Genomic DNA, 144,179 nt, shown 5'->3' with positions numbered 1-144,179 from the left:
CCGTATTTTCTCTTTACTTTGCTCCATGTTTGCGACGCTATAACTCACGAACGACTGAAAGCAAACAACAATTAATCAAACACGTGTTAGCACGTGAAAAGATCTAGCGTGAACCGATGCGACGAATACAACTAGAACTACGCGCTTGCAAAGACAAGCTTGCGGAAATACCGCAAGACTTTTTTGACAACTATATAACTTAAGCTAAAGTATTGACAAATAATTTGAGCGTTGTTTTAAGTTTTCATTTAACTTACAAAGCTTAACTTATAGTTTCAAACATTTATTTTACAAAGGCACATAATCGATAGTCTCCTCCAAACTTACTTTCTTTCATTGCTTATTTTCTTAAGTTAAGATAAAGTTCTGGTATGTAAGTGTGTGATTAGACAGTTGCGATGTAGGGAGATCCTAGACAATATGACACTTTCTGGTGTCTCACTCAAGCCCTATTTACACTAGAAGTCTTATTTCAGCCATCTCTTAGCTTGCACAAATCTGTTAAAGTAATTTATATCTTTTTTTGGTATCTACCTAAATTTCTCACAAACATTCCTTCCCAAATATTCTCACCCAAAAGTTACAACGAAATTAGCATAAATACGGGTAGAACTTCAAATGTGGGCACTCAAAAATTCTTGGAAAGGAGCTAAATTGTACCGCTCAACGGCTCTGCTTTGAAGATAGGTTTTCCATAAGAATCCCAGAAATATTTGTGTAGCGTTAACCCCTTGCCTTATAAATCGAGCGATGATTGCGTGTGCCACTTTAGACGGAAGCTTTTTTCGTACATAAAAACAATCTCGTATTTCATACAAGTTTTTCTTTTGTCCAGAACAAGTCATCAGGTGTCTGACACGAGGTTCTCATTTTAGGCCCCGAAGTAGGAGCACTTCTCCCACACGTTGTTTTAAGTCAAAAGACCTGGACCCAGGGTCAGTGGCTAATTTCGCTAAGGCTCAAGACTTAATAATAAGGTCGTCAGTAGTTTGCTCACAGAAGTGCAGCAGTTGAACGAAGACCTACGGCTACCTGATAACAGCTGTGCATACAAATGTCTACAAATTTTGTTAAACAAGTGAATGTAATGAGATATTTTTCGTATTCTTTATAACTTCAGTAAAAAAGGCAAAAAAATACCTTTTCAATGATGCCTGAGAATCTAAATCGGGCAAGTGTCACTTAAACCTTCCAATAAAGTCATCTTCCAAAAAAAGTCAAAAGTAGTATAAAAAATCTCATTATTTTGATTCCGTTGATACAATTTTTAAGCTCGGTAAGTACACCTTTAAACTTGTCTTAAACTCATTTATATCTTAATCGATTTCTTTGAACAACATATTTTGAATAATTATTGTATAATAGTATTAAAATATAATATAATTAATAAATAATTCAGGTGGAAAAACCGCTAATTCTCTTGGGAGGCACACTAACAAAGGAATATTGATTTTTAAGTCCAAACCGAAACCGAACTCAACATTTTCAAGAGCTAATGTAATGAATATGAATGACTTTAAAAATCCCATATTTTTATTAGCAAAGCAGTAAAAAGGGACATAGGCTTCTTGAAATACCAAACTTGTTACCCACTCATGATTGAAAAATTATACTTTAATATAAAACAAAGCTGGTGGATATTTTCAACGTCGCTTGGTGAACTAGCCACACTCGATGGAGGACCATTTTTTAACATGAAATGTGGGCTTTGATCCCAATATTAAAAAAATCTTACAAATACTAAATGTTCGACCAAAGTTTGGGTTTTTGATAAAAGTCAAACTGAAATTTTTTGGCTGTGTACTATATATGGCCGAAGTCGAAGCCGAAATTCGGTCGATCTCTATCAAATTATGCCAGTATTCCCCGTGACCGAAAATTTTACCAATAACATTCATAACTGTAAGTAGTAGTTTTGATCTATTTCAGTTGAACTATACTACGTAACTAGGTTTCAGTTCTCATGAGAAATGGCTTTGCCAATACCTACCCTTTTTTACTATAAGACAGGTATATACAATATAATTTATGCATTTGTGCAAGGTTTCTGTTCTCTAGCTTAATCGGTTTAAGAGATAGATTGGATTTCAGTTTGTTTTACATTTCAGATGCCACGTTGTTTAAATATCGCTATTAACATTTCTTCACTTAAGGAAGTCATTTCCTTGAAATCGGTGAAAGGTTTCATTGAAAGTGGGCGAATGATACACTCAAGAAAAGGGTTTATTATTTGTATAATGATTACACACATACATACATACAACAATTAAACACTAGATAATTCAAAAACTATTAAGAAGTACTTAACAAACAAAAATGACGCCAGTTCCAGTTAACCTTCTAATTTCCATTTCTTCGCTTGAGGAAATTTTGGTGTGAGGAAATTTCGTGCTTAGTTTTAAAATTATTTTATTTACTGAATCGTTTATAACTAAATTAAAGCCTAACAGTAAGTTTTTAAATCTTAATAGAATTTAGGTGTTTGTTAGCCCGTTGCGTGGGCTCGTTTTGATCTACGTATCTCCATCTTATGGGCGGCGATCTCTTCATTCTAGGCGTGATATGCCGATTGTGCGCCCTAGAGCACTGGAATAAGAATTCAGGTGCATCAGGAATGTTTGAGGTATTTTTCGCAGCTATTTTTTTTTTTTTTTTTTTTTTTTTTGATTTCGTCGTCGACCATGGGTATTTGCACATATCTAAATTTGTTCGAGTTTTTGACGTAAAATCACGCTTTTGTTGGTATTGTAAATAACTTGATGTACCCTTTGCCTTAAAACAGTTCTCCATATACCTGTTTTGGTTTTATAAAGAATGGACACAAAAAACACTGATCGCTTTATATAGTATATACCTAGTCCACCTAGCTTCCACTTGCTTTTCATGTAGTTATCCATTTCGTTGTATATTGTATTTAGCGGTTTTAGTAAGTCATTATCTTGTTCAAATGGTAGTCTAACAGCACTTTATGCTATCTCGTCTACTATTCCGTTTCCCATACTGCCTTTGTGGCTAGATACCCAATAGATATGCGGCTAGCCTTTATATGGCCTCCCTGCTCCGTTGAACATTTTTGGACATGAACTCCTCTTTCCTATTGAGCTATGTCAGAAGGTTCTACAAGAGAATATTCCTGCAGCCACTAGCCTCCCCGTGGATTTCGCTGCCAGATCTTCCGCCATAAGGTCTTCGCTGAGTATCATTTCCAACGCCGCCATTATAGCCGTTTTCATTCCTCCAGTTATGCACAGAGCAGCGAGTCGCTGAATCCTTTTCAGTGGCATTTAGTATGCCAGCTTTCTTGTCGCAGTCCACCATTCCAAGGCCCCATACAGCAGTATCGGTCTAACTACTGCCGTGTAGCACCAATCCATCAGTGAGAGTGATAGGCTCCAATAACGCCCCGCATTCGTTTAGATGCGTACAATGCGTTACTGGCCTTTTTCACCCTTTTCTCAGCATTGTGCTTCCACAGCATTTAACTATCCAGTATTACTCCGAGGTACCTTGCATGATCTTTGAGAAGTAGCTCGTTATTGCCTAGCTTCGGGAGGTTCCACGCCGAGACCTTGTACTTCCTTGTACAAAAATATCATATTTGGTCCGTTTTTTTCGCGTCTATACCTAGCCCTGAGAGAGAGAGTATACTAAGCTTACAATATGTACATATAAAAAACATGTTTTCAACCATTTCACATGGGCCCTATGTTCTACCTAGAAACAGCGAAAAAATGTTTTATGATAAAGTTGATAGTTCTCATATTTGGTGGCATATTGCTGGAACTTTTCGTCATAACAAAAAGAATATCAGTTATAGAGGAGTAGGCTTATTTCTGATGCAATGCCCAATAAATAGCATGTTCACAACTTATGTACGTACTGTTTTGATTGATTTATTTATTAATTTATATCATAATTATTAGTGCTAATGCTTTTCAGTAAGTAGGTAATTTGTTTTTCGCTTGCAATTTTTACACACAATTATTTCAAAACTTGTTTGTTCTTTGATTGATCTATCATTGCCATCGAAAACTCTGTCTCAGCAAGACATTTCTAATGATTTTCTAATCTTTCTCTTATTAGATTATTAAATAAAATATAAAATAGTTCTCTTAGCTTGTTTTTGGATTCGAGAAACAAGAAATCTAAAGCGAGTTCACACCTTTCTCTAAGGTTAGAGAATGCGTTTATTGCATATGTATAAGTAGATATGCCTTCATTAATATGTCATAACAGTTAGAGCGCTATAAGAGTCTGGCTGCAAATTAAAACTTACGCTGTACTATCGCCACTATTTGCATGCAAGTGATGCCTAAAAATATAAAGGGTTTCCCAATAAGAGGTGTTATTTTGATATTCCTTTAATGGTTTCGTTGCTTGTGTGGCACGTAGCGCCGTCCAGTTGAAAATATACGTTGTCCGGATCAATACCATCCAATTTCGGCCATAAAAAATCGTTAATCATCTCTCGATAGCGCAATCCATTCGTCGTAACTTTTGCTCATTTTCGAAAAAGTAAAGTCCAATGACTCCGCCGAACCATAAACGGCACCAAACAGTCCCACGTTGAGGATAGAGAGGCTTTTCAACAATAACTCTTGGATTTTCTGAGCCCCAGATCCAACAATTTTGCTTGTTGACGAAGCCACCGAAGTGGAATTCCGGATCACTTGCATGCATTTCAACGACCTAATCAGCAAAGACACGACGTTGTTGATTATCGGCCGGCTTGAGTTCTTGTGTTAAATGGATTTTTTAAGACCCAAATCTTTATGCAAAATACGGTGTAATGATGTTTGTGGAATTCCTGATTCCAAAGAACGACGAAAAATGGACCAACCAGGGTTTTCTTCACTTTCGGCTACAACAGCTATATTTCGGCTGTTCTTGAGCGACGTGCATGGGTTTTATTCTTCACATCACTAACTTGTCACATCACTAACAATAGCTCGAATTTGTTCACCAATTTCTGTATTGCGGTCCGACAAGGTGCTTCACTATGATCCAAAAATGTTCGAGTTTTACGAATCGTCTCTGCCAAATTCTCACCATTTTTATAGTGAATTTTAATAATTTCAATGCGTTGTTTAAGCGTGTATCGTTCCATTTTTATTAATGGCGTAGTCAAATATCAAAAAATGACAGCTTTAAAAGTGACATCTATCGAGATAGTGGGCTATTCAAAATAACACCTTTTATTGGAAAACCCTTTACATTGCTGCGCACACTTTAGCTTAGAAAATGTCTATACATTCACTTTTTCCTACATATCTGAGGAATTTTTTTGGAGCTGAACAGTTTTAGATCTCTACGCTTAACAAACTCTTGCCTTTCTTGGCACAGCGTCAAGACAAAAATTATTCGTACGTCATGCGGACTGCGCCTCTCGTGCCGGTTGGGCGGGTGGCGGGCACTTTATGGGCTTAAATATTATTATTATTAAAAATTGAATGCGAAAAGTAGAAAAAAAACTTGATCAAATTACGTTTGGGGTATTCACGCGGAGATACAAACATTTGTGGCTGAGAAGCGAGTTGAAAAAACTTTTTCTTTGTTATGTCTGTTTGACTATAAGCGCGATATTTCAGTAAAAATATGCACCAGTACGAGTAAATAAATTAAAGCTTAGGCATTTCTTCGCTTGTTTTATATTCCTATTCTTTTTCGTCATATATATTACATATATTGCACTGAGAGGTTATACGTAATGCTTAGCTAATTCGCCCTTTTGCAATAAAGTCACCGCTCGAAGTAAATAATTTTGCATTTCGCATTTTACAAAGCATTCAAATGAATTTTGAATATTCTGCAACGATCGCCTGCTGGTGAAGACAGACTCGAAACGAGGGGAGGATCAATTTTTAAAAACAATTGAAAATACTAATTATAAAATCATAAAATAACAAGTATGGATTTAACTAAATATATATCAATATATTATTCGACTTAATCACAAAAACAATCAACCATTTTTAAATTGAAAATAACTACTGTACGAAATGATGCGAGATGATTATATTGAAAGCTGGTCTTAATTTGTTGCTGCACTCTGGACTCAATTTTTTTTAATCCCAGTGAACTGGTTATTTGGAAGAAATATACACACTGCGCACTAATCACTAAATGAGCATAAATAGAAAACATAAAATATTGAATAGTAGCTAATATATGGAAGTGCACAACTCTGTGTTAGCAAATTTCGTACATTTTTTAAATTTTATCTATAACATTTTGTTCGCTCGATGCAAATTAAGTTGTGCTATAGAAACGATTTTAAGTTACGGAGTTTTAAAGGCCACCGTCCGATATGTAGCCATGTGTGTATGACTTTGGTATTGCAGAAACAAAAACTTGTTTGGTACATCAGTTATAAGAGCATTTTAGCATGCGAGTATATATGTATGTATGTGCACATGTACATATGTATGAATGTGAAATATGTTTATGCACCACATAGAGAAATATATATATATACATATATACACATATGTATGGGTATGTAAATATATTCACCTGTAACCTGCATATACATATGTATGTATGTACTCGAATGCGGACTTCGGTGAACCTATAGCAAGGCACTTTTACATACCTACATACATATGCACATACATACATGTTCGTACATATAATCATTTTAAGTGGGACACCACAAAATTCGCCTTCACCATTACACAAAGTAAGGTTCCTTTGTTTTGCACACACACAAACACACATGCATACGCTCATCTATGTACATCTAAGACCGCATCTTATGCGCAAATATGAATGCGTTTACCGCTAATTGAACCCGCTGTAAACACACGTAAATTTCGTATAATTTCAGCTTACTTTTCCATTCGCGGTATCCAATTCATCTGCAGCGTTCACTATGCGTGACCCTTCTTCAAATGCAGCACTCATGGTGCCACTGTCTAGCTAATGCACATACGTTTCAAATAAATTATGGCCACGAAATGTACACTCGTTTAAATATTCAAACTGTTAACTTTATTTTGCGTTAGTTACAGTCATTAAAGCTTCACTTCACCACTGTAGTTGTTTAATTGAATGCTTAAGCCATTTAGCAAATTATAACTCTCGTTGATTCAAAACAAATTTAAAGCAAAGTTCATGTAACATCGCCTGGAATTTGTACTAGTCGCATAGCCGTAAATAATGCAATAACTTATAATTGGCACTGTGTTTATGGTAACAAAACTCTGATGCTGTAGTTAGTTATCTCTGTTGATGGTCCGCTTTGCACGATTTCACTTTTAGCTTTGCCAGAGATAACGCGGTCGGCGGTTGAAACTCACAAAATTCACCTCCATTCGCTGCTGCGTTCACCGATGCATTGAAGCTAGCCGATCGACATGGGAGCCAATGCGGCGATTTGTGATTTCAAGTACAAACTTACATACACACATGCACACACTGATTCCAGTGGCCGCTCAACTGTCGCAGTTTATAAAGCTTGCATGCAGCTTTCGTCTTACCTGATCTGCGCGATGAGTTCCGCAACATAAAAGCACATAAGTATCACATGATAGGGTGATCGACTATTCGACGGTTTTACAAACCGGTTCTCGGTAGGCTCAAGAAAATAATGAGATTTTGGCTTAAAACTTAAAAAACAAAATAGGAACTAATATGACAGTCACTGTCAAACATCAAATATTTTCTGCTTATCCATTATACTTTGTGCATTTGCGCAAGTACATATTGCAAAGTATTGACTATTTATTAATTTTTTACTTTACTTTGTTTATGGGGTTAATGGTAGTCAGAGGCCCGAAAAAATGATGATTTTCAATATTTTTTTTTTGTTAGTCAATTGCTTTACTTCACAAAAATAAAAAACAGCATCATATTTAGATAACATTAATAATTGTAAAAGGTATCACTGTTTATGTGGACCCCGTGTCTCCAGAAGTCCCTTGCGGTGATCATCACATGTCCTTGGAGATGCTTCTAAAATCAATCGGACAAGAGGAATTAGTTTTATTAAGAGATAATCTTGTGCCGAAGCTTTTTTTCAAAATTAACAATATGGAGGCCTCAAGAGATATTTTTCAGATTTTCGAGAAAAAAAAAACGACAATTATTTGTTTAAAAAATTTGAAATTTTTTGAAAAATCCTTCGATCAGGCACAAGTTTTTTCTGCTTTTCCAAAGCTGTATAAATTTTATTAAAATCTACCAAGCTGTTTTTAAGTTACAGTGATCAGCAGTTCAAAAAACATAGTTTTTGAAAAAAAAACGAATTTAAAGTTTTCCTATCGATTTATGTCGAGTTATTCGAATTATTTAACAACTTACACGGTGTCATCTGTTCTTGGGCCATATAATAGTTCTTCAGCCGTCATAGCAGCTTCCAAAATATCGATTTGCTGTTGCCTACGTAGCATTCTGCCTTCTCGAGTGTTATAGTTAGCGCGCTTATCTGCCACTTTTATACGTGCAACATCCATTTTTTCAGCATACCGATGAGAATTAGGTCCACAGTTAAGCCCCAGTGTATTCATTAAAACCAATTTTAATACTTTCGGAATTCCGAAATTGTCCTGAAACCTTCCCAGAATCACGTCCTATGGTAAATTGCTTAAAAAACAGTTTATTTTAACATACAACTATCGACTGCTAACAAAAAAAATGTTTCTTATATTATATAATGAAAAAAAATCGATTTTGAGCCGAAGAACGAAATTGCCGATAAATCTTGAAAAAAATTTTTTTCGGGCCAACAAAAAAATACGTGTCTCATTATTTTGACCAGAGAGCAACATATTTGAGTTACATCGAAATCGAAGAACAAAAAAGAGGTTGTCTGTAAAGTCGGTTTACTGAGGATAGTTTAACGTGAAGTGACGTCATGAGAAAATACTGATGGAATGGTTGCATTTTTCAAAACAAAATTTTAATTTTATTTGTTTGATAGATATTTTGTATGGAAATAGAGAAGAAGGTAAATGGAATGGCAATGGAATTGATCAAGCTACATTTATACAAACTTGAAAAATTACGAAACATTTATCAAATTCATGAAAGATATGTTCAATTTCGATTGTGCATCAGACAGTTAATAAGTCAACAACACTAACAGGCAACATCATCCATTGGACTTTTTCAATTCTATGCTTTAAATTAATAATAAAAGCATTAAAACAACAGGTATTATTAACAACTAGTCGTCAGTAATTATATATAAATTCGGTAAGGGTGATGATGATACGATTGGTTTTATTTTAAATTCTTCAAATAAGCCAAATTAATAATCCTCATAGAGAAATGGTTCATCCGTCTAAGCACATAAATTAAGAACAAGAAAAATTTTTGCAAAGATCCATACTCTGCTGTGAACCAACAAATATATAAGTAATAAAATATTTACAGCTTCTTAGAAATGCACGAAACGCCTACAAGCACTTTGGCACAGCTAAAACAAACTCTGTTTCACTCACTCACATCTGATTGGAACAAGAGCTGAATTTAGAATAAGTGAAAGAGAGTAATGTATGTTGCACTCACTCATTTTATCCAAAATTCAGTGAAATAAAAAAATAATAATCAATGAAAATAAAGGAAGAGAGCTGAATCGAAACACCTATTCATGCATTTTCCATACAAATATGATTGTGGCTAAATTGTACCAAGGGTGGTAATGAAGGTATATTTGTGCGTTTGCCACTCCCACCGATGTACGATACATTTATGCACAAAACGAATTTCATAATTTCATTTTAAATACATACGAGGTGTGCTCAAAAAGTATCGCGAATATTGAATTTTCGCAGGTTACGTATATTCGAATTTCGATTTCTTTTTGGCGATATGTTGGTACTAATGTCTTTCACTCATGCCGACGAGTTCGGCCATTTTCAATGTTCCGTTAATTGTGGGCAGCTGCTTTGCTTGCACGTGTTTCGGCTCTTCTTCGATTTTTACCTATTCAAAAAGATGGACCAAAGAACCTATATCAAATTTTGTGTGAAAAACGAAATTACGTGCGCTGATCCATTCCGAATGCTGACTGTGTCATACGGAGAAGCTACTTTGGACCAAAGCAACTTTTATCGGTGGTACAAAATTTTCTCAGAAGGCCGAGAAGATGTGAACGAAGAAAAGCGTGCCGGACGCCCGAGCACTTCAACAGCAGACGCAAAAATTGAGGAAGTGAAGAAAATGGTATTGGACAATCGTCGAATCACCGTTAGAGAAGTAGAAGCATGAGACGGGTCGACGCAAAACTCGTACCAAAACTGCTCAATTTCCACCAAGTGTAGCATCGCATGAACATTATTAATGAGATGTTGGACTCTGCCCGCGACGACCCAAATTTGCTCCAGAGGGTCACACCTGGAGACGAATCCTGGGTTTATGATTATGACGTGGAAACCAAAGCTCAATTATCTCAATGGAAGCTGCCACACGAACTAAGACCAAAAAACCGCGCCAAGTATCACCATGGGTACTCTAACCGAATGCGGCGTGGCGTAATCTTGTTGAAACCATGTGTGTATTCGGAAGGAAGTACTATATTCTTTCATTATTGGCAAAAACTAATCGTTCACTATGCTTATCGGCGCAGGAGGACACAGGCAAAAAATATTCGCGCTCCGCTGAATGCTCGCCGCCTCACAGCGCGGCCGATTCCCGAAAAGCTGGCCAAAACTCAAAAAATTAAGTAATTGATTAAAAATTTCTTACTCGGGGGTTGTCGGGGTCGCTGATTATGAATTTGATCTTAAAATTTTGAAAATGCACCCCCTTTCACCCCTATTGCCCACCCCCTCACGTGAAATAGTGTATATTCAAGAACATAATCAAGATGCATGCAAATTTATATGTTTTCGGGGTCGCAAGGTAGCAAGTGGTAGCTGCTGAATCTTGTTTTATTCAGTAACCATTACTTTTTTGAGTAACCTTTAATAGGTTTCAAAGCAGCATATGATGGCGTTGTATTACTATACAGTTTGAAAACTCTAATTTTATAAAAAAAATTGCAAAAAATGTATCTACGTATTGCTGCAGCTAAAAATTTTGTGTCGAGGTATTGATATGTACTAAAGATTTCTCGTATTTTACTAACCTTCCGAAGATGATTCCATTTCCAAAATCTTTCAAATGTGTACAACTTTCACTATTCATCGACAGTAATACGATGCTCAAACGAAGGCCACGTTGCGACTGAAAATACAGAGGATACTTAGGGTACAGGACGTTGCTATGAACGGTTTTCACTACTCAAGGCATTACTGTAGCCAACCCAAAGACAAAAAACTCTATCTAGAAACTTTTTTTTTCGACTTTTGGCCAGCTTTTTGGGAATCGGCCGCACTGTGCGCCTGTGGGCAAGTTGGCCAGCATGTTTCCCAAAAATCCAAAAAAAAAAAAAATGTTTTTCAGCGAGCGACTCGCGCACATGTTCATCGCTTGTAATGTGATGCTGGAACATAATATTCAAAACAAAAACAACTATCTTCATCGGGAAAAATGAGCTTGAACCAGAAATTAATAGTGCAGTTAATTAAATGCCAAAAAAACGAGCTAGCATTTTGACTGAGGAACTGGGGCGAAATATTTTTCTAGAATATGAAATCCTTGTAGCTTTGTACTTAAGCAAGGAGTCTTAGGACAGCGGATAATCTATCGTCTGGCGTAATCGCGTCTCGATTGATAATTTGATTGATGGTTGATTTTTTTTTTTTTACAATTGCAAACGTTGCGCTATAGCGCGGGGAAGGTTAATACATTTCGACAGCCAGAAGAAGACCTTATATGCTCAGCCCAACCCAGCTCTACTTTACGTTTAATAATGGAACTGGGTCTGAATGAGGTACTATGATGAGTCGAGGGCACAAAAGATCACAAGATCTAAGCGCAATCCTCAAGTTTTATTCTATTCTAATCTAACGGGCTATTAAATTTAAATAAATAAAACCGTTAGCGACCTACTCACTCAGAATCTCAGCTAATACTAACGCTAATGTCGGTTTTCCCACTCTTCCTAAGCCAAACAAAAGTAAAAAGTTACATGAGATAGTTTTTGGGGACGGAAACTACAAATAAGTTATTAATTTGGGTGAAAAGTAATCACGCTCTTAAACTAAAAAAGTTGGTTTGACCTAAAATTTTTCAAAGATAATCCCAGCTGCGGTGAACTCTATCGATGAATGGGTTCTTGCGTAACTATCATTCGGCAGAGTCTGGGCTCAAAACACGCAGTAGGCACGATACCAGCCACACGTCGGTAGGCGATGGCAGACCTACAAATGTATGACTCGATCAGAGGCAGCATAAAAGTCTATCCATTTGCGGAGAAACATCAAGGCGCACACTAACAATTGTAGAAAGAGCTCTGCCAAAAACGGTCAAGCAGATGATACACGCGCTAATTATGTATATATAACTATGATCCAAGCTTGTATTGAATCCTAAGCAACGAACAAATTGGAACGAACCGATATATCTTCTTCTAGTGGTAACTCAGCGTGCTAAACAGCCACCTAAAGATAAAAGTACGGACGCATTTGGCAAATAGAAGGCCTTTCTTTAGTTTATTTAATAAACAAGAGGTTCCTTTCAGTTCTTAATGTTGTTCGCTTAATTTTTTACGAAAATCTAAAACACAATGAAACGCATGTAAAGCAAATTAGGTTAACTATGATGAGTAAGAAAGTGTAAGAAATAAAGAAACTCCTAGTAAACATAAAACAATCGACAAATCAGAGCATATAACCGTAGGCGAATTACGTTATTATGATAAACAAACAAATATTTGGGCTTCGTTTCCATACATGGCTATATTCTTATATTATATATGATATATGCACATACGCAAATGTATGTATATAGACATCCTTTCTTTGCATTATATGTACTTACGTTTTGGTATATTCTAACCTGTGTGTGAAAATCGATGTACCTAGAGGAGCTAAACATCACTGATTTTCGCCACATGATACCAAAGCCACTTCCACTTCAGCACACCACAGTAGGTAGGGTGTAATTTTGGTGGCGCCTTTATTGTTCCTAACACTACATGAAATCACAAAAAAAAAAAAATATCAAATACAATGAAAAATTAATAAGACGTCTAAGGTAGAGCAGTCAAGTCAAAATATAAGCAAAACAAATTTTTATCGTAAATTGGCTGGCAGGATTATAGGAGTAATGCAGAGTCGTTGGTGGCAGTTGAAAAGCCTTCTTCATATGGTGCGCATGAGTAGTTTGTACGTAAAGAAGTCTCCTACAGCACTCCAGGGAGTGTTGGCAAACCTGCAAGTGAATTATAAATTAGAATGAATTCAGCGCCGTAAATGTCATTGAAAATGGTTTAGGGCAATACATTTACGCAGCTCGAATCGTCGCGAAATATTAGCGCAGCTGAGTGTAAAATACCTCTACGCTGCGCACACTCACACATATTTGATTCATTTATTTCGAGAGTAATTATGAAAATATGGGGGAAATTGAATACCGATTGATTAACTGGGCTCTTTAAATTTTCTTACTCTGATTTTCTTTGACTTTTGTGTAGGAATGAATTTTGTGAAAACAATTGACTTGCCTAAAATTAAAAGGGAAATTATAAATTAAATGTACTACATAATCACAATTAAGTAACTGCGACACAGTTATAAGCATTTTCAGTCACTAATAGTTAAATAAAAATCAAATAAATTTTCAACTCCTATGAAGAGTCTGTGTTTCAAGAACATAGAGAACAAAAAATTATGCATGCCATGCAATGCCTATAGAAAATTCCAGAAAATTAAAAAACAAAAACGCACAGCACATTTTTCACTTCACTAGAATCTTTTTAGTGCAGGATATATACTTCATAAGGTTTAAAGAAGTTTTAAAATTACAAAATGCAATCAAATTCGATTTTTGACCCTAATATAAAAGTGACTTCTAGCCTTCAAGGTGCATCACGGGTAGAAAACTTTTGGTAAAACCAAGCACATTTAATTTTTTTTTCAGTGGGTCAAAGATACCAAATTTTGGTCATAGAATTATTTACATTACGTGTTAAAATGTGTCGTTGTAGAACTATATCGCTCTTTTTTTACCCGTCAAATAAATATCTTTTTAAGTACAAAAGGTGCATAAACCATCCAAATAATATTTCTTTCGATCACTACAGGAACCTCTTCATTAGGTGATATAATCGTAGAGATTCTGCGTAGTGCCTGGTGCAGTGCCTGACGAGTGCTCAAGCAAGATATTCACAATTTAATCAGTCCCTCTGTGTACAACTTTCCGGTAAGGACGAGTGCCCATTATGTTACATGGATAGACATAACTATCGATGTTAGTACTGATTCTAAGTATATAAAGTTTCCGTCTACTAATCTACCTTCTACTATTCTACCTTCTACTATTATATGTAAGTGTCAAAGTGAAATATAGACTGAAAAGTAAGTGCAATGACTGTTCATTTGATGACTGGATATATCTTTAGTTTTTGCCTTTCACCTCCAATCCCATTCTTGCCTTTTCTTTATTCAAATTAGAAAGGTTGCAAATAAAATATAAGTACAAGAAAAAAAATTTGCAAAATTCAAAGCCAGGAAAATGGTACAAAACCAAGGCAAGTGCATAATTGGGCGAGACAATTTCATTCTGATAGGCTACTTATTGTTTTGATCTTGAAACCATTCCATTTTTCAATTGAGATGTAAATATAAAGGGAGTTCCCCGTCATTGCTTATGAAAAAGATAATAAGTGCCCAATTTAACTACTGCGAACTATATCAATTCCACTTTGAATTTGATTACAACAAAGTAGCGATATACAATATAGAAAAAAAGGATAACTAGTTGAATGTGCCCGAACTCAGGCAAATAGATGGTAGAGCTATCATGAAACGTACGCTCAAGAAAATCGGAACCGAATTTTGGTAGAGTATAAGAATCTAAAAAAGGAGAATGGGATTATTTTAGTCTCAAAACAGGTTGAGCAGAATCCAAGGAAAATAAAGTTAGACCAAACAGCCTGTTGTTATACCAGCTGAGTGAACTTTCATTCTGTTTCTTTCGTTTCACACGTTAAACCTCTTTTATGAAACGCTGGAGACTTCATATGCCCATTAACTGCAAATCGATCATTTGCGACAAAGTTCCATTTGAAAATTGTAAGACATAGACAGAAACAGTGACGCCAAGATGTCAGTAGTGAATAATTTGTAGATGGCACCTTTTTCTATGTCATCTTTGACAATTTTAAAATTGGCAGATGTGCAATTTGATGCGATAGAACAACGCGTTAAAATTGATAAAACTTATTATGAAAATGGTCGAACTTTAATAACAACGCATCGCAAAATTCGTAACTTTTTTGGTGGAAATAATCGTCCGAATGAGTGGAAAATTCAAAGAATGGTGAACAAATTTCAAGAAACTAGTTCTGTTGAAGGTAGAACTTCGTCTGGACGACCAAAAATTGAACGTTCCGTTGAGCAGGATTGGGCATAGTGCATTAAATAATTAATGCAATAAGTGGATTGTTAAAATACTGAAAAATAGTGATAATGAAACCCTTAAAAATTTGTAATAGTGCAATTTTGCGGTAATACACAATGCCTAACACTGCTGTTGAGAATATTGCTGCTGTAGCGAAGTTTTGCTGGACAAACTTCAACATCAATATCTCGGCGTTTGGCGGATTTCACGAATAGACGTACTCATGGTAGACATTTTCTCACATGTATATTAAAAGTTGTGACCCCTGAAAAAACCTGACTTCTTACATTTTTTATTTTAAAACAACATCCAGACGCGTCTTTTGACGTACACTTATTAACGAACTGTAAATATATGAAATGATAACCAATTTTTTAATGTCATAAATCGATTTTCTTCGATTTCAGTAGAAATTCTGCACCCTCAACTATCTATGTAAAATAATAATAAAGCGAATTGAGCATATACAGCATATAATTTATTTTTTGTGTATTGAAATTTAAAGAAAATATTTCCAGCTTTAGGATTCTTAAAAAGCAGCCTTTAAAATGAAAAAAATTTAAGGACAGAATAAACTTCTGGTACTATGAATGAGAGCCTGTTTGCTAACACAATCCAAAATCAAGGAATAGGTATTAGCAAAACTCAAAGCAAAATCCTTTTATATCAAAATAATTCTTAAACACTTGAAACATTTTTTTCCTTTGGCAAATTGACAGAAAAGCTAGGGCTGAATAAAGATGCCATTAAGCAACACCTAAAAGCTATTTCATTTTCATTTAAGAATGTGACAGGTCCCTTAACAGTTTTGATATAATTTATAGTAATGGCTTATAGGACACCATTTATTGAAAATAATTATTTTTTTGGCCGCACTATACATACGGGTATAAAAAATAACACTAAAATTCAATCAATAAGTACAAAATATTGTCCCTTAAAGTCATTTGCATAAGTACTCGTTTGTTCATCCCAGTATGTGTACTCTACAGTATTAGCATACAGCTGTACACATTTACATTGGCAAGCATTTATGTGTAATAAAATACAATATTAGTACTCGTATGAATGAAACGGTTCGATGGGGCGTATGAGCGATATTACCGGCATTGTGCTATAAATGCTGTCGAACATTCATGTAAACATAAATATTTTCAAATGTTCGCGAATCATGTCATATGCCAATCATTACATCTCTTTGGCTGTAAGTTCTGTTTCATGTACTGAATTTTACAGTTGTTATAACAACAAATTCCATTCTCACCTACGCTACCCAAACAATGTGATTGTCTACGTTTTACACTTTGAACTTGCGAAATTTGCGAAATTTTCTCCATGTACCGTTGGTGATTAATTTTCTAGTGACATTAATACTAGCCTGACTCTCCCCACGTAAGTGTGTAGAAGTACAAACATATGCATGTAATTAGAAGTACTTTACCGACGGCTAGAATCTTCAAGTCGCGATTTGTCATTATTAATGTCCCTGTATAGGCACTATACTTAAATGGTATGTAGGTGCATATGATTCTACGTCAAACAGGTTAATTGCCACATTGATCCTGTGAATAATGTTTACATACACTTGCATAGAGTCATGTACACACGTGGGTATTTATTATAACTAGCTTTCATTCGAGGGAATTAATTGCTGAGTACAAAGGTAAAAATTAAAGCTACTAAATTCAAAATTTTAACCTATAAGAAAACTGGCAAATAGACGACATGCATTGCTCTGTCATTGAGAAAAATTATTTTATTCTGAGGCCTTATTATATACTATATATAAAAATATATTTTTTTTTGTTTTTAAATAGTTTTTAAAAATAAATTAGAATTCGTGATTTTCCCCAATCGAGGGCGGGCAACGGGTGTTGACAAAAAAAAGAGATTTATTAAATTATTTCTACTTTCAGATTCCTGTTTTGAGTTTCTTACAACTTGTGCAATTCTTATATAAAGTATATCTAGGAACTATTCCGCTTTTAAATTGATTGCCGGTAAATATTTGCCACGTTTTTTCAGTTTTTATAGAGCTGCCCAATGCATTGGCAGATGGTATGTTGCTTCCACGGCATCTTTGTGCAAAATTTCGCTTTTATCTGGAAATAGAAAATATGAAACGAGCATAAACATCCAAAGTAACGATAAAAATTAACGCTTATTGTCTCAATGCGTTAGCTTTTAAATTAAAGTTGTTCAACAGAAGGCTAATTTTTTGCCATCACCCGCTAACTGACCATGGAGAGCGTTCTAAATTCTGCATTTGAATATTCTTTTGGTTAATAATTATGGAAAAAATGTTCGCCAAATTTTTGCAATGTAAACTCCATGAGGTCATAATACAAAATTCTGAACAGACAAAATAATTATGATATTTCTTTTTCGTTAAGCGCTGTAAGGAGAAAATTAGCTTTGATTGCTCTGGTACATTGTTTGTTGTTACAGAGAAGGCAAGGCGGGCGGAAAACTACTACTGATAAATTTATTTTCCAAAAGTGCCCTGGTTTAGCTAGACAACATTGTCTGTGGAAACAAGTTTGTAATATTTGCCAATATTTCTCTAACATAAAATCAATCAGTTCATTTCGCGTAGGTATAATATTGACAAAGCAACAATAACAAAATAAAACCTTATATGTCAACTCTATATATTTAAATTCGCGATTTAAAAGTTTAAGTATGAACTCTTTTTGAGGGGCGGTCCAAATTCCTTCTTCTTTCATATCCTTATGGCAAACCGTCAAAGAAAATAATGTTATCCTACGTATGTAATCATTTTAGATTATATATGTTCAACAATTCGTTATAAAAAAAAACGAGAAACATTTTTGTGGAGTAAATTAACACTCTGACTCCTCAATATATGTGTCTGTTTTGTCTCTTTAGCGGAAAAGAGTTAAAAATACTCACAGCAGAGGGATATAGTGGTCTCAAATGTACCACAAAAATATTTATCATACAATTCTAATAACAAGGTTAAAAATTCAACTTAAAAGTCAGAAATAGTCAAAACGGAAAATATATAATGTAACTGGATTCAGATTTATTTGAGGTTTCCATATATTGAAAATATCTAATTAAGCCTAATTTATTTAATATATCACATTTGCATTAGCTGTGTTAGATATTAGGTAATTGGGTCAGTAGATACGATTTTTAGAAATATATTTCCCGACATTTGTTCTAAATATAGGTCATGTAAAGCTGGAGTTTTTCGGGAATAAAGATGCCTAGTTCGTAGCTGAAAAATTTGCGCACTAAAGCAATGAATGAAAATTTTAGTTTGGTATTTTTTTTATTTTTCATAAACATAATGCCCTTTCCCCGGGAAGTAAACGTGGACCCTTACTAGTTTGACACTTACCCATCGACGCTAGCAGGGGTCTGAATGCAATTTTCTTGTTACTTTTTTCTAAATATAATTACTTGTAAATAAAATCATGGCAAAGCGAAGTCTGTACATGACATAGCCAGGCTCGTTGTATTCTACTTGTAAATAGGCATTGCCTTATTGCTATTCACTCTAAAAACCTGATTATAGGGTTGAAAATTATTCCCGCAGTTTTATTAATTCGTCAAACCTCCGATGGGTAATACGTTTCAATGAATACTGAAGTTGCAATGTCCAAAACATTTAGCAAAGTGCCAGGATCACTATAGGAATACAACTGAATACAGTTGTCGACCACCACAATAATGTAGATCTTAACTATAGGTTGATGGTTGCATGTTTGCACACGAATGCACGCTTTTTTATCTTTTCGTCTTTTCTTAATGGAACCTTATTTCCAAAAAAAATCGTTCTATCGGATTTCAAATTGAAATAGAACGACGCAAATTCAAATTGACTGGACAATCTTTATTGTTTTTGTGTAGCACCATTCGTGATATTTGCTCCTTAGAAATAATCCCTCATAAATATTGGCCGCAACTGCGCCGTAATTTGGCCATCCATACACATCGATTTTGAATGTCTCAGAGCTTCGGTCGGTATCTCATGAATAACTTTAGTAGTTCTGGCTTCCAATGCCTCAATCGAAGCTGGTTTATCCGCGAAGTATGCAGACTTTACATCATCCCATAAATAAAAGTACAAGCGCCAATCCACTCGTCCGAAACGTGAGATGAATTGCTCTCAAAAAGAGGACGGAGTAAATTCATTGTTTCACGGGCAGTATGGAGATCAAAGACTTAAATTTTTGGTATCAAAAATTCATTTATGAAGGCGCGATAGCCTCGATAACGTCGATTTTCGTTATACAATCAATGTACGATTTGTATATGTTGTTGAGGCACAAGTTTTTCCATGATGAAATGTCATTGAATACTAAAAAAATTAGGTATAAGTATTTGTTTTAGTTTGACAGTAGTCATGCGAGATCAGTCAAAACCCCTATTAAAAAAAGTACCTCCAATTCGATCACACTCTACATAGTAGAGGCCTTTGTAGTCTGGGCCTTATTGGTCAAACACAACATGCCTGAGAACTGAATATACAAACGTCCATGTCGTTAAGTACGAAAAAATGAAACAACTTCAAAATTTATAATCGGAGAATTATGCGGATGTTTAGCATTTCGATTGTGGTTCGTTAGCATCAGAAGTGATTCGATACTTTGCCGAGGTAGCTATGTATTTAATAAATCGCTTTAAGTAATCTTTTAAATTGTGCCGCATATTATATTCTTTGCTTCGATGCGTCTACCTGACATCCAGCTACTCTAAGTGGCTCACTATTTCAGGCTCTTAACATTGATTGGTTTCTAAAAATATGCAAGGCATTAGATACAATCTGTTACATAAGAGCGTGGTTACTGTTAAATAATAACAACAATTGATTTTTCGAAAATTCGCAAATTTATTGATAATTTGGTCGTCAATACTCAATGCAAATACCTCAGTAGCAAGTCCAATCTCCTGCATTGTCAATTATGGCCTGGCACCGTCGGGGCATACTTTCCACTAGTTTTTCTGCATATTCTACCAGAAAAGATCTCCAAATTTACCGAATTTGTCGAGAAAGTGGATCTACATTACATAACTTGCGTCTGCGAAGCAGCGGTGACTGAGATGGCTAATCCAAAGTGACAACTTCGTTTTGCGCCTTCCACTCGCTACACGCTCGACTCCGATATTTCGGACCGTTGTCCTCTTGAAGGATCCAGCTTTCATTGTTCTTGATATACCATTGCTTAGCAGATGGTAACAGAGCCTATTGATATATTTTATTCATGTTTTCGGCACTTAAATTCTCGGTAAATAAGAACAAAGTGTTGAGAAGCACCCCCAAACATGGACCTTGACGGGTGTTTAACAGTCCGTTGAAGCATCCTACTGGTGAAGGTTGTCCAGGCGGGTTCGATGCTCGGAAATGACCAGAAGGAGGATTCACCAGAAAAAAATTACGTTGCTCCAATCGCGGTCTAAGTTTTCCTTCGCCCATTTCACTCGTTTTTCAACGTGTTTTGCACTCAATATTGGTTTTTCCAAAGTACTGCGATATTTCAGTTTATTGACAAGCAAGTGCCTGCGAGTCGTTCCGTAAGATATGTCAATACCTTTTGCTTTCGATTTCACAGCAGCTCCGCGTAAAGTCAAAGTTGGATCTTTCGAGAACAATGCTCGAATCTTTTCTTCGTATTTTTTGAGACTTTGTTTGCACCTCCGCGATCAGGAAAATCATCAACCTTATCGACCTTTTTATAGCGATTTATCCACTTGCTAACGAACTGCTTCGACTTCACCATATACATTGTGTAAAATAAGTACCCGGAACTTCACCTGACACTTCAAATTTGGTTTTTTCATGTTGGTACACATGTCCTTGAATGCACAAGCCTTATCAGAACGGGATCTATTACTTAGTGTGTTTTATTCTGCAGTCAAAGTGAGTTGATCTTTTGTTTACTTGGCGAATTTTACTCAATTTTTTGCAAAAAGAGCATCGGAAGGAGGTCTCTGAAGACATGGTTTCCCGAGCTAATACGGACCCTACGTTCATGAAACGCATAATAACTGGTGATGAGACATGGGTCTACGAGTACGATATGCAAACCAGTCAGCAATCGTCTGAATGGCGCTTCGAGAACGAGCCGTATCCAAAAAAACCACGCCAAAGCCGGTCAAAAGTGAAGGTTATGCTCACGGTTTTCTTTGATTACCAAGGCGTGGTGCACTCTGAGTTCCTTCCAGAGGGCCAAACGGTTAATAAGGAATATTATTTATCCATTTTAAGGCGTTTACGTGAAGCCATTCGCCGTAAACGGCCCGAATTGTGGAAGGACAATTCGTGGATTCTGCACGACGACAACGCGCCATTGCACCGAGCCTTGATTGTACGCGAATACAAGACCAAAAACTTAATAAATACTATCGAACAGCCACCGTATTCGCCAGATCTCGCACCCTGTGACTTTTTTCTCTTCCCAAAACTAAAATTGCCACTTCGGGGAAGGCGTTTTGAGTCGATTGAAGACATTAAAAAAAATTGGCTAAAGGAGCTGAAGGCCATCCCGGCGCCGGCCTACCAGCGGGCCATGGATGACTGGGTTGTTCGTTGGAATATTTGTATCGGCTCAAAAGGAGCCTATTTTGAAGGCGATCCAACAAATAATGATGAATAATATGAAAAAATGTGTTTTTTTTTTTAATTCCGGGTACTTATTTTACACAATGTACATATTTCGCAGCAGCAGTTTGCGTTAATTTGGGCCCTTTTTCATGCAAACAAAGAAAATTGATTGATTTTACATTCGCGAAAGTCTGGTAGCATTGATTTTGTAGACTATTTAAAAACGCCTAACGTGGAATACATTTTTGAGTATAAAGTCCCTTCGCCACCATTTAACCTCACAAAACTCACAATTGCATTTCTACATATGCTCATATGCGTTTTTCAGTAAGAGCGCTTCAACTTTTGAACTTTTTTGAATAAAACACAAACGGTTTGACTTTTTTAACTAATTTTTTTTTTTATTATCGAGTTTGAACATATACATTTAAGTATGAAATTCGATTTCTTTTGCCAGACCACCGCGTGCACGTTTTACGAAGTCCAATCGTTGAACCCAATTTTCGACCACTCTTTTGCATAAATCGGCCGAAATTCCAGCAATTTCGCGTTCAATATTGGCTCTGAGCTCACAAATCGTCGCCGGCTTGTTACTGTATGACTTGTTACAATGACTTCACATAACCCCAAAACGGGACGGCTTGTTAAATGGGCCGTAAAATGGCCGTAATGCTCTTAAAGTAGCAGCAACAGAACGATTATTTTCATAAAAAATTTGCACGATTTGCAATCGTTGCTCAAGTGTGTAGCGTTCCATGATGAAATGTATACTAATGAAGTTTACAAATGACAAGCGAAAAATAAAAAATATTGCGTCGTTGCCCTCCCTATCGGAAAAAAGTTGAAGCGCACCTATTGAAAAACGCCTTACATGTACTATACATTATATAAACATTTGTATTTAATTTTTTTACACATCTGCTTTATATTACGATTTATTTTCTCTTTTTACAGCTTGTGGCCTAAAGATTTCTAAATAAATACAAACCACACTTATCTCCAAATAATTGGCACAAAAAAGTCGGATTAAACATTCAGTAGATAGAAAACACTTTTAGTTGCCAAAAAAATAAACCTGTCAAAATCTAAGATACAAAATTGTGCCATAACTGCGACGCCAATGATAATTCAAAAGAATTTGTGGTAGATGCCAAGAAATTTTGAAAGTGCGGGTGAGAAAGGTAAAGTCTAGCACATTGAAGATAAATACGCAATTTATGCAGCAACAGCAGCAGTGGCAAAAGACACAGCAAATAGTAATACAATATTTTTGGAACTAGAGACAGTAGCTAGCCACAAAATTTGGTTTAGTTAGCCAGCAATGCGCTCATCTGTGATACAAGAGCTTGAAGAGTTGGGCTGATAGCAAATAACAAAAACAAAAGGATTTGTTGGAACATACATTAGATTGGGACAAAAGATACAATACTGAGCAGTTAACAAAGTGTGCACAAGATACAACAAATATAACGAACGCAATAATAGCAACAGCCGCAGCAAAAGCAATAAAAATAAATACGCCTTATATGGCAAGTATAAACTTGCATGTATTTGAGTAAGTACGCATACACACGTACATAGCGCTAAAGTAGATTTTGTCAAGCAAAGGAGTGTTCAACGCCAGCACCTATGGGCAAGTGTGTATCAAAGCATCCCTCCGTACTAACAATCGCATTATCCGAAAAGGATTTGGCCACAGCAAACCAAATTTGGAGTAAATTTGCTGAAAGCACTGAATATATTGCGCTCAAGGACGAGCATGGAAATCAATTATGTGAGTATTACTATGTGAACGGCAAGAAGCAGAAACAGCAGCAGAAGCAGCAGCAGAAGGTGAAGACGAAATCGAAGTCAAAGGCAGCAAAAGAGGCGCTTGAGTCAACGGATGAGGACAATTATGCAAACGCTACAATTGACGACGCCACAAAGTCGGCTAAACAAAATCAAAATTCAAATGAAAATCAGATACAGCAGCAGAGTCCGAATCCGAATGCGAAACAGCAGCAGCAACAGAGTCAACAGAAAGGCCGAAACAAAAAGCGATCGAAGTCAGAAATAGTACATACACACAAATCTACACAAGAAAGCACTGAGCACAAATCAAACCAACGGATAACAAGCAATGCAGCAACAAAAAGTGTAACAACAATAACAAATGGAGCAGAAAGTCATGCAAAGAAGTTGCGTCAAAATTGTGCTACTTCTCTTGAAGTTACTAATGTCGTTGATGACGCAACGGCAACAACAGATTTAGTGTACGCCAATGTAAGTGGCTGTGAATATTGTACCGTTGTCAGCACCACTGATGATGATGACGACGACGATGACGACGAGGTGGAGGAGTATGATGAGAGCATAGAGAATGAGGCGGTAATTGGTGTACGCCATCACTATGGTCTAGCCGCCCACGCTGCTGTAATTGATAGCATTCATACAAATATAGCCACTTTTGATGCTTATAAAAACCAACAACATCAAAATTGTTTGGCTCATTTGTTGTTGCAGCCAGAAGAACAGAATGTTGGCGACATGATTGTGGCTGACGGCAACAATAATGTAAGGAGATCACAAACAAATCACGAAGAGTATCATTTTAAACAGCAGCAACGACAACAACAGTTGCTTGCCAAAGACCAAGCGCAATTAATAAACGGTGAAGTGTGCAAAGTCAATATTGGTGTTAAAAATGTTGCTGCAGTTGATGAGAGCAGTGAAGTAAGCGAAAGGATAAGCAGCAACGATTACTTAGTGGTGGTAAGCGACGATGCCACGAAGGTAAGTGAGAATGAAAGCATGAATGAAATATCTATGCGTAATTTTTATTAGAAAACCGTTTTATGGTTAATGAATGATTTTACAGTTTTAGGCAGTGGGAGAGTTTTTTGAAGTTTGTATGAACCTGAAGTGGGTTCTCGATGATCCCAGCTAATAAAATTGGAGACCGTTTACGATTATTGTGGTATTTTTTACTTATAATTGAAACAATGAAAGAGGGCAACCCAAAATAAGGTCTCAAAAACTTAATTTAAGTTCTTAAAATATGCCATTAAATTCAAAATATGTGCTCCAAAAATGCTTCTAAGTCCGTGCATAATTTCATATGCTGTGCGTTTTACACATGGGCTGAAAATTTCAGGACTTGACAAAAAAAAAAGAAGTTTTGTTCTCTCCCAAATTAGCTTTATTCAACAACGTAATTGCTATCAAGCATAACGCAGACATTCCAGCGCCGCTCTAACATTTCAATACCACTTTTGTAGAACGATTTATCTCTTGCCTCTAAATAAGCCTCAGTTTCAGCGAAATCATTCGAAGAAAATTTTTTACCGGCGTGCATATTTTTAGGTTTGCGAACAGCCAGTAGTCGCTGGGAGCCACATCTTGTGAATACTGTGGACGTGGGAGAGGTTCGAAGTTCAATTTAATTTTGCCATTGTTTTGATTTACCTGTGACACGGTGCGTTGCCTGAAAATGAACAAACGCGGCACTCACTTTGAACAGATTTTTTTCAGAGTCAAATGCTTATGCGATATAAAGTCAATACTTTCCCTTAATATTTTGACGATGTCATCTTACTCCGCCAACTTCACTTTGCGATCGTTTGAAACGATTTTGTGAACGTTTTTGATGTTTTCTGGTGTTACCGCCTCATTTGGACGTCCACTGCGTTGTGCAACATCGGTGTCTTTACGACCACGTTTGAACTCAGACCATCTTTTTATTGTTGTTTCTCATGTATCGGAGTCCCCATGAAGCCATTACCTTGAACAATATTTTTTCCTATTGCGAAGCAGAGTAAAATTAAAACACGAAATTCCTTTTGATCCAGAGTTTTGAAAATAACAAAAGTAGCGTCAATTAGTAGTATAATAACTTAGGAACTAATGAATAGAATATCATCAAATCTTAAGAGTGATCTTTTTAAGGTTAGTACTAACTGAAAAAGAGGTGAGTGCAATGAAAGTAGTGCCATCTATGTGTTAGGATCGGGACTTTTAGTCGATGTGTTATAGCGCAGGGTCTTATTGGCAAGTTTTGAAAACGTATTTGATTCCAAGTTAATTTTAATAATTTTTTCATAATAATACATATTATTTCTCCTACAAAAGCCATATAAATCACACACTTTATGCACATAAAAATAAATTGTACAAATTTCCCTCAAAATATCAAACTCTTTAAACGGAAATGTTAAAAAAATTGAGTACGCAGGGTTAAAGTCACTGTATTTTGGTACAGTAGAACTGGCCAAGAGAAGCAGTCCCAAAGATGAACCATAACTAGATGCTTAACAGTTCGTTCGCCCCAGGATCGACGTATGCAATTATTCGCCTAAAATGAACATTTTTCGTGAAGGGGCTTTTGCGTCTTTGGATTCATTAACACCATTTTTTCTTAAAGCTGTTTCAGCTTCTCGCAGCGAGAAGTTCAGCTTTGTTACAAACAAATCAATGATCTTCTGATTTTATTTTGGAGAGGTACCTTTTTTAGGGTCGGGGAAGTCGTCATCCGTTCTAACTTCGATGTTACCATCGCAACCAGTTAAATATGAACCGCTTCGACTTATTAAAATCTTTTGCTAAAGACGCACCGCATTTTTGGACCTTTAGGGTGCTTTTATTTACTTTGAATGTTGCCATTTTTCGCTATGGGTACTCTTCAAAATCTGAAAAGGAATGAGCGATTTCAAGAAAAACAAAAATTGTTTGGCAACCTCCAAACTATTGCAAAACACGCCACAGACCCGACTTTCTGTGGAAATTTCAACCGAAAGTTTTGATTAATATTCACCGAACTCGCCTCTGAACAAGTCCATTGTTACGCTTGCTGTGTGGCATGTGGCACCGTCTTGCTGAAACCACATGTCATGCAAGTCAAGCTCTTGCATTTTGGGCAAAAAAAAGTTGGATATCATTTCACGGTAGCGCTCACCACTCACAGTTACGTTACGATTCGCAGCATCTTTGAAGAAGTACGGTGCAACGATACCTCCAGCCCATAAACCGCACCAAACTGTAACCTTTTCTGGATACATTGGTAGCTCTTGCAATTCTTCTGGCTGATCTTCACACCAAAACCGTCAATTCTGCTTATTTACGTACCCATTGATCCAAAAATGAGCTTCGTCGCTGAACACAATTTTTAGACTTTAAACTTTCTTAACAGAATACACATATTTATAATAAAATTCAATGACTTGCAAGCGTTGTTCGTTTGTAAGACGATTTATGGTTAAATTATAGACCACACTGAAGATGTGTGACAGTGAAACAAAACACGAAACGTGCGTCAGCCGTTTAAACCAACTGTTTAAAAGATAAAAGCTAAAAAGTTACCCTTTATAATGCAAAGTATTCTAAAAACTGGTATACCTTTTCAGCCTTTTCGTAACCGCCGCCAATGTAGCCGAACGGATAGGTGCGAGACTATCATTCGGGAATGTGTAGATTCGATTTACCGTACGTGAAACAGTAATGATGGAAGAAGTTTTTATTAATATCGGTCGCACTCGTCAGGCAATGGCAAACCTGTGAGTTTATTTCCATGAAAAAACTTCTCATAGAAAACCATTTTTGCGGAGTATGTTTAAGACCGTACTCGGCCAAACACCTAACAGAAGAGGACGTGCGAATTATTATTTTTTTTGTATGCCCTTTTAGTATAGCTATCCCAAAATAACATTATAGTTTTTGGGCCAAACATTTTTCTTTAAATTTATACTGTTAATAGGATAATACTTTCTTTATAAGTCCAACATTTATGCTGTTCAAAATCTTACATAATTTTTCCAGTTCAGTTGTTATGAATATTTGAATTGGCAGTGTGTTAAAACAAAAATAAAAAATGGAATTCATTTCAGTGCAAAACATGAGTCGGAATTTTCTACTCTTAACCACCCTGCAATGCAATGAACCTACCCTTAAATGCCGATTACAAAATAACTACAGGTGTCACTGTTGCGACAGGATATGCGGGCAATATTAATCGCCAAGGCAACAACCACCAACCCAGTCATATCATTTTCCCAGCAGTGCGCATGCTCGTGTCTGGAATGAGATCCACAGAAAGTGGCAAACAAAAACACGAAGCAGTGGAAAACGATAGGAAAATTCGTAGACCTTCCGCTGCCACAAACATTTCCGCTGTGACGCTGAATCAAATAAAAAGCAGCAAACTGGTGAAATAAATTTGTAGAAAACTGAGAGGAAAAAAAAACTAAGTGAAAATCAATTACATATTGTACAAAAAAATCGGTTAATTATTGGAAATAAAAGTGTTAAGTGCAAAGTTGCAAATTTTGCTAAGAAGTACTTGACAAGTGTGAATCTGAAGAAGGGCAACTATTTTCAAGGACTTTCGCCGAAGTCGTGGTATACAGAGTGCGTTAGCGAGCAGAAGTTTTTGCAAAGTGAAAACTTAATTCGCATGAATTAGGAGCTGAATACCTGTGTATATGCAACTAAAAGCTATAGAATTCTATGAATTAATCTTTATTGTTGCATAAGAAAGTGTACCAGTGTGAGTGTCGTTTAGAAATAACTGAAGAGTTGAAGTTTTTGCAAAGTTTCCACTTACATATCGTTTGTGTGTGAGAGTAAGCGAAGTGCTCAAAAACGGCGACCAACGGCAGCGAGAAGGCGACAGCCCACCTACTGCACTGGGGGCTACAGCACTGAAAGGCCAGCATTCAAGATGGATGAATGCGAGAACCTCGTCATCAATCTAGAAGACGCAGTCGAGACATACGAGGAGCTCGCCGACGACGACATACTACAACACCAACAACAAATAATCAATGATAACGACGCTGAAGTCATTCAATTGACGCAGATATTAACCGAAGGCGACATAATGGTAAAGAATACGCCATGCCTCAACATAATTCTTTTTAGCACTTTCAATTGAAATCAGTTACATAGAAGTACTTGAGAAAAGTGTGCCTGCATACGTACATACAAGCACATACACTTGAGGCGCTTGCACAAATCAATTTACTATACAGCAGCAGCGGCACATTGTGCTGGTATACACATATTTCCCAACATTTGGTTGTCACAGTCGCTTTGTGGAACATAAAAATGTTAGGAAAGCATACTGCATATTTTCTACATAGCCAAGTTTGAGGCGCAGCGACATGTGGCATGCATTTGTGGAATGTGGCATGCGGTGTCAGTATTTATTATTTTGTTTTTGTGCCATTGAGGCAGTTTAGGTATTCACTTTCTATTAAATGCGATAAATACTAATCTTCAGCAACATTTCTACGCTATTTCCTCCATTCATATGTAAAGTCCATATGCAAGTACATACACACATATTTAATTATTACTATATATTATAATTTATTAGATGTATCAAACATGCTTCATCCAAGCAAATGCAAACATATACTGCACTAGGTGCCAGGACTTACGACTCTACATAGTTATATATGTACATATATACAATTTATATATATGTATATATGTATGTCTAATGCTATTTACTTTTCATTCTATGCGGCATACTTAGATTTGTATGATTCATCGTGTTTACGATAATTGACGTATTGATGCATGCCACACGCAGCCACTACAATACCACTATGGGTGTCATCATAACTGCAAATGGTTTGTGGAAATATGAATTTAATAAAACCACCTACTTCCATGCATTAGGCCAGCTCGATTTCTTTGTTGCTCATTCGTAAGATAAACAGCCCCAAAGTTAATATTTATATCTACATTTATTACTGGGGCTGCAAAGTTCTAAGAAGTATTATATAAACCTCCAAAGTCCTACATTTGATGTGGGCCACGATCTTCATTATTCATTCTATCAACACGATTCTACTTAACTTCATCCCAGGTCATTTATGTGTGTCTATAGTTGGCTGTCTTTACATACTGAGTCCTCGTAGCATAGCGACTTACTTTTTTTAAAGCATCGTGAGTGGAGTAAAAACCATTTGCATCCTCTGAGTAGCAGCCAAACACCCATTTGAGAGTGAGTTCAATGCGAAGAGGCAAATTCTGATGCCATTCCTAAGCATAAGTACAGGGTCCGCCATATAACTTTACGGAATTAAAAATGCTATAAAATAGTAACTACTCAATATTTTTCCAAACTGTTTTTTTTATTTTGAAGTACAATCCTTCCGGTTAATGATGGAACACAACTTCATTCATATGGCTCTTGGCTTGGACTTTGTACGGCGTCATACAAAGGTCTTTACGCAAAATTCGTCTCAATGATGTCTCCGAAATGTCCAATTGTTGAGAACGACGGTGAACTGATGTTCCTTGTGATTCACGAACACTCTCGGCCACAGCAGCAATATTTTCGGGTGTACGCACGGTTTTTGGTCGGTCAGGCGTTGGTTTGTCAATAAGCAACCCAGTTTCTCTTACTTTTTTCGCAAAGTAACGCACATACGCTTCATTCGGTGATTTTCTTCTTCCAATTGCCGTACGTAATTTTCGTACACATTCTGCAACATTACCATGATTTTCAAAGTAATGTCGTCATATTTCCCAGCGTTCTTTGAGCGTATACACAACCATTTTCGTTCAGCGGAAGAATAAAACTAATTTTCTGTCAAATCAGATGACAGATAAGTGTCCTAGTTCAAATCCCTAACGATAGATGGCGGGCCCTATATTTGGCTTAAAGACTTACCGGTTTTGCTGCGTCTATTAACTCAAATTAATTGCTAACTCTGTATAATTTAGGTATAGAACCATTCATAATATTTATTCTTTAAAAATAATCCCTTTCAAATATTGGCCACAACTGCGCCGCAATTCGTCCATCCGTAAACACCAATTGTGAATGGCTCACTGGAGGACTTCGGCTGGTATCTCGAGAATAACTGTAGTAATGCCAGTTTCTAATGTCTCAGTCGCAGCTGGTTTATCCACAAAGCATTCAGACTTTACATATATATATATATATATAATTGGCGCGTGCACCCTTTTTGGGTGTTTGGCCTAGCTCCTCCTCCTATTTGTGGTGTGCGTCTTGATGTTGTTCCACAAATGGAGGGACCTACAGTTTCAAGCCGACTCCGAACGGCAGATATTTTTATGAGGAGCTTTTTTATGGCAGAAATACACTCGGAAGTTAGGCATTGTCTGCCGAGGGGCAATCGCTATTAGAAAAATGTTTTTCTTAATTTTGGTGTTTTCACCGAGATTCGAACCGACGTTCTCTATGTGAATTCCGAATAGTAGTCATGCACCAACCCATTCGGCTACGGCGGCCGCCTTTAGACTTTACATACAACTACAAATAAATGTTCAACGGTGTGATATCACACGATATCGGTGGCCAATCCACTGGTCCGAGACGAGAGATAAATTGCTTACTGAAACGACGACGCAGTAAACCCATTGTTTCACGGTATGTGTGGCAAGTAACGCCGTCTTATTGGAACCAGCCCCGTCTTGTTGTGGAGACCGCGAGCTTCAATTTTCGGCATCAAAATGTCGTTTATGATGGCGCGATAGGGTTTATCATTCACGTGTACATTGACGCCAGCCTCGTCTTTGAAGAAATATGGGCCGATGATTCCTCCAGCCTATAGACCGCACCAAACGGTTGTGTTCATGTATGAATGGCTTCGGAATACTCCTTAACCCACATATTGTTTTGCCTATAGACGTAGCCATTAAGCTAAAAATGGGCCTAAGCGCTAAACATCATAAGTTAGGCGTGATGAACACTTTTCACAGAGCGTCGATTTTCGCGATAAAGTTGTACGATTTGGAAACGTTGCTGAGGCGTAATTCCATAATAAAATGTCAATGAATACTGAAAAAAATTATATAATACATTTAGTTTGACCGTAGTCGTGCGTTATCCAATCTGATCACTCTTTAGTAGATATCGCTGCAAGCGCCTATCTGTCTTAGATCATATGGCTCGGCATGCTTTTAAATAAAACACCCTTTCTGCGCTGTGCTTGATACTAGTCATACAAAATCAACTATCAATAAAAAATTAACCAAAGACACCCGACTACGACATATGCAAATTAACAATAGCCTATGCCTCTCAAAAAAATGCTAAACGTAATTAAATTTTTTGTAACGTTTCATATCGTTGGTTGGGCTCATGTGAAGAAATCTAATCAGACCAAAAGAGTGAACACCGATTTTCGCAGCTGCGTAAACAATGGAAATTAAAATAAAAGCAAAATTCAATGATAAAATTCCAAGATTACATTTAAATCTTTGAGTAAAATAAACAAAATTGGAAGTTAGGTTACGTTAGGTTAGGCTGTGCTGGCTGATCTGTAAAAAGATCTCACTTAGACCGCTAGGCTACATTGTGTTGGCAGTGCTATATATTATATTTCAGAGTCAAGGACATCATTTTTTGTAATTCTTAATGCACATCTTCGCGAGTTTTAGCAAGTCGTTCAACTTTTTGTCAGCAATATCCTTCAAGGATAAACATATTGTTTATCCTTGCCAACATATTGTTGTCAGCAATATCCTTCAAGGATAAACAATATGTTGGCAAGGATAAACAATATGTTTATCCTAGGCACATTTGTCAAGTCCTACAAAGAGAAAGGGCAAGGCAGTGGCAAAGTAGGTGTTTCCACAGAAGGCAAGTGCCTACTACAGAAAATATACACAGATTCCGTGTCGGGTTTGTGGTGTGAGAAAGCGTTCGACACATTATTCTTAGGTTCACTCCAATAGACGAGCGGGTCACTACAATCTACATAAACAAGGATTATAGATTTACCAGATTTGCTTCTTAACTATGGTGAAAATGAATACTAAGAGGAGAACTTCGGCTGCCACATCACTTGGGAGATTCAGCCGAATCCTCGCCCAACCAAACGTTGTTCAATAGCAACGAAGCAACATAAGCGAAGACTGTATTGATTTTTTTTTCATATATCACTAAGAAAATCTTATCTCCAGCCAAAATTTGCACAACCGTTTCACACATATTTATATTTACCCACTCGTTCAAAAACATATTATATACCTACGCGGTAAAGTTTCGCTAACAGACTGAAGCTAGTGCCTTCAACATACATAGCTCCAATCGCTAGATGGAAGATACGCTTGCAGTAGTTCAAAAACACTTACGGGATATTATTATCAATTCGGATCACTATCCTGCACCTAACTTCTTGCAGCATAAAACTTGCAAAGAAAATCCTAAGAAAGATTGGCGTGAACGATTAGATACAAAACGACCCTGAAAGTATTGAATATTTTTTTCCAGACATTGGCAGCGACAGACCTCACCTGTGTACGAAAGATCACTTATTACCGATTAGGTGATTATTTCTTCAATCGAAAAGAAGAAGTGGAATTTGTAGTCTTTTAAATGTTGTTGAAAAAGGAAGATGCATTCAAAACCAGATATCAGAGCTGTGATCCTCGCTCTGAGGCACACTCTTACACAAGTTGACCTGCCCTAATATTCATACAAAGCGGTATATACATACTAGGGCGGGTCGATTTAAAAATCGCCCATTGCTCTGTGAAAATCATATTCTAGGGATCAAAATAAGAAACTTTGCCGAAGGAACCATACCTCTAAAACGAATTCTGATGTGCCCCAATTTGGGTAGAACTTTTCAGTTTCTTTTCTCATGTAAAGGCCAAAAATTGTGATATTTTGAAATGATTGTATGGGGAACCCCCCAGGGGAGTTCCAGGGGGTGTGCCACTGGCATGGGTGGATCGGTCGTCCAAAGTTAGTGGGGGTCGGTCATACATTTGGACTCGATTGGAGCACTCTAAATTGGTCAAAGTGGGATTTTTCGTTCGACCCAAATTGGAGGGCATCAGAAATTGTTTTAGAGGTATGGTTCCTTCGGCTAAGTTTCTTATTTTGATCCCTAGAATATGATTTTCACAGAGCAATGGGCGATTTTTTTGCCTTCCCACAAATCGACCCGGCCTAATACATACATATATTTGTATTAGACTAGTTTTATTGCTATGGGTAGGTAAGTGTTTTAGAACATTTTGTCTCCATTTTGATAGACTTTGCATGTGGCAAACAACTAATATGCAATAAGGCACACCCGCCTCATTTTTCCGGCACTGCCGTATTATATAATGAACCATCCATTTGAATTTGTGCGTTTACGCTATTATGTGACTTGCGGTTCAGACCATCTGTTTTTATTTATTTTGTGCAAGTAGATTTTCAGGACCAAATAGTACACTTGCAGAAAAAAGTACGTAGACTAAATGTCAATAGTATTGTGCTGTAATTCCATTTATTAATACATTTTTGACCTATTTTCCGACCGGTGCATGCATACATTGAACTGCGTTCGTAGATTGTTGAGTGCTCGGGAGCTTATACATTTCATGTTAGAATTATCCTAATTGATTCTAATGGGCGCACAAATGGGGCAAAGAGAAAAGTTATGTATACGCAAAACATTGTCATATTTGAAAGCAGACTTGAGTGTACTAAAAGATTAGCACACTTTTAGCGCCGCGATGTAGTTCAGCTGCCGTGTGATCTGCCAGTATCAGTCAAGCACGTGAACTAGGCTTACACAAATAATTAAGAGTCAACTGCTTTGTCTTTCTATTTAATCAATTCCTCCTACTAAGAAGAAGAAAAATGATAGTGCTTCGGTTTGGGAAATTAACTAATGAGAGTGCCTGCAAGTGCCTGAATGAACAAAACACATACCTACGTTGGCACCTGAGTCAGTCGGTTAGTTAATGCCCACCTGTACTGCCTTGGTATTAGGATTAAGCCAACTCTAAACACAATGTGCAGAAGTCTACGCAAGTGCGGAAAGTTACTGATCGCCATTCACTTGGGAGTAGCCAGGGCGATTCTTGTGCATATGGTTCAAGCTTCTATCATTGTACTGAAATTTACCATAATATTCTAAATAATTGTGTTAACTTCGTTACCAATTTCAAGGTACGCTTGCAAACGCATGTTGAAGCATAAGTTGCAGTTAGTGATGCCGTACTGTAGCCATAACAGTAACCATAGCAGTCAGCTGTTCTGATCAAACATATGAGCATCACTCTAAACAATTATAGGTGCCGCACTATAACCAAAGCGGCACTTAATTAGTAAAAAATGAATAAAAATGTAGGTATCTAGTATAATGGAACTATTTCTCATTTTTCGTTTTTCTCAATCACGACTGAATTTTTTTTCTGGGTCTTATAGTTTGCGGAAAAGAATTTAAAGTAGAAGGAAAATACGACGCCATCGTGAAAAAATTTCAGAAGGTGTGGCCAATATCAGACTGCTAACTGACTCTCAGTAAATTTGAAGCAGTTAGATTACGTAACCGAGGTCATGACAGCGGGTTGTGTACGAAAAGACTAAGATCTTTTCCATGATTTACGAAAAAACCAACACAGTCCACGCTCATATTACTTTGTTGCCGACTAAACAACGACTAGTTGGATGAAGCCGAAGTAAATTGCTCACTTTCTTTTTTCACCACAGCTGAAACTAAAGCTTCGTAATCCATGGCGAAAAGATTTTTACAGGAGTGGCTAATATCAGAACATCATCCTTGTTGATAATCTACGAGCACCAAATTTTTCTCTTCGGATTTCACACATACACGACGAAAAATGTGCTGCTCTTATACATACATTGGCATAATCTACGAAGCAGTGATGCCGATGCTTATTGTCTTGCCGTGATTCTACGCAAACGATAAGCAAATTTAAAGCAATCAAAGCGCAGTAACCGCTTGGTGGCGGCTATATAAATATATACATATAATTGGCGCAATCACCCATTTGGGTGTTTGGCCGAACTCCTTCTCTTATTTGGAGTGTGCGTCTTGATGTTGTTCCACAAATGGCCCCAAAGCTTCTACCCGCTCCGAACGGCAGATCTTTTTTATGAGGAGCTTTTTCATGGCAGAAATACACTCGGAGGATTACCGTTGCCTGCCGAGGGGCGACCGCTATTAGTAAAATCTATTTCTTTTGGTGTTTCACTGAGATTCGAACCTATCTTCTATCTGAATTCCGTATGGCAGTCACGCACCAACGTATTCGGCTACGACAGGCACCGTATATAATAGGCGAATTTAATTACCTTAAAAATTAATTCTTTAATATAATTCAATCAATTTTTATTTAATTCAAAATTCGAAGATTAATGAATTTTAATAATGCCCTAGTTGCGCTGTTTTTTTTATGAAAATACAACTTTATTCTGAAAAAAAGGTTACAAGTGAATCATTGAAAGTATTGCCCATCGCTGGATACTACTTTTTCCCATCTTTCTGGTAGATCTCGTATACAGTCGCGGTAAAACTGTTCTTCTTTTGAGGCTATCCACGGATCAAGACATTTTTTTAATGTCTTTATATGGATGGAACATTTGAATCGGAACATTTGATAATCAGATGGAGCAATATCTGGGATAAGATTCCCATTTCAGTGTTTCCAGGTAGATTTGGCAACGTGAGGATGAGCGTTGTCATGCTGTAGAATCACTTTTTCATGCCTCTCCGCGTATTCCGGTCGCTTCTCGCGCAATCCTCGGCTCAATCGCATCAATTGAAGTCAATACCGATCCCAGTGATGGTTTCGCTTGGTGTTAACAGTTCATAATAAATAACACCAACTTGGTCCCACCAAATACATAGAATGCTTTCCATTTCAATTCAACCGGGCTATTCGGGTCAGGTTCTTCGATTTCAATGTAACTCAAATATGTTGCTCTCTGGTCAAAATAATGAGACATGTATTGTTTTGTTCACCCGAAAAAATTTTTTTCAAGATTTATGGGCAATTTTGTTTTTCGGCTCAAAATCAATTTTTTTTCATTATATTATATAAGAAATTTTTTTTTTTAAATGCTCATAACTTAGTCAAAAATGAACCGATTTGAATGATTCTGGATTCAAAATGATCGTAATTACTTGCACGAGCGACTTCATGTAGAAACATTTGCAAAAGCGTAGTTGAAAATATTTTATTTTGCAAAAAAAAAAAGTGTATTTGTTTTTGTTTTGTAACTTTTTTTAAATAAAGAGGACACCTCAAACTTCAATTGAGCAGAATTCCCAATAGCTAAAATGAGGTTTTTTGGAGTAATGAATTTTTGAGTAAAAAACCTGTTTCGCATTTTTTGTTTTTTGCAAAAGAAAAAATGTTCAACTACTTTTTTGCAATTGTTTCTACATGAAGTCGTTCGTGTAAGTAATGACGATCATTTTAAGCCCAGAATCATTTAACTGGTCATAACTTAGTCAAAAATGAACCGATTTCCACAAACTCTTCTGAAGCGTTCATGACACTCGTAAACGGCTATTGTTTTTAGAGTATCATTACCGAAAACAGTCTCCCAACTGTTCTACGAATTTCGCACCATTGAATCCATTTTACTAAATTCAGTTCCATTTTTAGAAAATCGAAAAGACGTGCAAAAGTAGAATAGTTTTTAAATTAAATAATTTTTTTGTGTTCAAAAAATCAATTCAGTAAACTTATTCAAATGATCCTCCAAAAATACAAAATGGAACAATAACATTTTGAGTATCTTTTCCAAATGAAACTACCCATGCACGTTAAGAAGTATTCGTTCTTGTCCAAATCAAATTGGATAATGAGAAGTAGTACTCATTCAGCTAAGATGCCTATGACATCAGACATTTCACTCTTACTCAAACTTGGATATTCACAGCAATTTCAAACACACAATATCACTACCTGGTATTGCTGTACTTGTCGGACATTTAGTGCGTAGTTCATCTTCAAGACCCATAGTTGTGCAGTGGAAAATGAGGGTATAGACAACAATCAAATAACCATTTGGGTATTTTTTATGAATTTCTTTTACTAAGAAACTGCTTTATCAACTAAAAATGTCTCTTACAGATAAGTTAATTCACACAATCAAAACAACATTTTGTATGTGTTCGAATACTATAATGACGTATAAATTTGGATTCTCCAAATCGTTGGTGGGTGCCCGTCTTAAAACATTTCAATCAGCCAATATTTTGCTACGGAATGTCCAGTGGTAAACCCTGACCTTGCAAATAACGGCTTGCAAATCTTTAAAAATACTGTAAATTGTCATTAGGCCGCAAAAATGAGCAAAATTGTAACTCACGATTGCCTATTGAAGATAATTCGGTGGATTTTATCTACTTTGCGAATTTACTTCCCTCTGTCGTAATAGTCAATAAATTCAAACTAAAAGTCTCCTCTAACCATAGGATTGTTAGTTTACGGCACAAAATGCCAATTTCATTGAATGAATAGTTTACTAAATAAGTGCACACATACATACATACTCGCATAAACCAGAATGTACAGAACAACGTTCAACATTTTATCGTTACAGGGACAGGCTGAAAGTAAAAAGCATATGAAGAAACATGGCGGCAGCACTACTGGCACAACTGGCACTGGGATGGGCATTATCGAGACCAAAGGCACTGCGATGTCCTTCGGCTTTCGCAAGAAACTCAATACAACGCCAAAGAAGCTCAAGAAATTGCTGGAAGCCAGCGTTGGCGGTGTGACTGGCGGTGACGCAAGAAAGAAACAAGACAAGTGTAATAATATAACAACAACAACTTCACGCGATGGTAATTCTTCAGGCGAGGATAATGAAAAAGCGGGAACTCAGCAGGATGACGGTGGCAATGGGCAGGCGTTATTGGGCGAAGAACATCAGGACGACAATGGCAATGCAGGTTAGTGCAATGACTTGCTGTGGCACAAAATGCACGCCTAATATAATCGTACATGCATACATACATTCGTACAAGTAGATATAGGTACCCTAAGTTCAATGCAGTTCATACAGAACAAATCGGGCGAAAAATGATTAATTTCGTACAACAGGTATTTGGGTGCGACAAACACCAACACACCTTCTAAAACAGTAGCAAAATTTGCATGCGCTCACACACACATACATATTTACGTACTCAACGCAAATATCAAACTTTGTTGTGTCTCTACACTACTTTATATAAATAGAACTTTTTCCCCCCTGCTCTTTTTTTATGTGTACGAGTATTATGAATGTCTGACATGCCAAAAACTTGCTCCTCTTTGTCTTCTTGTCTTCCTTCTCCACCTATGTATGCCCACTACCGACACTCATCAAATGCAGAGCTTCTGTCGAAAGTACATTTTGAGAAAATGGGCGCAGCGGCCGCAACGACACAGCGATCTAATCAAAGTACAGGGCCCACAGGTGGCGGCCAAGCTACCAACCTCCCTGGAGTCGCTTCGCGTTTCGGTTACCGCGGTTCAAATATTGCGCGTCCGGCATCAGCTGGCCTAGCACAGCGCTATCAAATGGACATGCAGGAAAATGCAGAAAACAACAATAACTATGGCAACATCAAACGAATTGTTGGTGACGTGGATGTGAATGGACAACGAAAGCCGCTTGTGAGCAACTGTAAGTGGGCGAAGCATTGCAAAAGCGCTAAAAATATAAAATTACAAAAAATGGCATGTGAATGGATAAAAGTGTTTGGGTAAGAGGGATGCGACGTGCTACTTGGACAAGACGTAATGTGAGTAGGCGAAACATTGCCAGACATTCAAGTGCGCAATAATGATAATTTAATTGCTTAATAAAAGGAGACTTAGCTCGTGAAACAGGTAGAAAAAGGAAAAGTGATTTATCATGCTATTGGTAATCTTTGGAACATTGTTGGTGAAGTTTTTTTCCACGAAAAAAATTTAATGAAATTATTTTTCACCTGTATCCAATCAAGAAATAGGATCGCTATACCCTTAACAATGTTTATGCATATCTATTTAACGTATACACCCTTTTAAAGTATTTGGCCGCGCTTCTCCTCCTATTTGTGGTCTGCGTCTTAATATTTTTTCTACAAATTTGGGTCAACAGTTTTATGCCTCCTCCGAGTGGCAGATGGTTTTTTTATGCGGAGCTTTTTCGTGGCAGAAGTACACTGAGATGTTTCATGCCCGGGGTTTCGAACCCTGGCGCTCTCGAAGAGTAGTCACGCACCAGCCGATTCGGCTATGGTGCCGCCACTTTAACATAATTTACCTTATTCATAAAAATGAGCTTAATTTTCTGAGTATAAGGGATTACTTCCAAAAATTAGCCTATTAAAAGCTATCGAGTTTTATTATTTAATACAATACTAAAAACTGAGCCTGAGCTAAAGTTCAATTTTTATACATTAGCTGAAATAATTTTTGTGTTTCAAAATACTAGTGACTGGCGAAAGGTGTAACTAAGTTTATCTTTTCGTGAGTTAGGTAAAAAATGGCTTTAAAGTGGGCTGCAATATGAAAATCGTTTTATGAAACTAAAAAATCATCATTAAAAAATTCCTTTTTGTATGAAAACTACTAATTATCGATTCTAACAATCGAAAATAATCTGGAACAATCGAACAAAAATTTATGGAAAGTAATGAGAATTTGCATCAGCGGCATTTACGTAGAGAACGAATTGTAATGAGTAAGAAAATTCAAATTAGAAAGTTTTTTGTTTCAGTCAAGTATTTTCAAAATTTATTTTCTTTTTGACCTTCTACTAGTTGAGCCCAAAATCCGCCAACAAATTACTTCTCTAATTTAAATATTAAATAATCACAAATGTCGTAAATAATAAGGTTCTCAAGAAAGTAGAACGGCTTTCTTGGTAGAGCTGCATGTAAAACACGATTTTCATAAACTGGTCGCTGTTAATTCCACTATAGCTCATTCCAAATACTGCTTGCGAAACTTGCCTTTTTAGGCATCCGAGCGGTTTGCCAATGGCAAAACGGCTTCTCAACTTATGTTAATTTTTCTCTTGTAACGATGCATGGAGATAAAATATTTTATACAAATTTTGCTATGAAGTAGGCTGAGAGATTCCCAATTTCTGCGAACGTCGTGTGGAATCAACTTATTTGTCTCGTATTGAGCTGAAGCTAATATATGTTATGTTTGTTACTTCCAGCAGTGCATTGTCTAAGAGAAATATTCGAAAAAAATATGTTGACTCGAATTTTTCCACTTTACTTTGTACAAGTTGTCTTAAGCGACGATTAAAGTGACCGAAGTAAATGATTTAAAGTTGAAACCAGCACCATACTCAGAAAGTCGTTAATATTTATTAATGATTACTCAACTTTGCTCGTCACTGATCTGCTGGCTGTAAAAAGTGAACTGCCTCAGCTCTCGAATATATCGAACACACCCACAGCGTAAAAACACGGGGTCGTAAATGCCTACCAATCGGTGAATCTCGGATTAGCTTACCGCTGTGAACATGAGAAATTAAATGAAAAGTAATAGTTGTTTTTTTTTTGTACCTCCGTAGGTAATTCCACCACGGCATTTCTGTTACGAAAGAGCCTTTTATGAAAACAAAGTGACATTCAGAGACGATATAAAATTGTTCTTCTGCTCTTAGTACATCAGCAAGTTGCAAAATCCATTTGTTTATATATTCTATACTTATTTTACATTCTACTAAAAATATATTTATTTATTTAACCACTGAATTTTTTTTTCAATCTTCTCGGAAGCATAGGGCCTCGACAAATCTCAGGCTTGCGTTGGTTCCGCTCATCTGTTTTGATTTCTGACAGGGTAGATGATTAGCCTGCCGCTGTCAGTCCTAAGTAGTCGGAATGTCCACTTGTCGTTGCTTAGGAACAACGCCTTCTGATTGCTTGGAGCGCCATTTGTGTTTCAGATTTTTCTGGCAGAAGGATCGTACAGACGGTTGAGGACTTCGCTAAATTTTGTGTCTGCGCTATTACGGCGTGCGCCCGCTTCCTTTTGCTGGCGCCACTGATGCACTGTGTAACTATGCCTTTTTCTTTGTTTTTTGTTTGTTTTAGCAGACACAATGCAAATAATGCGTAGACTATTGTGCGAGAGTAAGGATGGAAAGTATAAGTTTTTCGCACCCAGACTTCCGAGGCCACTGAATACCATATAATAATTCTTATATTGAGGCTAGAATATATTTATATATTTTAAACATAGATAGGAGTCAGAGAACTAATTCTAAAGAAGTTTCAAAGAATTCCTTCACTGGTTCGTTGAAAATGAAAAATGAATCGCGACTTGTTTTGAGATTTTAGTTAACTTAATTAAGGCTCTGTTGAAGCATTTTAGCTTATGAATCTCCAAAAATGCATACATAAATAAACTCCCAGGAACTAAACAATTTGGTGGGAATATTCAAGAAAATTATCAGAAAGGCGCGGAACAATCATTGAAGATAAATACAGGATTTTACTTTTACTCTGTAATGGATTAAAATTATTAATAAGCGTTAATGGGATCTGAATGGTGGGGATTATCCAGTGTAAAGCGTAAGTAACTCCTTTGCTTTGATTGCCTCAATAACCGTTTAAGAAATTTTAGCAAAGATTCACAAAGCGCGTCAGTCGTTTCTTTCTCGTGCTCATCTTTCGCAGAATCTTTCTTTCAAATACTCCCAGGGACGCCTCATTATTCGGTGTCATATAACTTGCATGAAGAGATACTTATAAAATCTTAGTGTTTTTTTTTGCCAAGAAAGGGCTTTACTACTCAATAGAATACTTTCTGCCTTATCGCAAGCCTAGCCAAATTACATGCTTAATATGGAGACTTTGCAAATGATTTCGAAATAATAAAATTAGCAAAGTATGAAAAATAGCCAGATATGTAGAAAACATTAGAAGGGAGCGTTCATTTACGATACAGTTTATAACGCAGCCGTGGTTAGGGATGAAATGGCGCTAAAATACTCTTAAAATTAGCCTTCAAATTCAGGGCAAGAATCCTAAATTTGTTCATTGTGGTACCATTAAATGGAATGAGGGGAAAAAAGGAACAGGCTTATCTGAAGAAAAGGATCCAAGATGTCTAAGTCTTCGTCAAGACAACTGTAGAGTAGGTACTGAGAATATTCAATATTATTCTCCAAATGCAGTTCAAAGTAATGCCAATTCTCAATGGATGCTTAATGGATGATATCCGGTTAGAACACCCACCACAATCGGATAAGAGTTCCCTCAATCGCCTATGAGCCACATTTAACCAGAAGTATCTTGCGACTTTAGTTACTCATTTATTCAAAAGTTCAAACTGGCTACTAAAATAAAAGAATAATGAAATTGTAAGTATACTTAAATTACAAACTTACATCTAACTAAGTTAAAACATGGAGTTCAATAGTGCAGCAAATTTTTTCTTTGAAATCGAGAAATCTTCCATGAAAGTGGCAGATATCATTCAAATCACGAAGTGGCAATCAATGTCGCCCTTAAGAACATTGAAAACTAAGGAAAAAACAGGTATTGATAATTTACTTTCAAAACACTTGAAGTTAGCTAATTGCGAACGGGACGTGAAAGATGGCATAGGATCAGTATACTTGAATGGTCTTCGCATAAATTTAGGAGACAAACTTGCACACGCTCAATTTTGTTAATTATAAGTTTGTGATATAAGATGAAATACATGTAAGTACTTCATAAAAATCGTCTATCGAAAATATAGTTAAGTCCTTGGAGTTTTTGAAGGATGCTTCTGAAAAACGAAGTATTCTTGCCCAGCGCTCACGAAGTTGACACGTAGTTCCCCTTCCCTGGAAGCGACCACAACTCGCCAAGGGAGCCTCAATCCTCTCTTTCCACAGCTTCCTGCAATGCCTTTCTACTTTGAAACGCATATGAGTTTGTTTTCGAATGAGATCGACAGGAAATCCTCTTCTTGCCTAGTCTGTAGTGCAAAATTGAAGTGTTCGCGGCTTGGCTGTCGGAATGGATTTTTATTCCATTGAAAGTAACGCTCGAGAGCAGCCATTCAAATGCTACTTTAATAGAACCTATCACTGCTTGGAACTCACCACAGTGATTTCTTAAACTAAACGTAAGCTTGATGTGGAGATTTCGCAGAGTACTCCTCCACCAACTTCTCCATCGGATTACTATTCATCCGCAACCACGTTCACCAAGACTTGCCTTCAAATGCCACATGCCGCTTACTTCTCTTTTGAGGGGATGTACTTATATATAGAGATGCACAGTTCATAAAAAACATTGAGTGTGTGTGTGTATATGTCACTATCGACTTCTCATAAAGCAAAAATGTTTCTCTTGCTGTTTGCAAATCGATTAATTTTTAATTTCCTCACTTCTGCAATTGCCTCGTACACAAAGTGTATGCATTCACTTCGGTGCTATGGCGCGACAAGTCCGTGAACTCAATTAAAAAGCAATTGGCGGGCAATGGGGAGCGAACGCTCTGCAGAGTAGTACACCGGCAATGAGTTGTTTGCGCTTTTTTGCTACGCTGTGATTGTGTTGCAAGGTCTGCAGCAAGTATTGCGAATGTCACAAATCGTGCAGTGTGTTACTTTCAATTTAGGCTAAAGGCCAATATGAACAAATCAAAAGTCACAAAACAGCAAAATAACCAACAAGCCAAAAAGCGAATGCACAAAAGAAATAAGAAACGTGAATTGTAGCACTATTACATTTAAAACTTCCTTGCACACTCTTTATACACTAACAGATTTTTCGACTTTGCAGTGAAACGTCGCTCGAAAAGTGCACATGCCGGTCGGGCATTGACTTCAGGCGATGAGACTAGTGAGTCGGGTAGTGGTAGCGATGCTGCCGGCCGCCCAAAAATAACGCAACCCAAATCGATAACGTTCAATTTGAGTCAGAATAGCACAATCGAGTATCAGCGGCGACAGTTCTTCGAACAGCCAAGCACCTATGGCAGCTATGGTAGTGGCCGCAACAGCGGCAGTAGTTGGACACATCAGCCAACGTACCAGTCGCAACAGCATCAGTCGCGAAACGTCATCAACACGGGCATGCATACAAATGTTATGTGAGTATATGCAGCAAGACAAATTTTATTGAAAGGCTCTGGTAATTAATTTTTTCAATCTCAAATTTTTCAATTACAGTGTCCGGCCCACACCACGGGCACCACCAGCCAGTTTCTCGAAATTCACCCTACACACAGTGAGTTTACCCAAACCGGAATTCCCAGTGGCAATCAGTGTGGGCGTGACCACACCTACTACACCGGGCGGCGTTTACACACCTTCTCCCGTGATGACTAGCACAATGTCGGGGGCACGCGCTAAAGAAATCCAACAGCAGCACCCTTTAACCGTAGTAGCGTCCGCCAGCGTAACACACACAGCCGGCGGCCAAATGGACCTCAAGACAGCTAAACAAATGGCTAATAATACGCGGCGTGGCTTCTCAGGTAGTCGTGAGATCTCAGCTGATTCAGGTATTGCCAGCATGGACATGGCATTAGATAGTTCTGTTTCGAGTGGTGGTGATGGTGGTAGCATCGCAGGTCGTAGAGCTTCACCCAAACGTAGCCGCAGTCGTCCGCGTAATCTGCAAATGGTCATGAACGGGCGTCACAAATTTCAAGTACGCGATCTAGACGACCCATTATCGAGCGAGTCCAGTTCGATTGTGGAACCGCTAGCCTTGCCGAAGTTACCGAATGAGAATCAAACTGTACCGCTTCCACTCTGTGGTCTGGTACGCTCCGATACTGTATTAAGTCGAGAGAGCTATGAGCGCAATGGAGGGATTTTTGGCAATAGGAGCGAGGCTGGCACCAATCAGGAGACGAAACAGATCGACGTGGGTAAGTTGAATCGACATGTTTTTTGGGAGGCAAAATTGTGCCGGGGAAAAGGCACGAAGTATATGAAATTTGTTCGCATATTGTCTAGTTTCAGAAGACAAATCGTAAAATATGGAGTTGTTCATTAGTGTTTTTAAACGAAGTGCGGCGGGTTCGTTTCTTATTTTGGGAACGGTTGCCTATTGAAAAATAAAATCAAGCCTTTAATGGGTTCGAAATTTTGTTGTCATCTAATAGAAATATTGAAAAACTGGTATTTGGTAATCAAATTTGACCCGTATTCGTGCCATAACTTAGTTTCTTCTTGCCGAACTCCGTAAAGATTGGGAAAATCGAACCGAATGATAGAAAGGCAATATATGAGCTCTCTACCAGCACACAGTGCCAACTCATTCCGGATTATACCATTTGTCAAAGAATTTGTAGCTAAGTAACACATTCCAGTGATAGACAATACGCGTTAATGGTTGGGAGGATCTAAGGATATGTAGGAATGGGATAAAACAAAAACATTCTTGGGTACCAAAATTGGTCTTTCTGATGACCATGACTAATCTAACCTAACCTAACTTATACGAATCTTTGATTTAGGTTTTTGAGATTTTGAATTTAAGTTTTATTTCTGCTGAAATCTTGTGAAATATTATATTCACACTACACCTAAGGTGGTATATTTCTTTAAAAGAGTAGAAAAAACGGATATTCATAGCAACCCACTAAGAATACCTGATGGACCAATTTTCATAGCTTCATTTCTACTTACACAGAGCAGTCGATAGAATTATTCTCTTTGATAGTTGCTAACTTTTGCGTAATTCAAAGCCACTTTGCTAGATATTCATTGGTCACAGTAGGCTTGAAGAAAACAAACGACAGTAAATAATTCATGAACGTCTCTAGAAGTCGAATGATGAAAACACGATTGTGATGTAAACGAATACTCCATTCAAATGTTCCAATAGCTTCTAAAGGTACAGCTCAGTTTTATCATGATAATGAATCAATTTTTTGTTCTCTCAAAAGCTTTTCGCTGATCCCATTAAAAGGGGTAGTCGAAGTTGAGTAAAGATTAAGGAATAGCGGGTTTTACTCACCAGCATTACCAGCCCAGAAAATGATTGAGAAATTAAGGGATCTCTTGGTGTAAACTAGGAAATTTATCTTTGTGAGACTAGGGAGCAAAAAAATAGTTAAAGAGCACCTCGAAGTTAAGCATACTTAGTTTTTCACTTTGTTTAGTAAAGCTCACTTTATAGGTTAGGTTAGAAAATGGTTATGAATACCCCAGTTTTATATTTTTATATTTCGTTTTCGATTATGTAAAATAAATTTGAAATTTCTTTTTGAGGATTAGATTATTCGTTGCAAGTCTACTTCGAAGGTGCAGCAATAAAACTGAAAAATTTATATTTTGTGTTTTATTGACCATTTCGATTTTATATCGAATCTTTGCTTTAGCATTTAGAGTGGTTTTATTTTCTCACATATTTATGTATTTGTAGTTCCCTAATAAATATATTTTTAATATTTTGTATTTCTAACTAAAAACAATCTCGTCACACTACAGCCTCCGCCCAGTGTACCATTACGCGAAACTCCTCAGAGGAAAGTGAGGGCGTCGATGAAGAGAAACTCTACTTGGACCGCTCAACATCAGAGAAAGGGAAAAGAGTAAGTCACCACAAAAATAAAAATAATAGAAAAATGGACCACTTCATTCAACAAAAAAATTGTATTTTTGTTTCCAGTTTAAGGACATCAATACTTGTTCGAGCAAAACCTCGTCTCCTGGCAGCTCCATAATGCTCTCCTGGTGCAATGCCGGGGAATCACTTGCGGTGAAAGACTGCAGCAGTCTCAGTATTAGCAGCGAAGACAGCAACAAACTGCAAGAAGAGGGGCGTAAGGATAAGGATAAGGACACAGATACTGAGAAGTATGACAAGCAAAAAGTTATGAAAATGTCTGTCGATTTGAATGACGATGACATAAGTGGTATAGTTACAGACATGCAAGCCAGCACGCTATGTATGTACTTATAAATTCGGAATTGTAGTAACGAAATTTTAAGACTATTTCACTCTTCTTCTAATTTTCCAGCTTCTCTCACCGAAATCTTGCCAAATGGAACCAACTTGCCCTCAACAACAACACACACTACGCTACTACGAATTAATGTGGACAGCTCAACTTTACCTGAGAGCGCCGAGATGGATATACCAGATCGTCCCAAATCATTTTACAATACGCTTAATGAAACGAAATTTGCCGAAATGGCTTTGGCTGGCAGCACTTATCTATTGGACGACGAAACCTCACCCACAGATAGTTTGGTGAGCAGCACAGAATCCGAGGAGGCGGCCAGCAAGCAGAAAAAACACAAAATTAACGAAGAATTGCAAGAGAAGGACATCGATGAGATTTCACCCGAGCTGGAAATGGGTAGTCCCATTTCGCCAGGCACGCCCACACATGCATCACATTCGCTATCTCTGTCGGATTGTGGTAATTTGATTGACGATGAGATCGCCGATCAACCAGCTTTGCTGTTTAACAGCGAGGCGCATGATTTAGTTGATAGTTTAACATCGCACAAAGATAAGACAGATACGCCAACGCTCATGGAAAATACAGGTTCACTGCGTTCGTTGAAAAGTCTATCGAAGGCACGAACCGCACTCCAGCAAGCGATCGAATTGAGTTTACGCACACCACTCTCACTGCGCAAAGCGGTAATGGAGCGTGCCGAGTCGCTCGATACACTCTCACCATGTGAATCGATTTGTTCGGATGATCTGATGATGGATTTTGATATGCAGAGCAGCGTGGACTCGCTCGATCGGTAGGTGGAATATGTAGCGATAAATTTGAAGTTGTGCGTGTACGTTTATTTAAAAATTGTACTTTTTAATTTTTATTTTCAAAATCAAGTTCTGTAAAAAGTCGAAGCGGCTCAGATTTGCATAAAATTGGCGAAAATGAATTATTTTCAGAGCTGGATCGTAAAGGCAGTGATGTGATGAAAGAACTGAACTCTATTTTACGTTTGCATACCAATAGAAACTCCGACAAGGATTCGGCTATGTGAGTACATTTAAATGATAAATTTATTACTTCTACATAGTATATTACACACTCGATTCTAATATTATAAATGACAATATAATCAAACTATTAATGAAATATCCGTATAGTCAAATCTGCTTCAAATATTCGTCGAATTCTCTTATATGTGTCAGCGATATTTCTGTGGACTTATGCATGTGGCGCACACGCTGTTTGAAGAAAGTTCAAACTAAATCAAAAGTATTGGATTTTTATGCCAAACGTAAACTCATCTGAAGAACTTTGTTATATCGCTCCGTCACAAACCCACCATTCAAACCCACTAGTACTGAAGTGCCTTACTAGTAAAAACTTCAATGCAAATGGCAATTGTCAACCTCGCATCAGCATTTTGTTAGCTAGTAGATGAAAAAATGCAGTTAATTGACTTCATCGACGTTTATATTTGCCTAGATGCCATTTTGTGTATCCTCAACATTTCAATTGTTTTTCTCAGTAATAGGCGAAAATTTGTTCCAAAAATTTTATTCATACAAATATGCAAAAATTAACACCAGCTCTTATTTTAGGCTGTTCAAAAAAGTGCATAGTGTTGTTTATTAACTCATTAAATGAAAATTACTTACAAAGAGCTGCATAGTAAATGCAAAACTTTGATTTTCCTCGATTTTTTTTGGATTACGACAAACGAGCAAATGAGTCAGAATTTTGCAACTGGTTCAATTATAGTGACTATGATGTGATATTGTGCCAGCATCTGCTATCAAATCCCAACTCTTGAATGTTTGTTGAGTAGTTTAGTTTTCCACTGTTAAGAAAACTAATTGATACACTGACACGTATTCACACAAATACTTGAAGGATTATCTTCAGCCGGTTGGGCCGTGACCCATACAAATACTTTCGCCTAAAAATAGCCAATAGCCGCCTTAACTTCATTCTTAAGATATTTATTCTTTACATGAAAACTAATAAGTTTTTTAATACTTGTAAAAGAGCTAACACTAAATGTCCTCTTGCCTGATTGTAGGGTCGCCAGAGGGCTTAGTCTAAGCTTCTCACTTTAGCAACATCTGCTTTGAACCATTTGGAGTGGTCGATGAACCTGTTTATGTTATTTATAGATCACTTGGGAACCTCCTTATTAGTCTACACGCCTACACCTAATGATGGAAACAATTTTTTTTAATAGCGGTCGCGCCTCGGCAGGTAATGGCAAGCCTCCGAGTGTATTTCTGCCATAAGGAAACCTCCTCAAAACCAAAAAAAACGAGGTATGCCGGTCTCTTGTCCTTCTTGACGCTCCATGGCAATATTTTGGGCTTCGAAACCTACGATTTTCTTTGAGAGTCAGAGTACATATATTCTATCTTTATACCCGCCCACTCAGGTGCCTAAGGGTATCATAATTTGGTTCACATAACAGCATAAAGGAACGAGGGAACGAGATAAGCATAGACATGTGCGTAGGGCACTTTGAGGACAACTTGAGAGTAAAACTAATTAGCTTTTATTTTGATCGAAACTAAATTAATCTTCACGAATTTCTTAAATCTAAGCTCCATATTTATATAATAATCATGCAATAAAATTTCCATTAGCTGCAATAACATCCTTGATTTGAGTCCGGAAATTATTGCATGCACGAATCAAATGCTCCTTATTTATATTGACCATGACCATTGCAGCCGTCAGAGAAGAAATGGTGTTATGAGGATGTTTATTGATTTCACGCTCAACTACTGCCCACACAAAGTTATCCAGTGTATTAAGATGTAAGAAGTTAGGCCATAAGTTCGGTGTTATGTGGTCAAGGAAACTTTAGCCAGCCAATCTTGGGACGCCATAGTTTTGTGTGAAGGAGCAGAGTCTTGCTAAAAAATGTAAAGGGTTTCTCTACTAGCTCTAGAGATTCGCTATATGCATTGAAATTCACTCGAAATTCTTGTTGAAAGAAGAGTGTTGACATGACATGTCCTTGGTTGCTCACAACACCTAAAGTCATAAAAGTGGCTGGAAGCTTTGCGTGTATGACCACAGGAACCTCTGTAGGATTGGAACATGGTCACCTGTCTTTCTGGTCAAAATTTTGTTCCTCAGAAAAGCATTATAACATCTGAGGCGCTTCTGAGTGTCTCATTTGGTTTAAAAGGCGTTTTGATCGGATGGCTCGCTGTTCTCGTATTTGCTCCGATATAAACTGTATTCTTGGCAAAACATAGAATTTATACCGGAGATCTTTATGGACATCTCGACGGATAAGGCCTTCAGAAAAATTAAGCGCTCTAGCAAAGGCCCTCATTGATGTTGAACGGTCATCGTCAATAATCGTTTGCACTTGTTGAATAATTTCTGCAGATCGGACAGTGTCAGATCGTCGTAATAAAACTCACGAAAACTATGCACTAGTACCTATTGCCCCCCACCTTATTTAGATCTGAAATTATGGTGATCGAACCAAACTCACATCTGTTTTTTATATGTTAAGACTAAATTTCAGTCCGTCCATATAATTTTAAAATAATAGCCAGCTAGAATTAAATATTATTAAAATATGTACGGGAATTCAGTACTGCCTTACTTGCATTAGTATAATTTTAAGTGCCTTTGAAAGCAAAATAACTCTTTTAAAGAATAGTTGCCGCCGTAGTATTTTTCCCATGTAGCTAGCAACTTTTGACTTCTCTACAGGTATTTAAGACAGTCTTAAAAACGTCATTGAGCGTAAAAATTTCGGTCTTAATTTTGAACCTTCTGTCAGGAATATCCAATTTGCACATTTATTTCACAATGAATGAGTTCATATATTAACATTCACGGTAATTGTTCTATTAAAATTTCATTTTTCAGGAATGTCCAAATTGATTAGAATGAATAGTTTCACCACATGAACTGACTACCGTTCTGCTTCAACGTCAACCAGCGAATGCCCTTAATGCTCTCACAAGCAAACTGTCGGTGACGCTTCTTTCTCTGGTCGCTAGCTCTCTGACGAAAAATTCTATGTGAAAGCTACAACAAATTTACCGAGCAAGATTCGCCGCTAGCGAATTCTCACAAACATATAATTTCTCCTACTTTTGTTTGTTTTGTTCGTTTAATGTGTATTGCGAAGAAAGCTGACGTCAGAGTAAAGTAACTGTTCTTTAATGGCACCACCTTCAGTACTCAATTCGCCTTAGTTGTACCTCATAAAACTGGCATGGCTCACAATTTTACAAACAAATGTAGTTTTAGGCAGGTCTGTTCCAGCGCTGGCAAGATATATTTATTTATACCAGTAGCTTCATCGCCACTTGCTAACGCTAGGCTTCATATCAGCCTAGCCAAATCTAAATAAGTTTCTAAGTGCATTGTTTCGAAACAATTTATTTTCCTTTTTTATAACATTTATGCCATTTTAATTCATTTTCTATCTCTGATTTTGTTATTCGAAACAACCAACATTCTTTGGTGATTCGTTGGCGCAAAGGGATATACCTTACATATATCAGAATATGTAAATGCATGCATTTATGTGTGTGTGGGTATCTCTAGGCATAGCTACATGCACTACCGTTTCTGTGATTTTTGTCTATTTTAGTGTATTTCGGTTTAGTTTAGCGCAATTTGGTATCTGCTGGTGTGGTAGAAAATCGATGCTAAAGGCACGTGTCAGCTGGCGCTTTGCCAACTACTTTGAAGTTTATTAAGCCAGCAACCACTAAGTGCATAGGCATGTTCCGCCACACACATTTCTTATATGCACATTTTGCATATATCTATGTATATAAAAGAACGCCGGCCAGAAAATACATATGTACACTTCGTCCTTATTTATACTATGCCCAGTATGACAAGTAAATGACGCTTAGAAAGCCAGCCAAACTGAAAAATTTTCAGACACATTTTTGCTTTTTGAAAAAGTGCCTTGTAGCTTAACCTTAAACTATCTTTTAGTTGTTCGTATTGTGTTGCCAACACTATTGCAAATACTGTATTGTTTGAACTTAATCCCTCTGTCGTTACGGGAAGAGTTGGGTTGACAAATTTTTGAGCCAGTTTTGTTCTCCGAAATTTTGCACACACCATCATCTGCATTTTTATGTGAGAGGCTGCATCCGCTTATCCAAAAGCAAACCACATACATAACATAGAATATAATAGAATAATTGAAGGTTTGCACTTTTGTCTAAAGATATTTTGTGTAATCTAGTCATCACAATACCTCATCGAACCCCAGTTCCCTAAGGGAACCCAAGATAGTTATGGGTTGGGTTAAGTGTATGCGTCCTTCTTCTGATCGTATCAGATGCCTATTATTTCTTCTCGCTATGGAGTTTCCGAGGATTGATCGTAAAATCGACAGTAATCGGTGCATCATATTCCGAGCTTATGCAGATGACTGCGAAATTTGCAGTGACTTGAGAGAATGCCAGTGAGCCTTTTCAGTTTATCCTCAGGGAGATTTATGAGATGCCTAAATCTCGTTTAGTTCTACCCTCCCAATAAAGACTTAGCCTTACGTAGCACTATTGTTTGGTGCCAGTCTATATATCGCTTAACCTTAGCTCTTCATTTTTAAAATCTTCCTTGATTGTCTGGTATCCTGGGGCATATGCTCTCGTTATCGCTCTGCTCTATCGTCTACTATTACTACCGACGTCGCTCTTTTTCTTGTCAATGCATCAACCACCTCATTTCCAGGTATTTCCATGTGTCCCATATCAGTCTGATGCGAATATGCAATTCTCTTAGATTAACTTTCTTTATGTACTCAAACAAGACTAGAAAGGACTTAACTTCGAAGAAAGGTAATGCCTTGTGTGCAGCCTGACTGTTGCTCAGAAGGGCAATTCGCTTATTCGGAAATTTCTTTTCTAATTTGATTTCTGCACACGGAGAGGTAATTATTGAGTAATTCCGCTTGGAAATTGCTAGGAAAACTACTATTGGCACAGCCAGCTTTGTTTTGATACCTTAGCCATCTGTACGCAAGACTAGGCTCTTGGACTTTCGTTTCAAAGAGAGGTTTGTCTTGATTCCAGTTAAATTCTGAACCTCTTCGCAAAACCTATAGCCGTTGTGATATCAACTCTGGGGAATTAGACAAGCCCAAAAAATCCATATTCTTGGATGGAATTACTTTACCTTTGTCGATACCTTTCCTGGTAATGTTAAATAAGGAACGCTTGGTTGACTGCTGATTAATTAGATGACACGATGCTAGACCGAAAATCACCTCTAATGCAGTTTGTGTGTCCAATGCCAAGCGCTGAAGCTTAGTCAAACCTGCCTATACTGCAAACCATTCCATATGTTATTTTGGGCCTAACTGTAATGGTGTATATCCATCTCAAGATTTTTGGACTACAACTTAATTTCTCTTGGCATTTCAATAGCAACTTCGATTATAGTAATTACCTCATTTCTGGTGAGAATCTTCTTCTGGAACAAAATAAAATATGTACTTGTAACAAGCCCAATTTATCAAATAATGAAGCCTTCCATCAAATGCGCTCAAGTATGGCTCTTAATATGATTCATCAACGCGCTTATGTTTATAAAATTTATTAAAAAATCAGTGCTATGCAAAGGAAAAGTGAAAGTGAAAATTATCTATAATAAAATGGATTAATAAAGCACGTTTCTTGTCACTTTTGGCTGCACCTTAACAATTTCATACCTTATGACCGCGGATGTAATATTAGTCGTTCAATTGGAAGATCCATTCTGCGTGGCGTAAATCTTCATTGTTAAATATTTCATTAACTTCTACTCTCTTCTGCTTAGCAGAATATAGTGCACGAGATTCTCGAAGGCGTAGATAGTTAGTCTGATCTATTCCGGCATCAGCATCTTGTTCTGCGTGTACTGTTCCGCCATTAGTCGAAGAAGTTCAGCCACTGATGGAAATATCGGATTATTCATTTGTCTATTTACATACACAGCGAATTTCTTTAATTGTAAAGCTTTGCATCACGTCTCTTAGAATTGTGTGAAGTATTAATTATATCGGATATTTATTTCATAATGCAAAACACCTTTACACCTTTCAGTGCTACTTTAACTATGATTTTAAATAAATTAAGTTAAGCCTTGCTAGCACAGAAAAACTCACACTAAATTAGACATAAGTACAATTTATTTAAAGTTGTATTCCATTCAATGCATAAGCATTAATAAATATATACTCGTATATGCATTTGTACCTATATGAATAAAAATGTGTTTAGTATACATAGAACTGCATTATCTTACGTATACAAAGATTAATGATACAGTAATAGCAGAAAAGTATTAGCATGACAAATTTTTTGAAAAATTATTGATGTTAAAAAATGTTCCCACAATTTAACATAAACATGTAAAATAATATAAAAACTTAGCATGCATAGCAAGCATAATTAATTTTACTTTGCCTTCACCAATTGCGGCGTCACCTGAAAGGTGGTATAAGTGTTTGTGGCCTGTAGGGAAGTGAACAGGTTTTAAACTGCGCAATAGTTATTGTCTCAGCCCGCAATTGATTTTTTCTGCGGCATACGATACTTTCTACTTATCTCGTGAAGTCCATGGCAGAAGTCAACTACCTATAGGTATCGGGACTTTTTTAGTTGAAGAAGAAGAACTCTCGATATCGATAGCTATGATTTGATAGCTAAGAATGGCAAACTGTGTTAGCATTTTTGTTTAGTAAGGTTTGATAAGTCATCATGAATCATTGTGGAAATTGTCTTTGAAACAAACAAAAATCTCTTCGCGAAGTTCTTAGAGCAATGGTTTAATCTGGCCTTATTTCTTTCGAAAAGGGGAAAATGAGCTGCCTTTACGCCGTGTTGACTGAATTTTTGTCTACAAAAAAAATATATTTGATAGCATAAGAAGAGAAAATTTTGCGACCTACTGATATTTTATGATCTAATACCAACATTCATACATACTGTGTTGGGACTCTTGATAGTCCTTCAGCTATAGTTGAAAATAAGTCTTAGTAGATGCGAATTGTGGCGATTATGACCGCAACTCAGCTGATTTAAATAAATCCTACTTGAGGAGCATCTCACAAGTTTTGCTTACAATGCATCTCATTAATTCGGTTTCTAGACTTACTAAGATCATAGAATGGTTTCGATCTCAGAAGAACAGCTGGTTAATCTCTTTTTTCCAACTCATTGGTAACCTCGTTTTCGGTACTGTATACTTTATTTAAGATACCGACATGGCAACAACCTATATTTTATATTATATTAGAGAGAAATTCAGATAGAATTCGGAATGTACCAAACACAAACTAGATAATAGGTACTTATGTATATTTAGTCCTGCCATAAGTTTTGTTACAAGTAAAGTCCGTTATAGAGATGAAATTATGATCATTTTTTTAATGAAGCTAGTTTTATTTAATAATGTAAATATTAAAAACAAAGTTTAGTTTATTTCAAAATGGTCGCCATTTAGTTTTACAAAAGCTTTCAAACGATTAGGCCATTCAGGTATTCCAGCACGCACGGTTTCCATGGATATTGACGTCGCTGCTCGAATCAAAGACTTTGAGACTCTCCAAATTTCTGTTAAGTCTTCAACAGGCCATGATATCCAATTCTCATCACAAACTCTAGTCCAATGGATTCAGATATGGACTTCCAGACCGCCGATCTTCTGCGGCTATAAACCCAGGAATATTGTGTTTTATTCACTGCAGGGTGGTTTTTGTCTTATGGGCTAGAGCGGAATCTAGCTGGAAGTTCCAAAGCTCTCCATTGATGAAAGTATTGCGCAACTGCTTCATCATGGCTTCTAAAACTTCCTCCTGTTACACTTTTACACCTTTTCCGCAGAAATGAAGAGATGTAACACCTTTACAAGGCACTTCTCACCAAATCATTACGGAACCTAGATGGTGGCTACGTTGAATTCTTGTTACAACATTTTTTGTTTCTTTAGAAGCTTTAGCATAGATTTTGTCGTTTTGCTTATTAAAGAGTTCTTCAACAGTAAACATTTTCTCATCAGTGAAAAGAATATTTTCATGGCCTTTAACCGCGAGCCGCCGAAGAAACTGCTTGCATCTGTAGAGCCTAATTTCCACCGTTGTCAAAAGATTACCAGTTGGGTGATGGTCTTGAGTTAGTCTTGATATGGATCTAGTCGGGACATTTATTTCGCTGGATATGATGTTATGCTTTCCAAACGGATTTGTAGGAATTATTTCTCGAACGGCTTTTATGGCTGCACCGTTTCGAACCCCGCCAGGACGACTACTTCTTTTTCTGACGTTTGGGAAAAACGGATGATCGTGCGGTAAACAAACATTCTCGTAATATTAAGCTGTTTCAGCGACTCGTACATCTCATTTGCACTTTTAGTAACTTTTTTAATGCAATCACTGGAGTGCAATTTTCATTTTCATTTTTATCCCCTCCACTGTTAACAAGCAAAATTTGTCACGAAACTGAGTATAATTTTTGAGTAGACAAGTATGTTCTTCCCGTATGCATGGTAAAATTTGTCACAGAATTTATGGCAAGAGTAAGTACAATTCCAGTTTTTACTTCTATTGGCATGCCATGTCCTATAGGGTATGTATAAGTCGTATGCGCGCCTACAAACATAATTACGGAAAGCTGGTGGGAAAATCAGAAAAAACCCGATAATAATTATCCGCAACCACGACAACTAGTAAATGGTAGATGGGATTGGCGTGAAAAATAGGCAAAACAAAATTACACCCACTGCAAGAGATGAGAAAATTGCAAAAGAGAAAGATTTAAGATATACTACTATAGATAAATGCAAACGGTTGAGAAGCGCAAAGGTATATGCACCTATACTTGTATAAATGAATGTACGGAAACATTGACAAGCGAGTACAGATTACATAGATATGTATGTACTTATATATAACTACATACGTACATAACAATGCGCCAAGTTGCCGCAAGTGACCGCTGTGGGGTTAAGCAACAGCAAATAGACGGCGCACTGGCTATACAATTGTAACAACAATGGAATAATGCAGAAGGCGCCGAATCTAGCGGCAACATTCACAAACGACCTTTCACGAAATTTAACAAATCGACAAAGTTTTAAAGCGGTGAAGGCAAATGGCAACTACAAGAGTGCTAACAGCCGAACCTCTACAACGCCGACTCCGATTTGAAGTTTAAGCGCAACAACAACAAACGTTTTGCGTGCTGAAGGCGATTGCAACAACACAAACATTTGACAATCACTAAAGTGCAATTGCACTTTGAATTGGCCAAAGTTTAGCTGCACTTCAACTAGGCAGTTAATGCTGTTCAACTAAAGTATGCAAACACACAACTTTAAATATATTTATGAGGTATAAAATAAAGTGCCTAAGATGTACGTACGCTAATAACTAGGCACAGAATGCTTCGATTTGAATGGGGTTTTTGTATTCTGAAGCTAATCCCTACAGGAAGGCTTTTTTTGCATAAATTGTATAAACTTGCAAAAGATGCGTTCCTGTCACACAAAATGTGTTAAAAAATAAAAAAAAATAGAAAAATTAATTTTCAAACCACAGCTAATCGTAAACTACTCAACCGATTGAGGTACTACTCTCCTTCTAAAGGGTTTTCCAATAAGAGGTGTTATTTTGATATTCAAAGAAAAATGCTATTTTTTAATATAAATGATCGGATGTTTACTATATTTCATTATAAAGAGGAAGTTATGCCGCTACTAATGGAAAATACCATCAGGCAAATGACCATCACGACCATGCTTATATGACAATATCATTTTCGTGAAATTTTCCATAATCGAATGGCAAAGTGGCTGCCCTATGTCCTCGTCCTCGATAGCCTCACGAATTCCATCTTTGAGGTCTTGAATCGACCCTGGGCTGTTGGCGTAGACCTTTTCTTTCACGTGGTCCCAAAGAAAAAAGTCTCAAGGTGTTCAATCACAAGATCTCGGTGGCCAATTGCGATCACCTCTTCGAGGGATAACAAAGTACGAAAACTTTTCCCGTAAAAGATCACTCGTTTCGTTGCTTGTGTGGCACGTAACGCCGTCTTGTTGAAAATAAACGTTGTCCAGATCAATACCACCCAATTCCGGCCATAAAAATCGTTAATCATCTCTCGATAGCCTTTTATATATTTAAATAACACCTGTTATTGGAAAAACTTCTCAATGTGTGGTATTACTCTGCATTAAGAAATAATTAAATATTTCCATTAATATTAAAATTTTGAAACCAAGCAAAACCACACTTTTCAAAAAAATTGTTGTGTGTGTTTTTTCGCTGTGTGCCAATTTCCACTAAGCAGGGTAAGCGGAAATATCACAAGTAAAGCAAGGATGATAAATGCATGCCCTCTGATTTCTCTATCCGCTGATTCGTTATTGTGTCGCTCACCCCGCTTTCGTATACTTACTTTGCCTTAATGGCTGAGCCACAGCGCAGGCCGGATATTTTTTTGTATACGTCTTCACATGTAAGTAGGTATGTATGTATGTATTTATACGTTTCAAATATTTTTTATGTCTAATTCAAACTTGCTTGCACCGGCAGTAATTTGTTGTTTTTGTTGTTGTCAAGCTGGTCGTTGCACTTGCCGCTGGAAGCGTGGTACGTGTAAAGTGCCGGCCGGTCAACTACTTGATCTACTCGTTTACGATTTGCCAAAGTATAATACAAGCTGCAGCTGCAGCTGCTTCTTCTTCCCCATGTTCTTCCCCTTCCACTTTACCGCCACAATTTTCGCTCCATTCCGTTTATTCTTTTTGGCGTCTAAAAATTTCATGCTTCAGTAAAAAGGCCACGACTTGGCAGAAATTCAAAAATGCTCAGATGAAAATCACAAAGGAGCATTCAGTTAAAAATGAAAGGAAATGGCAAAACACAAAACCAAAAAAAATATATGTAGCTGAAGTGGCAATGGAGAATTGTAATGTACTTTTATGTGCCAACGTAGATATAAATAAAATGTCAACCGCTTTAACAGCATGCAGGTGATGGAGTCTCCCACAAGCTGTTGTAGTTGTTGGTGTTGTCACTGCGGGGGCCAACACGATTTCCCATCGCAGCGGAAAAATAAACGAGCTCGCCATTCGCTGGTAAACCATGAAAAAGTGCCGCATTCGCTGGTAACCGTTAGGTGCATAAACCGTCCACCAATCCGCCACTTTTCTTCATCTCCATTGTAATCCTCCAAAGTTGCACAGTAACCTGCCAGCATTTTACCTCCTGTCGACATTTGTTAAACAATAAAAGTAAATTGTCTTGTCAGGTTGCTATCGGATGCCGATTGTTGGCTGTCGACTGTCGACTGTCGACTGTCGAATGTTGATTGCCTATTACCAACCGTGTTGCTACGTAGCTCATTTGTTGTTTGTTGTCGATTTGCTGCATGCCTATTTTGTTTCTATCAGAACCTGTTGCTGTTGTTGTTGCATATAAAGTTTTTATTGCTCTTAAACATAATCACACATCTAAATTCGTGCAAGTACGTACATATATATTGATGAGCGTACACAGGTACACAATCAGATAGCGCTTCTTTACAAACTGCACAATGTCGCTAATAAAGTAACGTTACTTTATGTACAGTTAAAACATATACTAGCATATACTAACTAATACCTACTACGTATTGTTGCATCTTTTCTTACTATGAAATTTCTACTAAAGCCTGACAAATACACTAACGACGCCTATTATAGTTTATTACTGTAGGTTGCGCTTCAGAAGAAACACTGCAAAAAGAATTGCATAGCCGTTTGAGGAATATTTTTATAAAATGCAACCAAAGGTGAATATTCCTCAGTATAGAGTGTTGAGTACATGAAAGAACTGCATACCCCAAAAAGCCAATTAACCAAAGTAAACTTGCCTATGCCTCTCAAAGTAAAAACAAACAAATCTTTCTTCTAATGCTTTAAAAGCCGAGAGGATCATTTAAATGATGTGACATTCCAAACATTATAGAAGGAATGTATAATACATAGCTTCGAAACAAAGTCGTTTTCAAGTTGATATGTCACAGAACTTTTTCGAACGTGTAATCTATATGGAAGAAAATTCCTTACATCTTTTGAAAAAAATTGCCAAAATCAACCGACTACAAAACTTACCCTTTTTTTTACTTTTTATTACTTCAGAATTGACTGGGTTATAAGACTGCGTACTCAGAAGTTGTCAAAAGATTCTGATTAGATATTTCAAAACTTTGACGAACCTTTTTATAAATTTGTTAAACCTTATTATTTTTTTAAAGCCGCTTTTGTGTATTTTATAGCTTTATGTTCTTCAATCCATTCTTACGGTAAATTGGAAAAAAGCAAACATTTTCATCGAATCGATGAAGATTACCCATTCAGGGTTAAGATGAAGAAGTTAATCATAGCATTTTTTTCAATGTAGACACATGCTTATGTATCTGCGATGTATATTTCTTCTGAATGCAATGCCGTTTAAGGAATTCGCAAGTTTTTACTCCAAAAGCACTGGCAAAAGCATCCAACTCGATCTAAAACTCACACAACAATCAGCTTTAGCTTCTTCACAAATTCACCGCAAATAGAAACAGGCTCTGTAGGAAAGTTAAATGATTGCATTGCATAATTACTGCAAAATATGTAAGAAAGAAAGTCTATTAAAAACTGTGAGAGTTCCTCTAAAAGTGGAGAACAACGCGAGGGCATTAAAGTATAAACCTAAAGTAGATCTTTTTGGTCCCTAGTCACTCTATAATGCCACTCTTTGTGATACTGCAGGGGAGGTCAAAAGTAGATACTCCTGCTACCTATAAGCAATTTGTACGCAAAATAAATTTCGTCTGTTTAACACTGAAATTCCTCATAATCGTACACCTGCTGTGTTTTTGTCTGGTGTGAAGAAAATGTGTGCTTATAGACGCAGTATCCAAATTCGTCCTTTAAGAATGAAAACTACATATGCAAACGTGCATAATTGTATTATTATTACATTTGTATGTAGATGAAGTATATTGCTCATAAATGCTTTGATTGTTTTAATTTTTAATGTTAATCTTCGAAATGACTCTTAGTATTTTTGATCTGTTGAAAAGCTAAAAGTCAATTCAGGTAAATTGTTTCAAACGCGCAAAAAGTTTTAGCACCTCATCGTACGATGCTATTGGCGCACTTATTTCTTTATTATATTCTTCTCCCTAATATTACTTTCTTCTCCAAATTAATTTATATTTTGTTACCTTCAGTATCGTCGAAATCGTTCGCCAATTTGAGTTCATTCTGAAATTTAGCCCAGCGCAATGTCGACTTGTGGAACGAAATCGGACGACTCTCATCAATTTCTGAAAATCTTCCTTTACGGAAGCAGTTGTGGGTTGTTGTTGCTTTTACTTTATTCCAAGATGTTTTGATGAAATACACAGTTTGAAGCACATTAATATACTTCAATAGCTCTGAGGCTGAGCTTGTAGTTGCAATTTTAAGAGCAAGTGTTTAAAAGTAAGCTACTATCCTTTATGTTAAGTAGGTAGTGCTGGCTGACTTGTAAAAAGATCTCACTCAGACCTCTAGGGTCCTTTGTGTTACCAGCGCTATGTATTTGCAGCCGATGATATCATTTTCTGTAATTCTTATTGCGCGTTTTTTGCGAGTTTTAAAACCGTTCAGGCTTTTGTCGAGTCCAGCAAAGAGCAGGACAGCGGCAAGAGCAGTGACAGTTCGCTAGTATTCGCTTCGTTGCAAGTGTAATACGCATCGCTCTGGATTAATCCCATTTGGCAAAGACAGTGTTCCGTCAGTACTCCAACCAATGTTTTGAAACCTTTTCTAGAGAATGATAAAATCAAGTTTGCAGTTTCATCCTTAACACAATTTTGGCAGTTTTGTACGAGTTTGAGTGTTCCTATATCGAGTGATTTGTAAACCTAATTCTTCATTTAGTTCCGTTTTCTGAAAAGAGAGTGATAGGTATATTTCTGACATTCTCAATCTCGACAAGGAAATACCAGCGAGCTCATGGGCTACCTCAATGACGCTAGGCTTTTTGCCAAATTAAGCTTGTGGAAATACGTAGTCTGACCTTCCGTTTGAATCCAGAATGTTGTTGTGATGAGAAAACCTCTGTGAAAATTGACCTGACAACGTTACTCTTAGAAGCAAACCCTTTGACTGAGTTTCTTACTACTAGTCTATACACTTTGGAGAAAAAATTTAAATCGTATTTAATTGTTAAATGTCAATTGCTAATTATTAAATGAAACACAGGTTGTCTAATGTCGCCTATGCTTTTCTTGCTTGTCATCGATAATATTCTGCCCGCAGGACCCAATGGACTTTCTCGGAGCACGTAGAAGATATCGATTATGCTGATGGCATACCTTTATTTATTTATTTTAGTTATTTATTAGGAATATATTAGGAATATATTTATGAATAACCCTAATACCCTCAACAAAACACTCTGATATGTAAGGAAAACTTAATGATCTAGCAAGTGAAGCCGTACTATATGGGTTGAAAAAAAAGCATCCCAAAGACAAAGGAATATAACCTCGAATTTCGTCATTAAGGGACAGAATATTGAATTGTCGACTACTTTCAATAACTTGGAAGTGAAATTACTGTGGGTGGTGGTGCGAAGAAAGATGTAAAATTAAGATTGGCAAAAAAAGCTGAAACTTTTGATTGCTTATGAAAAATATGAAACTCTACCAGTTTGTCTGTGAAGACAAAGGTGAACATATTCAAATTCAATGTCTTAGTTACAAGCAAGCTAAAACTCTTATAAATAGATGACTTCCACACATTCTCAAAATTTAGTGGTCCAACAGTATAAGTGACTCGTTGTTATGCCAATGCCGTAACATCAGACCAGTGGCCACAAGCATTCTTTACCGAAACCTGCCAGGCAAATCTTTCGCAATGCACATGACTATGTAGACTCTTCAAAAAGCAACCGAAAAAGGGAAAGGCCTAAAACAGCATGTCGCCGAATCGCCTTGATGGAGGCAGTGAATGTTGGAGATAAGGGATTTAGCAAAAAATCTGATTCGGTTCTGATGTTTCATCTCAGTCCTATGCTCGCTCAGGAATTAGAGGAAATGATGATGTTGATAATGAAATGTTATGCTGCGTTACCCATAAGCAATATTTTTTTTTCTTAGGGGCTTTCATATTTTTTGCTTGCTTCGGATTTGTTTAAATTTACTTCACTGAAGTTAGATTTTCTCATCAAAATGGTTAGAAACATTGTGCCCGAGTCCCGTTATTAATCGGATGATATTTGCGTGGAAAAATTGATTTAAAAATCTGTGTGTACGAAATTTGCCGGGTTACTGAAGCTATCCAATTTAAGGTATGTGCGTAACGCGGAATTTTATAATATTCGTTAACCCGAGATCATCAAACTCGTTATAGAAGGGTCTTCGCTTGAGAAGCGTACTTCACTTAAAAAGGGTCGGACAGTGAAATTTCATTCGTTATTCCACTGCACTCAAATAACTACATAGCTCGCCATCATTTCATAGCCTTTACTACTTCCAATTTTCTGAACTATAATTTTTATAGAGCTTCATTTTTTCCAATGTGGCTGTTCAATGTGGTTATGATCACATGTACTTAATGTGTGTGCGAGCACCTTAACTGCGGCTGAGGTATTGTTGTTGCCTAAGAAACTTTTTACACGGTTCTTGGTGCTGCCTAGGAAGATGATATGTATCTGTTTTGCTGTAATTTTCCAAGTTGTAATTGATGTGATTGTTATTCTGGCGCTTATCTATTTACAAATGTAGTGGTCGTAATAACTACATATTTGCTTACATTCACGCGTCAGCATAGCATTTATGTATGTATATATATATATATGTATGTGCATACGTACATTCATTTCGCTTAACTTTGCAGCCAAAGCTTATTTTGCATTTTCAGTTGCCATTGTCTCTTTCGGCTTTTTAGTTTTTGGTTATCCGTTTTTTGGGTTTTGTTTTCTTTGGTTTGTTGTTTGTTACCATAGCTAAGATTTTTTTAAATAAAAATACAAATATACGCATAAGTACAGCAAAAGCAAAAAAAAAAAAAAATTGTGTAAAACCAAATTAAACTTTCAGCGGCGCAGTCAGACCAAAAAATAAGAAATAAATAAACTTTGTTTGCTATTGCCAACATAAACATATTGTTGTTGTTGCCGGTGCCTATGGGTTCTGGAGCCACCAGTGGCGAGTGGCGATGCTTATGTGAAAATACACCTGCTTACTTTTCATTTCTGCCAAATGTTAACGAGTGAGGATATAACTTTATTCACAACAACTTTAGTCTGTGTATTGGTGGTTGTAACTACATAGATTTCCACACGCTTTGACAACAGTAAATGCATGTATATATATCCAAACACATACATATGTACATACGTATGCTTACCCACACATGACACGATATTGTGGCACATGTCGCATGCAACTTAGTGTGGCAGCGGTAAGTGCCACTCACTGTGCTGACATTGTGCTTTAATGTCGCGTCATTCGTGCCCACGTTTGTCGTGTGAATTGCTTTATGAACACAAAACTTTGACATTTAAAAATTATTACCATCCGAATACCGTGAATTTAGTTTCTATGCATTAAAATCAGCTGTCACTTAATAATGTTTAGGTAGCAAATTTATTATATTCGATGCTGAAATTGAATAAAATGAAGTTGTAGAGTTGAACAACCAAAAAAGTATAAGTACAGAAAGCGTAGTTTTTTGGCGTTTATACAAGGTGGCATAAGAAATATCAAACAATTTTCTTTGGTTGACATTCAAAGTAAATTTAAAGTACAACATAGATATATCCTATGATCAAAAAGTACCGGGAACGTTTAATTTAAATGAACCGCGCACCTGGGAACCGGTCCATATTTTTTTTTATGTTGGTTGGCCAGCCAGTCAATAAAGAATATTATTTAACTGTTTTGAAGCGTTTGTGGGCAAACAATTCCTGGATTTTGTATGATGATAACGCGCCATCGCACCGAGCCCAAATTGTGCCGGATTATTTGACCAAACACGAAGTAAATACCATCGTGCAAGCGCCGTATTGACCTGATATGGCCCCGCGCGACGTCTTTTTGTTCCCCAAGTTAAAGTTACCACTTCGTGGAAGGAAATTTCAGTCGATAGAAGAGATCAAAGATAATGCGACGAAGCAGCTGAAGGCCATCTCTTCTTCGGCCTACCAGGGGTGCATGGAGGACTGGGTTAAACGTTGGCACATGTGTGCTGCTTCAGACGGGTCATATTTTGAAGGAGATAAAATGAAATTGCCTGAAATTAAACTCTAGTTTGTTGTATTTAAACATTCCCGGTACTTTCTGATCATTTTTTTAACGGTACATGTTTACTCGAAGCCATAAACTTCATTCTTTCGTACTTCCAAAATTATATCTGTTCTATTTATTGAATTTTGCGCAACGTCCGTCAACATTTCTGTCGCCAGATTTTCGATTCCTTGTCGGGGTTGTTTTTAAAGATTTGAGGGATCTGCGTCTAAGAGAGCGTATAACAGTTCTTTAAGAAATCCTTCAAAAAGTACTTTGGAGCTCTCAGAGCCAGCGATTTCGTTTGGCAACCAAAATCTCGTAAATGAGAAATAGAAAGGCACAACCAAAATCTCCTAAATGAGAAATTGAAAGGTTCACCTTTTGTGTATGGTAGTGCTGCCTTACTTGCACCAATTAGTTATGCTAAGAACTCATTCAATATGGTCCGGTATCGTTCACAAATGAAAAATGTCATATTGTCATAATAAATTCTATGTAAATAGGTCAACATTCGATCACTTTTCACTAATGGAATGGTTACTCATGGAGAACTTGTAGATGATCAACTACCCAAGCCCGTATTTCCTTTGTTTATATTTCCAGATCCATAGGTGTGAATGCACCTCGTCGCTTAGCGTTTTCCCGAAACAATTTATAATTTCATTACTTAGCTGCAACAGCCTGTGAGCTCCAGCTGTTGAACCGTCCGAAAATCAAATCTTTGTATTAAATTCCTTTAAGAGGAAAACAGAAAAATGTGCGGTGCATTTTCACATCGCTGTTGACGCCACCTTCCCATAACCATACTTATAGCTTAGTTGCATCCAAGTGGCGGACCTTAACCAATCTCTTGTAGGCAGAGTCTCTTCAAAGTGAAGCCTTTTAAGTAACACGGAAAGTCTTTCAGAGTATCCTTACTTTTGCTACGTGCTTTGTGGCACGGGATGGTGGAAGACATCCTACTCTTGGGAGTTACTTGGCGTTTTTGGATTTGTATGAGCACGGCATCATTTTGACGGTCCTGTTAAATGTTAAAGTATTTCTAAAGCTGGTCGCTATCCCTTTCTGCTGAGCAATAATTAAAATATGTAACACACTGATCAATATTAAACTTGCACCGGTTTTAGCTAGCATATCAGTGGGAATATTTCTTCTATTCGCTCACTGTATTCGCCCAAATGTGGTCTACTCTTGGACAGATGCGTATCTAAACAGCTCAGCGAATGCTGTGCAAGGACTTTGACTAGCAGCTTATTCTGGCAGATTGTACAGATTGGTGGAGGGAGCCTTAACCGGACACTAACTGATAAGAATCCATAATTTTGAGTTTTTTTTATGCCGATGTACCTGTCTGGAGGTTAGATTAGGTTGGTATGGTTGCCCAAGGAATGAGCACATTTGGACGAAGAAAAAATGGATTCGTCCTTTGTGATACCATTATGAAGGAAGTGAGGTGAAAGAGAAAGACCGATGGGATGCAGTGAAGGGAGAGGTGGCGCTGGGATGGTTAGGAGGGTGGGTTTAGAGTGCGAACGATGGCTGTGCTACGTTTCCATCAACCGCTTTGTGCTGCTGATAAAATTCATTAGATTTTTAATGCCGTGGAGGATGATGAGATGAAATAATCTCAGCATTTACTACTATGCTATTCTACTTCAGTGGCTTAGATTTATGTACCTTGGCGGCCAATATGCGCTCCATTAAGCATGTAGAGCCATAGTATCTGATTTAAAAGTCAATCAAAATCCTCAGTCATATTGCGATTAAATACTGCTTTTCCGCATCCTCTCTTCTTTCCCTACCTTGCGTTTCTTAATGATATCACAATGGTTGGTTTCTGAATATAGACAATTCATTTTTTTTTCGGGCTGCCATTTAACTTAACCTAACCTAACTTAACTTGGCTTGCAGATCACAAGGGGATGTCTGTAAATGAATTATCTAACTATTTGATCACAGACGACTTTTCAGAATTCACTATTAAAGAAGTTAACAGATAATTCGAGCATAACCAAAGTTTATCCCTTTGTTGCAATGATTTTGTAATACAGATAATTGATTTTTTCCAACTATAAATTCCATAAGAGTCAACACGACTGAAGTAATTTAAAAATTAAATGTGTGTGTACTAAAATAAACGTATGTATGTATATGTAGTTACAAACACATCTACATATATTGTATATAAATTCTCTTTCTGAGTAAATTACAATATACATATCGCTGAGTAGAGTTGATAGACTTGTTAAGAAGCTGGCACCAACATCAATGCGCTTTTTTAACACACACATACCTACATACATACTGAAATTCCAGAAGCGGTCAAATCATAAAGAGGAAATAACAGCGGAAAGCCAATCTTTGATACTACAGCAGCAGCAGAGCATAGACACTAGAGCAACTAAGCTCGCGCTGACAGCAACCGATTGCCATTGAAGATGAAGAACTAGCAGCTAAAGTCGTGTACTTGAAATTTTAAAAGGAAGCACAGCAGAAGTGGAATGCATAAAGACAAAAAACCCATGAACCGAAGTCCAAGCGACAAAGCTGGCGGCAATAAATCAACTTGACGTCACTTCACTTAGCCGCGTTGTATTTCTTTTTTTTTTACTTTTCTTTGTTGCATTGTTTCCTCACAGTTTTGCTTTACTTCGATTTCAATGTTAGCAACAACAACAACAATAACAACAACAAGAATAAATAATAATTCATACAAACATGCAAGTAAATGCTAAGTTTTTTATTATTTATGAGTAAAAGCCAAAGAAAGGCAAAAAAGAAGTGGAAGTACTAGAACACACTAACGGAATATACGTATCTACCTATAAAGTGTAACTAAGAAGGAAGTCCAAACAAAACAAAATTCAATGCATTTATGTACAGGGTGACCCATATAGAGTTTGGGATTTAATTTGGCGATAAATCAAACACTCAAGAATTTTTTTCAGTGATTCTTTTTTTTATTAGGAAGAGTAAACTGGAATACAATTTCATTGACTTCCTGGCTGGTCTCACGGTTGTTCATTTTGTTTATCAATCATTCAGTACAGTTTCTCAAGTTTCGACAGTTTCCTCACCCCTGGCAACTTCGATTTCAGGTTTCAACTCATGAATTATCTCTAAATGCTTAGCGTAGCATTGATTCGAAACTAAATATAATTTAATTTAGGCAAGATAGGGCTAACAAAGAGATAAATTAAAAGCCAAATACTTACTTAGGCTTAAATTTCGTTATAAGAATCTTGTAAATTAAATCATTTAATAAAAAATGCAAATGTAGCTTCTAAGCGGCAAATAGACAGCGCCCTTTCATCTGAGTATTCGCTTTTCGAAAATACAGGGTGGCTGATGAATTTTGCTACATTAAGAAACTCAAATAACTTTTTTTTTAGTGTATGGAATTCATTTATTTTTTTTCAAGTTGAAGGTCATTAAGTTTTATTAAATGTAGCTTAACTATATTAGTTTTAAAAATAATTGAATTTAAATGCCCCCCATCTTAGTAAAAAGTTGTTCATTGCTGCTTTGAGAGTTGCGACAGGAATAGCCGCAATTGTTGCCCGAATGGATTGTTTTAGTTCATCCAAATTTGTTGGCTTTGTTTTATAAACTTCTTGTTTACATAAACCCCACAAGAAAAAGTCAGGTGCAGTAAGGTCAGGCGACCTGGGGGGCCAACGAAATTCGGAGTTTCTTGAAATCAGTTTATTGGGAAATTTTCGTCGCAACTCTGTCATAACAGTCTGGGCTATGTGAGACGTTGCCCCTTCTTGTTGAAACCATACAGAGTTGAAAGGAATTCTCTTTCCTCGTAGTTCTGGATAGAAAAATTCTTTCAGCATTTTCAAATAACGGTCTCCAGTAACCGTAACGGTGTGACCATTTTCTTCAAAAAAAATAAGGCCCGACAATACAGCGTGAAGAAACCGCACACCACACTGTCACGCGAAGAGGATGCAATTCCGTCTCGTGGAGTATCTATGGGTTAGAAGTACTCCATATTCGACAATTTTGTTTGTTCACATTGCCGTTTAAATCGAAATGGGCCTCATCAGACATGAAAAGGCAGTTTAACATGTTTTGGTCTTCTTCCACCATTTGCAGGATCTTCTGGCAAAATTCCAAGCGAATCGGCAAGTCTGCTGCATTCAGTTTGTTAACCATTTGAATTTTGTAGGGAAATAAGTCTAAATCTTTGTGCATTATTGTTTGCAAAGACTGTCGGCTGACACCAAGTTGAGCAGATAAGCTTCTTGTTGAAACCCTTGGATTGCTTTGTATAGCTGCAGCTACAGCAGCGATCGTTTCCTCCGTCCGAACTGGTGGGTTTCGATGATAAGGCCTTCTTGCGACTGTTCCTTGCTCAGCAAAATTATTCACCAGTCTCATTATGGTCCATCTGCTCGGGGGATCGCCGCCAAACATCCGCCTGTACTCTCTCTGTACCAAAACTACGGACTCCAGTGCGTGATAGCGGCGGACTATCCAAATTCTTGTTTGCGTGTCCCAGTTATCCATTTTAATAAATTTTAAAGATCAATCTGCAAATTAAAACAAAAATGGAACAGATAACTTAAAAAGAAAAAAAGTTATTCAATTTTTTTTTGGTAGCGGCTTTCATCAGCCACCCTGTAGTTCGTTTCTAGCTTTGGCGTATGTCACGTAGCATCACCTGTTCAAACTAAATCAGAGAACGTAAATTTATAAATTTATAATAATTTTTGAATTTGCGTTCTTTGACTAAATGTCGTCTGTAAGTATTATATTCTTATTCTTCAATAATGCTTGCCTTTCATTTCTACGGCGGTTTTTTTCTCAAAACATGGGCCAATGACAGTCCGCACCAAACGGCCTCTCATTGTGAATGCATCGGCTTCTCCATGATGACGTGTGAATTTTCCAATCGCCCTATGTGACAATTCTGTCTAACATTTTTGTCGAGATGAAAATGTGCGTAATCATAAAATGTGATTTTTCATTAAAAATGCTTTTATTAAATCAAGCGTTCTTCAGTGCATTTACAAAACGAGTCGATTTGTAAATGTCCAACTATGAATTATGCGTTTGATACATCATGTCTGTTATAATATATTATGAAAGCCAAAAAAATTAAAAGCTTAAGTTGCAAATGCTAGATGGGCCAACCTATGTTATGCGTACAGCTCAAGTAAAGAGACAAAAATAGATTATTGAACTATTGTCAGGCCACTAACATAGGAAACTCCACTGCCCAAATAGAATTGCAAAATATCGTTTCTTGTGCGAAGCACATAAACATCTACGTCACTCAAAACCTTCACATTAACTATAGCAGAAGGGAGTCAAGCAGACATCTTAGCTATAAAGTCAGCAACAACCAATATAAAAATCATCAGACAATGCAAAGAAAAATTAAATGCCTTAGCTCGCACAACAGACATCACTCTCATCTGGGTACCTGGCCATAGGACCATAGAGGGAAATGAGAAAGCTGATGAGCTGGATAGATAGGAGGATTCCTATAGAGTATCCGAGGAGGTAGCGTGGGCTGTCTTCGAAGGGACTACAAAAGGGATATCTTTATGCAATTCCAGAAGCAGGCAGTTTGGAGATGAACCAACACCTATACCTACAAAATAGCGAAGGAAACGTAGTCAGATTTCAATAAGTCTGGAACTGACGAGCTGTTAAGGAAGCCAAGAACAGACATCTTAAGAACTACGTCTCAACAATAACTGGCCATTGGCCTATCGAAGATCATGCTAGGAAGATGGGGTGGCCGTATATCGGTAGATGTAAGATGCTGCAATCAAGAAGTTTTTAGGTAGAAAGTCCTCCACTATGTATATGCATGCCCAAGCCTGTGTGTTCTGCGACATAGAATGCTGGGGAATTTCTCAATGAACAACTTGGTTGTAATTTCAGGAAAAAAAATATATGACATAGGCAGTTCTACTAGTTGTGTACAAAAATGGCACATTTTGTGCTATTGAGACTGGGCTATGTCACGCAGACAGCACCTCTACCAACCAACCAACCATGGCACAACATGATTAGCCTCTCTCGTTTAAAACTCGTCTTCATTGTGTAGTAGGTTCGGCTGCAAGCATGCGAGTCCCTAACCTGTAACCTATATTAACGATGCGCATTCCTGTTGGACTTGGAACGGCTTAAGTGCACATACGGATAGAAATGAGCCAATTTTGCCTACGAAATAATAAAATAGCGTCCATTCCCGAAACCTCGGACATGAAATACCCAATGATGGGACAAGTTTTTTTCTAATAGCAGTTGCCTCTCGGCTAGTAATGGCAAACCTCCGAGGGTATTTCTGCCATGAAAAAGCTTATTATGTATAAATGCATATATAATTAATATATGTAATTGGCGTCCTTACACCCTTTTATATACACTATATTCGAATGCGTTATCGAGGCAACCATATGAATGAAATCATGTTCCGAAAAAAAAAGTTATTGTACACTTTTATTTTCTTTTTTAAAATAAACCTCCATATAATAAACCTCCATATAGAGCACCCATTATTTTCAAACTATGCATTTACGCTTAGAAAATACGTATCAGTTATTTGTTGTTATTATTTTATTGTAATTCTGCGTCGAGCAATGTGAGTGTTCGCTTACGCTTGCATATCTTCAGTATTAAATTTTTGCACTTGGCATTGCATGGAGAACCCGCGAAGTAATTTTTGTCAAAGCCAATTTTCACCTTACCCGTACCACTGTATAACAGCTCTTCAGTTCAACCGAAAATAAAAAGCAAAGAACTGCAAGGAAATAAATGCAACAACAAGCAGCTTCAACAACCAGAGAAAAAGTTCGTAGTGGAGCAAAGTGCGCAAATTTACCTGCGTTGCTGCATTTGCTTTTGCTTTGCTTTTGGCATTTGATTTTGATTTTTGTCTTTGCAATCTCATTTCCACAACGTTCCTACGCAGGCCACTACATTTGTTTGCTTGTTGGGAGGCAGCTCTTGGCTCTGTTGGCTGCCGTTGTTGGCTTTTAGCCAGTGTTGACGCGCCATTGAAAGCAAGCGAATGTGTAGTCGCAAGTTGATGTGCTCTTATGCATATACAAATTGATACAGACGGTGGTTCTTTGACTCTGTGATAAACTTCTAATGGATAGAGACTAAAATAATATAAAGAATAAATGAAATGAAAAAACTTATTCTGAAAATGAAAAATAAAAAACCAAAAAAAAAATATGAAAACCCCTTCAGAAATAGGCAAGAAATACTATGCATAGCGCATAGAGTGCAATAAAAACGCAGCTGCATTGTGTAATGTGCTAAGGATTATGTAAAAACGTTATTTGTGTGAGTTAAAAAAAAGAAATTCCACTGCAGTGATTTAATTAAAATACTTTCAACGTCTTCCGTCCACCTGTAGTGTATTAAAAATAATAATAAAGAAAAAATAAAAAAAAGTAAGCAAGACTTTTTTGTTAGTACTCCGGAACGCTGCGGTGCCGGCAATGTCAGTGACTGATTTTACCACCGTCATGCTTGGCTTGGCGCGCTGCCACCACCACTGTTCAGTGGCAATGGTGCTACTCCAGATGTGACAAACAGGCCGTAAAACGCTGCCAAATTTGCTTCTTTTTTTTGGCGAAACTGTTCATTAAAAACAAAAGTGTGCTACTCACTCACTATAAACAATACAACAATAAATAATATTTCCGATTGCCACATTTTGAGTAGAGCCATGCACAAGTCACCCGCACCAGCTCGAGTGATATACGTAAGCGACAAATCTGGATACAGGACGGTGTTTTGCCCATCTTGCCCCTCTTAACTCCAGCCAGCCGGCTGACGCATGCGCAGAGGCTATTGCAACACGCGCAATGTTTTTTTTTTATTCAACTACTTTAGTATACTTCTGCTTCATTCCTTCTTCGAGATTCCAAAGTGCTTACTCAACCAAACTGTTTGTTGGGGCTTTATTTTTTTTTTTTCAATTTATTTCTGCTTTTTTGATATTTATGTATGTGATTTGTATATTTGCCGCTTTGTGCTGCTGTGTGGCAGCATTTCCGTTCGGCTTTTGTTTGATATTTGAGATTTGGTTAAGGCAATTGGCAATTGTTGACTTAACACAAGCGAGACAAAAAGAAAGTGCAGAGTGTTATTTTTTAGTTGCCTTACTATGACAGAGTTACAGACAAAATTTTTGCTTTTATTTCAAATTTAAAGCTACAATATTATCAAATTATTATATTTATAATACTTTATTTACAATTTTGTATTGTTTGCCTGAGAGATTAGCTTTATTGGAGGGTCGCACTTCGACCCTTTATTAGAGAAATAAAATGATTTTACTACATCGTGAGTTGGAGGAAAATACTTGTGCTCACCAAGTGGGGTTAGAATAGGCCTCCGAGCTGAAGTGGGCCCGTATACATATATTCTCATGGGGAGTGGAAACCACCGCAACCTAAACTAGACACTCCTAATACTTTAATAACTTTTTTTTATTTTTTTTAATGGAGTATCTTTCCCAATTAAAACTTTTTCGTCATATTGTATTTTAACTTGTTAACTAAATAATAAAATCAAAAATGTATTAAACAATTTAAGTGTCAAGTTTGTATAAAAATGTTTCTGAACAAAGATTTTCTTTGCACCTCGCAGTTGATAATGACACTGAGATAGTTAATTTAATTTTTAAATAATTTTAAAAGTGGCACTCCTTTACGAATATTCTTAGCGATAAACATTAAGGCTCTAAACCTTTTTTTAAATTGTTCGTTCATTATCGAAACCTAGGATATTATTATTATTTATTCCTTGGAGCATCTTAAAATGATGCAAAGAGTAAAACTTCGAAAATGTATGCACACATTTAATAGATGGGCCGTTCTTTACTGGAGCATAGGGTGGATAGGGTAACAGAACTTTTAGAACAAATATTTAAATAATTCAATCAAATTTTCGTGTTGAAAACAAACCGTCCCCTTAGTATAACAATAGCCTATGTGCTCATAGGCTATTATTTTTTTATTGAATTTTTGGATTCTCCATCGTCGATTTTATATGTGGTCAAAATTTTGTCAAATTCTAGTTCCACAAACTGGGTCAAAACGTCAGTCAAAAAATAATAAATATTTACAGGCATAACGAGATTTGAGTGAGAGCTACTTTCGACAAAAAGTTTGAAATTCATTTTCTCAAAACATCAAAAAATTTATAGGCTATTTTAGTACTTAGGGGACGAAATGAGGAAGTGCTAAACCCTGCCGGGAAAGAACTTTATGTATACGCAGACATTTTATTACAACTTAATTTGATCTGGATGTTAATTTATGGAACCAAACAACTTATAGGCAGTGGGAATAATAGCTTATAAATAACTTATAAATTATAACTATGAAAATTGGACAGACGAAAATTTAGTCTTAACATATAAAAACTGAGTCTAGTTTTTATCCGATATTAATAATGTTTATATAGGATCTAAATGAGGTGGAAAGCTATATCTCCAACAAGTTTGGGTTGGCGAGTTTTAATAGGCCGTTATGTAGTAGCGCATTACTTTTTGTTTATACTACTTTCATCGACTTTTGATATTTTCCTGGTTGAATTACTTTTGAAAAATCTAATCTTGCTTCATTTTTGAAAATTACTTTGTGAAACTAATACCAACGTACCTTTGATACCTGCAAAGAAATTACTGAACTAAAGCATTACATACCCTTATAGTGATATTTTACTACATTTAACTTTGAAGCACTTGGCAAAAATACGTGGCAACCTGCTGCAAATAAACTGAGCTCATACTAAATATTTATGCAGATAAATGGTGTTTAGCATGTTCAGAGAGTTAACAGCGTATTAAAGCTAGAGCCTTTATGGGGAATTATATCTGTCACGTTTTGAGCAACACTAACCCACAGGTGGCCCATCAACTACTGCTGTACACTGAAAATATACCTACTATATGATGTGAAGGTATCTTCAGCTTATGCGTATTTTCTACAACTGGACTGGAGCTTGCGAAAATATCAGTGGTGGGGCTCCCAATGTGCGGGACCATAGCTTTATTAGTGTCAAGTCTTATTGACTGAATCAACACAAAAAGGTGCCATGCCTATACGCCTTTCAGACCGTCAGGCCATCTTCTCTAAGTCCTTTGTTTTATTGTGTTCGGATTTAAGCCTATTGCTAGGCTATGCTGATAAACTAGCTAAAATTTAGGCGTTAGTAGCAAGTTTTTTTTTTTTTTTTTTTTTTTGTAATTGGCGCGTACACCATTTTTGGGTGTTTGGCCGAGCTCCTCCTCCTATTTGATGTGTGCGTCTTCATGTTGTTCCACAAATGGAGGGACCTACAGTTTTAAGCCGACTCCGAACAGCAGATATTTTTTTTATGAGGAGCTTTTTCATGGCAGAAATACACTCGGAGGTTTGCCATTGCCTGCCGAGGGTCGACCGCTATTAGAAAAATGTTTTTCTTAATTTTGGTGTTTCATCAAGATTCGAACCGACCTTCTCTATGTGAATTGCGAATGGTAGTCACGCACCAACCCATTCGGCTACGGCGGCCGCCTAATTTGATGAAAGTCATACAGCAAAATGATAGTTTTCGTATGACGCAGTTTTCAAATAAAAAAATTTAATTAATTTTTCGTTTTAATTGGAAATAATGTCTACGCCTAAAAACCTAAATATATATACAAATATAGATTACTTACGAATATCTGCAAAATCCTGGTGTTCCTCAAAGCCCATTTTTTCAATAAATTACACAAAATTCCAATTTTAGCCATAACTAGTTTTTAAAGCATATTTGTTAATTAAAGGATAAGTTGCTTTCTGAAGAATCTCTTAAGGACTAAAATTCAAAAAAGATTTCATAGCAACACAGCTAAGAGCCGCCTGGACAATGCTGCACCAATTGTTGCCATGCTCATATCATCTTCTTCTTGTATGGTTTGGGTAGAGACAGATTTTCACTTAAATTGATAAAAAACTTTTACAATTGATATGTCTGCAGCCGATATCCAAAATTCTCCCAGGAAGTAATAGTAAGCAGAAGAATACACTGCACTAAAGCCGATTTAAAAAATTAACCACTTTCTGGTACGTAAAAAAAAAAACATAAATTAAATGCCAAGAAAAAATTTAAATACTAAAAACAAGCCTTTCACCACGAATCATTTCTAAGTATTTTTATAACCATTTATCATTACCAAAATTATACCATACGCTAACATAAGACGAAGGTGTAGTGGTAATACAAAAAGCCATTTCAGGTGTTACCTTTTTTTCCATGCCACTAAATTTACTACAATGTCACGCTGAGTTTTAGATTCATTTCTTTTTAGAGATTTTGATTTATTGATTATTTTTATACGCCCTATTGTGTGGCGTTATTATTTGCCTATGATTTTATGTAATTCTTCTACGCGAATAGGTGTAGTCTCCGTATTTTCCATTTGATGGTTTGCTAGCGTTTACGAAAAATTCCCACCCGACCATTAGACGTCACTCCTCAAATCAAATATTTCTTTTATTTCATAAATTGCTCAACATTGAACTGTAAAATTGTCCCAACGCTGAACAAATACTTGAAGGCCCAGCTATGACACTGCACATTATCTGTTTTTACGGTATTAATCATTATTATCGTCAATGATTTCATTTATGGCCAGTAAAAAGAGGTAACAAGCAAAAACTAAAAGCTCTTTCAAAACTATAAAACACAAAGTACGACGCTTGTACATATATGTATGTGTATAGTAGGGTTGCCAATTTATGAAGAAGCATATTTCAGTTTTTCTTGGAGGACAAACAGTGCTTCCAAAAAATGTAAGTACATTTTTTTGCATATACCCGGATCAGAATCGACCCATGCAGGAGTTGCAGCCACCAGATTATTGTTGAAATGGGTTTTTACTGTTTAAGAATCTGTACGGCCAAGCTTCATTGCGAGTTTTATGGGTATAAAAATTTGCGGAGTTTTCATTACCAGTGTGACGATAATCCGTGATCTTGGCAGTCCCATATTTACAGAAAGTGTGTGTTAGTGTGTTAGTTTGCCTATTAGTGGAATCAAACTGAAAATGGATAAAGGTTATCAATTTATGTTTATCTAAACAATGTTTTACGTAAGCATTAGCAGCACAATGTAATTGCCATGTAACACGAGAAACCAACCACTTTACTTTAACGAACTTTTTGTGGCCGAATTATCTGATGACACGAATGGTGAAACCTATCAAATTATACTGACTTTTCTAAAGCGAAAGAGTTTCCCATAAGATCTTCGTTTCTAAATTATTAAGTACAAGCTTTCATTCCATTTTCTTAGTTTGGATTAGGTCTTATTTGGTAAATAGACATTATGTACCCAGCTTTGATAATGTTTTCTTACAGCCCCCTATAACAACGCCGTGTGGCTCCCAATTTAGCGTATAGGTACCCTTGTTTTTTTATTTCATTTATTAATGATATCAGTTCCTCTTTCCAAACTTCAAAATTTCTTTAATATGCAGATAGCCTCAAAGTGTATTCTACAAATTTGGTCTTCATCCTAACTTACTTAAGTGGATTGCATCTTATCTAATAATAGGACTATGAATAAGTTCGTTTCGGTTTTACAACAGATGGCGTAACTTGATTATTATTCCATCGATCCACATTTCCAAACATTCATTGGAGAGCTACTGTCGTAAGGCACAAACGTCAGTATAAGTTTTTTATTTGAAGCGTAAACAACAATATTTTTACCACACTTGAAAATGTCGAATTTCGTGCCAAATAATGTGTTTTTGCGGGGAATTCTTCTTCATTATTTTAATATGAAGAAAAAAGCAGCCGAAAGTCATCGTATCTTGGTGGAAGTTTATGGTGAGCATGCTCTATCTGAGCGAACGTGCCAGAAGTGGTTTGCACGCTTTAAAAGTGGTGATTTTGGCTTGGAAGACGAAGAACGCGAGGGTGCGCCGCCAAAGTTCATGGATACCGAATTGGAGGAATTGCTCGATCAAGATCCGGCTCAAACGCAAGAAGAGGTTGCAAAAACTTTGGGAGTTGATCAATCAACCATTTCCAAACGTTTAAAAGCCATGGGAATGATCCGAAAGGTAGGCCATTGGGTGCCGTATGAATTGAAGCCAAGAGACGTTGAACGCCGTTTTATGGCATGCGAACAACTGCTTCAACGGCACAAAAGAAAGGGTTTTTTGCATCGAATTGTGACTGGCGATGAAAAGTGGGTCCATTACGACAATCCAAAACGTCGGGCAACGTATGGATACCCTGGCCATGCTTCAACATCGACGTCGGCGCAGAATATTCATGGCCTGAAGGTTATGCTGTGTATCTGGTGGGACCAGCTGGGTGTTGTGTATTATGAGCTACTGAAACCGAATGAAACGATTACGGGGGATGTCTACCGACGACAATTGATGCGTTTGAGCCGAGCACTGCGAGAAAAACGGCCGCAATACGCCGATAGACACGACAAAGTTATTTTGCAACATGACAATGCTCGGCCACATGTTGCACAAGTGGTCAAAACATACTTAGAAACGCTCAAATGGGATGTCCTACCCCACCCGCCGTATAGTCCAGACCTTGCGCCATCCGATTACTATCTCTTCCGATCGATGCAACATGGCCTGGCTGACCAGCACTTCCGTAATTACGATGAAGTCAAAAAATGGATCGATTCGTGGATTGCGGCAAAACCGACCGAATTTTTCACAAAGGGAATCCGTGAATTGCCAGAAAGATGGGAAAAAGTAGTAGTAAGCGATGGACAATATTTTGAATATTAAATTTGTAACCATTTTACGTCAATAAAGTTTCAAATTTCGAAAAAAAACCGCGCGAACTTATTCATAGTCCTATTAGATATAACTCAATTCGTTCCTATAATCAGTATAAAATCTGATGCCATCAAAGTTACCTCAGGCGTACCTCAAGGTAGCCATCTTGGGCCACTATTGTCATTAATATTTGTAACAGTACGAATCTCAGAAGCTATACTCTTGATGCACTCAAAATCTGCTTTTCCTGAATGTAGAAAAGTATTCATACTCCAAGTTTAGAAAGAAATGTAATCCATTCCTTACTAGATACCAAATTTCTGTTTCGTTTCCTGTTAGCGTTACCGAAGTTAAATATTTGGGTCCATATTTTGATACTAAACTTAATTTCGGTACTCATCTGATTTATGTTGTTTCAAAATCCTACGCTATGTTGTCTTTTGTTCGGCTTATAAAAGGTGGTTACATTTCAAGGGCCGACGTTGAATGTGAACCACACCTAAACGTCAGCGACACCGTTGGACTTCTTTCTTTGGGGTTATTGGAAAGAAAAGGTGTACATCGATAAGCCAACAACAATTCAAGAGCTAAAGGATGAGATAATTCGGAACATTAACGACATAGAACCTCAATTATGCCTCAGCGTCATCGAAAATTTGGACCATCGGATGGAGGTCTATTTCGCCGATATTTTTTTCCATGCGGAATTGAGCCATACCAGTATTATCATAGTAAAAAGAAATGGTAATAATTTCCTAAAAAAATTGTATTTTATTCAAAATCAACACCGGCCCTTGAAACTTAGCCACCCTTTATATTGGCCACCGTAGCCGAATGGTTTGGTGAGTGACTACCATTCTGAATGCATATGTTCGAATCTCCGGGCATGAAATATCCAATGATAGAACCAGATTTTTCTAATAGCGGTCACTCTTGACAGACGATGGCAAACCTTCGAGTGTATTTCTGCCATAAAAAGATTCCTCATAAAAAAAATCATCTACCATTCGGAGTCGTTTAAAATTGTACATTCGTCCATTTGTGGAAACACACCAAGGCACAGAAGACAAATAGGCGGAGGAGGTCATCCAAACACCCAATAAATAGTTCATTTATTGACCTTAAGAACGATACTGCTTATGTGGTGTGGGAAAAGATGTAAATAAATATGGTACAAAGAAATGGCGCTACTTAGAGTATGAACGATGGGAGTGCATGATGTGTTGCAGATGGTTTCATAACTGTATATTTATCCTATACTACGTTAATTAGATCCAGACTTGACTACGGTGCCTTGATATCAAGATCATATCATATTGCGCAAGTTAACCGCATAGAGCAAATATCTAAAGTTTGCGCTACGTTCTTTGAACTTTACTGGTTCTTCTCATAAATCCCGTTGTCAACTTTTGTCACTGAAACTTCAAGAAGCCACATTTGCCTTTTTTATTCCAAATTTGTAATTAACATTCTTGCAGAAACTTAACCCTTTCGTTCCACCAGTTAATATCTGACACCCTCCTGTGTTTTACATTAAGCTCCTAAAGTTCGGACCGCAATATGAATTAAATAATGTTCCTTATCTGGATCTGTCTCTGTCTTTTGGAGTAATCGTAGACTAAGGAGGAGTGTGCAAATATAATCGCTTTACTTGGGAAACTAGAATACATTTGCTTCAGGAAGCGATAGATTAGGTCAACGGAATGATTTCCATGCGACGCACTTGAGTTAGATACGCACCAGAAATTAAGATGCAAATTGCCAGCTTTCCGTTCGTAAATTATATAAAATAGCAGTATTACTAAATTTATAGCTGACTATTTAAAAATTCAACCAAAAACACGCATTTTGACTGGTTTTAAGGATAATAAAAAATTGATTTAAACGAGAAACTTACCATTGCGTGGAGTTTAATTACCTAAGCAAATTCAGTAAATTCGCATGAAGCGCACTTAGTAGAGGGATGTCCTTGAAAGATCGAGCATCGCCTACAAGGCTGAAAATGCGTTCGCCCCGAAATAATGACCTTGATATAACATAGGGAGGAACCATTTTTATGTTTTAAATATCAGAATCTTATTATTTCGGATTGGCTCATTTCATTCACCTTAACTATTGCTTTCCTTATTTCGTTTAGCCAACGTACAAACGGAGGTATTGTGACGACTTATACAAGCTCTATGTGCCGAATCTGTGCAATTTTCGAAGTGTTTTTTTTTCTTACACTAGTCAATTACGCGACACAATGAAATCTCATTAGTAATCTTCTTAGCAACTTTTTATTCAATTTAATTTTTAAAATTATTGGATCCTCTTAACCCCTAGGACGCAATAAGTACCTTACCTTCCGCTTTTACATATGTATTCATATACATATATCCATTTGAATTTCAGCCACTTATAAATATATATTTATAATAGATAGGAATATGTTTGCCACACGGAGAAAATGCTGTGGGGCACCACGCAGGTAACGACTGCAAATGCCAAGTTATTAATCCACATTCTTTCATTACATAAAGTAAGAGGTTGAATTTGCTGCGAGAAGGCGATAGTGTTGAAGAAAAATAAAAGAAGCTATTTGTTATACTCGTATATGTACATATCACGAGAAAAACTTGTTCACATTTGAGCAAAGAAAAAACTTTTCATTAGTCGTTGCATTTAGCCTTGTAGATCTTTCTGAGTTATATTGAGAAGTCAAAGAAATCAAAGAGCGGCATCTGAATGCATACACTGAGTTAAGTAGATATATAATATAAACGTGGGTATGACAGAAAGTATGCTTGTTTTATGTTATTGTATGCTTACTCACCCTATAGGGAAGTGCACTAGTTACGAACTGGTTCGCTTTTAGTGAATTTAGAACCATGACAAGTTTTTTTAGATATAAGAATTCCGCTCACAGAACGATTGTATGCAAAAGCATAAAGGAATATAGAGATATAGACATATCTATACAAAAATGCTCAGAGATGAGAGGAGTATATTTAATCAGAGTACATTTTTCAGTCCAATAAATTGAATTAGCATTAATATTTGAGGCGCCGCCGTAGCCAAATGGGTTGGTGCGAGACTACTATTCGGGGGTGCGTAGGTTCAAATCTTCGTGCATGAACATCAAATAATAGAAAAAGTTGTTCCTAATAGCGGGCACCCCTCGGCAGACAATGGCAAACCATCATGTGTATTTCAGCCATGAAAAAGCACCTCATAAAAATATTTGCCGTTTCTGAGTTGTCTTCAGACTGTAGGTCCCTCCATTTGTGCTACAACAAAGAGACGCGCACCACAAATAGGAGGAGGAGCTAGGCCAGGTGTCAGGTGTGCCAGAAGTGTAGGCGCCAATTATTATTATTATTAATATTTGTGCCAGCTGTTAGTTACAAAATGTCTACAACATTCCCACGACAATTCGTTCTACGTAATCGAAACGACCGGGATTTTCCTATAATAATAACAAAAACAACAGCAAGTCTGCAAAGCCTATACAGTTTCATCAAATTTAAAACTGGATTAGTTGAAAACTTTCTAGACTTTTCCAACTTTTCTTGTGAAGCAGATTTCATACAACTTCGCTAATTTATCATAGGCCAAATGCCTGAAATGTTTGGTATGTCCTTTTAGCGATTGTATTTAACCCTTTCGCTACATCTTTTTATTGCGCCATCCAAAAAATCCAAATTTTTGTCTGAGTATTTATTTTAGGACCAATAATAATACAAATACATTTTTTTTTTTTTTTGTTAAGTGCTTTTTTTTAATGTTCCCATATAGCAACAAATGTTTTGTATTGATTTCAATCGCAAATAAACTTCTTCAGCAATCTAATGCAAGTTAACACCTTACGAGAAATTTGTTGCCATGTGGCAACAAGCTTAGTTTTAAAAATTAGCACAGCTTTTAAAGCTGCGAGGGAAAAAATATTTATATGCCAAATGACAGATTGAACATTTTTCTATATACTTTTTTCAAAAATTCTTGAAAACATTTGCCCAAAATGCCTCAAAAATCTAATAATGCAAAATACAAATTTCAGAGTGAAGTGCTATATGCCAGAAGGCTTTCTTTAAAAATGTTGTATTACCGATATATAATGGGCGGTTATTATTTATTTTATTTCTGTTTAACCATTAAACTTCAATTTTTGAAAATATGTACCAAAAAAGTTGATATTTTTTACAAGAGAGTGTTGACGGCAGAGTGTTGTTGGCAACAATATCGCGAAAGGGTTAAGAGTTATACCGAAGGCAGCTTCGCTACGTGATATGTGAGTAGCGAAGTGCCTCGCAGCTGAGGAAATCGTACTAGTTCTACACTAGGAATTTCCCGTTTTCCCTACTGGGTATTTATATATCTGCAAATACTGGCATGCATACTTGAATGCTACATACTCGTATTATGATTGCGGTGTAACTTGTGGTCGTGGCTGTGGCTACGGCTATCGGCTATCAGCCTTCTGACAGCTGACTTGCTGACGCCTGCCACATTGTCATTAAATGTGCACGGTGACGTGAGTGAGAGCAATACTTAGTACTTAGCTAAACAAATTATATTAAAAGTGCATATGTATATATGCATGTAGATATGTATGCCATCATAAAATATGCATTAGCTGTTACTTTTCTTACTAATTTCTTTACTTCTGCTAAAGTTGCGCAGATCTCAAATTGCTGGAAAGTAAAACCAAAAAAAAAAAAAATAATAATTAAAACCTTCACATATGTACATGCACACAGAAATTGCATTCATACTTTTACAAATACGTACATAAGTGCAAACATTTTCATAAGTGACTGTAAGCTTACGCGGGAATAGTGTTAATACTAATAGGCGGCGTGGAATACAAAAAGCAAACGCGCAAGTAAATGCTAACAGTAAACTACTAAAAAATTATGTAACCATTTATGTAAACTATTAAAAAAATATTAAAAGAAAATGTCGATAGTAAGTAAACAAAGTTGAACCCAACAATTGCTTTGCCCGTGCACCGTAAATGATGTGAAAGGAGCAAGTGAACATAATTTGTTTTAATTGTCCGGCAAAACATTGTAATAAGTGCCTTAAAGACAAGGAAAGAAATATAATATATACAGACCCACATATTTGCATCTACATTCATAATTTGTATATGTATGTGTATATGTATGCGGCCAACACACACATAGACTTTGATTAGACAAAATGCGAGACTGTGAAGGCTCATTGTTATTGGAAATTGGCAGCTCTAATAATTGGTAAGAAACGCTTAATGTTCATATTTATGCTCTTATATGTGGATATGTGTATGAAAACTCAACAATAGTATTGTAATTATGGCTGCTCGTTTACCTATTCAGAGCTGTTTGTGGCTGTAAAATGTAAACAATTACACACACATTTATTACAAAACAGTAATTTCGGTTTTACTGCCTATTAATTTAACGCAAATATATTTTTTATTCTGCGCAAATTTTTAATTATAGCTGTTGAAGGGCTTTAGTTCGAAAAACCGAGCATAAATGGGTAAAAGAATTGCAAAATTAATTCAGTGCACAAAAGTTCAGTGCCAAAGTTCTTTTGAAGAAGGGCACGGTATTGAAACACTTGCCTTGATAAAACACTGAATTAAAATCGGAATATTTCTCATAGTAAATCAGGTATGGAAAACTGCAGGTGTAATATTTCATTTAATTTTTTCTTGCGTTTTCATTTTATTGAAATCTACGATTACAAAACCCACACAAACAGATACGTACATATATTTGCTTAAAATTAAATTTCACATGCTAGAGCAAAAGAGGCTTTATGACTAGTGGAACGTAATTCTCGAATTGAAAAGAGATCTTAGCATATCAAATTCTAGGTTGAGTAGTCTGTAGATCCTATTTAACTCATTAACAGCTCCCGTAATAGGGGCCAAATTATAGTAGTTCAATTTCACTTTTTTTGGACATTAAATGGATTGTAAAATCCATATTAAAGCCACTATGTTCAGGAACAACACAGAAACAGAAACAAGATCAAGGACAGAAGACGAACCCCTATAGGCGACGGACCTCAGATTTATAAGCATTAGCAGTGGATCAAGGAAATTAAGAGGCTGCAAAGCGAGTCGAATAAAGTTTCTTTGTACCCTTTTAATTCTATATGAATTCAAGGTATACATTGGATTCCAAAACAAAAATGCATATTCGAGCTTAGAACAAACTGGAGAGGTACTGGGTCCTGCACTCGAAGTGCAGCACGGGCATCAGCTCTTTGTTAGTTGGCTAACTGACAGTCCAGTCATATACCCAATAATTTCTTTTGAAATGAAACTTACATAGTTAAAAATGCTCCCTACGAAAGTGTTATAAGCTCAATGAATTTTTAGTAATAAAGTGAACTAATTTTGAGTAAAAAGAGCTAAGTGACAATAAAGTCTCCGTTCCTAATTTAAATAAATATTTTTTTGTATTCTTACCTTCCAAATTCGCATCACTCCCTCAGTCTTATTACAATTAGCAGTTAAATTAAACTGCTCTAAATGATACAATTTGTTTGCGTTATTTTAAAAAAACTAAATTTTCAAAATTTTCTTTTACTAATCTTTTGTACATTATTAAATGGACGACGTACATATTTACAAATTAAAAAACCTACACTCGAACTGCTAAAGGGTAATTTTTTAAGAGCTATAGGAAAGTTTTTCCAACGTAAAATTCCGAAAAATGCATGAAATTTGTATTTAAACCCATGTAATTTAATTTTTGAAGATTATTTCATGCAAATGTTGACCGCAACTGCGCTTCAAATGGTCCATCCGCTTAGTCTAATTTCGACATACTCTTTTCAATGTTTCGGCCGGTATCTCACATATAAATGCTTTAATGTTGTCTTCCAATGTGTTAATTGAAGCAGGCTTGTCTGAATAGATATGAGCTTTAACATAGTCCCACAAAAATTAATATAAAGGCGTTATATCGCACGATCTGGGTGGCCAATTGACAGGTCCCGAACGTGTAATAACATCTTCACCGCACTCGCCTCTCAACAAGTCCATTGTTACGCGTGCTGTGTGGCATGTGGCACCGTCTTGCTGAAACCACATGCCATGCAAGTCAAGCTCTTGCATTTCGGGCAAAAAAAAGTTGGATACCATTTCACGGTAGCTCTCACCATTCACAGATGCGTTACGATTCGCAGTACGGTCCAATGATACCTCCAGCCCATAAACCGCACCAAACTGTGACCTTTTCTGTGATTGGTAGCTCTTGCAATTCTTCTGGCGGATCTCACTCCAAAATGGACAATTCTGCTTATTTACGTACCCATTGATCCAAAAATGAGCTTCGTCGCTGAGCACAATTTTTCGATAAAAAAGTGGATCTTCGGCCAACAACTTTCTTAACAGAACACGCATTTTTATAATAAAACTCAATGATTTGCAAGCGTTGTTCGTTTGTAAGACGATTCATGGTTAAATTATAGACTAAACTGAAGATATTTGACAGTGAAACAAAACACGAAATGTGCGTGAGCTGTTTAACTCAACTGTTTAAAAAGGTAATAGCTAAAAAATCACCGGTTATTTACTCAAAAATTGTGTCCCGTATTTCTACAGTACTCTACTTTTTCCATTGCCGGGTGTGAGTGGAAGTGTTTTAGCATCGCTCGTTGCATACTTAGAATGCAAGTAGAAAAATACTGAGCACAAATCAGCTATCCTCGATCAAATTGGCTGTTTTGAAAATATTGTAGCCGAGCAGAAAAATAAGCAACATAAAACTAAACTAACAACCCATATAAATTTTTCTGCGGCCCACTTTAATGTTCGTTTTATGTGAATATTCTGGGTTCATTTCCCCTTCCGCTATCCCATCCGTTGTCTTGATTATAATGATGTTGCAGAATTACAAATTCTCATCATTTTCTCCATTTGCGCTTTAATGAATTAATGCATACCAGCACGCACTCAGTGGTGTAGGTAACATAAATATGTGTATACGAAATAAGTACCTACGCAAGGTATTGTGGCAATTCGCTTTTTATGTGAATACAGGCACTCTATATTACAGAAATACACACACATACGATGTTGGTGTGTCGAATCGCTCGCCTTTGCATCTATGAGAATCTAATTAATGTACCCTAGCCGGATGGTCATGGGCCACCTTTTAGCTGTTCGCAATAGCTATTAGCACGCTGACTTGGCCATTTCCTGCTGGAAAGTAAAATAAGTTGATTATTTTGCTTTATGATTGAAATATATTTTGATTACTACAATTTTTTTGTATTTTAAGTTCTCTCCGCCTGCTCTTACCTGATTGGCAAGATAGCGCAGCGTCTTCTGAAGATTCATTGGTTGGTTATTTCCTTCTGCCATGTTAGCCCTCTTTCTCTTTATTGCTAGTAACCAAAGAAACGCCAAAGGCATCTAGCTCAAAAATCGTCTTAACGATGCGTTGTTCGTTACACAAATATTTCTTTTTCCAATCTATTTGGCAATAATTCAGAGTTGAAGAACCTAAATGCAATGCGTATTCGAATTTTTCCTCTTTGAGTTGATTTGGAAAAGTATAAACTAAATCCATAAACTGTGGTATGCATTCAATACAATCAGGAAAAGTGGAGCGCGGGGAAGGAAGCTGAAAATATGTCAACCTTTCACATATTTTCAGTTAATCGTAATATTTGCCTCTTTCCTATTTTTTTCCAAATGCCATATCAGCGCAATGCATTCATTTTAGTTATGCTATAATTTTGCAATTGCCACATACAAGTTTCTGCGTCTATGCGGCATCAATGCTTGATTTTTGCGACGTTTTGTGGACACAGACACACGCACTCACACTAACAACGCATTTAAGTTGAGCTCGAATCCGCTTTTGGCAGCCGCCATATCGGGTTTATTACCACGACTGCTATTTGGTGGTTATTTGTAGCTATGGTTGCCAACAACAAATCAATCTTAATGCCACTTCAGAGTGCAGTAAGCCGCTTGCGGCATGTGGCATGACTTTAGCGGGCAGTTCGGCAAATGTATTTAATGTAATTTCGAAATTGCACCGCAATACCAATAATACGACAAAAGTTTTACTCGGATTTTCTGCATTATTAATTTGGTATTTTTGTCTGAGCTAATGGTTAAAATTATGTCGGCAAATAAGACAATCAAATGCGGCTATAATTGGCAACAGGAAAATATGTAATTGAATTGTTAAACTGTTTTCCAGTGAATTGCAAATTATTATTGAAGTGAGTGACTTATATTTGCAGTTGCAACTATTGCTATCGAGCCAGTTGATTAAAACATAATTTTGTATGTGCATATGTGTGAATATGTGTATGAATGAAAATGAAAACTTCGGTACGTATATGAATACGTAGTCCAATAAAAATGCAATTACGAAAAAAATGTATACCCAATGTATATAAATTCATTCAATTACTTTACCTTTCAAAGTTACATAGCAACATGTTTCATATAAAAATCCCTAACAAAATTGTGTGTATAAAATAATTTAGGAAAATTCATAAAAAGACAAAATGAAAAAAATTGTTAATGAAAACTAATTAAATCCAAATCACAATGGAACAAATAAAAGTATTTAGATGCATGAAAAAAAAACTGTAATTCGAATTCGACCCGCCGCTTCGTTTCATCAAATTTGTCTAAAGTTCTTTCAACCATGGGAGTTAAGTCTCCATAAATATACAGACGTGTTGCTGCATTCAACCTCTCTTCTGATATCGTACAAAGTTATATACAACTCCTCTTACTTCATTATTTTTTAATAATTTTTTTATTTTACTCCTGTTTTTGGTAAATTCCTCTTTCTTCTTGGTTATTCTTCTTTCGTGAAAAAAAAATTATTTGTCCAATAATTTAATTATGTTCTAAGAAAAGTGCTTGATAAAAATCCTCCTCTCTCCTTGGTAGTTGTAAATGAAAACCTACATATCTTACTGCAGAGGAAAATATTAAGATAAAAAGACCATTTGATGGTAAACTGTTTTTGTTTTATTTAATAACGTGTATGAGCGTGATTATTTACAATTACTTCAAAAAACAAAAAAAATCGACTTCCAAGAGATACATAAAGTGCCTTAAGGTAGTTTAGAGAAATAATAGGCCAAGGTGCTTTAACACGTTGGCTGGCAATGTATCACCGGTGATCATTTCAAAAAACTACCCCCAGGTGCCAATGTATCACCAGTGATACACGCTTAGGCCCCTAGATTTTAGGGGCTGGGACCCTAACGGAAGGAGTTTTCGGAAAATTGAAAGTTTATTTTAAAAGAAAAAATATTTTATTTCATAGTAAAATACAAAGTTTTGAAATAATACGAAATTAAAAATGAGAAAATTCAATTCAATTCTAGAAACAGAAAAAACTATATTTTTTGTTTTTAATTTTAATGTAGTTGTTGAAAATGTTTAAGACATAGGTATGGTGACCTCCGACATTGGGCGCAGTATGTTGCCACTAGTTTGGCCTTCTTCCTGGCGACTGACGACGAGTTTGTCGTCTTTAATTCTGAATAGCACATGCCATAACGATATCTCTTGCGCCTACCATCCTTTGTTGCTTCTGTCGACGTTATTAAAAAGTGCGGAGGTGAGCGCGCTATTGAAGCGCTATCTTTTCCTCTCATGAAAAGGATAATGCTTTGACGAAAGTCAGATATTTGCATTTTATAAGTTTTTGACACTGTTTCAGAGGACTGGGCATTATCTGCGAAGTGAATGAATTTGAGCAAGATCTGGAACCGGTTACGAGCCATAACTTGTGGGACGAATGCGTTTTTGAACAACGTGCTTGGTTTCCAATAGTCGGTTATTTCAGGGTATTTTACCATTCCCATATGCATGACTATGGCCAGAAACTCCATGATCTCCTGGCGATCAGTATCTTTCCACATATTCATCCTACTGCTGCTGCGAGTACCGATGCCAGTTACTTGAGAGTTTGCATTCCTATTTGTCTCTTCAACAATAATATCCAATATCTCATCGGTCAAAAACTTTCTGTAATATTGAAATGGCGTACCGGCATCATATTGCAAAACCTGGGGTGGATTGGTAAATTCTTCTAAATTCTTCAAAGTCTCTCCGGTAGCAGGCGAGGTCCAGCTGTCGTAGTTTCCGTCTGTTCTTCATCAGCAGTGTTATTAACATTTGTAGCACTAACATCGAGGTCTTCATCAATACTGTCATCACTCCTTGTATCACTGTCTGAATCTGTGATGCACTCATCTTCATCTGGACAAAAATCCTCACCACTAACACTGGAATTTTCCATTGAATTCAACGCGTCACGTATTTCCTCGGAATTCATAACTTCACAACTTCGCTTCACTATATTTCACTGTAATTTGCAGCCAACTGCTCGCTATGAACTCAAGTTTGATACTGATTTATTTTGATCTACTTCTTCGAAATGTGATCACCGTTGATCACATTTCAAAAAAAATAAGAATAGTTTAAAAAAAACGGCAAGTGGTCACCGGTGAACACAGCACAAAAACGTGCTCATACGCGTCAGGAGTGTGACTTCTATTCCTGTTAAGATAAAAAAACGTTTTGGTTGTAAACTATTGTTTGTTTTAACTTCAGTTTGGAAGAGATTCAAAAAGTGACTCTAGAAAGTATATTATGAAATTTATCTTGTAAAAATTTAGTATAACAATATTGTCAAGGCTCGAGTTCTTTTCGGGAAAAGGTATTTAAAAGAGCAGGAATATATTTTTATGTTTTAAGAATTCCTCTTTTAGGTTGTGAATAATCGAAGCTAAGTATATGGCAATGATATGCGGTAATGAGCTTCAACGCTTATATACCGCCTTTCAGTCTTATTACAATTAGCAATTAAATTAAACTTCTCTAAATGATACAATTTGCTTGCGTTTTTTTTTTCAAAAAACTAAATTTTCTAAATTTCCTTTCACTAATCTTTTGTATATTATTAAATGTGCGACGTACATATTCACATATTAGAAAATGCTATTTACCTATTCAAAACACCATAACTTTTTTGTGTGAAATTAGTTTCTATTGATCTCAAAGACAAAGTTCTTCAAAAATGATTACAATTTCAACATACCTGTATATTCACTTTAGCTCGATATGACCACCTTTTGCCTTGACTATAGCCTTCAAACGGTCAAAAAATGAGTTGCATGCTGCACGAATGTGATCTTGAGGTATTTTGGCCCATTCTCGTATAATCGCTTTTTTCAGCGCATCCATACGAGCATATTTTTTAGTCCTCACCTTGCTCTCCAAAATGGACCAGATGGAATAGTCCATCGGATTTGCGTCTGGTGAATTCAAAAGCCATTGTGTGGACGAAATGAAGTGTGGAACATGAGTTTTTAACCATTATTGGTTCACACGAGCTTTATGAGACGGTGCCGAGCCCTGTTGGATTGTCCATGGTCTACGACCGAAATGTTTGCGTGTCCACGGCTCTAAAGCAGCTCCTAAAACATTTTTCCGATAATAAGTCGCATTCACTTTGACACCAGGCTCGATAAAAACGATTGGAGAGCATCCATCAGCGGTCAATGCGGCCCAAACGATTACTTGCGATGGGAAATTGCTTCGAGTGGCCATGCATAGGCTCAAATTCTCGTATGAGCGTTCGGTCAAGTAAACACAATCGTTTTGAGTGTTTATGAACTGCCCAATTGGGAAATTTTTTTCATCAGAAAACACAATGTTAGGAAATTCGCCACATTCGTGCAAGCGAAACAACTCCTTTGCCCTTTCGCAACGAACTTTTTTTGCTGGGGTGGCAGATCGTGTGCTTTTTGGAACTTGTAAGCCTTGACCTTGAGCTCATTTTTCAATATGCGTCGAACGCTGCCTTGCGATATTTTAAGTTCTTTGGCCATTTTTCTTCCACTTCGACGTGGATTTCATTAAAGTCGAGCCTTCACTTTCCAAACCATTTCTGGCGTTGTTGCGTTTTTTTTTGGTCCACCTCCATAGCGTTTCGCAATGCTACCAGGAACATTGTAACGTTTTATAGTGCGATACACAAACATTTTATTAACTTTGAGGTGACTGAGCTCTCGAACAATGACTGGTTGTGATTTTCCAGCCAAATATAACGCAATCACACTATTACGTTTGAGGTCCATCACAGAAAAAAAAAATCAACAAAACTGAGACGCAATTGCTTTTGATGGCTTATAAACAATATATTGAACTCTCATTAGAACAATTTTGACGTTGATGTCATGAGCTGTTTTACAGATACAAGCAGTGTTCGTTCGTTCACCCTGTACATATATATAATTGGCGCGTACAACTTTTTTGGGTGTTTGGCCGAGCTCCTCCTCCTATTTGTGGTGTGCGTCTTATTGCTGTTCCACATATGGAGGGGCCTACAGTTTTAGGTGTTTTTATGGCAGAAATACACTCGGAGGCTTGCCATTGTATGCCGTGGGGCGACCGATATTAGAAAAAACTTATTTTTAATTTTGGTGTTTCGAACCTACATTCTCTCTGAATTCCGAATGGTAGTCACGCACCAAGCCGGCTACGGTGGTCGCTTCGACGTTAAGTTCTTCATAAATCGTCATGATGGAAAGAATAATGAGATGGCGCCTACCGTGGTCCCGTTACTTTGCGCTCAGCGAATTTGACAACTAGTTACGTGATTTTAGCTCCAGTATGGCCAGATTACCATTTTCGTAACTTGATTTAGCATATTTTTTTTTGTTATTTTTATTATTTTTTGTCTCGGAGTTTTAGTTCTTTATTCATGACATTTTTCTAGCTGTTCTAATTAAAATGTCATGTTTATAATTTTGTAAAATATACATTTTTTAATAATTATTTAAATAATTCACTCAGTTTTATTTAGCTTTACTTTTTTTTAACATCTGGTGGGATTGCCCGCGATTGCAGGTATTGTTGGTGTTCTTCTGCTTTTGGCAGTCAAATCTCTCTCTCGCTACTGCAGTGTTGCCTAGCTTTGGATATAAAAACGCACTAAAATGTTCATTCAAAGAAAATAACCCAAAAAATGTATATTGAATCCCTTAAGAACTTTGTATGCGTGACAAATTGTCTTTAAAATGTGCGTTTCTTTAAATAAATGTGTTATGCTTATGTACAATTTAATTTATGAGTTTTTTTGTTAAGCGAGACTCTTTTGTTAAGGGAACGACTTTTTTGCTATATTTGAAGTTATGTAACTAGATAAGGTACTCTTTTTGTAAAAATGTCAGTGTGGTTTTTTTAGTATTTTCTGGTATTTTGTTGTTTATTTTTACAATGAATATAACTCTTAATGTTCTATGTCTCACTATGGATTGATGACCGGAAGAAACGATTACACCTCTATGGTTTTAATTCGCATTCAATAAATTCAAAGGCTTTTTAAAATGTGTAAAAAGGTTTTCAATCTTAAGAAGAGTTGAGAGAGGGGCATTTAATATTTTTGCATAACCTTAAATGGAGCCAAAAATTAAATTTGCACTTTCAAATTATCAAATTTTATAAGAGTAAACAAATTTTCATTAGCACTAAAATCTTCTCAGAGTGACCTTATTTAACCTTTTTTTGTTTAATAATATAGTTTGTTTTTTAACTTAAAGTTTCGGTAGCTTTGAATTAAAAAAAAGAAACAAACACGAAACTTCAAAATTTTCGCATTTTCGGTATAAAAAAGCACTAAATTTATTGCGAAGAGCTAATGGTTGGCAATACTGCACAACTCAGCAAACGTGACGTCACGTACGCTCTGATGGGCGCAATCTTCTTTCTATCATTCTTGATAAATCGTGAAATGAAAATAAAAATGAGGTGCCACGTACTAACTCGCTTTAACGCTAAACAAGGATGATAGATAAGAAGAAGAGAGAAAGAGATATGTTGTGAGAGTAACTTCGGCTGCTACGCAATCGGGGAGTCGGCAGCAAAATTCTGCCCGCTCATTTCACGCGTATTATTACGCACCTCCAATCAGTCGTTGTTCAGACGGCGTCGAACCTATATCACCATATATCACCAACACAATCTCAATTTTTTAAAATAAACCATTGTCATAAACCACTGTTACATCAGCCAATCAGTTCATTCTTTCAAATACGCAGAGAGCCTACACCTCTGAAATCTTTTCACCGTGCCTCAGTCGTTGTTCAGAGGACTGCGAAGTAAAAGGAACAGTTGCTTTATAGGTTTTTTTATATATCAACCACACAAACTCAATTTTTGCCGACTTATGTCGTAACCAAACCGCTGTCATAACCCCGGTAACGTAAACAAATAAGATGACGCCTTGAAAATCGCTGAGAGTCGTTTAACGGTCTGATGTTAGCCATACTTTGTATTCTTTACATCGTGATTTAAAAACCAAGGTTTTTTTCTTAAATAAAACCGTTAATTTCAGTTTGTTTTCCAACATTATTCTATATTTCTTTTAAATTAAACTTCCGCATCATTTCTAGAACAGAAATCATTGCATCTTCCACATCCTTATAGCTGGTGTAAGAACATGAAAGCAAACTGCAAAATTTGTATATTTTGGCAGACACTATTAAATATTTTTTGGAGTGTACTGACACTTTCCTTAGCCCACCTCTTCTCATGGAAATATTAATAACTTGCAAGCACATAAAACGTGGCTTTCAGTGCTATATTCTAAAAAAAAGGTAGTTAAAAATAAATTAAAGCGTAACTGTATTATGAAGAAATTAAATTTAATCACAAACACCTGTCACGAATGTTTCTTCTATGTAAGTACGTACATAAACAACCACTAGGTGCAAGTGTATAAAACCTACACTACCACTAGTACACACTGACGACATTAAAAAAAATTAATGCGCCTAATTGCCATTGACACGTTGACCAAGGTGATGATGATAATGACGACAACGATGACAATCATGACAATGACGATACCGGCTTATGACGACTCTGTTGCATTGCTGACGCACATGGTGACAATAAGGCGCACGCCGGTTGTCTAGCAGGCCGATGTTGGCTACCAGTTGTCTGGGCATTTTGTCGCGTGTCAACGACACGCTTGGATTAACGCTTTCAGCGACGTAGTGCCCCCAGACGTGGAAGACCTTGTTTTGCTTCATTAGCGCAAAAGAATGGTTGGGAAGTAAGTGCATGGATATGTGTGCGCATGTGGTTGTCGCTGTTGTTGTTGATGTTATGTAGAAATGTCAGCAACTGAAAGGTGTTAGTTTCGGCACGCATGCGCGTATTTGCTTAATTGTTTATAACAAATCACAGACAGATGAGTGAAAGTAATCAAATTGCGTGCAACAACTGGCACATTGACTTTATATGCATTTTGCAGTTACTTAAGGCTGAATCCAGCCGTTGGAGAATGGTAGATGAATGCCTTCGTTTTCTGAGTGCTGCTGTTATTATTGTTATTCATTAGATATTTCAAAAATGATTTATATCTAAAGAAAAACAAAGAGTAGTAGTTGCCAGGGCTTACGACTTATTTTATATAATAGTTATAAATAAATATTTTAAGTTGAGAAGATGCACACAAATGTATTTGCATAGCGTAATTTGGAAAAGAGCCGATACTAGTGAAGATGTATCGTTTTTATGCGAGATTTTCAAAGTGTAGCTTACGGAGAAACTTTTTCTTATTACGAGTATATTAAATAATTATTTTTTATTATTAGTTTTCCATGCGTTACAGCGTAACTTGATTGCTTTCTATGTTTCTTCAAAAGCAAAACAATATTAAAATACTGATTTTACTGCTAGACATGCACAGTGAAATACATCAATACTTGTATATTAATAGCTTTTATGGTTTCGTTTGTTTAACTTTACTGCTGTTCATATTTTTTTAATGGCATTCAGTATGAGTATTTAAGGCGGTTGCTTATACGGACGGCTTAGAAAATCATTTTCGAAATTTTATATACAAATCAATCCATTTTTAATATAATGTATCGGGTATTTTTTAGCTGCATGAGAACATATCCCTAACTATATTGGTGCGCAACTAAGTTCCCGCTGTTTGTAAATGGATGCCACCAGTAGCTAGTCGATTCTAACATAACTTAAACGTTATAAACCAGGCTTAGACATATGGTAAACAATCTGCTTCGACACATTAGTGATTTTGTTTTGGTATCACATACTTTTGGTATTGTGAAAATGTTTGATTTTGTGCCGAATAATCGTCATTTGCGGGAAGTGTTGATTTTCCTCTTTCATTGGCGGCTGAAGCGCATCGAGAGCTACAAAAAGTTTAAAGAGATGCTGCTTTAAGTGAAACAACGTGCCGAGATTGGTTCCGTCGCTTCAAAGACGGTGATTTTAATGTTGACGACCGTCCGCGTGAAGAAAGGCCAAAAACCTTCGAAGACGCTGAACTGGAGGCATTGCTCAATGAGGATCCGTGTCAAACGCAAGAAGAGCTTGCGTCAGTATTAGGTGTTACCCGCCAATGCATTTCCAAGCGATTGCATGCTTTGGGAATGATTCAGAAACAGGGGGTTTGGGTTCCGTTAAAACCAAGGGATGTTGAACGTCGTTTTTTCGCCTGTGAACAACTGCTCCAGCGGCAAAAAAAGGAGGATATTCTTCATCGCATCGTGACGGGTGATGAAAAGTGGATTCATTACATTAAAACCTAACTAGAAACACTGAAATGGGAAATCCTACCCCACCCGCCATATTCTCCAGATATTGCACCATCCGATTATCACCTGTTCCGATCGATGACACATGGTCTAGCTGACCAGCAGTTCCATTCATATGAAGACATCAAAAAATGGCTTGGTCCGTGGATAGCCTCAAAAGATGTACAGTTTTACCGCGACGGTGTACAAGATTTATCGAAAAATTGGGAAAAAGTAGTAGCCAGCGATGGGCAATACTTTCAACGATTCACCTGCAATCATTTTTGCAGAATAAAGTTGTATTTTTGTCAAAAAAATAGCGATAACTTAGTTGCGCACCTAATAGTTTGAATAGTTTAACGCCAGAACCACTTTCCCCAATTTTGGAATTTTTATTCTGAAAAAAAAGTAATAATAGTACTAAAATAAATCTGCTTAGGAAGATCATAGAGCAAAGTGTTGAATAAGGTGCCGCAATATCAATTCGACGTTCTCAACTTCTTGGCCTTTGCACTTCGACGTAATAAAGCCAGCAAAAACTGAGATTGTGTTGGTGATATATGAAAAAAAAATCAAAGCAGACACTACTCATTTCACTTCATTGCCCCCTGAACAACGATTGAATGCAAGAATGATAGATTTACCACGTTTGGCCAATCACTACGGTGAAAAAAAAAGTGTGAAGGGAATTTTGGCTGCCACGTCACTTGGGAGATTCAGCCTAATTCTGCATAATCATTTCACATCTCTTCACACGCTCGTCCCATCAGTCGTTGTTTAGACGGCAACAAAGTGACATTGTTCTATTTTTTCGTATATAGTATCTCTAACACAATCTGAGTTTTTTGTTAACAAACTAATTCATAACTCCTGCTACGTCAGCCCATCCGATTCTATCGAATTCGCTGAGAGCTGATTAACGGTCTCTTGTTGGCCACACCTTTTTAATATATTTCAGTGACTTAACAGAATCACGTAATTCTAGATCTGTATGCCAGTAAATTTGTTTGTTTATCTGCGCAAGCTTGCCTTCTACTATTATTCTGGTGCGGGTTGCAACTGTGTTGTTGGGCAACTGCACCGTAAGTATTTGGAAGGCAATTGACTGGAATATACTGTAGAGAAAGTCAAGAACTTGTGTTTAGTAGGAAAGCTGGTTTGACAGATAACCAAACCGTTATTTGAACAAACACAGCGCAGTGTAGGGCAGTTCTGTACACATTTTTTTTCTTTCATTAGCTTCTCTCTTTTGGTTTGTTTTTTAGTTACCAAAATTATAGTCAATGGTAGTAATTGCCCATTAATATGTATATATGTATGTAAATTCATAGATGTGTTGCGTGCCTGAGTGATTTTAAGGTTCATTTTGAGTAACTCTCACTTTCTGTGTTTTCGGTTTTCAGCCAGAAACTCTGATGTTCATTAAGCTTGGCCTTATATTTCTGAATTTATTTACCAATGTTACAATTCATTTGCAACAGTTTTTCTAATCTATATACATACATATGTATGTGTACAAGAAAAAGTTAATGATTTAACAACAGTCGCTGCTAGTTACCATAACACTTATTTATGCGTGTATTTAGTGCTCTACTTGGAAAACTTTACCGGTAGCCACCGTAGCCGTGTGTGTTTGTGTGTGGCTATCATTAAGTGGGTCTGAAACTCACTGCGGCGTGATACATAAAATTATAGAAAAAATACTTTTTTCCCAATAGCGGTCGTTTTTCGAAAGGCAATAGCAGACTTCTTAGTGCATTTTTGACATGAAAAACCTTCTTATAAAAATCATGTCGAATTTGGAATTGGGAAGCCAAAGACGCACAACATAAATTGAAGAAGCAGCTCGGCCAAACACCTAACGAAAGATATGAGCTATATACTTACACATACATATGTATGTAAATATGTATAAAAATTTTAGATGCGAATTAATTGTACAAAGATGAGAAAAAGTAAATATGCGTGTATGAATGGCTGTACATATGTACATATACGTATGCATGTAGTTAGTTGTTTACCCCCAGCAGCGAAAGGAATGCAATATGCATCGTTACCTCATAATAAGGAGAGGGGCTTGCTGCTGCATTACTTTTTATTATAGAAAACATTAAACGAATGGTGCAATCTTTCAAAATATTCACTTGCACTGCATTACCTTGATACAGAATGTAAAACGGAATCCTCTCGCATTACCTGGAATCAAACCTGGATCAGTTGTACTTTCCCTTCACTAATGAGCATTAATGAGCATCAAAAGAAGAATGAATAACAAAAATTTCGTTTAAGAGTTAGTTTATAGTAATCATAAAAATATAAGTGCAATTAGAAAAATATAACAAAAAGAATTAAAATTATAATGAAATGCTTTGTCATCAAAAATCAACTTTTTTTGTTATCCAGGAAAAATCTCACATGCATATAAAACAATAGATGTACGAGGGGTGCCTTTTATATGTCGGGATTAGAGAACAAAAACAAATTTTAATCATCGAAAATCACTTTATTGTTTTCCAAAATATTCTCCATGAAGATATATACACTTTTACATGCGTTTGAACCAATTGTCGAAGCACTTATGCCACTCTGAATGAGGTACCTCCAAAACATGCATTCTAAATGCCGCAACCGCTTCTTCAGGTGTCGAAAAAAGTTGGCCTCTCAGTTTGTTTTTTACGTACGGGAATAAAAAGAAGTCATTCGGTGCCAAGTCAGGACTATACTGCGGATGACCCATTAATTCGATGTTTTGGATGCTCAAAAATGCAGTTGTTTGAGCCGATGTGTGAGAGCTCGCATTGTCCTGGTGAAGAGTGATCCGTCTTTGGCGATTGGTTTTCCTAATTTCTTGGAAGACGACTGGCAAACAAATGGTTGTATACCACTCAGAATTTACTGTTCTGCGTTGTTCTAGTGGTACGGTTGCGACATGTCCAGTTTTTCCGAAAAAAACAGGCGACCATTTGCTTGGAAGTGCTTCGTGCGCGAACAACTTTTGTTGGATTTGGCTCATCTTGAAACACCCATACAGTCGACTGCTGTTTACTTTCGGGCTCATGCGCGTAAATCTATGATTCATCACCTGTCACGATGTCATAGACGTGTTTCGAAGCCCCGCGATCGAATTTTTTGAGCATTTCCTTCGACCAATCGACACGAGCCTTTTTTCGAGCGATTGACAAATTGTATGGGATCCAACGTGAACAAATTTTTTTGACAGTCAAATGTTTATGCAATATTGAATGTGTGCTGGTCTCACTAATGCCTAAGATTGTCTCAATCTCACGATAGGTCACATGACGATCTTGCAATATCAGTTCGCGCACAGCATCAATGGTTTTCGGAACAACAATTGATTTTGGACGACCTTCACGAAATTCGTCTTGGAGTGAACTACGACCACGATTGAATTCACCATACCATCGATAAACACTGGTCCTTGATGGGGCTTCATCGCCCAAAAAATGAATTAAGTTCATCCATGCAATGTTGCTGAGTTAATCCACGTCGAAAGTTGTAAAAAATAATCGCACGAAAATGTTGACGATTTAATTCCATTTTTGGACCGAGATGAATCTTTTAAGTTACTGTAAACAACACAAATAGCGCTAGTATTTCAAAACGTTCTGAGTACGTAAAAGCCAGAAAATGTCAAACTTTGCGATACAGCTGTCAGTTGCCAGATTGCAACACCAGGGTTGCCAAATCCTGCCAAATAAAAGGCACCCCTCGTATATATTGTAATGCTGCGCGGCTACTAAGTTTCTCCTTTTTTCATCACTTAATGTTCTTGATGGATTTTGAATGACTAATTAAAAAAAAATGTTTTAAAACTTATACTCCCTTTTTTCTTTTTTTTTGGTGGGGAAAGCCGCGTAGCTAGCCTCTACAAAAACTGAGAATAACTCAATAATTAATATTAGCGTGGCCAGTCAAGCAGCAATAAAAGTAATTACCTCATAGAAAGGCTAAAACCGCTAAATACAATATACAACGAAATGGACGACCATATGAAAAAGCACGCAGATGCTAGGTGGACTAATCTGACCACATGCAAAGCTGTAAAAGTTTTGTGTAGAACTAACGACAAAAAACTGACTCAATTCGTACTCTCGCGAAAAGCCTGCAGAGCTTTCATAGGTCATCATCTACTGGCTGCACAAGTTAGGGGTTGCTAGCAACGCCCAACACAGGAAGTGCAGCGAGGAAATAGAGGAAACTTTAGCGCATCTTCTGTTTTTTTGTCCGGCATTACCAAAAACGCGCTCGAAATGGGTGGGAGCCCGACAGTTTTAGAGTCTGGAGGATATCTGCGCTGCTTAGGTTCGCTGAAAGCGTTGATATCCAGCGTGATGTCTACTTCAAATCTTAATAAAGGTCAGCCTCCATTTGGTTTCACCAGGGACCTAACCTAACCTATACTCACTTTAACGTTATTAATATGGATATACAAGGAAGGAGGGTAAATCCAGCTATTAAAAAATATTTGTTTGTATACCTTTCGCCAATAAAATAAGTGTATTATATTGTAGTACTTGCTGCATATAATAAATTTTATTTTAGGAGGAAAGTTCAACAATTTTTTTATGTTTTTATAGAATAGCCTCAAAAAGGGTAAATTCTCCTCTCTTACTCAGGAAGTGGAGCAAAGTCAAAGAAGATCATACTGGAAAAATCTACTTGGTTTACCGTAATAAAAATCAATGATAGGTAGTTTTAATCCAACCCGATTTAAAGTTTGTATGAAATGAAACCATAACAATTTCAAAATCACGAGAGGAACTCTATAAAGGCATTGTATATTGAATCATCATCTTACTTACACCTGCGAAAATACTCCAATGGAATCTGCAGGTTATGTAGAGAGAAAGATGAAACCGTCAAACATATGCTGGTATAGTGATAAGCCCTGATGCATAAGCGGGACAAACATACCGTCTGTGTCAGAAGAAGAAAAGGACCGAGTTTTCGTTGTAACTTTATGATATATTTCGTTCTGCTTTTTTCTACGTAATAGTCCCACTCAAGGGCTACGACGCCAGTGCTAACTCAGGTTAGTGTCGTGCGCAACCAAACAAAAATGAGTGAGAAGTACACGAAGCGTTTCGAAGCGGTGCTTTTATGCACGCATTCGAAAGCGTCGAAATTATCTTACGCCGCGGCTGCAAAAGAGATTAAAAAATCAAAAAAGTTTGTTGCGATGTGGATTCAGCGGTATAAAGTATACAAAAATGTTGATGATTTTTCCGAGCGTCCAACTTTTTAAGCGGGCTCCTTCTTTGTGACTACGCCAAGCTCAATCATTTCTTGCTAAAAAGGGAGTAAATGTTAGTATTAACACCATCGAAGGAGGCGAACACATCCTACTGTCCCACATCATCAAAACCATTGCTCTCGGAAAAACACATTGAGAAACAACAAAAGAAAATGGCGTCACAGTATTGGACTGGTCTTCCTAGTCCCCAGACGCCAACCCCATTGAAAATGTGTGGGGAACTATGAAAACGCATCTTACGGGAAGGTCAGTCCATGATTTAAAGCAACTCGCGCGTCAAGTTCGAAAATCTAGTCTTGTTTGTCGACAAGCTACGCAGAAAAGCTGGTTCAAATCATGAAGAATATGCTGGGCTATACTCGACAACGATGAGTATTTCCGACTTGTATAAACTTTCATGTAAAAAAAATTTTAAATATATATCTTTTATACTTCCTGAATAATCACGGTTCCTTTTTTCTGGCACAGCTGTCAATTTATTTAGTTTCAAGCGTTTCTGTTTTTGTTGTGAAATGCAAGCCAGCTGATAGTTTGACACTTTTATTGAACTTGCCAGAAGAAACACTTCGAATTTAATGCTGTAAATTCTAACTACAATAGGAAGAGTAGCTCACTTAATCTCTCAAAAGTGCTCCCAGGTGCAAGGTTTTTGATCAAAAGAACAACTTCTTGTAAGTTCTGACTAAATAATTTAAACTGTACTTGTACAGGGGCAGACTAACTATATTTGCCGGTTCTATTCGTTTTTGTCGAATAGAGAAGCTACTGCTACAGCTATTGTTAGGTTAAGCTAGCTAAGTTGCTTGTCCGCGTCAAGACACCCGGTGGCGCTAAGACCCATTGTCATACATGCATTTGATTTTCAGTCCTTAACTAATTTGCTTAAACCACTTAGATCTTTTTATGAAGGTAACTAATCCTTACAGTGAGACGTTTTGCAAAGTTCCTAGGTCTTCAAAGCAAAATATAATATATGGTTAGAAATGAAAAAGAGGTGTTGTACCGACTCAATTTCTTCTTCACCTCCACAGCTCCTGCAGAAGTTCTTGGGAGGTACACCCATTATACTGGATAGGGGCGTAGTGGCCCGTCAGGACACCTGGATGAGGCTGGTAGTTGACCCAGGAGACCCAAGCATATATTTCGTTCTTATATGATTCAGTTTTGACCAGAGCGTTTTGGAAACCCAGCAGTTAGTAGTCAGAAGCTCAGAGACTTTCCTTGCACACTCATCCGCCCTTTCATTTCCGTCCACTCCATAGTAGCCGTGGATCCAACAAACTGTGGTGTTGTGTTGTTGGATAAGCAAGAGCGACACAGTGCATTCTTTAACACATCTTGAATTGATGCGCACTAAGGTCAGTGCTGTGATCGTTGCTTGGCTATCCACAAAAATGGTAATATTTGCTAACAAGTCCATCAGTCTTATCGTTTTTGCTGCTTTGTCTATAGCGTAGATCTCAGTTTGGAAGACGTTACACTAGTCTGCGCGTTCAAAAGCGCAAGAGCAAGCAAACAATATCTCTTCTTAATATTTTTTGCTATTATTTTTTTTACTGGGCAAAGGACGGCCCTTTGACTGGATGTTTTGACAAGCAATGGAATTTCGTAATAATTTGTAAAATTAAAAATAATGGAGTACTGCCAAATCAACTGGTATGCAACGTTGGATTCAAGGAAAATTTTTATCAAAATTGTGAATCCGATTCATGGCAATATTTTCATGGATTTTATAAATGCAATTTTTTGACGGAACTATGGTTACAAAAATTAATTAATATTTAACGTGATTTTTAAAAACGTTCAAGTTGCAAAAAAGGTTAAAAATCAGTTAGTTTTTCTACGAAAAGGCTTACTTTTCAGATTTTATCAAATTTCGGCTATCACTTGGACTAAGTGTATCAGAGATATGGCAAGTTTCATGCAGCTAGAACTACCAAATTTTTAAATAAAATTAGATAAATATTTTTTTTTAATTGTTCCAAAAATTATACACTTCGCTACAAAATGGCAGCGTAACAACAATTTTGACTATTTCTCTTTTTGTTTCTGAAATTTCATTATTTTTGTATGCAACTCTAGATTCTTGTCTAACCAAAACCAGGTACATAAAACTTGTATGCAAAGGTAGAAAAGTTCCACAAAATCTAATCCCAGGGTTTTTAATTAGAATATCGAAAATTATTTTTGTTATGCAGCTTTATGATGATTATATTTTAGTTTAATAAAGTGTAAAGTGTTGCTGAAAAATACCATTTATTTTTTCTTCCTTATAATTCTGCATATAAAAAACAAAATGTCGTGGATTCGTTGTATGGAGAAAATTATGGAAACAAAAATATTATAAAAAGTGAACGGGATTTTCGAGTAAAGTAATTTCCATTGCTATCAAAAACTCCCGAATCTATCGAATGATTAAAAATCTCTGTGTGCATATTTATAAACGAAAAATTGCATTGAGAAATTTTTGTGCCACTTGCCTCAGCATGATTAATGTTCATAAAAATAATCTTTTATTTCGAAAATTTATTTGCTATGCTCTACAATTTTTCCACTTGAAATACCCACCTAAGTGTCTGATAACCAACTTACTGATCAACTATTTTATAACAAAGAAGTACACGCAATAAATATGTAAGTAAACAAGCGAAGCGTAACAAATAAAAATGAACATTTGCATATCTGTGTAGCTCTCATCAACAACAATTAACTTTGTTAATGCAAATGAAGGGAAATGTATCATCCTCTAGTAACAGTTAACTGTTTATTTATGTGTGTAAATACATATCTGTACTTTTATATATCTGTGTACCAATGCAGTGGAATTTTTATGCCTTTGCAGGAAGAAAGAAAGCTTAACGGAATAGGTCTAGTTAATGGCCCACTGATGCCAAGCCCATACTATACATAGTTCAGTCACTGCATGAGCCCAGTAGTGAAACTGCGATTGCATGATAACGCCATCAACTCTAGCATGGGCTCGAGAATAATGGAATCGCATAATAATATGCATAAACTGCCTCTCAAATAAAATAATTTCAGTGTTTCAAATCAGGGTTTGAGTTAACTACTTCGTAGCAGCAGTATTTCTGAAAACATTGCTCTGCTCTCACAACTACACCGAACTTGAATGGATGAGTATTGAACAAGAATAACAGAAACAAGATTGCGCCCATCAGAGAGTGCGTGACGTCACTTTTGTCAATTTGCTCTTCGCAATACATTTAGTGCTTTTTTATACCCAAAATAGGAAAATGTTTAAGTTGGTGTTTGTTTCTTCTTTTTAATTTAAAGTTACCGAAACTATAAGTTAAAACAAAAAAAAAACTTTATTATTAAACAAAAGAATGCTAAAAAAGGTCTCTATGAGAAGATTTTTGTGTTAATGACAATTCGTTGGTTCTTATAAAATGTATTATTGTGAAAGTGAAAATTTAATTTTTTGCTCCTTTTAAGGTTATGCAAGAATATAAAGTGTTCCTCCCTCAACTCTTTTTAACATTGAAAACCTGGTTACACATTTCACTATAGAGATGTAATCGTGTATATTTTACAAAATTATAAACATTACTTTTAATTACAACAGGCTAGAAAAATGCCATGAATAAAGATCTCGGACTCCGACACTACGAGTATATAACAAAACAACGGACCCATTTCGTGGTCTAAGTGGCATCGTTGTCTCTATGTGCGATGCGGCTACCAAACCTAACCTAACAAAACAAAATAATTCTACAACAAGTTCCGAAAATGGTAATCTGGCCATACTGGTGCTAAAACGACCTAACGCATTGTCAAATTCGCTGCGAACAAAGTAACGGTACCACGATAGGCGCCATCTCATTATTCTTTCCATCATGAGTAGTGGAGTATGTAGCGCAAAACTCCGCTCCAAGCTACGTTTCATTACTGCTAGTAGCTCAGAGTACCAGTCAAAAAAAAATATTCAGTGCTCTCTGTAGTTGGAGTAGTAGCAGAAACCTTGGGATCGGCTCTAGTGTTACTTGCAAAATAATTCATGTGTACTCCAGCTAGCGCAACTACTCTCACCTATGCTGCGTTACTGCAACTCCTATAGTTGCTACTTGAGCAATGTTCCTTTTTGTTTTGTTAAATGCATTTTGTATGCGGTTTTGCGGTGTTACACTGAAAATATAACCGCCAAATTAGGTATGTCCGTATACTGCAGGTTGTAAAATTATACGTTTTATATAGGGTGGGCCATGTAAAATTTGCTTTTTGAATCGGCTATAAAAAAAAACTAATCGATATTTTTTCAAACTTTTTTTTTATTTTGAAGACTGAATATTGTCATTTATGAATGAAAAATAATATCGTTCAAATGACTGCCACGACTGGCTTTACAGTAGGCCATTCTATCAACCCAATTTTTAAGCACATTTTCGATTGTTTGGGCTCCAATTTCATGAATGGCAACTTCGATTTCGTGTTTTAAAGCATCAATCGTCTCTGGATGGTTCGCATAGCATTTGTCCTTAACGGCTCCCCCCAAAAAATAGTCCAACGGTCTTAAATCACAGCTCCGAGGCGGCCAATTGATATCGGAATTTCGGCTGATTATTCGGTTTACAAAATCGGTAGCCAAAGGTTCAAGTGTAACTTTGGCAGTGTGGCAAGTCGCACCGTCCTGTTGAAACCAAATGTCGTCCATGGCATCCTCTTCAAACGCTCGTTGCCAGGACTAGATTTTCGAACTTGGCGCGCGAGTTGATTTAAATCATGGACTATCTTTTCGACAAGATGCGTTTTCATAATTCCCCACACATTTACAATGGGGTTGGCGTCTGGGGTCTGGGAAGACCAGTCCATTACTGTGATGCCATTTTCTTGTTTTGTTGTTTCTCAATGTGTTTTTCTGAGAGCAGTGGTTTTGATGATGTGGGACGGTAGGGACGGGATATGTTCGCCCCTGACTGAAAGACGTTCGATGGCGATGATACTCACATCTATTCCCTTTTTAGCAAGAATTGTGCGTGCTTGGCGTAGTCACAAATAAGGGCTGTTGGAAAGGTGCTGTTTTGTGTTACTGCAAAATTAAAAGTTGCTCTCTCATTACTTTCTTTTAGGATAATAATATTATTGTTTAGCAATTCCACAGGTTCTAGTCTGAGGTGTAAGTAAACATATTGAGTATAGCCAGAGAACTTTTAAAAATTGTATTTGTAGGTTGGTTTGCCAAAGAGGCGAGTCCGTGTTGAAATCAAACATGTAAAGAGCACATCTATATACACATACGGGTTGTTCACATATAAGTTGTCTGCGACTAGGCCTATAAATAAAATTTATTCTTGTAGGAAGATAAGTAAAGAGTGAAATACACAACGCAATGGCTTGTCCATTCTACTTTTTTCACTATACAAGCATAATTTGCGTTTATTTCTATTAAGGGATGTTTGCAAATAGCGGCTGTGCCTCGGCAGTCAGTGTTTTTTTTTTTATATTTTGCTATTATTAACCTTCAGGGTGATGTAAACAATTTGTATTAGCGATGCTTTAAGTGGCGGTTTTTTTTGAGTTTCACCAAACACTCTCATATGACGACTTAATCAAAGCTTTTTAACATTTTGCCTTCAAATCGTATCCTAATATTAATAATAATTAGTGGGATTATGAAGTAAATAAAAAAAATTCACTTGTACCACTAGGGTGCAGCCGTCCTAACATAATCTACATAGTTTGACATACGTTGCCACTCAGTTAAAAGTAAACCAATAATTGAAATTTTCTTTGATTATAAAATAATTAAATGACACAATTATCATACCTTAAGGGTAATGGAATCTATTTCAATACAAATTCTCTGTAGCCGCTGTTATGCGTACATATGTATGTGCATTATTTATGAGTAAATACATATTTAATGAAAAGCTCGCCACCAACGACTGATTAGTAACACGAAGGCTATTAAAACAGTAGGCACCCTTCATTACTAATTCGTTTAGCACAAGCACAGTTTATTTTTATATTTGAAAGGATTCAAAATCACACACATATATATAAATAAATAATATAAACTCATTTTTCATAATCTATCAACTCTTTGCGATCGAAATGGTAGAAAGAAATTCATAGATTTCCACTTCAATGAGACCCTGTAGGGAAATTAAAGCAGGACGGAACAGGTTCAAATATTCGAATAAATATTTCCTTGTGTTTTTTTAATTGTTTGCTTTTCTTCGGCAGTTGAATTCATAACTATTTATGATAATTAAAATATAATTTGATCAAGGCTAAAAATATTAATCTTAGATTTGCTTAGTGTAATTCAGAAGTTGATACAGGACACAGGATACACTTACAGCGAACGTCGTCTACTGCGTCGTGTAGTGTGACCGCTGAAACGATCCCTCCTCTCCTTCTGGAGAGACACCCTTCACGGGACTACTTTCTGTATTACTTCCGGAGGGCCCAAAATGGCATCCAAAAAGGGTCAATTCTGTTCACCCACGTCGGATTCCACCGTATTTGTAGACAGCTTTTATGCTACAAGCTCTTGTTTTTGTGTCTCTATCCGCGCGGCTTCGTTTTGTTGCACTGTGTCGAAATATGCAATATTTTGCATCATTTTAGTTTTGAGACTCATTGGACAGTAAAATATACTTAAAAAATCAAAGGAACTAAAGTAAACTGGTTGTTGATATGCATAGGACAATCTTTCGAGTTCGTTCTGGATAAATGACTGAAGTCTATAACAAAATAAGTAAGGAAGGCTGAATTTGTGCCGCAACGAATTTTATATTCCCGCGCACTTTTAAATAAAATTTAAATTGGGTCGGCTTTTAATTACTTGAATAAAAAATCTCATAGACTATGGGAGGTACAGCTTGTAATATCAGACGGCTGGACGGAAACATAGTCTGAACATGTACAAAGTGGGCGTGACTTTATCCGATCTTAATAATATTTATGCGGAATCTGAATGAGATGTGGAGCAATACGTGCACTAAATTTGAACGAGATACAGATATATACCCAAAAATGAGGCTGGTACCATCTATTTTCAAAAATTTACTTGGTCGCATTTTATTTATTTTTTTGTAGATATATATGTATATTAACTTTTGCTTGACCTATCTAGACACATGGCTAAATTTACTCGTCTCATCGTTCTGAGCATTTTCACCAATGTGTGCCTGAATATGTCTCGATTATTTTATGTCGTTACATACAGTCGTTATGTGAACAAAATTAGTTAGGCAGTAATTAAAATTGTTGGTGAAACACTCCCATCTTTGCTCGCATGTATAGGATGTAGGACCTACATTGAGTAAGCTAGAGTCAACTTAATATGGGAATGTTTTCAGTGCAAATTTTGGAACTTGATTTTTCCGTCAATCTCATGAATGTTCCACGAGGCAATTTAAAATCATCATCTCGAATAACGGGTTATGACTCTCCTGTAATAGAGCTCAACTTTTTGAATGTTTAATATCTTCAAAGCTTAGTTTTTAAGACAGATCAGTAATCAATCGGATTCAACGTTTATTTTCTTTTACCTCAAAGCTCGTTAGAAGGTTCATAGAAATGTGTTCTGGCATAGCGACTAGGTTATCTCAATGCTGTCATGTCAATAAAAATCCACGAATCGGTTCAGCTTTCTCATATTCCCACCAATATTCCATTATTGTGCTGAGAAGGGCACTTTGTGATGATTAAAGTAATAAACATTCAATACTATTAGCAAATAAAACACTAAAGAGTTGGCAGTACTCGAGTGTTTCCAGCAACTGCTAGAAAGGAGACTCGAAGTGTTATCAGCGGTTAATCATTTCATACTAATATTGAACATTCTTCTCTGCTCTTTTAGTGTGATCAATGTGCGATTTACATATATACCTATGAAATGAGACATTTTTTTTAATTTCAAACGTTTATTAACAAAAAATGGTTACAAATTTAATCTTCAAAATAATAGCCATCGCTAGCGACACATTTTTCCCATCTCTCAGGCAATTTGTGGATGCCGCGCCAAAAAATTGGCTGTCTTTGGCCGCAAACCAATCATCGAGCAATTTTTTGGCTTCTTCCTGAGAATTGAAGCGCTGCTCGGAAAATGCGAAGGTTCCACCGGCATTTCATCGATGCAAACATATGATAATCGGAAGGCGAAGTCTGGTAAATAAGCCGCATGCACCAGCGGTTCCCAATCGTATGTCTCCACCAATTCCCGGGTCGCTCTCCTTCGATGTGGCATTGTCATTAAAAAAAATTACTTTGTGACGCCGATCGGCATATTCTGGGCATTTTCGGTGTATAGCACTGTTCAAATCGGCCAATTGTCGTTGGTAGCGTGCACCGTCAACTGTTTCACCTGGTTTTAATAGCTCGTACCAAATCATGCCACGCTGATCCCAGAAAACACACAGCATTGCCTTGCGGCCAAAGCGATTTGGTTTGGCAGTTGTTCTTGGCTTGTGGCCGGGCAGACCATACGATCGTTTACGCTTGGGATTGGAAAAATACACCCATTTTTCATCACCCGTAACGATTCGATGCAAAAAAGACTTCTTTTTGAACCGGAAGAGGAGCATTTCACAAGTGGTTTTTCGGTTCTCTTGCTGCCTTTCAGTCAGTTCATGCGGCCCCCATCTTCAGACCTTTAAAATCATGTCCATGCCTTTCAAACGTTTGGAGATGGTTTTTTGGGTCACTCCCAACTGCTTTGCCATTATTTCTTGCGTTTTAACATCATATTCATCCAACAATGCTGGCAATTCGGCGTCCTCAAACTTTTTCGATGGCCGGCCACGGTCCTCGTCCTCCACGCTAAAATCACCACTTCGGAATTTTTCAAAGGACCTGAAGCACTGTGCTCTACCTAGAGCATGTATACCATAAGCAGCCACTATAAGCATTTGATGAGCTTGAGAAGCGTTTTTCTTCAATTGATAACAGAAAACCAACGATGTCGGCAAATCGTAGTTTGAAGGCACGAAATTCGACATATTTAAGAGCGACAAAAATGTATTGTTGGAAACGTATCAAACAATGAACTGAATATTGTTGGCAGATGACAGGCGAAAAAAACAAGACATTTGGGAAGGTTTAAAAATACTCTTATGGACTACTACCTGAAAGTCTCATTTCATAGGAAGGGTTCCTTTTTTTAATAAAATGAGCTAAGAAACAAAGCATATCAGCAATTGAGTCGTAATACGACCCCGCATGCCATGCTCCTTTGGGGCATTACGATGCGGTCCCCGTAGTTGAATGAGCTGTGGCTGGACAACCATTCAATAGTGGTTTTTTGGATTTAAAAGTGGTCGCCCTTCGGCAGTCGATGACAAGTCTCCAAGTATATTTTTACCTTGGGAAAGCCTCTATAAAAACCATCTGTTGCCCGGAGGGGGCACAAAATTGTAAGTCCGCCCTCCATTTGTAAAACAAAATCAAGACGCACACCACAAAAGTAGCCCAATAAAAGGGGGGGGATCCAATTATATTATATATAATATATAGACTGATATCTTGTACCTCAGCCTGAGTACTTCAGACTCCTTAACGAAGCCTAAAAGGTACTGGACTGAAACAGTTGCACTCCTTCCATTCAAACAATTAAAGGAAAAACAACACTTTCTTTGTAAGAAATTATTCAAAATTCAATTATTCAATCTAATACTATATCTGATATTACCTATCATACCCGACCGACTGTCGCAGTTCCTCCTGTCACTAAGCAGAGGGGACTGTACAAGGCTGGTTGGACTGATGACGGGCCACTTTCTATGAGCAAAGCACTTGGAAAAGGTGGCCATCTCAGACAGTGCACTCTGCCCAGCATGTAGCGAGGAGGATGAGACGGCGGACCACTTTCTGTGCGTCTGCCCCGCCTTCGCTCGAATCAAGTTTGAGGTCTTTGGCCCTAATGTGTTAAGAAGCTCCTTAGCACCACAACATCTACTCAAATTTCTTCGGAGGCCGAGTAGATTTAAAGAAAATTAAAAAGGGAATCCGAGTGCAGTACAATGGATTTAATTGTGCCTAAGTGCTGTACTTAGTGCTAGTCTGTCCCAACAAAAAAAGTAGCTATCTTTTGAGAGATAAGTCTCCAAATGGCAGATGATTACTATGAGGAACTCTTTACTGTAAAAATGCCTGAACGTTGCCTTTATCTAGCAAGGAGCGACCGCATTTAAATACGTGAAACAACCAAAACCCTTGTTGTTGTTATAACAGCACGAAACATTCTCAGTACATTTTTAGGAAATACTGCTGAAGTGACAGTTCTTGGCTGCATACATGTAAATCGAGTTTTTTTCGGTAGCGTATACCAAACTGTAGGGGGAACATGAAATCCCCTAGGCTACGGGCATCGTTTTTTCCATTTTTTTCACTGCTTAAAAATAGCTTCTGATAAAAATAATTTCTCACGAAACTACGCAGTTCTCAATCTGCGCAAAATCAATCATACAATTTAAAATAAAAAGTTTTTAAATAACTTTTAATAGAAATGATAATTTTGCGTGAAGGATATCTTTATTTTGATCTTAACGCGGTCCATTGCTTGTCGGTTTGTATACTGCAGAACTGTCTAGTTCACGAGTGTCATTTTAAGAAATTATAAATTTTCCAATGGATGATTAATTTTCCGTCACCTTCTGGCGGAACGAAAATACAGCAATAGCTGATAAGACTAGCTGCGATAAGACTGGTTATTAACTAACTAGTCCACTTTACAATGGCTGTGAAGAAGAAATTAGTTGCTTCAATACAAATTTTTCCAGTAGGGGAGGTGCAACAATGCGCATGTGCGGATTGTGTCATGCTATGCAAACAACAAAAATAAAGCTGGGAGTATGAAAAACGTCAGTCTGTCGTTTTCTACTTTGCAATGGCGACACATTTTTCACGTCACCAGTGAAATACCAAAATCTGTACTACTATTCAGTTACTAAAAAATAATCTAAGGAAAAAATATATTACTTAGTATAAGTAAAAAAAAAAATTGTATACGTAAAAAGTTCAAATCAGTGCCTTTGGTGAATACAAATGCTTTTGCAACGTTGGAGATTGTGTCGCTGTTGTTGTTGCTGCAAATTGCAACGAAAATGGCTTCAAACCACCAGAAAAAGCGAAAAGAGCAGCAACAGCAACAACAAAAAGAACAAAAGCCATTACAACAATCACCAATTGGTGCACGACGCGTTCGCACCGATTTGAAAACATCAGAGAATATCTTTTTGACAGCGGCAATACCGCGTACATCCCGCACACCTCACACACCCCGCACCTCGTCGCCAATTACCATTAAATATGTCACATGTGACAATCCACAGCAACTGCACTCTCCATCACATAATACACACCACCGTACAGCTGCACGAATGCCACAAACATTTCATGGTGTACATAAATCATACTTGCCACATGCCATACACATGCAACAAAGTTCAAGGCGAACTTCTTCAACTGTTGCTGCATCGATATCAAGATCACCAGCTACAACGATGACGACAACGGCAACCAAGTCGACGTCTACTTTAGGTGCTGTATGCAACTGTTGGTGTCACTGTGCCGCTACAACGGTGCTGTCGGCTAGTGCGCCACACGCGAATGCCACATATCTGAGGTGCAAACACAATGCGAGGGTATAGGATTAGAGTTTATTTAAAGAAAACATTCAAGTTTGAACATTTCCCTTTTTTGTTTTTGTTAAAAAAATCAGACACATTCGAAAGCGTTTTATTTGCAACATTCGTAACTAAGTAGTAATAATAATAAAAATAATTATTTTTCTTACTTCAGACTTACACACGACAATTTGAAATTATCCTCGTTTTCTTTTTGCTCATTTCAGCGCCCATTTGCCCGCTCGCGCTACACGCTTACTAAATCGTTCGCGTTTGCAACAACAACAGTATCCCGCTTCAAGCACCAGCGGCCTTCTAGCGAATGCTGGTGCTGGAGCATCTGGCGGCGGTGCGGATTCGGACAGCTCTAAATCAACACACAGTTTACGACGTAGCGGCAACGCTTCGCGTGCTTCAAACGCTTCCACGTCATCGACGAATGCTTCGCAACCGCTCAGCAGTCATTACCATCATCAGAAACCATTTCAGCATCACTACTCACAACTATATCGCGATTCGCACAGTTCCTCGGACGATCTAATGTTGTATGACAAATCATTTCGCAATGCGATGATTCAGGATGTGCTACAGTTCAAGAAACAGCTGTTGCGGCTACGACGCATTTTACAGGAGGTAAGTGCGCCCGCGTGTGTGAGTGAGTGGGTGGAAATATGGAATATCATGAAATATCAAAATATGAAAAGTACATACAATCAGGGTCGTTCAAGCGTTTTGCTCACCAATAAAATTTGTGTAATCTTTGACCAGCGGCATTCATTTCCCATCGCCAACAAGGGGCAGCGCTAGAATGCATAGCATCGTCAAATGCTTTATATGACTTTTAATGGCTCAGGCTGCATTTTTTATACCCGCGCACACTTGTGCACAAGGGTGTTATGATATTGTTCATGTAACGGTGGTGTATAACAGCAAAAGGAATCGAGTTAGATATACATCGAGTCAGATATCAAAAGTACCGCCTAGATGTCAGTAGTGAAAAGTTCCTAGACGCTACCTTTTTTGTCATCTTTGACATTTGCCAAGTAGACAGATGAAAAATTTTACACAATAGAACGACGAGTTAAAATTATTGAAACTTATTATGAAAATGGTCGATCCTTAAGAACAACATATCGTGAAATTCGTGATGATTCGTGCACGCAACAGTTCAAAGTGTCGCTGCTTTATTATGGCATAACAACCGAATTCGAACAACCATCATGAACTTCGGGGCTGTATCGAAGTGTGTCCACGATTGAATTCGGAAAACAAAGAAATGACTCGAAACAGCACCAATACTGCCAATTTTTTCTTTTCAAAAAGCACCAAATGCAGAAAAAACGCTTCAGAAAAAAGCACTAAAATATATATTAAAAAAATTTAACAAACATATTTTCATATATTTGTCATATGCACCTAGCAATTGTGGCCAACTCTCAATGCGAAAGGAAAAAGAATCTCTGCTTTAGAATCTCTAAAGGGGCGCTGGGCTGACACGCCCAGGGAATGGGCGAGCAGACACATGACTTCGGCAGAAGCTGTCTAGAAGAGGACTAGACGATCTCACATCTGCTGTGCCATTGCTCTGCTCTATCCAGACGTAGATTTACCTTTTTGGTATACCATTTTTTAATGAGTTGAAAGATCTTGGCTCTTTAAAAATCAGGGACTTCTAAAGATTCTGAATGATTTACATGCGTTTCTGAGTTTCGCAAATCGAAATGCATGCGAACTGCATGAAGAAAAATATAAATATAATTGTAATGAGTCTTATAAGCATCAAAATAAAGAGGTTATAATTTTTTATCATTGGTTAACTACAAATTCATTATCACTTTGAAAAAGCATTGCTTGAGTGACTCTGTCTTATGTGTGTACATAAATATAATACTCATTTGATGCATTTGTATATAAAGCATTTATCATTGTTTGCACTTTAATTTTTGTTTTGTTTCGTTCTATTTGCATGTAAATAAATTTGGTTTTACCGCGCTGCACTTCACACTACATTTCATTTTCCAAATCCACATTTACATTCTCGAAATTGATCAATTATCACAACAGAACGAAGAACCTTTGATGAGGGTATGTTCATAATTTTAATATACAATACTTGTGTTATAAAATACCTGACTTTGCATTGGTGACGGCTTAAGGTAATATTTCAGCTGAAATTTAAAATTAGGGCGTGACGTTTTCGTGGTGAACTGGGTTGCATTCTCTAAAACCTATTAAAATTTTTGAAACCAAATAAATTAGAAATGTAGTTCATAGCTGATTATAACAGAACGGGCCATGTTATTAGTAAAAGCGTTAAAGCCAGATCAGTCAGACTACCTGAAACTATAATAACACTTTCATAGACTAATAATATAATTTTATTCTGGAAATTTGAGACAGAAATCGCGTCAGACATGATTAACTTATGTAGGCCCATTATAGAGGAAAGCTCTATCCGACATCAGAAGCATTTCAGTAGCATTTTAACGATTTCCTACAATTTCGAGGAGCATCGAATGTTAACATCCTCCGAAAGGTATATTGCAATTTTCTTGCACGGTACCGCGTCTATGAAAATGTTAATGAGAGTTAGTGAGCTGTCGGACGCTTATTATTCTACAGATTTTACTAGCGTTTGTTTGTCAAGCTGAATTTTAGGACAATATGGTGTAGTTTTAACCACGCCATAGAGGTCGACCCAAAGAATCTATTAGACGAATTCTGTACGATGAATACACGACAGCTGACGACTCGCTGATATGGCTGCAAATAAAGCTTAAAGGCAGAAATCGATCACCATGGAATTCGGTAAATGGTAATAATATAGATAGAAAGCAGATGTCTTCTTCTAGATGTCTTAAGATTTCTGAACTCAAATCTAAAATTGGATTTGAAGAATTCAAAATGGTGAATCTAATATGGGGGAGGAAAATATTTCAAATTGAATTAGTCTCAACAAAACCTGTATTAAATTTCTTGGATTTTTTTTATTATTTTTTTACTTTTATGATTTACTTTCTGTAGACTTTTATATTCTTCGCATACAGTTTTCATTAGAGAAGATCCTTAGCTAATTTTCCAGGAAATAATTTTCTAAAATATTTGAACCCTCTAACGACCTGCCCAATTTATTTTTACTAGACATTTCAAATTGTGGGTTAGTGAGTTAAGGCGCCTTCGATTCCTCACTTCTTTTATATTCTTGTTTATATTCTGCTCACTTGATCAAAATTTTTCATGTGAAAGCAAAACATCAATGTTATCGAACAATATGCCCCGCTAGCGAGTATAGTATGTTTATGTCTCATAAAACTGGTATAAGTCACTGTTTTCTGATATTAAGCAAATCTCATTCGACAGTGTTCAGCCACGGCAACTTTCTTTCTTGCGACTTTTGGTGGAGTGGTCGACGGAGAGGGGAGAACGACGCCGAGGTGTTCGGGCTCGGGCAACAAGCTTTGTGTTTTCGTTGTTCTCAATACTGTTGTTGGCTTTAAATTAAAGCAAACACACATGAAAGTAACTCTATTAGCCGTGTCTGAACGCAGGCTTACTAATACTCATTAAGTGCTTCCAAACAAATGCCATTTTTGGCAGCCTTTTCCAGTGCTGCCAACGTATGTTTATTTATGCCTATTGCTTCGTCTATTTGTCACCATCTAATGAATGGCGAATCGAAGAGGGCTTTAGTAAGTTAAAATATTCCACACAAATATATAAAGGGTCCGCCATATAACTTTACGGAATTAAAAATACTATAAAAAAGAAACTACTCAATATTTTTCCAAACTGTTTTTTATTTTGAAGTACAATCCTTCCGGTTAATGACGGAACACAACTTCATTCATATGGCTCTTGGCTTGGACTTTGTACGGCGTCATACCAAGGTCTTTACGCAAAATTCGTCTCAATGATGTCTCCGTAATGTCCAATTGTTGAGAACGACGGTGAACTGATATTCCTGGTAATTCACGAACACTCTCGGCCACAGCAGCAATATTTTCGGGTGTACGCACGGTTTTTGGTCGGCCACGTGTTCGTTTGTCAATAAGCAACCCAGATTCTCTTACTTGTTTTGCAAAGTAACGCACATACGCTTCATTCGATGCTTTTCTTCTCCCACATTCTGCAACATTACCATGATTTTCAAAGTAATGTCGCAATATTTCCCAGCGTTCTTTGAGCGTATACACAACCATTTTCGTTCAGCGGAAGAATAAAACTAATTTTCTGTCAAATCAGATGGCAGCTAAGTGTTACCATTCTTCAAATAATACCTAGTTCATATCCATAACGATAGATGGCGGGCCCTATATATGCATTTTTGACGCTTCTTCCATGTTTTCGAAAACACTCAGGTATACAACTTAAAAATTTAATACGCAAAAAAAAAAAAATAAACAATTTTCCTGTGGCCCAAAAACTTCGGAGGTTTCGCAATATATTCCTACTGCCTTCAATACAGAATTGGAATTAAACCGTCTCGCAGTGTAAGAAACTCTTATATATACATACATACATATATACCATTGCAAAACAATTGTCTGCCGAGGGGCGACCGCTATTAGAAAAATGTTTTTCTTAGTTTTGGTGTTTCACCGAGATTCGAACCAACGTTCTCTCTGTGAATTCCGAATGCTAGTCACGCACCAAGCCATTCGCCTACGGCGGTCAAAACTCTTACTGTTTATAATTATTTGGACACATAGTGTAGCGTGGGCATTTAATTGCATAATTATGCAAAACAAGCAATGAAATTCTAAATTCGTTTCGGACTGAATTTTTATATACCCGAGATCATATTAATACAATTTTCTTTGGGCTGCCTTTTAATTTTTGTAATCAAACAAACTCATATACAATGAGAGTTATAGGTTGAAACATCAGGGGGGCGTTAGAAAATTCAATCTTAACATAATAAACGGGGGCGTATTGAATGTGCAATCTCAACAATATTTAAAACAGAATGGAATCAATAGAAACTCCAATTTGCTGTTGCATTCAATAGTGCATTGGGTTCTCATATATCACACTCTTCTGTGACTTTCTGCTCTGGATTTTCACCATGGTCGTAGTGATACAGTAGAATGTATAGAATTTTCTTTTTTGTACTTTTATTTGGGTACAATGTAACACACACCCGGCCTCAACAAACACAAAACTATCCGTGGACGGTCTTATGTTAAGTGGCACTCATCACCATGCATCTGGCTATAGTGTTCATCTGTCCACAAATGTTTTCATTTTTCAAAATTCTTTTGATTTATATGCATACATCTACTATAGAGATAATAACAAAAACGATTTTAATAATTTATTTCTTTACTTTAATTAGACGGATACTCTCAACCCATTCGATGATGACAATGGGCAACTCTTCGCTGCCTGTGGCTTGGATAGCAAACTATTGGATGACATGGACTTGACCAGCTTGGCATCGTCGATCGCAGATGATCCGATGGTGGAGTTAGCCGACCTACGAAGACAGGTGGTTTACCTTCAGGTATTTGCACGTTTTTATAAGTTTTTGTTGTTCTATTTTGATTTGTCCTTGTCGATGAAAAGTAAACTATGCTTTTAATTTAAGTTATTCTTAAAAGTCTGAACAACTTTATTTTGAAAGGAGACAAACCACTGAGTATCTCTTCCTACTTTACGTGGTAATGCGTTGATTGTAACGAAAAAAAAGAGAAAAGAAAAAAATTAAATGAAAAAAACCATCCTGAAAAAATTCGAAAATTTTAATTATATACAATTTTTCGATTAAGTTCCTTAGGTTATTAATATCAAATATTTGCAAGTGTAACAATTTCGCATAGCCCATATAAAGATTTTCCAATACCTTAACCGCAATAATTAAATTAAAACTAAGGTAATTTATACAAACATTGCGCCAAGCTTGCATTTTAACAAATTCAAATAACTAATATTCAGTTTTTTCTACTAATTTCGTTTCATTTATAAATTTGTGAATTCTTTGTTTTTTGTAAACAAACTTTGATATTTAGTAAATAGTTTTTATGAAACATTACAAATTTTATCTGTTTTAAATTGTATAAAAAAGCATGTAAATATATGTTTGTACACTACTGGTATCTGCCAAACAACAGTGCACTTAATAGATCTAATAATTTTCGTGCTTAGATAAATACCAAATTCTTCGTACACACTCATGGCAAACTCAATGGCAAAAGGGGCAGATTTGCACTAAAGAAATTATATAAGGTTGTCAAAAAAGTCTTGCGGTATTTCCGCAAGCTTGTCTTTGCAAGCGCGTAGTTCTAGTTGTATTCGTCGCATCGGTTCACGCTAGAGCTTTTTGGAAAGCTCTTTTCACGTGCTAACACGTGTTTGATTAATTGTTGTTTGCTTTTAGTCGTTCGTGAGTTATAGCGTCGCAAACATGGAGCAAAATAAAGAGAAAATACGGCATATCTTACAGTACTACTGCGATAAGGGCAAAAATGCATCTCATGCTGCCAATAAAATTTGTGCAGTTTATGGACCCGATACAGTTTCCATTTAGTGGAGCGTCTGGAGCGTTAAAACCATTAAAACCTAGGATGTCTTAGAGACTAGATGAAATTAAATTATCTTTGCGAAAATGTGTTGTGAATAACATAAATAATAATCTCTACCTATTTAAAAGTTGTGAATTTGATTTTTAAATCGCAAAAATTTATGATTGCAATAACTTATGTGCTATAACGCAAATAACGTTGTAGAATTTATTTTTTTTGTAACAGAAGTGGAAGCAACTGAAAAAATAAATAGATTATGGATAACTAAATGTTAAAGAAAAATATTATGTAAACTATTTGTTTATTTAAATAATTAGCATACAAAAAAATAAAAAATTGTTTTCTGTTATTATAGCATAAAAGTAAAATCGAAGTAATTTTTAAAAACAAAAAAATTATGACTATTTAAAAGAAAAAAATTAATTATATTAACAAAAAATTTGTCTATTGAAAAATTTACATTTTTTCAAATATCATCTTCAATTTCACTGATGTTAATCATAGGCGCTACATTTAGACAGCTGTCGTCGTTGCACTGTAAGCATGCTACACTGCAGTATAATCCACTTTTTCGGCATCCGCATGCAGCTCCACATCCTTTTTTGCAATTGCAAAATAACATTTTTAATAAATTTTCCGGAGCAGGTAATTGATTCGTAAATATTGGATGATAGGTATTATTGGAATAGTTCCATCCCCAATTTTCGATGATTAAATCATTCCCTAACCACATCTGGATTTGTAGGTAAACCCGTTTAAAGTGTTCAAATGCTGCATCAGATGTGCGAGGTAACGAAGATAAAAGAACACTTGTGTCTTTGGCAGTTGCTTTGATGAAAGAATTGAACCTGAATGTATTCAGATCTGTAATTTTTGCCGAAGCACCATACAGTCCCAAAATACATGTAATACCAGCTTGAAATATATTATTTGCATCTTCATGTACATTTTTAAATACTGCTGCTGAGTCATGTAGATCATTCCGCTTCTCAAAATTTTTGATAAACTTAATTTTTCCTTTATTGTAAAACGCAGAAGTAGTATCACAGCCCGTGAAAGGATGTAAAAATAGAACATGTTCTTTAGATGCTGGTAGAGATTTTTCTAAACTTTTCAATGAAAATATTTGTTGGTTAACTTTGCCTCGGGATGGTTTTAAAAAATATATTTCACGATCAGTAGGCGTCAATGACGTTATCACAACCAAGACGCCAATGTCTTCAGAAATTACAACAATATTTTGAGATTCTAAACTAATTGCTGTATCAACATTTATTTTATCTGCATCGCTTTCCGCTTGGCAAGTAAAAATATTGTTATCAGCTAATTTTATTCTTAACATTTCGATTAGGCGAGATTTATGTTTTTTATTCGTTAGAAATTTATCTTGAGCGATTTTTAACGGCATATTTTCATCAAATTCAATATCTGTACTTATATTTTTTAGTGCGCGACGATTCCTTTCAGCAGATTTAATACCGTCCTTCTTATATCCATCAAATACCACGTATGCGTTATTATAATCATTCCTCAAATATCTTACGTAATGTTCGCATATCATTTTGATTGTTTCATTTAATTGCCATTTGCAACGATATAACAACATGCCTCCATCAATAACATAATGAACATTTTCTAAGCTTTTCAAATTAATCTGAATTTCTGGGAATAATTCGTAGAAAGTTGATTTTTTTGTTTTTCGCAGTTGGCCATCTTCAAACAGAGCAAGTGGATGTAGTGTCAGTTCATAATTCATATAAGTTTTTAGTTCATAATCTGTTTTTTTCAACACACAAATACGTTGAAACAGCAACAATGGATCAACGGGAATAACATTGTCATGAATTTTTATTTTACTATTTTTAGCCAATAGATTATTTATTTTATCTTTCCTTAATAACTTCAATTCGCGTACATTTTTCCCTCGATTTTCTTCATAACTTTTAAACCTTCTTCAAAAGCATTGTAACAATTTATACTTTTATCACCGGTAATTCCAGTGGCAGTTGACATAATTGCATCTGTATCAGGAAAAGGACTGTGTTCTTTGAAAAAGTCTACCAATCTTTTTACATCGATACCATCCCTTTCAATTCTAGCATCTGTAGAATCACTGTGTTGATGACTTTTATTGAAAGATATGTCACAAAAATTTTCTATGCTTTCAATAATATCTTTTCTATAAATAACTCCTCTGATCCATTTATAAACTACACTTTCAGTGGCACCTCGATTAAAAGGACCCCCTTCGACGCTCTTTCCTTTCATTAAAGTCTGATCACTTGCAATACCAGAAAAAAAATGATGTGAAATATCCTGTTGTATATTTTTCGAACTCTGCTGGATCCATTTTACACTGTAATTCCTTCATATCTTGCAGATAAATTTGTGCAGCCTTCGCATAGGGAAAATGTCCTGATGCGTCGAATAGTGGAATCATCAGCTCAATACTATGTAGATGTAAATTCCAATCCCCCATAAGGTCGGCAGCAATGAAGTCTTTCAATATTGTTACCATTCGAAAATACGTAATCCATAGTTTTGATGTTTTATCTTTATTTTCAAGCTCAACTAATTTATCTTCAAAAATTCTACTCAGCATTTGAAATTCTTGATTTTCTGTAATTTCATTGTAATTGAACATTTCAAAAATCATCGATATTTATTCGTCATTCAATACATTTAAAAAATCCGCATTATTCTCCTTAAGATCTTCAAAAATTAATTGTGATAAAGCCTGCTGCAATAAGGTATGAGCACGTACTGCTCTAGCATAGGCACGTCCTGACGTTATGTGATCAATCGTATTTTCTGCATAAATGGTAGAAAGAACTTCTTTTATCCCACTTCCAGCCATAATATAACCAATAATATATAACGTCGGGAAGATGTTTTTCTTTATCTATTTAAGTAAAATTTAACGTAGAACAAAAAAAAATTATTTCCAACTAAATATTATGCTCCAATATATTAATTTTTCATATTTTTTTGTTTAAACAATGAAAAAATTAATTGCACAATATAATATTGGTAGAAGTTACAATTTAGAGCATACAAAAGAAAATCCTGATGGTTACATGGCAATTCATTAAGTCCCTAAGAGATCCGAGGTCAAAACCCCCGGGCGCTCCACTAATTTCCACCGCACAACGATGGTTTCAACGTTTTCGTTCTGGTGCAAAGGTGATCGAAGATGTGCCACGGTCCGGAAGGTCTGTCGTCGAAAATTGCGATAAAATCGCTGAATTGATCGAAAGAAACCGGCATAGTAGCAGCCGTAGCATCGGCCAAGAGCTGGGCATGAGTCATCAAACCGTTATAAACCATTTGAAGAAGCTTGGATTCAAAAAGAAGCTCGATGTATGGGTGCCACACGACTTGACGCAAAAAAACATTTTTGGCCGTATGGATGCATGCGAATCGCTTCTGAATCGCAACAAATTGACCCGTTTTTGAAGCGGACGGTGACTGGCGATGAAAAGTGGGTCACTTACGACAACGTGAAGCGCAAACGGTCGTGGTCGAAAAGCGGTGAAGCTGCCCAGACGGTGGCCAAGCCTGGATTGACGGCCAGGAAGGTTCTTCTGTGTGTTTGGTGGGATTGGCAGGGAATCATCCACTATGAGCTGCTCCCCTATGGCCAAACGCTCAATTCGGACCTGTACTGCCAACAACTGGACCGCTTGAATGCAGCACTCATGCAGAAGAGGCCATCTTTGATCAACAGGGCCGAATTGTCTTCCATCAGGACAACGCCAGGCCACACACATCTTTGGTGACGCGCCAGAAGATCCGGGAGCCCGGATGCGAGGTTCTTTTGCATCCACCGTATAGTCCGGATCTCGCACCAAGTGATTACCACCTATTTCTGTCCATGGCGAACGAGCTTGGTAGTCGGAAGTTGTCCACAAGAGAGTTCTTTGAAAATTGGCTCTCTGAGTTTTTTGACAATAGAGAAACGAGCTTCTATAAGAGGGGCATTATGAAGTTGGCATCTCGTTGGGAACTCGTCATCGAACAAAACGGCACATATTTGACTTAAATCGCATTATTATAACGAATTTTATGAATAATTGAAAATTCAATAAAAATACCGGAAGACTTTTTTGACAACCTTGTAATTAATTATTATTTATTGTGCGCCATTACCCCTTGATAATGTATAGGATACTCTATTTCATAACAAATTCAACCAAATTTTGCTATCCTAAAAGAAAATGTTAGGCTAACAATAATGACGAATTTCAAATGTTAACTTTTAGGCGTTACCAAAGTCGTAACAATACAAACTAAAGAGGGAGCATTGGCTAAGTTTATGTTTGGGATATTGATTTAGTTGTTCCTTTGTTTCTACTGAGAATGTACATACATATGTGTATGTTTTAAGTGAATGAGATTATTTACTTTTTCAGAATAAAAGATGCTAAAAAATGAAAACCAAGACCAATGACCTTCTGCAGATTTTCTTTACTTATAGCTTGCAGCACTGTAGAAAACTGTGCTCTGTAAATCGCAACGTACATTAAATGTGTATCCAAAAAAATGTTTTTTATAGGGTAAATATACATTTATTGTGATGAGTGGAATAAAAATCTAAAATCGCAGTTGACTCTCTTGAAAACGTTGATTGCCATCTGTTGTCAGCAAACCTCAAATGTAAAGAAAAATCAATCAGAGTTGAATTTATTTACTCATATTTTACAGAAGCAGTTAGGAGTTTGTCACACCGACAATCTAGTGAATTGAAGCATATTATCAAAATATTTTATGTTTGCCTCACTCCAATAATTTTGGGATAAATAAATAATAGTTGCATTATCGTCCGTTCAATTAGTGTCCCTGCATTTAGGTAAGGCCCCAGTGCTGTGCTCAATGTCGATTTTTACGTTGTTTCCATCGCTGCTCAAAATGCAATCAAGTTAAAGGAGATTGGCTTCTCAAGGCAAACACTCAAGAGACATGGTAGCATTTTTGGGCAATTAACACCGTATTTTTCCGAACTTCGGACTCAAACTGGAGTTTGAGAGTCGTAGCAGGACAATGCTTCCAAGAAGGCAGGATTATAGGGAGGGAAAATCTGTACCGAAACTTTCCTTTGATTTCACTGACGGTTCCAAGATGGAATCAGAAGTCGGAGAGCGATTTTCTCTAAACTACCCAATTTATCTATTTTTTAAAAATTGCCCAATACTGCTGAAGTTTCTCAGACAGAAGTCTTTACAATCCTGCAGGCATGCAACATGATTGGGAAACATGAGAGTGGGTGAGATATCAACATTTATTTTGATAGTCAAGTTGCGATCAAAGCTCTGACGACGTCAAAATCAAATCAAAGCTCAAACTCGTAGCTGTGTTAACCGGTTATTGGACGATCGGCTCACACGCAAAAAAGCTAGGTCTACCATTTGATCCACATTGCAGAAGCTGTGGGGACCTTTCCTGGAAGAATTCTGTTGAGCACTTTCTCTGTATACATATGTCTACGCTTGGCAGCTAGACAATTAAAGTCACTGAGTTCTCTTTTCTTCGACATCCTAGGGCAGTGCGCCAACCTAAATCCACGATGTAATCTGCACTTTTGCCATTGCTTACTTTCAATATCAGAATAAATCATTTTCCAAGAATATTCAAATCAATTAGACGAAATTTTTGTACACACAAATGTAATATTCCTCTCACTCACACATTCAATATCCGTCATAATTTTGCCTATTTTGTAACTTAATTTTGTACTCTTTTGCGATTGTTTTTGACTGTATATTAGTTCGAAAAATTATATATATTTTCAACATTATAACTAAAATTCTAAAATATTTTGGTATTACATTTCAATCATGCAACAACAACAGGGTGAAGTCGAAGATCGTGAGCGTACAATACGTTTGCAAAAAAATCAAATCGAAAGTCTGGAATCGAAAAAACCGGCAGTAAGAAGTGATAGCGCAAAAGAATGCATCAATACAGCAACACAAACCGAAAGGGTACGTAAAGGAAAAGAAAACTATAGACTTGCATATGAATGAATATAAAGTGAAATAAATTGAACTAAAATAATTTGAAATGAAATAAAATAAAATAAAATAAGATAACTAAAATAAAATAAATTAAAATAAAATAAATCAAAAACATTTGAAGCAAACAAGAAAATAAAATCAGAAATAATGTAGAGTAAGAAATAGAAATAAAAAAATAAAAAAAAAGTAAAAAAAAAATGAAAATAATCCAAAATGAAGACGAGTATGATATGCTACATAAGCCACCGTAGCCGAATGGGTTGGTGCATGATTACTATTCGGTATTCACAGAGAGAACGTCGGTTCGAGAAAAGAAAGAAAAAGATTTTTCTAATAGCGATATGAAAAAGCTCCTCATAAAAATATCTGCCGTTCGGAGTCGGCTTGAATCTGTAAGTCCCTCCATTTGTGGAACACCATCAAGACGCACACCCCAAATCAGAGGAGGAGCTTGGCCAAACACCCAATGATAAGCTATAATAAACTAAAGCAAAATAAACTAAAAAATTTAGATCAAAATAATTAAAAATAAAATGAAGGAAAATAAAACAAAATGAAATAAAATAAATTTAAAAAAAATGGCGTAAATTAAAATAAATTACAATAAAATATATCGAAATAAAATGAAATAAATTAAAATAAAATTAATTCAAATAAATGAAAGTAAAATAAAAAAATTGAAATAATCTACAATAAATATGAGTACCATAAATTAAAACGAATTAAGATAAAACAAATTTTAAAAATTTAAAACAAAATAAATAAAAATAAAATAGTATAAAGTATTTAAAATGAAATAAAAATAAAATGAACTAAAATTAATATAATTTAAAATAAAATGAAGCAAATCAAGATGAAATAAATTTAAAAAAATCAAACCATAAAATTCAAATAAAAATAAATAAAAATACAACATAATCACAAAAATCCTATAAACTATAATAAACTAAATTATAATAAATTAAATTAAAATAAAATAAATAATGAAAAAATAAAATGAAATAATATAAAATAAATAAAAACAAAATAAATTAAAGAAAAAAATGAAAATAATTTTAAATAAATATGAGTGGATATATAAACATAACTTAAATATATAAATCTAAGTAAACAGATTAGAAAACTTTAATTAAATTGAATTAATGCCAATTGTAAGTGAGTGAATTTTTTCATATTTTCTTTGCGTTACAAGCAGACCCGACCTCTTTCATACGGTCCAGAAGGATTGTCAAGGTAAGCCACTTAGAAACGTTTTTAAAATATCAAAATAAATTGGTTTTGGTTTTTCTCGCAATACTCTTAATGGGAAAGCTAGTTTTATCAAAAGGATGTAATTTAAACTTATCGTATTTTATTTTCTTTTGTTTCTAACAACTTAGCTTTAAAATTTTTGAACTTTACTTATTATTTTTTTTTTGGTTTTGAATTCCTCTCAACAGCCTTTCTTCACAACAAATCAACCTCGTACTACACCACCTCGCTTGCAATTGCAAGCAAACATTCGTACAATTCTTCAATTTTCTCAAAACTAAAATACCCACAAAACATTTTGCCTCCAGCCAAATACTAATCGCATCCTTTCCAGCAGTTGTGCAGCGCTTCTTCACTATAATTCACCGCAAATTGCAACATTTCAAAGACAACTTCGGTGGCATTGTAATCGGTTGCCTAAACGGCTTCACAGCGTCAATTGGCCAAAGCGGCGTCGATGGTAGTGGCGTTGGTGTTGAAGATGGTAACTGGCAATCGTGCCTTAGACGCATCGATGGCACCTTGCAACGACTTGTTGTATTTGCATGTGGCACGTTGTTGCACTTCACGCGCAGTTGCGCCGATTTGCATATTTGGCGTTGTTTGGTTGCAAATTGCAGACAGCTTTCGTGCAATATTTTGACATGCTACAACAGCAACTACATGCATCATCGCTATTACCGCGGCCTAGTTGCATACTATAGACAAGACTTGGCCAATTGGCTCTATTTACGTATGCGCTATGTAAGCGATTTGCTTACGATGAACATCTTTTGTTTCTTTCACCATCTACAACGAATTTTGCCATAGGCAATTTATTCGCGAAATTTCGTGAAATTGGCAAGACAGAAAGAAGAGGAACACGAAAAAAAAATGCCAGCATTAGTATTGAGAGAGCACAGGGAAAGGGATAGTGGGGGGGGCGGGGAATAAATTAACGTGCTTGTTTAATTATAAATATTTACTTGAGTTGAGCTGCAACATCAGAAAATAATTAATTTATACCAAATTAAAATTTTTCATGCATATTAATACTCGTACATATGTATTTTTTTTTTATATTCAACTTTTTATAAAAATCTATTTATATAATAGGACTATGAATAAGTTCGTGCGGTTTTTTTCGAAATTTGAAACTTTATTGACGTAAAATGGTTACAAATTTAATATTCAAAATATTGTCCATCGCTTACTACTACTTTTTCCCATCTTTCTGGCAATTCACGGATTCCCTTTGTGAAAAATTCGGTCGGTTTTGCCGCAATCCACGAATCGATCCATTTTTTGACTTCATCGTAATTACGGAAGTGCTGGTCAGCCAGGCCATGTTGCATCGATCGGAAGAGATAGTAATCGGATGGCGCAAGGTCTGGACTATACGGCGGGTGGGGTAGGACATCCCATTTGAGCGTTTCTAAGTATGTTTTGACCACTTGTGCAACATGTGGCCGAGCATTGTCATGTTGCAAAATAACTTTGTCGTGTCTATCGGCGTATTGCGGCCGTTTTTCTCGCAGTGCTCGGCTCAAACGCATCAATTGTCGTCGGTAGACATCCCCCGTAATCGTTTCATTCGGTTTCAGTAGCTCATAATACACAACACCCAGCTGGTCCCACCAGATACACAGCATAACCTTCAGGCCATGAATATTCTGCGCCGACGTCGATGTTGAAGCATGGCCAGGGTATCCATACGTTGCCCGACGTTTTGGATTGTCGTAATGGACCCACTTTTCATCGCCAGTCACAATTCGATGCAAAAAACCCTTTCTTTTGTGCCGTTGAAGCAGTTGTTCGCATGCCATAAAACGGCGTTCAACGTCTCTTGGCTTCAATTCATACGGCACCCAATGGCCTACCTTTCGGATCATTCCCATGGCTTTTAAACGTTTGGAAATGGTTGATTGATCAACTCCCAAAGTTTTTGCAACCTCTTCTTGCGTTTGAGCCGGATCTTGATCGAGCAATTCCTCCAATTCGGTATCCATGAACTTTGGCGGCGCACCCTCGCGTTCTTCGTCTTCCAAGCCAAAATCACCACTTTTAAAGCGTGCAAACCACTTCTGGCACGTTCGCTCAGATAGAGCATGCTCACCATAAACTTCCACCAAGATACGATGACTTTCGGCTGCTTTTTTCTTCATATTAAAATAATGAAGAAGAATTCCCCGCAAAAACACATTATTTGGCACGAAATTCGACATTTTCAAGTGTGGTAAAAATATTGTTGTTTACGCTTCAAATAAAAAACTTATACTGACGTTTGTGCCTTACGACAGTAGCTCTCCAATGAATGTTTGGAAATGTGGATCGATGGAATAATAATCAAGTTACGCCATCTGTTGTAAAACCGCACGAACTTATAAATAGACCTATTATATTATAAGTAGAAGTTCGTATTTTACCGCATATCAATCAAAAGCTAATCTCGCAAATTTCTCTTTCATGCTGCCTTATTTGAATGGGTTTCACGAACAAAAATATTGAAAAAATATGGTCTAATGCTTGCTTTAATATTACATAAAAAATATAAATTTTGTTAACTCACACATATACGCACCCATACACATTGCCCCTCATATACTTACTCACACATTGTTACACGCTGCCACACGCAAAACTCCTCTGAATCGATTCAACTGGTAAAAACTTATAGACTACGCTTTGGTGAAGAACAGGTACTGTTTTGCGATCTTATCATGGCCGTTATTGTTTTATGTGCCATTAACATTATCTGTATACTACATATAACCTACTCATGTATTGACAACTGTTCATCTTGTCTATAAGACTAACAGAACTCTGGAGTTAGTAAATACTTATATGCACTGTATAGAAAAATATGAGGAATAGTAAATAAGTAAAAATAATAATGTTTAGCTTAGCGTTCAGAAATGTTGATATCCAATATCCAACCTAAAATTATATAAATAATGTAAAATTTTAATTTAATTCTTTTTTTTTATGCTTATGATTTCTTTCTATCGTAATTAACTAATAATATTTTAAAAGTTGTAAAAAATTACAATTATATGCTAGTGAGGCCAGTGATCTAGAAGTAAATACATAAATATAACTACATATTGTAACTATTTTTTAGTATGTTATTTTTGGACCTGTTGAGTACATATTGAGGAATTGTCGGTGTATCTAAGACTAGTCAAAGATTTCGTTTAATGCTCATGGATAAGACCATAACAGTGGCTTTTAACAGCAAGTGAAGTTCTTGCCGCGACTCTTTTGTTGGAAGTCGCTGAGGAACATTTTCTATAACGATATTCTCATGGTTTTGTGTCTAAGTATATATATATGTATATAATTGGCGCGTACACCCTTTTTGGGTGTTTGGCCGAGCTCCTCCTCCTATTTGTGGAGTGCGTCTTGATGTTGTTCCAGAAATGGAGGGACCTACAGTTTCAAAGCCGACTCCGAACGGCAATATTTTTATGAGGAGCTTTTTCATGGCAGAAATACACTCGGAGGTTTGCCATTGCCTGCCGAGGAGCGACCGCTATTATAAAAATGTTTTTCTTAATTTTTCTTAATTCTTTCGAACCTACGTTCTCTCTGTGAATTCTGTGGTAGACACGCACCAACCCATTCGGCTACGGCGGCCGTCTAAGTACTTAGTAGATTTTTCAAACGTAAGAGAAATCGCAATGGTTCTAATTAATCTGAGAGTAATAAATTCTATAATATAGTGAGGGAGTTTTTTTTTTGTCGGGACAACTAGCAAATACAGCACTCAGACACAATTAAGTCCATTGTACTGCACTCGGATTCCTTTTTAATTTTTTTATAAATCTATCGGATCTGGGAAGAAATCTGAATAGATCCACAAGATCCACAAGATCTACTCAGATTTCTTCGCAGATCGGGTAGATTCAAAGAAAATTAAAAAGGAATCCAAGTGTAGTACAATGGACTTAATTAATGTCTGAGTGCTGCACTTGCTAGTTATCCCGACAAAACAAAAACAAAAAAAAAAACAAGATCTTGTGATGCCAGAAGCCAAGGTGGTCGCTTCTTAACACATCAGGGCAAAAGACCTCAAGCCTGATTTGAGCGAAGGCGAACAGACGCTCAGAAAATGGTCCGCCGTATCATTCTCCTCTTCACAAGCTGGGCAGATTACACTGTCTGAGATGCCTACCTTTTTCATGTGCTTTGCCCACAGAAAGTGGCCCGTCATCAGTCCAACCAGCCATCTGCAGTCTTTTCTGCTTAATGACAGGAGAATCTGCAACATTCTGTCGGGCATGACAGATAACAGAAGTTTTGTGCATCTGCAGCCTCTCTCAGCCTGTCAAGCTCGCTTGTGGGTTGTAGTAACCCATTTGCTAACCGTGGATTTGATGGCTGCAGAAGGGACTGGTAGAACGGGCTCTTGGTTCTTTTTAGCTAAGGAGTCAGAGATCTCTAGATCTGTATCTCCATCTATTTTCCACAACAAAGTTCATCGCTTCTTGAACAGCATACACCTCCGCTTAAAATACAGATGCATGCATTCCAAGGGCAAAGTGCAGTTTTGTCCCGCTGGACTCCGCATAGATACCAGAGCCGGAGCTGTACTCGGTCAGGGAGCCATCCGTGAAAATGCGAAAACAGTGATTGCTGGGCTCAGTTTCTGAGTTTAATCACAATTGAACCCATGGAAGCAGCACATTGTATCTCTTTTCAAGTACAACTCTTGATGGCTTGGAGTCAAGGGGTATGAAGATAATTGTTGTATCGAAGCCTATGCCTACTCTGTTTTCTAATGCCGGACAGGGGCCGCACCAGCTCCCATTGTGTAGTGAGAGAGTTAATAAACTAAGCAGTTCTATAAAAACACTGCTCCCGAAATTTTGTCAGACTAGGCAACCCTATGTGTACTGTAGTTTCACAAAATAGCTTCTCAGTTGAGGAATTGCGTCGCTGTACTCAATACCCTGGGAGCAAGAATTACAGTCCTACTGGGCTGCGTACCAGAACATACTGGTCATGACGATAGCGAACAGGCGGACTGCCTAGTGAAATTAGACGCCACATCAAATTTCCATTGACCAGAATCCTTCTGGGAGCTTAACAAAGCCCTGGACAAGTAAATATGTACAAAATAGTATGGAAATGGTCTATAACTGAACGCTGAATATGGAACTCACGCGATACTCGATCGAAAATCTAGAACATAGGCAGGGAACACAATTTATATTTATATCTAGAAGAGCGTAAAGTAGGGTCTTAAATCTATCATAGGCTATACCAACTAGATATTGTGCCGGATATCGGATGCCGGATGGACAAAAGAAACAAATGATTAACTCCATGAACATTAATATTCGTCTAATCCTTAATATTTAAAGCAATATTGCTTGCAATCATAGAGGAATGATTGCTTTGCACACATCTCTAAGTCGACACTTTGCAACTAGCACCATACTAGTCGTTCTCGGTCTAGTAGGACTTTTTCCATGAACGAAAATGTTTGCTGCGTAGCTTTGCAGAGTGGATCTAAAATTGTATTTATACGGTGTACTGAGAATACCTCGCAGGGCAAGTGAAAAGTAAAAAATTATAATATAATATAAATAAAAGCAGATTTTGGAAAATTTTAGTCAAATATGTGAATGCGTATAGTGTGCAATTAAGTGATGTTGAGCAATTTATACTTAATAACTACTATAATTATACATATGTACACACATAGGTACATAGCTTTAGGAACAGTATTAAGCACAGAATTATATCTCGTCTTAGTATTCCCTCATTTATTTGTAATACCCAACATACTGAAAAAACTACTTTTAACTAACTCTTAAATGCGTTGTGTAAAAAAATAACATTTTTAAAATAAACTAATTGTGCTAATATGTAAAACACACACAAAAATTGTTAAAACTGTTGCAAATTTTTTAATTGCATGCGGCAATTAAATAGACTTGTGAGGTAATGCTTTCTTGTCATTGACAAAAAAATAAAGATAATTATTTTAATGGTATCAATTTGTGCAATTGAATGTTTAATAGCTACAAAAATTCCATTCAAAAAACCAAAACAAAATAATAACATAAGAGGCGTGTTTTAATGTAAGTACTGTTTTGACATAAAAAACAGCAAGTAAATGTTTTCCAAAAATAATTTATTCACTTGAAAGACCATTCTTTACTCTACTTTTCTACATAATTCTCATTTCTATTGAGGCGTTTATCATATCTTGGGACCAGCTTTTGTATGCCATCGTCAAAGAAAATTGCCGCCTGATTAGACAACTTCACAGTCGTTTTCAATTTGTCATCACTGAATGTCTATCTCCCACTTCGTTCTTCATCATGAATGTTTTTGCGACTATCTTTAAAGGCCCTAACCCATTCCCGCACCATTCCATCACACATAATGTTTTCACCATACACTTCACTGATTTGGTGATGAATGTCTACTGATTTGAAGCCTTGAGCACAGAGAAACCATATCACAGCACGCACTTGACAGTCGGCGGGATTCTCAATAGGTGGAGTCATTTTAAAATCACGCAAACAGATATAGACTCGATCGGATGGTTCCGTAATGGCGTCTGTGGCTTCCCAACAGGCACGCGACGCGCATGCGCTAAACGGCGACCGCAGCGGTGCGGCTTACTGTAAAAATACCCCTCGTCCGAGTATTTACACGGACTACATAAGACTTGCTATTTGTCGGTTGAATTACTCACTTGCAGTTACCAAGTATAGAAAGCTGCTTCGAATTTTAAAAGTCTTTATTTTTTAATTTATTATTTTTGTCTAATTTTTAATTTTTTGGGACTAGTTTTTAGCTCAACGTGAAAAAATTTGTTGGTGTAAAACTTATAAGCGTTGGCAACTGGCATAAACTACTTTAATTATTTGCAAGGACAATTATTTGTCTGTGACCTTTTATATGTTTTGATTATATTCAAATTATAATAATTAAATGTTATTTGGAATTGAAGAAAAATTAACATCTTAGAAGATTTAAAAGAAAAAACTGATTTTTGTGTTGCAAAATCCATGTTAACGATTACTTTTTTTAGGAATCTGAATTAAGCTATCAATTTTGTTCTAGGCATTCTTTCGAGACTCAGTCACCTCCAGACTCGTCAGCGTTTGACACTTTACTTCAATTAATTTTCACTTCATTACGTCCATTTTCTTTGTTTTACTCTGCAACAAGAGTTTAGAGGCTTTGTCATATATTTGAGTCATCATGTTATTCAAAAATCTAAAAGCATTCCCCACTCATTCTGTGTCACTACCACGGATTCCATGATGACCTTATAAGCGTGTTAATCCATTAGTTCCGAAGGGCGTTGAAGTGTCCCCAATATCGAAAAAGCATCTGCAGACCTACTGCGGCATCCAAGCGTGCCTGGCCCTATGTCTAAAAACTAGGATGACCACCTAGGTAAGCTGCTGTGTGTAAAATACAAAATACTTGCTAGTCGCTTGAGTAAAAATAAAACAAAGACTACTATGAATGGTCGTTAGTTGTAAAGTGTTTTACGATAAAATAAATTTTACCGTTTTCGATTTTCTAAAAAACTTGTGAAAAAGTTTCAATGTTTATTAAAAATATCTAAACATTCAAATGCACAACCTTGAGAAGTAGCAAAAAAGCATGCGACTAAATATACAAACACATACATACTAACTCACACATACATATGTATATACTTATTAATCGCATTCACTTCATAAGTTTATAACTGTAATTGTATTTCTACAAAAAAAATGAGATCTAATGCGGAACTAATATTTACCTTTTTATTGCTTTCTTTCTTACCACCTCCATGCGCTTTTGCACTACCGTCCATATCTAGAAGTAAGCCGGAGTACACCAGCTATACGACACATTATCATCCCGCAGCTAGCTGTGACAACAACAGCCTTTGCAGCAGTGCCACCACCAGCAACAACAGTCTATGCACACATCATCAACAACAAAAACAGCAACAACACAACTGCAATGGCAGTAATAATAATTTGCCTGCTGCCGCATCAGAAGCAGCATCACAACAAATACGCCGCCACACCATCATATCCACCACTCTGAGCAATTACAATCAACAGTTGCCATTGGCACCGCGACGTGCTTCGATCGCGTGGGAAAAACCAACAGCGACAGCACCCACAACAGCCGCCACGCTGACCCAGACATCAGCTGCTGGCACAGCAATACACGCGCCAACCGCAAACATTTACAAACCCGTAAAAATTACACTAATCGGCGAGCCATTGAAGCAATGGCAATGGAATGCTGCCAGCAATGGAAAGACGACTGCTGCTGTGCAAAGTAATGGCACAACCAGCACAATCAGCAATGATAGCGTCAAAGGTGTAAAGAGTGAAACGAATGGTGGCGGTGGGGATGCTGGTGATGGTAATTGGAATGGTCGAAATAAAAGTAACGGTAATAGTGATGGGATGTGTAATGGTCTCACCAATGGCCTTTCCAAAGAGTTCAAGAATGGATTGTGCAATGGTGCGGCTGATTCGTATGGCAGCAATGGATATTCTCGTACAAATGGTAGCAGCAATAATTACAAGGTAAAAGCAATTGGCGGTGTTGGCAATGGCAAGCAGCTGGGTTGCGGTAGTGTTGTTGATTTGCATAATAGCCAACAGAACCAGATGATCTATCAGCAACAACAAAATCATCATGTGCATAAACCTCATATAAAACAGGCGCTGCTTCCACCAGGACAACAACAACAACAAAAAACACAACTTGCAAGCAGAAATAGCCATCAACAGCAGCAAAAGCCACTGCAAGTTTATCAAACGCCAAATGGCACCAATGGCACCAATGCCAATTTCAATCCAACAGTTACTATAGTCTGAGCGCGAATGTATTTTAGTTACGAATAGCTTGTAATGCCTGAGATTCATATACTACATACAACATAGAATTAATATAAATGAAAATTTAGAACATTTTTTTTGAAGAATTTCTGAGAAACTGATATTTTTGAATTTTATAGAAATTATGCCTATGTATGTACGAATAAGATGAAAGCACAATTTATATGTATTTTGTTAGCCAAGTAAAAACACAAACTACCCTATAAAGTTTGTGCGCTAGTGCGTTGAAGCAGCTTGTAAAGCAATGCATGTATGTTGATGGGCTTTTAACGAAACAACTGAAGTCGACTTGGCACTTTTTACCCTTAAATGGCTTAGTGCGAATGCAATATATAAACCATTAATCATCCTTAGTCTTAGCTTAGAATACCACTTTAATAAAATTTCCACAAAAATATACAAATATTCTGTGAGAGGCTATTGGAATTATACTGGCCTACAAAATTCGGCTTTTTTGTTGTTTTATACGAGACTGGCTTTCTATGCATTTTTATGCGCTGAACACGTTTCTGAGGCCTAAAAGTGGCCCTTCTCAAAAATTTGACGTGCCTGAAATTTCAACCTATACTCAAATTAAAGTTTGTAATCTACACTGTAATATTGCGCCCGTTTAAATTGGCTTAAAATTCGCGTTAATTTTTCGCAAGTTTTTGGTTTTTGACGCTATTGTGCATTTGCCATCCATTTAAGGGGGCAGATACCTGTGAACGGCCATATTTTCCCTGATTTTCATTAAAATTATTTAAAATGAAAAAGTCAAGATATTTTTTTCAAAATTGGCATACAGTTTATTTATACAATACATTAAAATAATATAATTTACTTTTTTTATTTTAATCATTTAAATGGCGGATGTACACTCAACTCTCCGTATAGTTTTGAGAAAAGCGCGTCTAAAGTTGGCAACGTATCTATACCTTTCCCAGCGCTAGAACGCAAAGAATAGGGTCGTCACGGTTGACGATCTATAATATAAGAAATACTGAAATTTACGTTCTAAAAACGTTTTGACATATTCTTAAATGATTATATTAACATTTTATGAATGGGACATTTTTTTTTTTTTTTGAAATTTTACAGGTATCTGTCCCCTTAAGGGATGTTCGAGTTTTGAATTTTTGAATGAGCTATGAAACTGTAAATTAAAAAGAGCATCTTTAAAAATTGTTGAATTTATTGCAGTTTTGTATACATTTTGAGGCTTTAAGTTATATGGATTTTGTTGTAGTATAAACAATATTTTTATAAAAACAACTGAACGAAATTCATTAAAAACCAAAACAAAATTGTGCACTATGCTGCGTTGCTATTATTATGAACACTGGTGTGTGCGTGCAATTTCCAAAATAAAAGAAAAATTTTGAGTATGATGAGGTTGGCCCTATGTGATTATGATCGAATTGCTAATTATTACACACAAAAATGCATTGAAAACTAGACTTACAAAAAGAAACAGCAAAAAACAGAAATAGACATGCCGACCTGTATATAAACCAAAAGCAAAATTTGCTAAAGACCGATAAGTTGTTCTCTCAAAAGTCCATAAATATAAAGCACTTAGCTGCAAGTGCGTTTTATTCCCGTGCGCACTGTACAGAATATTAGCTGAAGTTTGCGTTAAAACATAGCGGAATACTTCACGTAAACTCAGATAAGCATGTAATATTCAGCTTCACTCTTCAAGGGGTTGTGAATTCATATGTACGTTCATAGTCTTTGCCTAACTCTCCCTTAACTCTGTATGCATTGTCTAAAACAAGGAAGTTGACGCTTGACTTCAGCTTGACTTTTTGATATGGCATACCTATGCCAAAAGGGATTCATCTCATTATTTATTTTACTTGCCGAAATTTCTTTTTTAAATAGGTATTATTGCAATATTTTATTGTATTTTTAGTCTTTGAGTCAAAGTGGCCAATTTCTTAAATTTTACATTGCGGAGAATTCCATTGACTAATAGAAAGAGTATTGATGTAGAAGCATGATCTAATTGGACTTCGGAGCTGCAAAAAACAGAGGTAATTCATCATTTTGCAAAATGCATTTCTCGCCCGTTTGTGCAAGGTTACTCTCTCTGAGCAAACTCAATGCAAGCAATCGAAAATTACCGTTTGGAATTTAATTTGACTTGGCTATAAACAAAGTGCGCTTCAATATATTTCCATGCGTTTTTTTTTTTTTGGTTTTTTTGTTATTTTTTTTATTGAAAATACTGAAATTTGTCACTAAGTACGGAACACGATTTCAATCAAATGACTTCCACGTCTGGTTTTTGCGAGTAAGTCATTCCGTCAAGCCAAGTTTTCCGTATATTTGAGCGAGCTTCGGCACATAGCTCATCACTGGCAACTTCATTTTTCAGATTTCAACTTTTGAATTCTCCAGATTGTTGGCGCAGGAGTGACATCAATCTTTAAAGGCGCCGCACAATAGTACAATGGAGGCAAATTGCAGGTTCTAGGTCAGCAATAGATATCACCGTTTCGGTTCTTTACTCGATTTTCGAAAATTTCCGATTATCGTTCCTATACCCCAACTCAATTCAAGCAAAAAGTGGCCCATTTTGTAAATGTTGAACGGGAGACTAAATTTTTTGGACATATGTCACAGATGAATGAACGTTATTTTAGCTGTCAAATAAAACAAATCTGTAGTCGCAATTGGAAAATTTGAACTCATATATACTCGTAATTTGTAACGCGCTGAAGGGCAGAATTTCTGACAATGACCGCCAGTCGAAACTCATACAAGTTTTCGAAGATTTAGTCTCGTAGATATACTCGTACTTACGCATGCTGGTAAAATAGTGTTCATCTGCATTGTCCATATTTTTTAGTTGATAACTTGTGTGGATTTTATGTGAAGCAAGTTTTACCACTCTGCACAGAGTTTAATAATACTAAATAATAATATACAGCAGCAACAAGGAAGCCTTTTGGTATATTAATTAAAATTATATTTATTATTTTTATTGTTATTGTTATTATTGTTACTCTTATTCATATTACTATCATTGTTATTACTCTTATTATTACAATATTATTATTTCTATGTTATTGTTACATTTATTATTTTTATTATTATTACTATTATTAATATTACTGTCACTATTATTATTATTTATTCTTATTCTTGTTGCTACTGTAGGTACATAAAGTAAGTTAAAATGAACTATGCCTTTTTTTCTCTTTGACATCTCCGCCCTGTGAAATTTGGTAAAATAAGCTTCCTTTTATCACTCGGCCGTCAACAAAAAAAAAAAACAGAAAACAACTCATTTCTTTGACTCGCTAAAAACCACCACTCGAGTATATCGATGGTTTTTGAGAAAAGAAACAGAACTCAAAATTAACTCAAATTCGGAGTTTTGCCATTTAAAAGAAAAAATCAACTACAGAGTTTATATATTTTTATCTGGAAAAGCGTCATAAGCGAATCTTGAAGCAATTCTGAGAGATGGCGTTAGTGTCGTTTTGTCAGGTGATCAAATTGGCGCGTCACTTATCTAGAAAACTGACCCAACTCAGTATTTTGTATTTTTGAATTATGTCACTTTTCTCGAAAACCATCGATATGTAAAGCTAGATGAGAAAAATAGATCAGGTGCACTCAAAGCTTTTCATTCGCATAAAATAAAATTGTATTTAGCCCCAGTGAGCGTGAAACTCCAATATATCGAAGTTCATCTTCAATAGATGAATTCGTTGATCTGTGTGACATCTGGCACCAGATTTCACTGCTGCGAAGTCCATGCAAAGTTTTCGTAAACAATTTTTTGATTCGATAGCAAATTTCATTCACCATAAAATAGATATGAAAAATGCGGCCCAATGACATTATTGGCGATAAATCCAAACCAAATGGTTACAATTTAGTTTATTGAAGCTCATGTGGGAGCGTTGCTAATCAATAATACCCGCTGGCACGCTTATAATGAGTAAAGGTTTCACAGTTATAATGAGCGACTAAAAATTTTTTAGGTAAGTTTTAAAAATTTTCAAACATTGCTCGTTCATGTAAAATTGTTCCCTTTGAGGAAAGTATGAAAGGTGGATTATGAAACGTACATATTTACATCCTCTAGTAAAGGGTTTTTAATAGATGCACTTGAGCTTTTATTCTATTTTGGTTTATTGTATTTTTAATTAATTTTTATTTCATTTTATATTAATTTAATTTACTAAAGTCTATTTTCTTTATTTTGGTATTGCTTTTTTATCTACAAAAGTACTTTGGTCAGTGTCATCTCCTTTTGTCTCATGGGAGTGCGGTGAAAAATGGCACATTGGTTACGTCAATGGAGAGCCGCATGAGTGAGAGCGATATACCGATGTCGAAACCATCCTAAGCAACTGAACAAGCTGTGGAGGATGTGGAGATGGCGGAAAATCTCTCAATCAGACGGATCTCTGGTAACGAGTAAGTCTCTGACAACGGTTAAATCTGGTGCGAATCAGGAGAGTACCGGTAAAACGGTTGAAGTTACTGGGGATGCGAATGCAGGTGCTGGTCTATCGGAAGGGCAGATCAAATGGAGAAGACAGAAGGCCAAGAAAGCCGAAGCATTAGCTAAAGCAAGTACTCAAGCTCCATTAACTTCGCCACCTGTAATGGCAACAGGAAAGCGCGATAGAACAGATTAATCTTCTGTAATATTGCAATCTTTCCGAGCCGAAACGGGGTCAGTGCCAACGATCGGGAAAAAGAGAAAGGCAAAGAAGAGGAAAGTGGCGAGACTAAAGTAGTAAATGCCTCCATCCTCAATCCAATCGCAGGCAGATAAACCTTAGCTAAAAGGGAAAAGGCTAAGGGACTTCAAGTGTCGAATGACACTCTTCCGTCAACGTCTGGCGCATCATTCGCGCTAGTGGCAACCAAGGCAATGACGGTAGAGATACACACCGACAAACAAAACGGTCTTTTATCCAAAGGGCAGCAAGACTATCTTGACGGCTATCTTTGGAAAGCTATCGGTGAATTGAAAGACGTACCGATTTTCGAGGGTAAAAGCGCGGTGAACGGCATTGTAAAAGTGCAATGTACCAATGCTTTTTCCCGAAAATGGCTGGAGAAGGTTATAGCCAAAATTCCAGCCTGCGAAAACTGCAAGTTCATTCTTGTTGAGAGTAGCAAAAAGGCTGGTACGAGCGAGTGTCTGGATTTCGGGACTTTCCTGTAGTTCAGTAGAACTCCTCATATGCATCCGTGCTTAGAACAAAGATCTTGATATGATTCTCTGGAGAGTCATATCGAGCACTCGAGCAAGTAGGTTCCCACCTAGGCACATGTGTGTGTTTTGCTAATCTATGTTGACATTCTTAGCTATATGTGGATATTATGCTGGTAGGGTTTCTTCTATTGTGTTTTTTGGTAGGATAAGGTTTTGGTTGTGGTAATTAAGGGGCCTTAGTTCTTTGTCTGTGGGTATTATTGTTCTATGAAGTGCTTTGTTTTGCTTGTAGAAGTGTATGTTCTTAAATTTTTTATTGGGTTTGTGTGCGGATGATGGATATCAATAAGTAAACTTCTTCCATTTTTCTGTGGATTGTTATACGCTCCTTACATGAATATGGATGATGTTTGTATCGAAAGAAATATGTCAGCAATGGTATTGCGTATATGTTCATGGCTTTAAAATTGTTTTTCGAGTTTCGGTAGCTTTTCAAGATTTTTTTTAATACGCAGCGGTTAATTATTTGCTTATTGATGTATGGTAATTATATTTTTATATTTAATTTAAAATCTAGGTATTTATAAAACTATTTTTTCCATATTGAGGAGAGTTTAATTGTTTAGTGCTTTTATTGTGTTTCTGTCAGTCCATTGTCCGCGTTCTGTGTATTGGGTTTTGCATTTATCTACTTCGAACACCATTTTTATGTCTATAGTAAATTTGTATTATTATTATTTTTTTTATTCAAACATCTTTGGGAGACACTTACACAACTTGGCGGCAGCTTTGCTGCAAGCCAAATATTTACACTGTTTTAAAAAGTTCGTAGACTATCGGACTCTAAATTAAAATAAAACTAACAGGTACAGGTGTAAATATTATAACAATAAATATGTATTACCAATTTTCTGAAGGAAATTTCTTATGATGTGACAAGAATTCAGCAGAGCCCGTTTTTGGAGGTCATAGATAAGGTGCTTCTCCAGTTTGAGTTGTTTGAGGCTTTCCGCCAGATCCACGTGAATGAATGCCTGGACCGATAGGATCTGAGGCAATATAAAGACTTTTCTGAGTTTGCACTGCTGCTTAATGTCAATCTCCAAATTGGAGTATTTGCTGATTTTCTCTGTGTACGTTTTATGAATATTTTTGTTCAATGGGTCGCCAATGTCTTTGACAAACGCAGTGTTCCCATTTTTAGTTACCTCAAATATGTCAGGTATATTATGAGTTCTTGTGGTATTCGTAAAGATTGTTCTGTCATTATAGAGAAGCATGTTGTTCTCTTCATGCATTGGTTCTGGAACATATCTGTAATAGGATGTCTTCTCACGGTGAAAATCGTGCATTTGACCAATTAAGGTAGAAATAGTTTGTTAATAGAGTACACCCAGCTAGAACATAGTTTAGAGTTTCGCCGGGGCACGCCACATCTACGACATATCGATGGTTTTCGAGAAAAGTGACATAGTTCAAAAATACAAAATACTAAGGTGGGTCAGTTTTCTAGACAATTGACGCGCCAATTCGATCACCTGACAAAACGGCACTAACGCCATCTCTCAGAATTGCTTCAAGATTCGCTTATGACGCTTTTCCAGATAAAAATATATAAACTCTGTAATTGATTTTTGCTTTTAACGGCAGAACTCCGAATTTGAGTTAATTTTGAGTTGTGTCACTTTTCTCGAAAACCATCGATATGTCTTCGGAGCATTGGGCTGTCTGAATACAAATTTTTATTATTATTATATTATTTTCACTTATTTCATATAATTTTATTTTTATCTTATTTATATTTTATTTAATGATATTTTCTTTAAATTTGTTTAACTACATTTTTGTTTATTCTATTTTGTCTCGAAGCTTGAGCGCTCTGATTGAGAAACCCTTTGCCTTTTCTATAGAGAACTCTTTTATTGCCTATCTTGTGGGTTAGCGTGAATTATTCCTAAAATATAAATTTGCACAATACTCGTATGTTCAAAAGACTTGGCTAAAATGATATGTTGTGGTTTATTTGTATGTAATCATCAGTTTTCTCTATGAATACGAATTTTTGTATTAACACTAAAAATATATTATTATACTCGTAGGTACAACGCACACCATTTCTGTTTACACTACTGATACAAATGTATGTACTTTTTGAATTTTTGAATTTACTTTAATTTAGAGCCACATTTACTATACTTAAAATATACAATG

General features: G+C 36.6%; 2 protein-coding genes across 10 annotated transcripts in view; one reads left to right on the top strand and one right to left on the bottom strand.

Annotated features, from left to right (window-relative positions):
- Nucleotides 1-7,324, bottom strand: part of LOC128862112 (long-chain fatty acid transport protein 4-like) — a 15,420-nt gene extending 8,096 nt beyond the window's left edge. Inside the window, exon 1 of the mRNA XM_054100553.1 lies at nt 6,832-7,324. Within this exon, the coding sequence (XP_053956528.1) occupies nt 6,832-6,903 (72 nt within the window). The 5' untranslated portion in view covers nt 6,904-7,324. The remainder of the gene's footprint in view (nt 1-6,831) is intronic.
- A 15,659-nt stretch (nt 7,325-22,983) lies between these two features.
- On the top strand, nt 22,984-137,845 carry LOC128862111 (uncharacterized). 9 transcript variants are annotated; one of them, XM_054100551.1, is made up of 16 exons: nt 22,984-24,799; nt 38,343-38,697; nt 39,123-39,416; nt 44,524-44,833; nt 44,913-45,619; nt 47,187-47,290; nt 47,368-47,647; nt 47,720-48,461; nt 48,551-48,703; nt 114,382-114,787; nt 116,219-116,239; nt 119,490-119,657; nt 126,525-126,656; nt 127,885-127,922; nt 130,597-130,618; nt 135,757-135,846. In XM_054100551.1, the coding sequence occupies exons 1-16, from the start codon at nt 23,654-23,656 to the stop codon at nt 135,760-135,762; spliced, it is 4,884 nt and encodes a 1,627-aa protein (XP_053956526.1). In that variant the 5' UTR covers nt 22,984-23,653; the 3' UTR covers nt 135,763-135,846. The 9 variants fall into 9 exon arrangements, with proteins under 9 accessions (XP_053956526.1, XP_053956519.1, XP_053956518.1 ...); XM_054100544.1 differs by lacking the exon at nt 130,597-130,618 and having other exon boundaries at nt 119,490-119,642; nt 135,757-137,845; XM_054100543.1 differs by lacking the exon at nt 130,597-130,618 and having other exon boundaries at nt 135,757-137,845.
- Nucleotides 137,846-144,179: the final 6,334 nt, after the last annotated feature.

The sequence above is a fragment of the Anastrepha ludens genome, chromosome 4, assembly GCF_028408465.1.
Source record: "Anastrepha ludens isolate Willacy chromosome 4, idAnaLude1.1, whole genome shotgun sequence".
In the NCBI taxonomy this organism is placed as follows: Eukaryota; Metazoa; Arthropoda; class Insecta; order Diptera; family Tephritidae; genus Anastrepha; species Anastrepha ludens.
The sequence above is the reverse complement of the archived record's forward strand: the minus strand, read 5'-3'. Positions and strand labels throughout refer to the sequence as shown.

Coding starts and splice junctions, on each gene's coding strand:
- LOC128862111 (XM_054100543.1), top strand. CDS start 23,654: ATGGGCAAGTGTGTATCAAAGCATCCCTCCGTACTAACAATCGCATTA. Junction 47,291..47,367: donor CATCAGAGAAAGGGAAAAGA/GTAAGTCACCAC, acceptor TTTTGTTTCCAG/TTTAAGGACATCAATACTTG. Junction 126,657..127,884: donor CAGCAACACAAACCGAAAGG/GTACGTAAAGGA, acceptor CGTTACAAGCAG/ACCCGACCTCTTTCATACGG.